At 40.5% G+C, this 144,179-nt stretch overlaps 2 protein-coding genes, 1 long non-coding RNA gene and 1 pseudogene across 4 annotated transcripts; 1 reads left to right on the top strand and 3 right to left on the bottom strand.

The window, feature by feature from the left end:
• Positions 1 to 24,254: 24,254 nt before the first annotated feature.
• LOC145710779 (uncharacterized) lies at positions 24,255 to 85,548 on the bottom strand. The gene is made up of 4 exons (XR_014135078.1): positions 85,456 to 85,548; positions 66,196 to 66,357; positions 40,271 to 40,368; positions 24,255 to 24,419 (listed from the first exon to the last, which is right to left on the bottom strand). It is a non-coding gene; the product is annotated as an uncharacterized LOC145710779 (long non-coding RNA).
• On the bottom strand, positions 75,567 to 75,968 carry LOC145710753 (uncharacterized; annotated as a pseudogene). Its single transcript, XR_014135069.1, has 2 exons — positions 75,723 to 75,968; positions 75,567 to 75,679 (listed from the first exon to the last, which is right to left on the bottom strand). The product of XR_014135069.1 is annotated as an uncharacterized LOC145710753 (transcript).
• Positions 76,110 to 76,876, bottom strand: LOC145710752 (enoyl-CoA hydratase domain-containing protein 3, mitochondrial-like). Its single transcript, XM_081788475.1, has 3 exons — positions 76,669 to 76,876; positions 76,403 to 76,627; positions 76,110 to 76,330 (listed from the first exon to the last, which is right to left on the bottom strand). The coding sequence occupies exons 1-3, from the start codon at positions 76,757 to 76,759 to the stop codon at positions 76,110 to 76,112; spliced, it is 537 nt and encodes a 178-aa protein (XP_081644601.1). The 5' UTR covers positions 76,760 to 76,876.
• LOC145710788 (uncharacterized) lies at positions 77,577 to 78,957 on the top strand. The gene is made up of 5 exons (XM_081788496.1): positions 77,577 to 77,644; positions 78,044 to 78,254; positions 78,293 to 78,401; positions 78,444 to 78,669; positions 78,711 to 78,957. Exons 1-5 carry the CDS (start codon positions 77,578 to 77,580, stop codon positions 78,848 to 78,850), a joined length of 753 nt encoding a protein of 250 aa, XP_081644622.1. The 5' UTR covers position 77,577; the 3' UTR covers positions 78,851 to 78,957.
• Positions 85,549 to 144,179: the final 58,631 nt, after the last annotated feature.

The following is a 144,179-nucleotide window of genomic DNA, read 5'->3' as shown; positions in this document are numbered from 1 at the left end:
GGTTTCCTTACCTCGACCAAAATCCTTACCTCGACCAAAATCCCTACCTTCAATGCATATCAAACGATTTCAAAACCCGCCGATGACTGATGGCTGACACGACTGTAGAAAAACTTCACATTTTGTAAATATTTTATATATGAGTTTAACGCCTATTGCAGCACACCTTTCCTATTCTTTTATCTACGCGCTGACCTGATTCCAATCGAGGGAGTGACGACCCGCTGATTCGAATCATTGACCAACTGACCCACTTTACCCAGCTGATTTTACGCTTGACACAGTTCTGACCCTTTATAAGCGACTCTGCCAAGACAAAATTATTCAATTTCACAATAAAACCAATCAGAAGGTTCAATTTTCTCTTTTCATTTCTACAGACGCATCAAGGTGACCAACGTTGCGATTCGACACCCCTTCGAACTTCTTGAGGACTTTACAAATAACACGACGCCAGAGACTAAAATTTCGACGAAAACGACTAAGACACAACTAAAGAGAATCGTGACAGAACTGAAAGAGAAATTGGAACGAATGGGCTTGATCTTTAGAGCATCAATGACAGAACATAAGATCAGCGACGAGACAAAGACTGCACTAGAAGCACAGTTCAAGAGCACACGCCGACGAATCTGCCTTTCGCATCTTGATCGGCAATTTCGAGAACGATACGAGGACGAGTTCGACGATGTTAAAGGATCAACAGATTTCTACGCCTTGCTTCACCAGATCATTGGAGAAGAAAAACCTGAGGAGCTTGCAAAAGAAGCACGAGAGAAGCTCTCTACAATCTCCAGACGAACCGACGAGGAAGAGACCTTCACAAGATTCTACACAAGAATTGAAAAACTTGCCAGCTTAGCAAGTAAAGGTAAAGATGCGCTGAAAGAACATTTTCTAGAGGAATCTTTCAACGCAAATCTGACACCTGACCTAAAGCGATACATCCTGGACGAAGGACAATCGGCAAAAACACCAAAAGAAATTGCAGAATACTTGGACAAGATGAAAAAATTCAAACGTCGCGTCGAAATCAGTGCTGTCAGCATGGAAAACACTCTTTTAAAAGAAGAAGTCGCTGCATTACGACTGGAATCCGCTTCTTTCTCTCAGCTTCTCTCGAAAATGGACGCCAAAATGGACTCACTCAAAATGGAACTTGCAGAGGTAAACAAACTTAAGGCAGTTCCCCGACAACCACAACGAGAGACCTTCGCTCCCTCCCGCCAGACGACTGAACAGCAAAATGCGATCAACACGACGGCACAATTAACCGCTCCCCGAACGAATCAATACTACCAGGAACGACCGCGAGCAGAACTTGAACGACGACGAGACGGCACGATAGTAACCTGCTATTCCTGCGGAATGAAGGGCCACTCGGAAAAGAACTGCAGAGGAACAGTGATCTGCCACATCTGTAACCATCGAGGTCACATCAAGGACATCTGCCCGACCCGACAGCCAAAAAACTAACTTCTGGACTTTATCATTCGTCAGATAGAGTCCACGCATCCGTCTCGACAATCATGGATCGAGTCGGACCAAAATTACTTACGAAAGCAACAATCTACGGTCAGCAAACTAATTTTCAGTTAGATACCGGCGCTCAGGTGTCCTGTATCCCTCGTTCTCTAATCCCGCCATCAATGTACAAATCCATCATCCCCTCGTCAATACAGCTTCAGTCGTATAATGGAAACGAAATTCAAGTATATGGCTGCCTCTCCGCCACAATAGAAATCGGCCAACTTCTGCTTAAAAATTGTATATTTCAAGTCGTAGGAGATCACTGCTCGCCGATTCTTGGAACTCCAGAGCTCTCCGAAAACAATCTTCTTATAGACCTGCGATCCAGTTGTCTTCGCCAAGGCAGCACGACGGAGCCAATCATTATCTGCAAGAGTCCAGCAGCTGGCATCAAAGCGATATCCAAATCCAAGTTCTTTTCATGTACCGCGACATCAACCTCTCAAATCACAATTACACCACGATCATCAACTTTCATCGATGTCGACCTTTCCGAATCATCTACAAGCTTTATCTGTGCCATTCCCGAACCAGTCAACAAAAATAAAACCTTCGAAGTATACGACCAGTGTATTCAATTAAGCAGCCTCCAAAATCGAGCACGAATTCACCTTGCGAACAATACAGCTCTTCCGATCCATATAAACAAAAATGCAGTCGTCTGCAGAATACATGAGGTGGAAGTTAGATTACCCGAGGCAGCGAAGGAAGGAAAATACGAACAAATTATGAGGGAGCTCTCCATTGGCGAAGCCCCCCCAAAAATAAGAAGGAAACTTGATGAAATTATCTTTAATTTCACAGATAGGTTTGCTGTAGAAGATGAAAAACTCGGCACTACAGATGCGATGTCCTACAGTATCGACACAGGTAGCGCCGCTCCTGTTGCTTCACAACGCTACCGAACTCCGTACTTTCTTCGAAAGGAAATGAAGCGCATTATCGAAGCGAATCTATCGTCTGGACTTTTGGAGCCATGTTCTAGCCCCTTGGCCGCTCCTGTGCTGCTCGTCAAAAAACCAAACGGAAAATGGCGCTTAGTTTGTGACTACAGAAAACTAAACCAGGTGACCATAGCAAACCAGTACCCATTACCCGAAATCGATGGACTTATCGACCAAATGTCCGAATCAACGGTATTTTCTACGGCAGACCTCTTCACTGGCTTTCACCAGATTCCTTGTACAGCCGATACGAAGCAAAAAGTGGCAATAACAACGGACTTTGGTCAGTTAGCGTGGACGGCTATGCCAATGGGTGGGAAAAATGCGCCCGCGGTATTTCAAAGAATGATGGACAAGATATTTTCCGACATCCCAAGCAGCGAACTTGCAATTTATTTGGATGATTTATGTCTTCATTCACAATCATTCGAAAAGAACTTAGAAATCATCGAAAAAGTCTTGTCCGTCCTCCGTCATAACAACCTTAAGATAAGAGCCGCGAAGACTGAATTCCAGAAACGAAAAATCAAGTTCTGTGGTGCAATTATCGAAAGCGGATTCAGATTCCCGAACCCAGCAAAAACAAAAGCAGTTCGTGATCTACGTCAGCAAACTTCGAAAACAGAAGCCGCGAGCATTTTTGGACTGCTTAACTACCATCGAAATTTCATTCCTCACTTCGCGTCAAAGGCTGCTCCAATCAACAAGGCAATGAGCAAGGGATTCAAATGGACCGAAGAAGCGGCAAAAGCACTGGAAGGGCTCAAGAGCGAAATTTGTAACATTGTCGACGCTCTTAAAATCCCTAATCCAAATGTTGGCGAATTTGCGATCGAGACAGACGCCAGTGAAACGGGTATTGGAGCAGTTCTTCTCTATAGAAAAACGAAAAATGAGAAATTCTGTCCAGTCGCCTACCTATCACAAAAATTTGACGATGCACAGCGAAACTATACGATCAGCGAGAAGGAGCTCTTGGCCGGCAAGCGAGCAATGGAAAAGTGGAGTCATTATCTTCTCGGTCGAAAGTTTTTCTGGTTCACTCATAATTCATGCGTGAATTGGGCGCACAAAATAATGAGTCGAAAGCTAAAAATTGCCAAATGGCTTGCCGAGATAAGCGAATTTGACTTTGAAACGATCATGAAACCGTCAAAGAAAATGAAAATCTCCGACTGTCTTTCTCGCCAAATCAACGAGCTTCAGAAACCAACGATCAATATGGTGAGACCCCGCGACTTTCTTTTCCTTCAAGAATCAGACGAAATTCTTCGAGATGTGATCAAGTTTCAGAAGACTGATCGCTGGCCAAGGGACACGGACTCAGACACCAAATAACTTAAACGATACAGGAGCCTTCTTTGCTTCGGAGATAGTGGAGAGCTTGGCATAGACAAAAATGGATTCAAAGCAATTCCACCCGGCTCAATTCACCGAGAAATAATGGAGGAGTATCACGACAGATCGGGCCACCCTCGAATCACTCAAACGCTCAAAAGTATCGAGGAGAAGTACCGCGATTGGCATTTCTGACTGACTGATTCTGATTTTCGAGTGAAATAGCTAATCAACCAATTAAAATTTGACTCTAGTGTCTCTTCTTTGAGAGTTCCGTCAAACCAGTGACGCCTACGCAATCTACGTTACAAATCTCCTATGTTTTTAGCATGGAGAATTGTAACGTCAATGTGCATCTTTCAAAAATCAGTCAGTCAGGACTGCCAATCGCGGTACTTCTATCCAAATCTTAAAGCAACTGTGATCAACTACATTCGATCGTGTCGAAAATGCCAGCTGATCAAGCCGACAACAAATCCACTCAATGCTCCACTTGGACATGTTACCGCACCATTCCAGCCATTCGAGAGATATTCGATAGACCTAATTGGACCCCTACAAATAACCGACAACTACAATAGATTCATATGTGTCTCCACCGACCTCTTTAGCAAAAGAACAAATGCCTCTGCATTACGGTCAAAGAAACCAGAAGAAGTCCTCGATGCGCTCCGATCGGAATGGCTCCGTAATCCTCACTTACCGAGAGAGATCCTCATGGATAATGAAGGAGAATTCAAAGCAGTCAGAGAATTTGCAGAAGAAAAAGGACTCCGAGTTCGACTTTCGCCGGCATACCACCCGCAAACAAACGGTGAAGTTGAAAATAGGAACCGTACAATCAAATCTCGACTGAAACTTGCCTGTGGCATGGAGAACTGGGACGCCTGGTTACCAACAGTCATTCATCAGATGAATTTAGCACAGCACTCAGTAACGATGGCCTCTCCGTTCGAAATCGAAACTGGCTTCAAGGGAGAAAACTCGAACGACAAATACCGCCAGAAGCAGACCAGAAACACCGTCAATTTTGAGTTAATTCGAGAGAAGATTCAAGCTAATCATGATAAACGACGATCTTCAGACGAGAAAATTCATGAGTTTCAGATTAACGACCTAGTCCTGTGCAAGAACATCGACCCACTTGAAAAAATCTTCAAATGGTTCGGACCTTTGAAAATAACTGCCATCAAGAACCAGGGACTCAGTTTCGACCTTCTTAATCCGAAAACAGGACGTGCCATGACAAGGCACATCAGCCATCTAAAGCCTTTCATCAGCAGACCTGAAGATTACCAACCTGAGGATGATAAACAAGAAGAACAACAGCAACAGGCGAACGACGCGAAACCTAAGCCAAGGAAGTTCAACATGAGAATTTCCTACTTCATCCAGACAAGAAGCCAGCTTGCCTTTGATCGAATGGAAAGCAATGACGCGACACCTGAAAACGCTCTGGAGAGAGCAAAAGAGCAAACGCCGGTAGAACAACAAGTAGAGCCGACAATTTCAGACGTAACGGAGCCTGCAGACGAGACTGTGTTCTACGAACTTGACACATCAAGCACTCAACAGGAAGATAGCAGTTCAATCGACAGCCAGTCAACAGAAGTTGCCGAATTAACAAACAATCAAGAAACGAACGTAGAACCGCGAAAGCTAGTTTCCCCTGTCGTACAGCGAATGGCCGACCTTCACGAAAAAGCCCTCGACAAATTTATGAGGGAGTACAATTGTGGAATAAAAATTGGAACATGGGCCACATTGAAAAATCCGAAAGCGAAGAAGATTGAAAAGATAAACGAATGGATACAAATTCACCATCCTGACTGGGAAAAAGATGCCGAGGGATTCTACTTGGTCAAACACAATGCACTTATGCTCGAGAAAAAGTGCTACCTGAGCAATTTTACAATCCTTGAGATGAAAGTCCTCGCAAAACATATGGGTTTGGAAATCGACATCACAGGGAAGACAAAAACAGCAATCACCGAGGAGATAACGAAAAAAGCAAAAAAGAAATATCCGTTTATGAAAACCACAGCAAGCGGAAACTTGGTCATCGATCCAGCTCATTTTACATAGCGGTGCCCGATAGTGTATATCAATATACACTTTTTTGCAAACTGCATAAAATCGCCCCTAGAGATCGCCTTGACAATCCGAAACGCTCAAACGAATCCCCGGTAAATGGTTCTTCACTCAAACAGTCTGCCGAAATACCGCGATGACTCACTCATGTTCTAGAAACTTTTGAACATTTTGAAATTTCACTACCATAATTCGGCCGAAATCTCAAACTTCTACCGACGATAAAAAGTAAACCAACAATGGAAACTAATTTCTGCAAAGTGGACCTGCTGGGCATCGACAAGAGGAACATTTTGAGCTATCACCTAGCTTGTTGCAATGATTCATCGTTGTTCTAGAAGATTTTGCAATTCCGCAAAAATTGTCCGGACAAAATTTTCGAAAAATAGTGTATATCAATATACACTTTTTTGCGAACCGAATCAAATCGCCCCGAGAGGTCGCCTGGACAATCCGAAACGCTCAAACGAATCCATGGAAAATGGTTCTTCACTCAAACAGTCTGCCAAAATACCGCCATGACTCACTCATGTTCTAGAAACTTCAGAACATTTTGAAATTTCACTACCATAATTCGGCCGAAATCTCAAACTTCTACCGACGATAAAAAGTAAACCAACAATGGAAACTAATTTCTGCAAAGTGGATCCGTTGGACATTAACAAGAGGACTATTTTGAGCCATCGCCAAGCTTGTTGCGATTATTCATTGTTGTTCTAGAGGATTTTGCGATTCTGGAAAAATTGTCCGGACAAAATTTTCGAAAATTCATCCGCTTCTCACTCGAAAACGAAGAAAGCAAATGACAATCTGCAAATTGATCTTAAAACAGCTAACGATGAGCGTCAATTTGGACCTCTCGGCTTTGTAGCTCATATGGACAAAAACTTCTGCCGGAAATACTTTTCGATACCTGGAATAATTACGATTTTTCAAGTACTCGACCTTTGTATAGCCAGAAAAGAAAGACTACTCGACCGATTGACTTCGCCAAGCCCGCATACGACAGAACTAGCAGGGCCTGACAAGATTCGCCCTTAAGAGCCTCATGACTTACTACATCGGCATTCTTGAAATTTTATTTCTTCAATGCATATCAAACGATTTCAAAACCCGCCGATGACTGATGGCTGACACGACTGTAGAAAAACTTCACATTTTGTAAATATTTTATATATGAGTTTAACGCCTATTGCAGCACACCTTTCCTATTCTTTTATCTACGCGCTGACCTGATTCCAATCGAGGGAGTGACGACCCGCTGATTCGAATCATTGACCAACTGACCCACTTTATGAAATTTTAGTAATATTTTACATATTTGTTACTCACTCGCCACGGACATACGTAACTTCGACTTTTGTAAAATTTAAGTAATATTTTACATATTTATCCTTCACTCGCCACTGACATAAGTTATTTCGACTTCTGTAAAATTTTAGTAATTTTTTACATATTTCTTACTTATTTTGATCTGACTTGTACAGAACCCTTTATTCTGCCCTATTTTAATGTGCGCTGACCCGATTACAGTTATCGACGTGACGAATCGACGATTGCAATCATAAACAACTGATTTATTTCCCAACTCTGAAACACCTGACTGACTCTGACTCCCTTTATAAGCGATTTCCGCCCTGCCAAAAACATTCAAATTCAATAAAACCTCGATCGACTTTAAATTTTTGTTCCAGTCTTGTCTAGTCATATCATGGCGACCAGCGTTAGACACCCAATCGAACTTCTCGAAGCTTTCGAGGACAACACACTTCCTAAGACGAAGATCACGATGAAAACGACAAAGAGACAATTAAAAAGCCTAGAGACAGACCTTCGAGCAAAAATGGAACGAATGAAACTGATTTTCGACACGTCACTTAAACTTCACGACATTAAGGATAATACAAGCGAAAAAATAGCCCTAGAAGCAGAATTCAAGCGTACTCGACGAAATATCTGCCTAGCTCACCTCGAGTCAAATTTCCAGGAGCGCTACGAGGACGAATTCGACGACATCAAGGGCTCATCTGACTTCTTCGAGCTCCTACAACAAATCATTGGCAAAGAAAACACAGAGGAGGAAGCAAAAGAAGCCCGAAACAAATTGAACAAAGCCAGCCGTCGTGTTGATGAAGAAGAGACATTCTCACGGTTTCACACTCGACTTGAAAAACTTGCAACCACCGCAAGCAAAGGTAATGCGACTCTTCAGAAACATTTTTGGAGGAAGCATTCAATGCGAATTTGACGCCAGAACTGCAACGATACCTTCTGGACCAAGGAAAATCGACATGCAGCACCAATGACACAGCAAAATATCTCGACCAAATGAAGAAACACAAACGCCGAGTCGAGATCAAAGCCGTCTCCGCAGACGACACAATGCTACGGGAACAAGTAACCGCTCTCACTCATCAATTTTCGACGCTCCCGACACGTGAATTTCTGATGGAATCCCTTCACTCTACCCTTTCGTCAATGATGGAGGAAAGAATGAGCTCATTCAGACGAGAGCTCACGGAAGTCAACAAAGTTCAGGCAAGTCTTCAGAAAAAACAGCCTGCGCCAGAGTCAAGAAACTCCTACGAACAACAACGAGCAATCAATACAGCTGCCCAATTCACTTCTAGAAGATATGACGACCCATTTCAGCCAAGACAACCGAGACAATTTGAACGACGCCAGAATGGAGCGCCCCTGATCTGTTTCGCATGCGGAGTGAAAGGTCATACGAAGAAGAATTGCCGTGGCACCGTCATCTGTCATATCTGCAATGAAAGAGGCCATATCAAGGATATCTGCCCGCAAAGATCGTCAAAAAACTAAGAAATAGATCTTATGACTCGTCACATAAGGTCCATGCCGCTGTCTCGTCTATCGTCAGCCGAGTCGGCCCAAAATTTCTATCACCAGCAACAATTTACGGTCAGCACACTCGTTTTCAGATAGATACCGGCGCTCAGGTATCCTGTCTACCCCGCTTTCTTATTCCGTCTCATCTTCAATCATCAATCGTCCCATCTCCGGTACAACTCCAGTCTTACAATGGAACCGAGATTCAAGGGGTGTAGGGCGCCCAGGTTCACAATTGTGAACCAGGTTCACAATTTTGTGAACCCGGTTCACAATCTGTGTGAACCCGGTTCACAATCTGTGTGAACCCGGTTCACAAAATGTTTAAAAGAGTGAAATCAGGGGTTTGTATGCGCTCCGCGCCTGATTTCGTAGAGAAACTCATTTTTGACGTTATGAGCTTTGACAAAAACCGCGCCTTCAGTCAATTTGAGTCACTTTTTTGACCGAAATTGTGAACCAGGTTCACAAAATTGTGAACCGGGTTCACAAAATTGTGAACCAACCGATTGTGAACCTGGGCGCCCGCCACCCGATTCAAGTCTACGGGTGCATCTCAACCAGTTTCAAAATCGGAAATATATCAATGGAAAAATGCATCTTTTACGTCGTAGGGGATCACTGCAGCCCGATTCTTGGAACTCCAGAACTCACAGAAAATGGAATTCTCATTGATCTACACAAAAGCGTTCTTCGACAAGACCAGACTGAAGAAAAACTTCAAATTTGCAAAAGTCCCGCTACAGGAATCAAAACAATATCAAAAACAACGTTCTTCTCAACAACAGCGGTGTCTTCAGCCCCAATAACAATCATGCCAAAATCATCAACCTTCATCGACGTTGACCTCAAATCCTGTCCAACCAGCTATATTTGTTCTGTCCCAGAAAACGCCATCAATAAAAATATTGAAATCTACGATCAATGCGTCCAAATCGGAAGCCTTCAAAGCAAGACGAGAATACACATTGCAAACAAATCGGCAGTCCCAGTCTTCATAAACAAAAATGCTGCAATTTGTCAGATCAAAGAAGTGGAAATTAAAATACCAGACCCAACAATCCAAGGAAAATTCAACGATATCATACGCGAACTAAGCATAGGAGACCTCTCATCAGAAATCCGACGGAAACTCGAAGAACTCATCATGAAGTACACGGACGTTTTCGCAGTCGAGGACGAGAAACTCGGAACCACCGATGCCATGTCGTACAAGATCGATACGGGGGACGCCGCTCCCGTGGCTTCTCAAAGATACAAAACTCCCTACTACCTAAGAAGAGAGCTCAGACGAATTATCGATGCATATCTTTCCTCCGGACTCCTTGAGCCCTGTTCAAGCCCGTGGGCAGCTCCTGTTCTTCTTGTCAAAAAACCAAACGGGAAATGGCGCCTTGTTTGTGATTATCGTAAGCTTAACGCTGTCACGATTGCGAATCAGTACCCGCTGCCAGACATTGACGGACTTATCGATCAAATGGCTGACTCAACTGTCTTCTCAACTGCGGATCTCTTCACTGGTTTTCACCAGATTCCATGCGACGAAGAGACCAAGCAGAAGGTTGCAATAACGACCGATTTCGGGCAGTTTACATGGTCGGCGATGCCGATGGGCGGGAAAAACGCCCCAGCAGTGTTTCAAATGATGATGGATAAAATCTTCCAACACATACCAAGCAGCCAACTCGCCATCTACCTTGACGATCTTTGTCTGCATTCTCGGACGATGGAAGAAAATCTCGACGTTATTGAAAAGGTTCTCATGACTCTGAGAAAGAACAACTTGAAAATACGCGCGGCAAAGACGGAATTCCTCAAGAAGAGAATTAAATTTTGCGGGGCTATCATTGAAAATGGATTCCGGTCGCCTAACCCAGAAAAGACGCGAGCGGTGCGCGAGCTAACACGACCTACGAACAAGAAAGAAGCGTCAAGCGTCTTTGGACTTCTCAACTACCATCGAGCTTTCATTCCGCATTTTGCATCGAAAGCAGCACCAATCAACAAAGCCATGAGCAAAGGATTCAAATGGACAAAGGAAGCTGACGAAGCACTTACCTTGCTCAAAAACGAAATTGGGAACGACGTTGACTCCTTGAAAATACCAAACCCAAACTCGGGTCGTTTTGCGATTGAAACTGATGCCAGCGAGTCCGGGATTGGAGCAGTCTTGCTTTACCAAGAATCCGACAACGATCGATTCTTTCCTGTAGCGTACCTCTCCCAAAAATTCGACGCTGCCCAGAAGAACTACAATATCTGCGAGAAAGAGCTACTTGCAGGGAAGAGAGCAATGGAGAAATGGTCGCATTACCTTCTTGGTAGATCATTTATTTGGTTTACCGATAATTCTATTGTGAATTGGGCACATAGAATAATGAGCAGAAAACTCAAAATTGCGAAATGGCTCGCGGAAATAAGCGACTTCGATTTCCAAACTGTGATGAAGCCGTCAAATGAAATGAAAGTATCCGACTGCCTGTCAAGGAATAACGAAACCGCCCAGAGTATCTCCATTAATGTGGTCAACCCAAGAGAACTGTTATTTCTCCAACAAGCTGATCCTATCCTCAGGGATATCTTTCATTTCCATCAGATTGACCGCTGGCCGAATCTCCCTACCGAAGAAGTTGCGAAGTTCCGACGATTCCGAGACAAGATTGTCATCAGAGAAGATGGCCTCCTCGGCGTCAACGACAATGGACACAAAGTGATTCCCCCAGCCAGCCTCATTTCAGATATCCTTCGCGAATATCACGAAAATGCTGGTCATCCAGGCATTGGCCAGACTCTCGACAGCATAGAAGCGAAGTATTTTCGACCGGAGATGAAGAAGGCAGTAACGGAACATATAAGATCATGTCTGGGCTGCCAATTAATCAAACCTGTGAATAATCCTCTTAATGCACCACTTGGTCATGTGAAGCCCCCAACAAGACCCTTTCAACGATATTCGATTGACCTGGTTGGACCACTTCCACTGACAGACAATTACAAGCGGTATATCTGCGTCAGCACTGACCTATTCAGCAAACGAACTAATGCGACGGCGCTCCGAACAAAGAACCCCGAAGAAGTATTGGAAGCTCTTCAACAAGAATGGCTAAGGAACCCAACTCTACGAGCAGAAATTCTCATGGATAACGGGGGCGAATTCAAAGCTGTTAAAGAATGGAGTGAAGAAAAAGGTCTCAAAGTCTCCCTTTCTCCTGCCTATCACCCTCAGACCAACAGGGAGTGTGAAAACCGAAATAGAACAATCAAGTCAAGGCTCAAACTCGCCTGCAAAATGGACAACTGGGACTTACATCTTCCTTATGTTATCCACCAGATGAATTCTGCAAAACATTCTGTCACAAAAGCAACGCCGTTTGAAATAGAAACTGGATTCAGAGGAGAGAACGTAAACGACAATTTTCGACCGGAACCGGAGCGAAGAGAAGTCTGTTTCGAGAATATTCAGAAGAAGATATTAGAAAACCATGAAAAACGCCGGTCATCGGATGAGACGATTCACAATTTCAAAGAAGGTGATCTTGTTCTTTGCAAAAACACAGACCCGCTCGAGAAAATCTTTAAATGGACGGGGCCAATGAAGATAACAAAGGTTAAGAAGCAAGGCCTCAGCTTCATCCTGGAAAATCAGACCTCGGGCAGGGAACTAAGCCGACATATATCACATCTTAAACCTTTTGTGGAAAGACCGCGATCTCGAGACAGTCAAGACCGACCTACCGAACCCCGACAGTAACGAAAACGAAACGAGACACTCGTAAAAGGACGTCATACTGCATCCAAACTCGTAGCCAGACGAAACCGAGCCCACGTCAACAAGAACTCAGCACAGCAAGCTCAGCCAGCCCAAATTCCTCAAACCGAGATCCCATCGAAGTAGTAAATGAAGATTTATCGACTCAAGAAGGCTCTTCTGAAACCAATCAACAAGCCCCGACGACGCCAGATCCAGTCAATGAGACAATATTCTACGACGCCGAATCACCAGAGAAGATGGATGGAAAAGAATCTATTCATAGCGGCTCGACAGAAGTAGCAGAATTAACCGACAATGTCTCAACCTCTGAGCCGCCCCGTAAACTCGTCTCACCGGTCGTTCAAAGATTAGCGAACCTCCACGAAAGAGCATTGGAGAAATTTATCCGGGATTACAAATGCGGAATCAAAATTGGAACATGGGCATCACTTAAAAACTCAAAGGCGAAGAAATTGGAGAAGATTAATGAATGGATAAAGTCAAATCACCCCGACTGGGAGAAGGACAGCGAAGGGTTTTATCTTATAAAACACAACGCCTTGATGCTTGAAAAAAAAACGTACCTGAGTGCCTTCACGATTGTCGAGATGGGCGTCCTTGCGAAGCATATGGGCCTCAATATAGAGACCGAGGGCAAATCGAAAGCCGAACTTACAGAAGAAATCACAGCGAAAGCAAGAGAAAAGTACCCGTTCCTCAAAACAACGTCAAGTGGAAACCTCATAATCGACCCCGCTCACTTCGTTTGAATAAGTCAAGCCGCTCCGAATCTTCCATCTAAAGAACCCGCCGCCAAGTCACCGGTGACACGACTGGACAAGCCGACAAAATAAAATCTTTTCAAGCCAGCCACCATGTGAAAACTTTGTAAAATTTTAGTAATATTTTACATATTTGTAACTCATTCGCCACGGATATTAGTTATCTCGACTTTTGTAAAATTTTAGTAATTTTTTACAAATATCTTACTTCTGCGCCACTTAGACACTCATAGAGATATTTGTAAAATTTTAGTAATATTTTACATATTTGTTACTCACTCGCCACGGACATACGTAACTTTGACTTTTGTAAAATTTAAGTAATATTTTACATATTTATCCTTCACTCGCCACTGACATAAGTTATTTCGACTTCTGTAAAATTTTAGTAATTTTTACATATTTCTTACTTATTTTGATCTGACTTGTACAGAACCCTTTATTCTGCCCTATTTTAATGTGCGCTGACCCGATTACAGTTATCGACGTGACGAATCGACGATTGCAATCATAAACAACTGATTTATTTCCCAACTCTGAAACACCTGACTGACTCTGACTCCCTTTATAAGCGATTTCCGCCCTGCCAAAAACATTCAAATTCAATAAAACCTCGATCGACTTTAAATTTTTGTTCCAGTCTTGTCTAGTCATATCACTTTACCCAGCTGATTTTACGCTTGACACAGTTCTGACCCTTTATAAGCGACTCTGCCAAGACAAAATTATTCAATTTCACAATAAAACCAATCAGAAGGTTCAATTTTCTCTTTTCATTTCTACAGACGCATCAAGCTGAGTGATAATTGTCTGAGCTGAGCTAAGCTAAGAAGATCAGATCATTTTCAAAAATCACTGCGATTCGGGAACAAAATTCAAACAATTATTTTGTATAATCTTATGATTATAAAAAAATGAAAATACATTTTTTTTCAAACTTAAAAGATATTGCGGAAAAGGCGTTGACTATGTCCTCATCGGGGATAGTATGGTCCGCGCCTTTTCTGAGCGGGACGTCATACTAGATGACACCGTTGTAGTGTCATATTCTGGGTCGACAATCGATGAGAACTGTGCCCTCATCAGCACAGGAAAAATTTACGGAGATCAGACGAACTCGAAATGCGGCTTTTGCCAAAAAAGCCATAGACCAAAATACGAAGGGCAGATTGTCATATGCTTGGGATATAAATTATATCATATAATCGTAAATTAGTTATTTATATAATAATTAATATGCTTGATCTTTTTAAATGGAGCATAACAACTCCACATGCGGAGCAACCGGATTTCAAAGAGAAAATTCGAAAGATCGTTTCGGCATATCGCTAAGGAATTATAAAAAATGAATTTTAAAAAAAATGCTTACGCGTCCAGCCGAGTAATTTCGAGTAATGAGTTTTTAGAGCTGTTTTTTATATGAAAGAATCCCTTCAAAGAAATTTCTATGGGAATGGATGCCGAATTTACTGGATTCCCCCACCAATGAATCCAAATTTAGGCCCGAAATTCGAAGAAGGCCGATATCACCTTCTCCAAGCGGTATTTTTTTTCTTTTTAATAACAGTTATTCATTTTAGAGCTTTACAACGAGTCCCGAATCTCGGTTCTTGATTACCAGAATCAGCCCGAGACGGTCGACAACGTCCATTTTAGCTTCGATGACTCCATTAGATTCTTCAGCGATTCCATGTACCAGCTTTCTGCTTAATTTGATTCAGTTTCAAATCCTTCATTTTTCAATCTTTAAATAAAAACAAATTATTGATAATTTTCAAATTATTTTCTGTTTATTACGATGTTTCATATAATAAAAACTTCAAAATCAATATCTTTTAAAAATTTTCTCATCTTAAGGGTGTCAACATGGCTTTTGACAATTTTTTGGAACAGGTAAAGATACTTAGACTAAGCATTTTTTCATAATTTCTTTTTCCATATTGTAGTCTCAACCCTTTTGTTAGGCTTTCGAAGGCCCAATTACAGACGTTCTACATAAGATATGAACCTCAAATTTCAGACAAGAATCATTAAACAAAGCTACAAGTTTTTTCTCGGATTCATAACGTGGATTATCGTTAGAGATATCGTCGATTGTCCGGCCGCGGAAAGAATGAAGAGGAGAAACGATCAACAATGGTTATATGAACCCGTTGACCCATTCCCACTTCGTGCTGCAGCCCGGTACGGCGGAGGCTGTCTGGAACATAAAAATTGAATGCTCCAGAAATAATTGTTTTAAGGCAGAATAGCCGTACCTGCGCTAAAACTATTTCACAAATTTTATAACAATTAAAAAGAAAATTCGAGGTTGCGAATAAAGAGCAAGAAAAAAAGAAGAGTATCAGGATGGGACAAAAATAATAAAAAAAACTGCTCTAAAAAACCACAAGGGGAGAAAAAGTCGCGGCAGAACGCGCAACCTTTTTTATTTAAAAAGAAATAGACCAATGGTGTTTTTTCTAATCCTAAGCTGCTCTCAAAAACCACGAGGGAAAAAGAAGTCCGCGGCAAAACGCGAAACTTTTTTTATTTAAAAAATGGACCAAAAAATCCAGATTCTCTTTATTCCCCCTGACAGGCCCCCCTATTAAACCGAACATATCCTTCTGTCCTGCCTCCTTTTGCCTGATACATGCGTTCAACTCTGCCCGGCATTCCATCAATCATGGAATTAATTTCATGCGCATGCATTTTTGTATCCCATGTCAATTGCAAAATTTTTTTGCAATGGTGACCATCCCTGAAATACTGCATATTGTCACTTTGGAACAATAAATCCAATGGTCTTCTTTTGAAGAGAGCCCAAATCGAAAAGTCCAGGACTGTTATGTCCGGACTGTTCGGTGTCCATGCATGTGCTACTTTTTCTGCATGCTTTTTGCTCTTTGACCCCGAGATGAGATTTTCAAGACCAATCTGCTGGTCGAGAAAATCCATCATTTTTCCTGCTGTGTGCAAAGGCGCTCCATCCTGCTGAAATTTGTAGCCTGCTTTCAATTTATTATTTATTATATACCCCTTATCCCTTAGATCTGCAAACCAAAATGGTAGAACCCTTCCCATATATCCATCTGCGGTAAGCTTCCATGTCTGCAATGCTTTCTGCGCACCAGTGGGTTCCTCTTTTAAGAAAAATAAAGGCCCCTGATAGTTGTATGCGACAATCTCTGCGACCATAATTGACCCCCCCATTATATTTCTGCCCATGGTCCGGAGGATCCAACACTGAACCCTTTGGGCACCATGTGTATCTATTACCGACTTTGTTTGGACGAAATTGCTTTATGCGGATAGTTCTTGCCATGAAAAATGAATTTTTGCACGGTCTTTTTAACTAGAAGGATTAAAATATTTTAACTGAAAACTTCTTGATTCGCAACCAGGAATTGAAACAAGCTTTTGCAATATAGCTTGGACTCGTTTCAACTTTTTACTAAATTTTTTAACATTTTGACTCTTATCAAAATTCATCACCACTTGTATTTATTATATTCAAAATATAATAATGGGCACTTTAAAAGGATAAAAAACTATTTTGGTCACCTTATAAGACTATAAGTGAAATTAAAAAACTTCACTTGAAGCAAATTTTTATAAATATTTCGTGCTCAGAAGAAAGAGCAGAAAATTCTGAGTCGAATTGGCTAGATTTGACCCAAAAATTTTGTTTTTATGACCCGAAAAATAGCGTGGTAAAGTCGAAATAAGGGCATTTTTGGTTAACTTTTGGGGAACTTTTAAGGGGTTTCTGTTAGACTTATTCGCCATTCTATAGCTCAAAAGAATCGTCTTCGAAAATTGAGGGGGTTTAAGGGTTTTGAAAAACTCAAGAAAAAATTTTGAACATTTTTCGACCGGTCGGTTTGAAGGTTTTTCTCTTGGAATTTTTCAAAATCCGCACGAAGCTCCCTCAGTTTTTGATGACGATTCTTGAGCCCAAGAACGCTGAGAAAATCAATCAAAAACCCCTTCAAAATCGGCGTCAAAGTTTCTTGAGGAAAATGACTCATAATTACGTCATTCCAAAAAATTATAGAGCCGGAAGTAGACCAGTCGACTCAGAATAAAATAAATCTGAAAAATTTTGATTCAAATCAAGTTTTTTAATTTCTAAAATTTCAAATTTCTACTCGAAAATTTATACTAACTTGGTAACCCAGAAGTTTTCTTTTATCCATTTCCTGTTCTCGCGAAAGTGTTAACAGGAAAGGAATTTTTCATTTAGTTGTGCTTAAAAATCTAGAAATTTAAAAGAAAAAAAGTCTCGAAAGAAAAGAGATTTCGCAAATCTGGAAATGCTTGGTCGCGGACGTTATTTTTTCCAAAAATAGGCCGTGAGCGCAGGAAGAGGGTGAGTGAGTGAGCGCGAGCAGTTGCCTTGAAATTTTACGTGAGTGAGTGAGAATGAGTGCTATGTTTTACTTTAAAGTTTTCAAAAGATATGAAGAGATTCTTGTGAAGACCTCAAAGAATAAAGACGTGAAGAAGACAATTACTGAGCTTTTTCGATAGAAAAATGGTCTGTTAATTCGTCTGCGTGTATATACACGCCTATTTAATGATAGATTGGAGTTCTTGGACTCAAAGCTAAGTGAAAATTTGAAGAGAAAAAATCATCAAAGAGTACCGAAAAAGAGAAATAAAAGTATCATTTTTTACCAATTCTTGATTAAACACAAAACATCCCGCAGTCGAATAATATAAGTTTTTTCAAGTGACACTGCATCTTTCAGATATTGAATAGAAATTGAAAGAAAATGGATTTTTTGAGGATGACAGATTTTGAGGATTTTCCGAAAAAGTGGCCTTAAAAGGGCCGGCCTTAAAATGGGTTATCACTGTAGCTGAAAGCTCAAGAACCGAAAAAGAGCCGCCAGTCGATATTTCGAATAATATTTATATCCTTAGCGAGTCTGAGGAAAACTCTGATTCCGATACATCAGAAATATAAGGTAAAACACATGGTTCTGGATTTCGTAGAAATAAATATGTTCACGAAAAAGTGGTTTTAGTTAATAATTTGGAAAAAGAAGAATGGGCCAAATCAGAAAATTTACGGAAAAAGATGACACTGATGGGCTGCTTATATGGGCTGAAAATCAAATTTTTAGTTTAAAATTGCAGTTCTCGAAAAGAACCTTACCTTATGAAATGCTTATCGGGTATTTAATAAGGAGAATCGAAGCAAAATTCGTTGCAGATGAAATTTCCGCCAAGCTGCAAGAAATAAATAGAAATGGGATAGTGTTGACAATAAAACGGTTTATGGACGTTCTTGAAAAAATAACGAGCAAAAACGATTAGCAAATTATGAGGGAAATGGAGCTTATCGAAATTAATCCGGATAAAGAAACGGTCGACGACTTTTGCGGAAAATACGCGCGTCAAAAATTTTTAGAGGGGACGGGGAACCAAATTTTGTGAGCTTCATTTCCGGAAGAAGGTGGTGAAAGATAACGGTTGGTTTCAAATATTATCAATGAATTATGTGGGAACGGAGCTAATTGAGTTCACAGAAGGCTTTGTGGGCCAAAGAAGGTTAACAGACTTGAACAACATAGAAACCGGGGAATTTGATGGCGAGAGCCATGAATTTTATGACAACGACCAAGATCAATGGCATTCTTGAGGCTATAATATTAACAGCTTTAATAGCTTTGAAGGTCAAGTCGATCATCTTACTCTGAAAGGTCACCGGAATCAACATCAGACGGCCCCAGATAATAACTTTAATTACGGGCAAGATCAAAGAGCGGACTTTAATATTCAGCCGCTCCTAGAGTCAGAAAACAATCCGGATACTCTACATAATATTAACAACACTCTCGAGCAAGAACCCTCTGGTTATGGGTGGTATGCGGTCACCTGGGTTTACAAACCCAGGTTCTCAAAATGTCTAACCTGGGTTTACCAGTCCCAGGTCATCGAATTCTGTAACCTGGGTTTAGAAAATCCCAGGTAGGCCACTTCTGAGAACCTGGGTTTGGCAAACCCAGGTCACCGCATTTTATCAGAAGATTGAACCTGGGTTTTTTTTTGCTCGATCCAAAACAATTTCTACCTTGTCTAGAAATTTTAACATAAACAATATGCACAATAATGATGACTGTTAGGCTGGGCAAATTCATGATTGGCTGAATTTCATGGTTAGGGTTAGGGGGCACCTCGCAAAATGACATCTGTTCTAACAGTTTCAGCTCAGAGAATTTCTCACTCAGCTCAGCTCAGCGAAAATAAAGCAAAATTTGCAACTCTGCCTGAGATCGGATAGGCTAAGGTTAGTAAGGTTTATTGAAGGTAAAAATGTTTTTTTCCTGACTGTCTGCGCGGTTGGGTAGAAGGATAACATCCTCAAAAATGAGTTTCTCTATCAAATCAGGCGCGGAGCGCATATAGATTCTGATTTTATAGGACTTTGATTCGGTATATGAAGAATTATTCGTTCCAACGAATTATTTTCACCAGATACGGCATTGAATCTTATTCAAAACAAGCATGATTACCTCGAAAAGCACTAGAAACTTTCCTGGCCGAGCAAGAAAAAACCCAGGTTCAATTTCCTGATAAAATGCGGTGACCTGGGTTTGCCAAACCCAGGTTCTTAGGAGTGGCTGACCTGGGATTTTCAAAACCCAGGTTCTCGAATTTTGCAACCTGGGACTAGAAAACCCAGGTTAGGTACTTTTGAGAACCTGGGATTGTAAACCCAGGTGACCGCCTACAACCTGGTTATGCTATAAAACGATGCCTCTATTCTGGTAGCCGATTCCATCATATTAGGTTTTGTCCAGACCTGCCGAATCGAGAAGAAGAAAATGAAAATGACCAAAATGACTTTTATACAAACGAATAGTTTAAAAGGGAGGCACTGGTGGATTCAATTTTGTATTTTAATTTTGAAAAGAATAAAGTGAATAAAAAATAGAGTTAAAGAAAGCAATCAGAAAATTATTGATTCTTAGTAAAAATAAAGGTATTACAATAATAATTTAATAAAAAAAGAAAAATATGAGTTGGAACTATCAATGACAAATAAGGGAATTTGGAAAAAAATTATATATATTATATTATATAATTATATATTATTATATTCTTCATAATAATAGAACATACCGGGCCCAAAGTAATGACTATTTAAAAAAAAATAAAAAAATTTTTTTTATGGACAAGATGACGAGCTGAATAATTGATTTAAACCTCGACCCATGTTTAATTTTTTCAATGCCGGCTTAGGATTTTGTAGAAAAAAAGAAGAAAAAAGGGAAATAATTTATGTCGACGAGGTTGAAGATGAGAAAAATACAAAGTTTTATTCACGCAACAAAGTTAGAGTTCGCGTTTATTATAAGAAGCCAAGGAAGGGCTGGAAAAAAGTGAAAAGATGTTATCAACATGGAATTTTTTGGAGCAGTTTGAGCCAAAATGGGCCATCAAAAAGAAAAATTTTGTCAACAAGAGAATTGACCTTATTCGTTTGAGCCAAGGAGGGCTGCATATTTTTAGTTTCTGAGAAAAACATAACAATTGATCTTATTGGTTCAGCCAAAAAAAGTAAAAAAAAAGAAAATAAAAATTAATCAATTTTTAAAAAATTCGATGATATAAATTTTAGAATGTACCGGTCCTTGCAAATGAGACTGTTTTTTTTCAAGCTTTAATTATGAATCAATATTTTGTAATGATTTTTGGACAAAAATTTCTAACTTGAGAATTTTAATTACAAATTGAAATTCCCAATCAATTTCATTAAGGGTCTCGAAAAATTGGCGGCTAGGCGGCGGCCAGGGTTGATTCATACTCCGCGCTTAGCCACCACGCATTTCTGGAATCCACGCGCTGGTGGCAAAGGTGGCCGCCGCCCTTCGGATTCCACTTGCGGCAAAATTTCAATCTCGGGTCAAGAATCATTTTTTTTCTTTGAAAAAATGAGATGAGGAAGGATAATAAAAAAAAACGCTTTTTCAGCGAATAACGGCGTTTGAAAGGATTTTCCCCAGTATACCGAAAGTAATTTTTGTCAAAGTCGCTCAAATGCTAGAGAATGGAGTCAAGTGATCCTGATCAGGAGGAAAATGTGCTCAGAGATATTACAAACTTTGTTAATGATGGGCCACTTCTTTCTCCGAGAGTCGGGCCGCTTATTTCTCCGGCAGCCGAGATTCAAGAGAATGTCCAGCTAGTTTAAGACTAAGAAGGGCTAGTTTTAGACTCAGAAAGGTTAATTTTCGACTCAGAACGGCTAGTTTAAGACTCAGATTGGCTAGTTTAAGACTTCTATTGTTCAATTCCCAAGTTCATGAATATTCTCTAGAACAAAAATCAGACATGACAATGAGCGAGAGAACGACCTAAACCGCATATCCTATATCGAAAATGGCGTCGAAATCACCACGAATTTTAGCCTCTGCGATCATCCAAAGTGTCGTCTGAACCCTGAAAAAGCTCTCTACATTGATATACGAAGTGATCGAAAGTCATAAAAGCTCGACGGATGCAGATATGAAAAACATATACAGTAAATGTTTTTGAAACCATATTCGTTTATTATTTTATGCATAAATTATTTTATAACTCTGCTTATTTTTCATCAATTATTCTTCATTTCTTGAAAAGAAAAAAACAAGAGAGAAAAAAAACTTAATTCAACTTTTTATTTAAATTTTTGCAATTCAACGGACCAACTTTTTCTTGTTTTATCAAATCCATACTTTTCTGTTTATCTCGATAGGCAATTATTATCTGTTAAAAAATTTTTTCGAAAATTAGCTTACTGTTCTTTTCATAACTTTTATTATTTCTGCTTTCACTGTCTTTAATCATCAAAAAAAAATCTTCTTGAGGATGGGAATCAAAACATCAAAAGAAATCAATATGACCAACCATTACAAGATGTAATTAACATCAAAAGCCAACAAGCGAAAATCTTATCAAGTCATCGAAAGAAAAAAAAACGATAACCGCGGCATTTAATCATCAAAAATCAATAAGGGGGAACTTCCGGGGCAGGATAGAGATTGTCGGAAATGCTGAATATGGACTAACGCCGGCGCATCGGCGCACACGAGCAAATATCGTAAACAATCCTCTCCGCGAATCTTCGACACAACTCGACACTCTGATTCTTGACACTCTGACTTTTGACACTCTGAAACTGAGACACTCGAAAAGAGACTCCTTTTGATACACTCCACCCTTTGATGCACTCAACAAAAATACAATCAACTGTAAACTAAACTGTGTTCGACTATGATTAGGCTTGAACAACCAAAGTAGCATAAGGCAACGCCGCCCGGCCATATATCCAGCACATCAGAATATTTCTATTTCTAGACAAAAAAATTTTAGGTAAAATGATATTTCATTACGAGAAACCCAAAAAAGCACATGATCGCCCCTAAAATCATGTGACAAGAGTTGATTCAACATACTTTTGTCTCTAGAAAAAAAGTGCAGAAAGGTTACCTCGAGATTTTCCAGCATATAAAGGAGTAGATCAAGCGCTTTCAAGTGGTAGTCATATGATCATGTGGTCTCGTGAGGGAAAAAGTCTAGAGCCAATTTTCTGTCAAAATCCTTCATTTTTTGCCAAGAGGGGTGTTCCAATCCCGACGATGGCATTTTTTTAAACCGTTTTACCCAATAAAATGATCAGCACTGATCATGTGATCCAGCGTAAGTCATTTTTTGTCCTCCGGAGGATTTTTCTGGTGGAAGAGTGCCTCTGGAAGACAAAAATTTTCGACAAATTTTCAGCCCCGTTCTTTCATTTTTAATTTTAAGGGGCTTGACGGCCCTTCGGGCCGTTTCAGCCCCGTTCCTTCATTTTTAATTTTAAGGGACCTGGCCGAGCAGTGCGCGCCTGAACTTCAAATAATAAAAATACGATATTTCAAAAATTTTTTTTGGTAAAGATATCTACAGTCTCTCAGCTTTCTTCTCGTGTTCTTTGTTTTTCACTAGCATAGATTAAAGACTCATTAATTTAGAATAAGAGAAATAAAACTTTAAATTGCATCAGTTTCTTTACTAACAACAATCAGATCACGGAAATTATATCATTGAAAAGCCCGCTCAATTCTCTACAAATCTAATAGACTAAGCATTTGCGAATTGTTGTATTTTGGTTCGTGCGCGCTGATAAGTTAGAGAACTGAGCGCACGGAGGCGCATGTGGTGCGATTTCGAGCCTCGATCGAGCCAAAATACAACAATTCGCAAATGCTAAGTCTATAAGATTTGTAGAGAATTGAACGGGCTTTTCAATGATATAATTTTCGTGATCTGATTGTTGTTAGTAAAGAAACTGATGCAATTTATAGTTTTATTTCTCTTATTCTAAATTAATGAGAAAAACAAAGAACACGAGAAGAAAGCTGAGATACTGTAGATATCTTTACCAAAAAATTTTTTTGAAATATCGTATTTTTATCAGATAATGCGTGCGCCTGAAGTTCAGGAGCGCGCTGCTCGGCCAGGTCCCTTAAGGGGCTTGACGGCCCTTCGAAAACTTTTTGTTGGGCCAGAAATCGCAAAAAAACTGCAAGTGCAGTTTTCTCCAGCTCGTTAAGATGAGTCGAATGATGGGTCTAACTCTTGATTATTCTATGGATTAATCTGTTTACCGGCTGGTTACCAGAAAGTAAGTTGTCACCGGGCGTTTTTGTTCTAGAAGTGATAAACAAATGATCAACCCAGCAAATTGTTTCTTGTAGTCAGTTCTCATGCAGGGTAAAAGATGAAGGTTGTATCAATACTCTGAACAGAGTTATCAGTAATAATAACTCAAAATTTAGATGAACTTTAACGTCACGGTTTCGCTTTAAGTACCGCAATTGGCATTCCTGACTGACTGATTTTCCAGAAAGAAATTATTGAAAACGATTCCCGTAAGATAAAAAAGGCTCATTATCACTGCGAACGGTTCGCAGAATTCATTCGGGCCAAAATTTTTAATGAATCATATATTTTACAGCTTTTTTAGCTTATCAGATCTCAGATGACTTCGGTATGAGAAAAGGCGTCTTTTTATGATAAATAATGTTATTGTGAAAGTTACAAGAATATATTATTCTGCTTAACCATGAATGAAGATACTTGCTATCATTATCACAATAATATCGTTTGTACCTGAAAAAAATTAGCACATTCTATTGAACCTTTCTGGATTATCCGAATCTCACGGGAGTATTATTACTAATAGTCGTTAAAAACTTGGGATCAATGGTATATTAGCGCACTTTACACATCCGACTGATGATAAAAAATGCAATTATACTGTTTTTCTCTTTTCCTATTTACTCAGTTACCAGTTTCGATCAACAGATCATCATAAGACTTAAGGGTACCTGGGTCGAGATGGCCGACTTTAAAGGTTTATTCTGGGGAACCTGGAGGGGCTAAAAATGCGTACAATAGCTTTTTTGAAATATCTAAGCTAGATTTTACTTTTGTCAGTAGTTTTTTATGATTCGTCAAGATTTTCTTGGAAATCTAGCCCGTCAAAGTTGGCAACTCGCCGAAAATGGACCATATAAATGGCGAAATTCCGAGAAATCTGCCTAAGCAATCCCCCTTTTTTAAGCCTGAAATATAAACTTCAGACCCTTATCTAAATTTTGTCGGTAGTTTTTGATGAAAATCAAAAATTTTCTCAAGAAAATTTTCAAAATGAAAATGTTAAATTTTCGATGGATCAATAAAGCTCCTCTTTCATTATAAATTTCTTTGGAACTGATTATTGTAAGATTAAAATGAACAACAATGGTTTCTGTATATGGATAAACATGCTCGAGGTCATACGAGGTCACGTGACCTCAAGTGACCTCGAAAATTAACTTTATGATATATACATAATATACATGATAAAAATGCATTTCGAACCTTTATTATGTTTTTTTATGTTTTTTTTTTACAATTTTGGAGAAAATTCATAAAATAATTTGTCGCATATTTCTAAAAAAGGAAAATTTTTTAAAAAATTGGTGCGAAGATTCAATCAAAAACTATTAAAGGCAGAAACGTCGTTCAACGGTTTCATTCTTTATAAAGAATCACTCTTTTTCGCAAAGAATGAAAGCCGTTTATTTCCCTGCGAAGAAACGGGTTTCATTCTTTTTTCCGATATTCTAGAAAGATTCGTTTCTCATTGTTTTATACGAAAATATTGCCAAAGTGATACTTATTTTAAATCATCCACTCCAAAACTTCTCGAGTTTCCTATAAAACAGGCGCGAAGCGCTCAATCGCTTTTGGTTTTTGTGTACTCCGATATACATGAAGTTTTCAATGAGTGATTTCTAGAGTAACATTTATAAAAACAAAAAAGAATCATTCTTTTTGAAGCCATCCGAAAAAGAATGATTCTTTGTTTTCAAAGAATGATTCTTTTTCTAAAGAATGATTCTTTATAAAGAATGAAACCCGTCGTCTACCGTTAGATTCAGCTAAGATAAAAGACACAAATTCACCAAATATAATCATCAATATCAAAGAATTTTTGAAGGTATCTCTTTATACCTTAAGTAAGTGTTCATCTAAAATTTTAGTTCTTACAAGTCTGGAAACCTTGCCAATGTAAAGGCCAACAAGTACGGCTGTCGCCTTAAAGTATCAGCGGGCTTTCAATAAGGTACTTTTTGAATGTCGAAATATTAAATAATATGGGAATTTAGATCAATCATTTTTCGTAATGGTTGTAAAGTGAAAAAACGACTGGTGTCAACGGATGAAGGCATCAATCAGTCTTTTGCCTGTGCTCTGGAGATCGCAGGAACGAAGGCAACAACAATGGACCGTGTTTTCAGTATCAGTAAGGAAATATTCAGTCGATAGATTTTTATATATCTGCTAGTGAGCATGTCAAGCCTTCAGTGTGGGAAAAAGGCACTTTTCTCAAAATGGACTTTAATTCTAAAAAGTGGCGCAATTTACGACACAGTTGTCAAATGAAACTTATCAACATGTCAGCAAGGAAAACTGATCAGCTCTTGAAAGAAATTTGCGCGATTCGAGGTCACACGAGCTGGGCCGTGGACGGGACATATAATACAGCTCCATGCTTGAGGTTTGACTCAACAAAGATGATTAATAAGTAATTCACGAGTTCTCACTTCCTATCAGCTGTTTTCCCTCGCCCTTTCTGTGAACGATCAGCAAGGATCACTCACTCATGCAATAGTTTCTCTACAAAACACACACTCAAGCGAAGCCCAGTGTTTTACCCACTGTTGAATAAATATGCTACAGTCACATAGACTCCAGTACATTGAGCAAGGCGAAACTCATGTCAGACATCTAATATCGGAAAATCTCCATGTCAATTTGACAAATTGTGCTGCTCAAGAGCATTCTCAGGTTTTTCTTTAAAAATTTGATCTCAAAAATATTCTTTTTTAAGCGTTATCTTCAAAAATATATTCTGATTCTTCCAATTTATTTCTCTACTGGGATTTTATTCGCAGTATATTGTCACTACGAAAAATAAGCTTAACCTCGATCGCTATTTTGCAGTTTTTACAGTACACATCCTGCTCATATCGTATTCAATTATAAAAGGATTATAAATAGATTTTTTAAATATTGAATAACAAAATTATTCCTATATATTTCAATTTATAATCTATGATAGCTCGACTTTTGAGATTTGCTACAATTTTTTCAATTTCGAAATTCGATTTTCATCTTTCCTTTTGATAATATGAAGTGAAGTTATTTTGCAGATCGATTTCGGTCAAGGACCATCTTCAGTGCAGAGAACTAAACTATCTGAAAAAGAAACCCAAACATAACTACCTACCGTCTCGGAGTTGAGGTCGAATTAGTATTCCTTGAGCAAAAATAACTGATGCTCTCCAGTGTTCTAGAGATAAATAATAATTGAGAATTTTGAGTGATTTTCAGAGGCACCAAAATGGCTCCAGTCATTGCCTCTGAATTGGTAAACATTAGATAATTTCAAGGGATATATGTTTAATTTGTTTGTTAAGTTTTGGTCCTCCTAAGCGAATCTCTAAAGCCTCAAATTGAATTCGCGTTTTATATTCTAAATTTGAATGTAAGACTTGGAATTTTTCGCGGAGAAAAGCGAACCGATTTTCAAAATTATCAATACGACTAAAGTCATCAAATTTCGTCTTAAATTGTTCACAAATAGAAGTATGACTACCGTTGCGATTTCACTCGCGAGGCGGTGCGCTAAAAATTCAGGCGCACTTGCGCTTGGGCCTGCGGTGTGGTTATTACCCGGAATGACGTAACATTCTCGAAGCAGGGGAAAAATTGACCAGAGGCTCGGCCTTGTGGGGGCGCTAAGGAGCAGCGCGCTCTAAGAAGAGGAAAAATCTTCCTTTGCTATTAAATTAGAAACTCTTCTTTAATATGATTATATAAGTAATTAAGACATTTTCTTGTGCAGTTTTTTCTGCATATTCTTGCTGGCTCAACTGAAATGTCTTTTAACATCATATTATAAACAAAATAATCGAGTGGTCTCCGTTTGCCAAAGTCGCTGTTTCCCCAAGTTGGGTTAAAGGCGATGTGAATTGATTAAGATTCTCCACAGTCAGTCCCGGCTTCATCAACTTCAATCCCAGCTTCAACAACTTCGATCCTAGCTTTTCAGACGTCAATTCTGGTGACTCGAACGTCCATTGTGGCATCTCCAGCGTCGATTTCGGCTTCTTTACGCCGATCCTAGCGTCACAAACTAAAATCTTAATTCTAATAATTAAACATTTTGGGAAACGGTCGGACTCATTACCAATTGGTAACCCATTACCAATTTCTCAGACCTAGGTCTCGGCTTCTCAGTTGCAAATCATGCTTCTTGAATGTCAATCATGGTTGGAAAAGCCCAGATAGAAATCGATGAACCCAGGATTAAGATCAGGGTTCCAAATTTTCAAAAATCTCAGCTCCAAGCTCCCACCAGAGTTGCAAATTTGGCTTTATTTTTGCTGAGCTGAGCTGAGCCGCCATGAGTGAGAAATTCTCTGAGCTGAGCTGGCCTATTTCGGAGCTCACTGAGCTGAGCTTGCCATTTTAGAGGTCATTGAGCTGAGCAAAACTGAGCAGACCTTTTCAAGGCAGCTGAGCTGAGCTGAGTGAACTGGGTTCAGCTGTTTTAAAGTGTTTTCAAGTAGTGAAATTGTGTTAAAATCCTTAAGCTGAGCTGAGCTGAATGATACTTGTCTGAGCCAAGGTAAGCTGAGCAGAATAGATCATGTTCGTGAATGATTCAGCTGACCTAAGCTGAGCTGAGTGATAATTGTCTGAGCTGAGCTGAACAGATAAATTAAATTTCAAAAATAAATTAATTAAGGCCGTCTCAGCCCCGATTCTTGATTTTTTAATTTAAGGGGCTTGACGGGATGTAGGGCGGCCCGGTTCTGCAGCAGAACCTGGTTCTGCAAATTGCAGAACCTGATTCTGTAAATGCAGAACCTGGTTCTGCAGTCAGAGTTTTTGTGCGCTCCGCGCCTGTCTTGAAGAAACTCCAAGATTATTACAAGTCAGAACATTAATGCAAGCCTCATTTAACGTGCTGACACCGAGGAAGTTAAAATAATATCAATTAAAAAATCTGACTGCAGAACCAGGTTCTGCATTTACAGAACCCGGTTCTGCATTTGCAGAACCTGGTTCTGACAGAACCGGGCCACCCGCCACCCGCTTGACGGCCCTTCGGGCCGTCTCAGCCCCGATTCTTGATTTTTTAATTTAAGGGGCTTGACGGCCCTTCGGGCCGTCTCAGCCCCGATTCTTGATTTTTAATTTAAGGGGCTTGACGGCCCTTCGGGCCGTCTCAGCCCCGATTCTTGATTTTAATTAAGGGGCTTGACGGCCCTTCGGGCCGTCTCAGCCCCGATTCTTGATTTTTAATTTAAGGGCTTGACGGCCCTTCGGGCCGTCTCAGCCCCGATTCTTGATTTTTAATTTAAGGGGCTTGACGGCCCTTCGGGCCGTCTCAGCCCCGATTCTTGATTTTTATTTTAAGGGGCTTGACGGCCCTTCGGGCCGTCTCAGCCCCGATTCTTGATTTTTAATTTAAGGGGCTTGACGGCCCTTCGGGCCGTCTCAGCCCCGATTCTTGATTTTTAATTTAAGGGCTTGACGGCCCTTCGGGCCGTCTCAGCCCCGATTCTTGATTTTAATTTAAGGGCTTGACGGCCCTTCGGGCCGTCTCAGCCCCGATTCTTGATTTTTAATTTAAGGTACTTGACGGCCCTTCGGGCCGTCTCAGCCCCGATTCTTGATTTTTAATTTAAGGGGCTTGACGGCCCTTCGGGCCGTCTCAGCCCCGATTCTTGATTTTTAATTTAAGGGGCTTGACGGCCCTTCGGGCCGTCTCAGCCCCGATTCTTGATTTTTAATTTAAGGGGCTTGACGGCCCTTCGGGCCGTCTCAGCCCCGATTCTTGATTTTTTAATTTAGGGCTTGACGGCCCTTCGGGCCGTCTTAGCCGCGATTCTTGATTTTTAATTTAAGGGGCTTGACGGCCCTTCGGGCCGTCTCAGCCCCGATTCTTGATTTTTAATTTAAGGGGCTTGACGGCCCTTCGGGCCGTCTCAGCCCCGATTCTTGATTTTAATTTAAGGGGCTTGACGGCCCTTCGGGCCGTCTCAGCCCCGATTCTTGATTTTTAATTTAAGGGGCTTGACGGCCCTTCGGGCCGTCTCAGCCCCGATTCTTGATTTTTTAATTTAAGGGGCTTGACGGCCCTTCGGGCCGTCTCAGCCCCGATTCTTGATTTTTTAATTTAAGGGGCTTGACAATGGCTGGGAACTCTGAGGTGATCAATCTCAGTTAAGTCCCCAACCCCGCCCACACCCATTGTTTATAAAATTCGAATTGTCCAAGTTTCAAAAAGACTTATGGTCTTTTTTTTATTTTTTCTATTTAGAGCTTCCCACGGTTTTGGCCAAAATGGGTCTCGCACGTACACTGTTGAACCCAAGATTTTTTGATTAAAATGCGATTTTGGGCTGGAATAATCAGAATTGTAAAAAAATGCCCGTTTTTGGTGCGTTTCCACGAAAATGGTCCTTTATAAACGCGATTTTGACTGCTTTTTTCTCGCCAAATTTTTTTTTTTGCTTCTCGTCGCTGGAATTTTCAACCCTTTTCTTTTTTCTGCTCCCGCATTTCCCAAAATCCCGCATTTATCGAATCCTAGATCTCTTGAAATCCTAAGTTTCTCAAATAGCCAATTCAGGATTCTGCCGATTCTGGATTTTCCAATGTCGATCCCGGGTTCTTTGACGTAAACCCCGACTTTTTCAGCGTCAAGCCCACCTTCATCAGTTTCAATCTCGGCTTTTCCAACCTCAATTTAATTGATTATTATTCAAGAAGCAATAAAAGAAAATTTTAAAGCCGGGACTGGCATCTGAGAAGCTAGGATTGAAGAAAGTGACGCCCGGATCGGATCTTAAGAAGCCGGGATTGACGCTGGAGCGACCAGGATTGACGTCTGCAAAGCTAGGATCGAAGTTGTTGAAGCAAAGATTAAAGTGGGTGAAGCCGGGATTGAGTGTGGGAAAGCCAATAAAATTTGGTTTTATAATCGATTAATTTATTTAAACTACATTATATGTACCTATATTATTATTATGATATTATATTATTAAAAGATTATTATAAAATAACCGCCTTTTAAAGAAAGTTCTCAATTCATTAATCCTGTCAAAAAACCGTTTATTTTAATTAACCTTCATTCTTGATTTTATTTCCGAGTGAGGGCGCTTATTTCACGCCGCGCTCTGATTGGTGCGCGCTCGGGAAAGCTGTGATCTGCGGGGAGTGTGGTAGGTGTTGTACGTCTCAGAAAATACACGCCTCGCGCTAAATCTCGATCTGATGGAGCTTCAGATCGAGATTTTTCACCGCCGCAAAAGTGAGAGCGCAACGGTATGAATTGCTGTAGATTTACTAGGTTGTTGATGATCAATGCATCTGTTACGTAAATTTTCGCATTCGCCTATATATCTTATTCCACAATAACAAGTAAATAAATATACACAGTTAAGGGCGTTCTTTTGTTCTGTTTTGGGCATGAGGTGAGAAATGAGTAAGTTTCTTATGGATAGGCAGCGGTGGGCGAAATGGATATTGAAATTAGGTAAAAATTTATTAATGAGTTTGCGTAATTCTCGAGTAATTTTTTGAACCCGATGTGAAGTGTAGGGAATCCTTAATGTAAAAATATTCGATGGGTTTTCGCTTTTCTCTTTTTCCCAATCCGTTTTTCTATCACTACCATTTTGAACCCGATTAATCGCCGCATTTACTACTTTTTCGGGATACCCTTGGCTGCTGTTTTTCTCGGATATTGCATTAATATCAGATTCGAGATGAGCCTTTGATGAGTTTTTATACGCACTGCGCCTTAACTCGCCAAGGATAAAACCACGCTTCATATTTGCTCTGCAATTTGCAGAACCAGGTTCTGCTGCAGAACCGGGCCGCCCTACACCCCGGAAATTTGGTATTCGAATACCAATGACTGGCCTGTCAGATCAAGGAGTTTTCTGCCATAAATTGGGCGGAGCGCTTTCTTCTCCCTCAATTCCATCATTTTAAATGTTTTTAGCGCATTTATCAGCCGAAAACGGTCATTTTAGGAAATCAGGGTAATCACGTTAATTTTCTAGATGGGTTGATGTTTTTATTTTTTTTTTTGAGAAAAATGGCGGGGACATTCGAGAAACTCGGGACATTCGGGACGTTCGAGGACATATTATGCGTCTACCCAAAATTCTGTACATTTTGCCGAAAATTGAAAACAAATTTTTTTCAAGAGATTGGTATCAAATATCAGTAATTACTAATTACTAATTAGAGTTTTGCTGCTCAGAGTAAATCAATCTTTTGATCACTAGCTTCTGTTATTAGAAATAATTGTCGACACTGGTTATGTCGCCGAATGTCGCCGAATGTCGCCGAATGTCGCCGAATGTCGCCACCTATTTTCGAAAACCAGGTTTTTTGAGGAGAAAACTTGTTTTTAATCCAGAAATTTCAAAACAAACTTGTTCTAGAATTGTTTTAGCATAGATTCGAGACAAGGAAGCGCTCCGCGCGATTTGTGGTAGAAAACTCACTGGTCGGGTGGACTCACTTCTATTGCCGCGCCTCCTACTATTTCCGCCTTATTCGTTTCTAGGGGGGTCGGGGACTCGCAGTACCAAAAAGCCAGTACCAATTTTTCTTTCATAATCCCTATTTTTTGAAAATAAGTGGCGACATTCGGCGACATTCGGCGTTATTCAGCGATATTCGGCGACATTCGGCGACATATCCAGTGCGCCCCGAAATAATAAATCAAACTTACACTTTTGCGGCTCCTTATCTAGACTTAAGGGTGTCAATATCGATTCAAAAAAATATGTAACATACTGTATGTTTAAAGCCAGTTTTATTTCAGTTCGCCGGAATTTCCCCTCATCCTCGGGTCGCTAGTTTTGACCCGAATCCTGGCGAAACGAGGATGAGCATTTCAATGTCTCTAATAGAAATAAAATCGTTTGCGAATGTTGTGATCGTGAATTTCAAGCCCTTCACAAAGTAAAAGTTAGAAATAAAATAAAAAAAGAAAAATTTGATAATATCAAATCGAAGTGTCCCTTACCTGGGGCTTCGCCCCCTCGTCCAAGATCGCCTTTTGCCCAAATTGGGCGGGAGGCGATCTGGGCATAAGGCAACCAATCATTTTTTTGCTCTTGAGACGCATATGGAAGAAAAATCATTAAAAACTTTCTTTTTATTGAAAATTGGTAAAATTTTGCAAAAGCCCAAAATTCTGTAAATTTTCGCCGATTTATGCTACAAAATTATGTACAGAATTTTGGGTCGTGCCTGTAACGCAATATTACGTCATCGTGCGTTGGCTCTAGAATTTTTAAACCCCTGCGCCAAAGTTTAGACCCTAAGCTACAATATGAGCCTCTTTTGGACCCTCCACGATGTCTATAGTCGGAGAACATAAGCTCCCCAGCTTTTCGGAAGCATAAAAAAACGCTGTCACTGCAAATTAAACGAACTCATTTATCGACAGGGTGTCCTAGGGTCGGCATCGACTATTCTTTTTCAATGTAGGGTCGGTTCGGGCCACTTTGAAATGGCGAAAATCATGGTCGGGTTAGGGTTAGGGTTAGAGCACAAAAATCTATATGATAGTTGAAAATGAGCTTCCTACGACTTTCAGAAAAAAAGTCGATTTTTTGTGCGTTATGCCTAGGGGGTGCACTGAGATATTCTGGCTTAGATGCAGCCTGTCAATCAAAGCCTATAAATAGCTCGATCTATGCAATATTACCTGTGCACCCAGCTGAATGTCCCGTTCAGTCAGCTGTTCCTAAACTCTCCTCTTCTCTCCGATTTTATAATAAAACAGTCTAACCAAAGCACGAGTACTAGCAGCAACACTCGTACAGACTCCGATTCAGGCCAGAATAACTCACTGGTGACTGAATAAAACAAAAAACTTTTTGAACGCAACCAAAGAAAGTCCAGTCAACCCAGAGAATTTAAGAAGAAGACGAGAGAATCGACACAAATCAGCAAAACGACCGATCCAGTCAATCCCATCTTCATATCTTCACTCAAGTTCCAGTACCGCCGGTGCCACCCTTTGCAGCAGCAAATGCAACGCCTCTATCACAAGCAATGTTGCTCACTTCTCCTCAAACAACCCTTGCTTCGCCGTCAATGACGACTTCTCCAGCACAACCAGTTCCGTCTCCCGATCAAATTGCTGTCAACTAAACTTCACAATGGCCTCGCAAATTTCATCGACCACGAGTCTCATCTGGTCAGTAGAAGTTTCCGTTTCAGCATCATCAATGACGTCTACTGCTCTTCAAACTTTTGCTTTATCTCAAGCACAATTATCAATGAAGGTTAGAGAGAGAAATTACGATCTAAACATTAGGATTTTATACTTTTTAAATACTTTTAAAGCCTTTATCTAATATTTTAATGATTAATTTTCGAGTGATCCTGTTTTTCTACAGATAATTATGATCTGAAATTTGAAAACAAAATTTTCCATGAAAGTCTTGTGTTAATGTTAAAAGTCATAAAAAGGGAGAAATGCTTAGCCTTTGATATGAATGTGAGGCTTCCGACCTTGTAGCTAGCCCAATCCTAATGTTCAACCCAAACTTGCCGCTCACAACACAGTACTCCGTAATCGACTCTCCGTAGGGTATCATTTTCAAGCTCATTTCTACTAGCCATTTTGTATTGCGGGGAGGGGAAAGGCTTACGGGTTGATTACTTGCCCGACTAAGGTGATACGTCGGAACCCATGGAACTAGCCACTGGGAATGGCGGGGTAAAACAGTTCCTACATTATGGCTGAGAGCTTTGAAAATATACTAGCTTCGCACAGTTCAATTACATGGTCGATTTCGGTTATCATATTTATATACAGTTAAGGCATTTTCTGAATTTTTATGTCGCTTTTTAACAATGTTTTCAAAATACCAGACCATTTTTCCTAAAAAAAAACAGACTAGACTTAATTTTCTAAGTAAGGCCCTTCTCTCTCTTCCATCTTTCTTTACATTCGCCTTTGATAGACATGCAAGTTATCAAATGTTATATACTGTATTCTCTTTACTTTTAGCCATTTTCTATAACACATCCTTGATTGTCAAGGCCCTCTTTCTACTAACTACCTTTTTACCAATTAACCTCTGCAAACCATCCTTGTCGCTGATACAATAGCCGCCTCTGATGCGATGCCCACGTGTGCTGAATGAACCAGATACTTAACTACTGTACATAACTTCCTACTGAAGGGGTGTTTGAGTTCGGAAAGTATCCATCAGAGCCTCATTTCTAATCGTAGTTCTGGTTCGTCGAAGATTGATGGGCGCGTCTTTCGAAAAAAATGCTCCGAAGGAATTCAAATTCAAAATTGTCAATATGGGGTTTAAATTGGTTGAGGGGTCTTACGTCAACCTCCAAAGAAGGTTCGAGAAAGATGAAGCCCACGCATCCAGATCGCCGATGAGCAACGATGCTTCGATGGACTTTCCGAACTCAAACACCCTTTCAGTAGGTTATTTTATATCTACAGCTTAAGCAGAAAAGTCCTTTTTGTGTGTTATGCCTATCCCCCTGTGGAGCTTGTCGAACAAACTCATCTTCTCCCTTAGCGGGAGTAGGGTGAGATATTCTTGCTTAGATGCAGCCTGTCAATCAAAGACTATAAATAGCTCGGTCTATGCAATATTTCCTGTGCACCCAGCTGACTGTCCCGTTCAGTCAGCTGTTCCTAAACTCTCCTCTTCTCTCCGATTTTATAATAAAACAGTCTAACCAAAGCACGAGTACTAGCGGCAACACTCGTACAGACTCCGATTCAGGCCAGAATAACTCAGAACAGTGGGAAAATCGATTTTTTTGTGAACCTTTTATAGGGATAAATCAAACAACGATGGAAAGCCTATGATCCACTGATCGTTTAAACATGTGATTTGGGGTCATCAAAGGTCACTTGAGGTCACATGAGGTCAAAATATGATTTTTCTCAAACCCGATTTATATTAGGGTTTTTATGCATGAAATTGATCGCTGATGATCACTGATCATTAAAATCGTCATAAAAACTCCATCCGGATCCATCCGTATCCATCAGAGCGAAAAAATAAAAAATAGAGAAATCGAAAATTTCACTGTCAAAAATCTTTTACAACTGCTTCTTATTAAAGTGTTACATAAGAATAATCGTCAATATATTTGTCGCCATCAAGATACATCATGACTCATCAAAAATCATCAGAAAATATCAGAAATTGAAAAAAAAGCAAAAAAAATTATTCTCAAACAAGCTTTGACGATCATAAACTGTTTGCTTTTTGTATTGCCCTAAGGCACTTGTGTGTGCCCAAGTCTGATGACGTCATTAAGATTGTGGATGATCAATAAAAAGAAAAAAAAATATGTTTCTTCCAATTTTTGGTTGGTTTTTATCTTTTTAATCTTTTATATGATCCCTTGATGGCAATGCCCTGAGGCAATTTTGTGCCCAAAAAAGTTTATAGCAAGTGAAGAATACGCAAAGAAGTAACGACCAAATAATCATAATTTTGTGGATTTCAAAAATTAGCATTTTTTTTCTAGAACATCTTAACCGCGTGGGACGAATCCGCGCGTATTAGCGCGGGACGAATTGTACATTTCATTGTAGTTTAAGCGAAAACTTGAATAACTCGCGACTCGCCCATCCGATTCTCGGCAAATTTACAGACAATACTAATTCGAATATGAGCTTTAATAATTTCAACTTAAATTTCCGAAACAAAATCATTTTCATATTACTTGTAGCTCTCATTTTGACCGAGTGCAGTGATTGTGCAATGATTTTTTGCAAATATTATTCAAAATTTGAAATCTCCGGTATTGAAAACCTATATTTTCACTTTGAAAATAATAAAAATACCCAACTGAAACGAGAGTTATGAGTGAGAGAAAGAGCGCGGCGCGAAGTAGGTCAGACTTAATCCGGCGCAGAGCGCTGGTGGTGCGCGATAATTCGCTGAAATTTGAAAGAACGAGAGAATAAGGTTGTGCTAAGGCGCATTTCAATTTTCAGATTCATACGATCAGTAGTTTTTGAGCTAGGGCACTGCAAAGTCTTAAACTACATTGAAATGTACAATTCGTCCCACGCGGTTAATAAGAAGCCATAACAGCGAAAATCAGAAAATTCGGTTCAATTTTCGTGAAATGAAAATTATCGTGCTCACATAGCTCCCGTTAGGGTGTCTGTGGAAAAGGCTCCTTAGATGGCATAGTTCCGAGAGCTTTTAGATAAGCAGCAGCTATCTGCGCACCACCGACGGCGGCTCGCAAAGCAACAGCTTGAGTCGACCCCCCCCTTATGCCTCCGAAGGATGATCCCTGATCTATGGGTAGGCTCCACGCTTAAAAATTCGTGTCGAAAAAACTCGTGATATCACATGTTTCGACCTAATATAAATACAGTTTTTTTCCTCTTTTGTGGACCCCAAGTTTGTGGACATTTTTTCCATTTTAAGGCCTTTAAGTGGGACACTTTATAAAAGATGCTGTTCCAAGTTTGTGGACATTTTTTCGCGGAAAGAAATAAAAAAGATAGTTTTTTTGTGGTGAGATTAATTCTAGCTAATCAAGATCGAGTTGTTCATTGTTTACGAAAAAAAAAACAAAATTAAAGGTTGAACTAGAGACAAAGGGGCCTTTGTCAGTCTTTCAGGAGCATAAATGCAAAGTCTAGAAAACCATTCGGCGTACTCAAATCTCGAAAAAAAATTTTAATCGATTTCGATGGGACATTTTTTCGGAAGACGTTGCCCAAGTTTTTGGACATTTTTCGAAAATTTTGGGACAAAAAATGTCCACAAAAGAGGAAAAGAACTGTATTAATTAGTGTATGAGGAACATTTTGTTCCATTACATGAACCTCTCATCTCAATCGGAAAGGGGTTAAAATCGGCCTTGAAGTGCCAAAAAACGGCCAATTTTAGTTTTTAGACTACGGGTACAGGGTATCAAAATCGAGAAGTTATAAGGGGGGCTGAATACTCCGTACACCCGAAAACTCCCATCGTAGTCATCGAATTTGAAAAAAGTTGAACGTGTCCGCATAGTTCAGGTGTAGAAAGTGATCACCTTTCAATTATTTGACACTTAGAAAAAAATTTGACGAAAAAAAAAATCGGCACGGCAGGAAATTTCTCATACTTAGAAAAAATTTTGAAAAAAAATCGAAAAAAAATTTAACCCTCGAACCGTTTTCACGACATACATAGGGCACCCCCCCCCCACTCTGAAGCTGGATGGCATACAATGTTTATAGCTTACTTCGCTTGATCCAAACGGATTAGGGAGAAACGGCGAAAATTGGCTCCGGCGCGTTTACTTTGTGGTTGCAGGTGAATCCGAGTGGGTCACCTCTGAGGAGTATTGGACGTAAAGCATAGCGATCCGTGCATCTTGGTGTTTTGAATCTGTAAGGCTAGGCGGAAATGAGGCGAGGTTATGCATCGCTCGACATTGAAGGTTGTACCTATTGGAGTTGTTCAGCCCGGTTATTCTAGCTCCAATAGCGTACGTTGAATGAAAGTTGTCGTGTGCGTCGCTCGACGTTGAAGGTTGTACCCATTGGAGTTGTTCAGCCCGGTTATTCCAGCTCCAATAGCATACGTTAAATGAAAATGGTCGTGTGCGTCGCTCGACGTTGAAGGTTGTACATATTGGAGTTGTTAAGCCCGGTCATTCCAGCTCCAATAGCGTTTGCTGAATGACTGTTTCAATGATCGAAGTTGTTATCAGTTCTTAAACTAAGTAAGTTCTGTTTAGATCATGGTGACCGTTTTTTTGATTGAAAATCTTTTCGGGTCGGTTCGGTCCCTTCCCTTACTGAATTGAACAAACGGGGCTTGTCTACCCTTCGAGTCGGCTTGGCAACTTCCCTTACTGAATTGAATAAATGGGGATTGCCTCCCCTTCGGGTTGGTTCGGTCCCTTCCCTTACTGAATTGAACAAACGAGGCTCTCCTCCCCTTCGGGTCGGCTTCGCCCTGTCCCTGACTGAATTGAATAAACGAGCGTTGCCTCCCCTTCGGGTCGGCTTCGTCCTGTCCTTGCCTGAATTGAAAAAACGGGGCTTGCCTCTCCTTCTGGTCGGCTTGGCCCCTCCCCTAACTGTTCCCGACTTTTCATTATTTTTTAAAATAATAATAATTTTTTTTTTCTTCCAGGAGCATTCTTCCACCAGCAAAGTCCTCCGGAGGACAATATATGACTCACGCTGGATCACATGATCAGTTCTTATCATTTAGAGTGGAAAACGGTCATGAAAAAAAAATGTCATCGTCGGGATTCGAACACCCCACTCGACCGAAAAGTGAAGGGTTTCGACAGAAAATCGGATCTAGAATTTCTTGCACAAAAGTGCACAATGAGATTTGGGTATGATTTGAAAGCTCTTTAGCTGCTTAATCCAAATCTGGTTTTATCTAGTCCCCCGTTGGCCCCCGTTTTGAAAAAATCCGAAAAAACCAAAAATTTTGGGATAATTCGCCATTTTTTCGCTAAAGATGATGTTTTTTTGAGTTCTTGTAATTATGAAAAATGATCCACGGAAGGTGTTCTACTTACTTAAAAAAATTCAAGCCTATTGAAAATACTTTCGATTTTGGTCATTTTCCCACTGTGCACCCCCTTATGCCTAAACATAAGCTCCCCAGCTTTTCGGAAACATAAAAAAACGCTGTCAATGCATTATCAAGCCTCGCGCGGAGCGCCAAATTCATATCGTGAAAAAAAAATGCTCTTGACTTTTGGCTCTAATTGATGGTTCCTTCGTGAGAAAAAGCTCGTAAATATACGTGTATTGTTTCTGATTTTCCTACATCATTAACTACAAGACTGACGTCCTTCGCTCGATTTTTCGAGCCTCGACGAGAGCCACACTTACACGGAAAATCTTCCCGAATTCTCGGAATAAACAATTTCATCGGTTTTCAATTTTGAATAATATTTAATTGCGAAAAATTTTGAGAAGTAAAACTGATGAGTAGGGGAAATCACTAATAATCGAGCTTTTTTTCTAGCTTAGTAGGGTGGGAGTATAATACAGTTTTAGAATTTTGGGACTTTCGAGGTGCCTAAATGCCCTCAGGGTTCGAGATGACCCCCCACTATCAATAGTCAAAATGATCCCCAGCTTCTGGGGATTCTAAAACTGTATTATACTCCCACCCTACTAAGCTAGAAAAAAAGCTCGATTATTAGTGATTTCCCCTACTGATGAGGGAAACAGAAAACAGGAAAACAGCATTTTTAAAAATGAGAGGGAAACAGGGGGACACTGATTTTTCTCAAAATTTGGAACACTGAGAATTAGAGCTGTTTATTAATTTAATAATTAAATTTTAATTAATGAAAAAGCTTAGTCTTTTTGTCTTTGAAACACATCAAATTACTCAGTTATTATAAATTGCGCTGCCCTGTTATTATATTTTTTCGCAATGTCAAACGCAATCTCAATATCTTTTTTTGGACAATCTTTTTTGTCGTAATACTATAAGTTTTTGTATAGTCGATTGCGCAGGAAGCTGCCTTTTAAAGAGCTGGCGAAGGGTCAACCAATCCTGCAATCACTTTGAGCGAGTCAAGAAAGGAACAATAAAAAAAGCGCTGCCAAAGGGGCAATCAAAGCTGCAATCGTGAAGGGGCAACCACCTGCGCAACCCACTGTTAAGGAGGTTTCAAATTTTGCGGACAGAAAAAAAATATTTTCTCTCTGATTTTTCTTTCTCCTGAAAGAGCGTTAAAAAAACCAAAGAAATTTTGGGAGAAAAGTCATTTTGAATTCTCAAAACTGGGTAAACTGTTCACCGTCACTGTGACTCATCGATAAACGGTACTGACAAAACGGAAAATTCTGGAACGGGCAAAAAAAAAGAGTACTCTCAGCTAAGAGTGGACAATTTCGAGTGAGAACGAAAGTTAACTTCTCAATACACGGGCGGGCGACTAAGCGCTCAAAACACGGGGTCGGGAAAACCGACCACCAAGTATTATTCAGCCCCGCGCGGCGCGCCAAATTCGGAGTGTAAAAAACAGCGCCGACTATCTTGATCTCTCATTCATTTTTCCGTCGATTTAATAAGTTCAAAACTCTACTGTTAGAAAGCCTGAACACTCAGCTATTTACTCATGTTATTATCAAGGAAAAAAAACCTTCCAATTTTTCGATAAAGAGCTCGAAAGAGATCCGGTGCAAAGCGCCATCCCTCTTGAAAAATTTCACGAAACTTCGCAGAGTGGTTCGGTTTGTTCATATAAGTGCACATTGCAAAAATCAGGTCAAACGGATTACCACCTTCGAAGTTATTGAGGGCCAAAGTCGCCGTGGTCGGTTTTACCGACCACGTGTATTGAGAAGTTAAAAACAGAAAATGAGATTCGCTTTCGCGGCAGGTGAATGGCGCGCCAGAGAAAACGAATTTCAAATGGTCTATTGCAAAAATTTAACTTCAGCAAACCTGACTTGCTTGTTCAAGCTAGGGTCGTTTAACTTAATTGAAAAAGCTTCCAACAAGATGCGATCTTTATAATAAGGTAGGTCGGAGATCACAGTCACGAATTTTTTTGCTGAAGTTAAATTTCTGTAATGGAGCATTTGAAATTCGCTTTCTCTGGCGCTTCATTCGCCTGCCGCGAAAGTTAATTTTCATTTCTGTTTTAAACTATCGTTCTCATTCGAAATTGTCCACTCTTAGGTGAGAGTTCTCTTCCTTTTTCTGAGCTGTAAAATTAATTTCTGTACTAGGGCTGATGAAGACAATATTGTGCCAAAACGCGTCCCCGGAATAAAACAACGAATCTTTTAGTATCAGAGGTCAACTTTAAGACAATCTAGTCTAGAATGTTCGACTTGCAGGTGACTTACACAAAAAAGGCACCGAGGTTCGACCCAAAGGGTGTTTCCTACCGGGGTGTATTTGAATAGAAACATTTGTCAGAAGTTATCAGTGAGTTGAGATTTATCTGCTCTCATCTCTCTACAATTAAAAGGTAAAAACTTAGTTTTGGTTTGCACTTCTAACTGTATCTAGAAGGAGTGATTTATTCCCTGAAATGTAGCAGCTTAAATAGTCAGTTCAGTCCTTCTGAAATGTTCGAGATTCTTCTTTCGAAGCTTCTAGAATGTTCACGAAGGTAAAATAATAGTAAATATGGCGAAATAGAATATTCTCGAATGTTCTGGAATATTCAAGAATAAGAGAGAATGAAGAGAATGTTTAAGAACTTTGATGAATGTTCTTGAACAAGAAGGAGGTTTTTTCAGTACCTATTAATAGTAATATACAATAAAAAAAAACCTATACAGTTATTTTCCTCTTTTATGGACATTTTTTGGCAAGAGTCTTGAAAAAAATTTCCCGCCGTAGGGCCTTCAAATTCTGTCTTCTTTGAAAAATGGAAAATTTCGTTATCGAAACGCCTTTTTTTGCCTGTTTTTCCATTTTTGGTCAATTTTACTTTATAAGCCTTTGATTTTTTATCGACAACATCCTCGTTTTCGAAAACCACCCTATTTCTTCCTCTTGAAATTTAACTCGATTTTTATCGGCTGGATGAATTTCCACAAAATTGGTACATTATCCTTCTAGAAGGTTCCCACAAATACCCCTTAAAATGAAGAAAATGTCCACAAAGAAGGAAAAAACTGTAGTTTTATTTACAGTGAAAACCCATTTAAAGGCCGATTTTCGGATGACATCGAATTTCAAAAGTGGCCTTGAATTGGATATTTTTGTCTCGAGTCGGATGACAACATTTGAAATGTGTCCTTTGAAGGTGATTCTTTTTCATTTATTCAAAAATAATATTCGAAAAACACGTCTCAAAAAAGATAAACATGACAAAAGCTAAGAAAAAGATATGAAATGATTCTAGTGAAAACGTCAAAGAATAGTGACGTGAAGAAGACAATTACTGAGCTTTTTCGATAGAAAAATGGTCTGTTAATTCGTTTGCGTGTTTATACACGCCTATATAATGATACAAAAATTGCAAAAAGAGCAAAAAAATATTCTAGATGGGCCGGGTGCACAGAATGCACCCGCGTCACGCATAGGCGTAGTTCTGATCGTCACGCAGAGGGTTAACTAAATTATTTTTAACTTAATCTTTAATTAATGACTAGCTTCAATTTTTTTTTCCTCAGATTTTTTTACGATGCAAGGAGGTCAGTCGTTTTGCTGTGTCATACCAGGGTGCACGTGCCCCTGTACCATAAAACGGCTTCGAGCCACTATCAGATTTACACAACACAGCTGTGTAAGTTAATAATTGGTCGAATCATAAGACAGAGCCTTATTCGATCTTTGTTGACACCCTTAAGCGTTGAACGGGGACTATACTCTAAGCAGCTGCGGAAAGATGTTCCCCAGCAGCAGCGACGGGTTTAAGTTACACCGTATAACCAAATTATCCAAAATAACCTTCAAAGAAGGACTTTTGAAATTGTGCTCCAGGCGGGGAAAACCTAAAATTGTCAACAAGGCCATCAAGGCCATCACGGCCATCAGGGCCATCGAGGCCATCGAGACCATTTTAGAAATCAACAAAAGTCCCCATAACCTGAATTCGTCAACAACGCCATCAAGGCCAGAGTTCCAAAACACGCGTGCGTACGTGCGCACGCGTGCGCGTGTTTGCGTGCGTGCGCACGCGCACGCACTCGCACGCGGATTTTGAAAATTGTTGCGCACGCACACGCACGCGCACGCGAAGATTTGGATCGCGCACGCGTGCGTGATCGTGCGCGTGCTCAAAATCCTAGAAAATTTATCGTTTTTAGGTAATTCTTGCCGAAAAATTTCTAGAGTGGATTCAAATACATAAAATTTTTGGTTTTTGTATGTTTTAAAACAATTTTGATTTGTTTGTAGCAATAATTGTTTTATAATTAACGATTTAAAAAATTAGAGAGGCTAATATAAGCTAAAATTCGACAATTCTACCTTTTTTGCGCACGCCCACGATCACGCACGCGTGTGCACGCGTGTTCGAAAGTCGTTTCCGCACGCACACGCACGCGCACGCGAAATTTTAAATTTCTCCGCACGCGCACGCACGCGCACGCGAGAATTTTGCGTTTTTGGAACTCTGATCAAGGCCATCAATTCTAGAAACTTGCTTCTGGGGTTTCCTTTAAGACAGGCGCGGAGCGCACACTCGCCTTTTCTGCTTTCTGATCGTCGATTTTGCTCCAAAAGTATAAAAATTGAAAAGCTGTGTCTTTTACAACAGCGGAAGCAATTTTTCATTCAACTTTTGAGTTAATAAATCAGCAACGCAGTATAATCTGAGAACAAGAACGTTTCTAGAACCGCCCTTATAAAAACAACAACAACCAAATCTACAAAACTTCTAAAAACATGAAATTGGGAATTGATGGCCTTGATGGCCATGCTCGCCGTGATGGCCTTGTTGACAATTTCAGGTTCGTCCTCCAGGCGCCTCCTTCCTGTCTTGAGAAACAGCGTGCCTTAGCTGAAATCGAGGAGCGGTTTCCGACGCAGAGTCGCTAGTTTTCAGAATTGGTCTTCTCACGACATTAAGTATGACATCTCGAAAGGATACTGAAAATATCCTCGCATTTTATTGTCTTGTTCGTCATTCTTCAGGAACATTGCCCGAAAAACAGGTTTGATAATCGGCACAACTTTATCGGCGAAATCGTTAGCGATATTTTCTAGTTCCGGGTTGTCCAGCACAGTTACATTTGGCTTGATTCTAAGAAGGGAATAGCTTGCAGGTGCTCTGTGATATTTGATTCGAACTTCAACATTCGACGGAAAAGGCTCGTTTGTTCTTGCAAGACCATGGTTAAAGGGAAGGATGCAATCATATCTTAACCATCTTTGCGTATTACCGTCGACTTCTTTTTTGATTTCTTGCGGGGCCCACCTCTCGCTCTTACTAAGAGCAACCGACTGTTTGGCTAGTTGCAATCTCTAGAACGCTTTGTTTTCAAAAATAGTTTTTCTTTTATTTATTGAAGTTTAGAAAAAACGACGACATTCGACGACATTCGACGACATTGTCAGTGCGCCCCCTTGTTGATAAAGAAGCTACTAATTGACTTGTCATATTCGGAACCTCGTTTTGAGATGGTGTCTTGGTCAATGTCGATCTCAATATTCTCGAAGAGTTTATTGCAAAAATCGTTGTCAGGGATTTAATTATCCGGCAAATCAACAGAAAAAGCAAGAGCAGAATCAAATAGCTTCAAATAACGTTTTTGTTGAGCAAGCAAAAACTCAAGACCATTCCTAGTGTTGGATAAGGGTTGGATGTTAAGTAGTTTGCTCTCCCGATAACCCAAAGAATCAATAGAGCCGACTAAAGAAAAAGAAAACATAGTGATATTATTTCTCAATTTTCTCTCTTGGCATAAAGAATGGATATATTTTTATTTTTGAAGAATCATAGCGCCACTTATATTCCAATCACTTTAGGTCGCATGTGTTTGTTTGTTATTTTTTAAGCCATTATGTGAAAAACTCGAAACTCCCCGATAAATATTTGCTTTACTTATTTTAAACTCTGCTATCTCTTATGGGCAATAAAACAATTTTTTATGTACTTCATATATATATTTTTGTCCGTTTTATTGTCGCTTAAATCAAAATTTGACTTTGGAGAGTTGTACACAAGAATTGCCACGAATTTGAAAACAAGGGGTATAAACGATAAACTGTCCTTTAAACCGATTTATCGATTTGAAAAACTTCATTCTTGTTAAATTTAGACAATCGTGTTCAGTCTTGAAAAGTATTACAATGTTTTTTTAATTTAACGTTTTGATTTTTACCGCGAATACGAGGTCATACTGTATGACTCATACATTTTTTAAAAGAATGCATGCCGGAGGTCTTCTCGGTTTTTTCCCGGAGAGAGATTTCAAAAATTCCAAGATAAGAGATTTCACCCTGGCCTCACTATCCACCCAATTCGAATTCAATCGTAGAAGATAGAGGTTCTACCAAACAAAAAGACATTTTCTCAACGTTGATGATCTCTCTAAGGTTATTATTTCTGAGACATTCTTGATTGAATAAAATTAAGAATAAGATGATTTTTAAAAGTCAAATTTTTCTTTTTTCCGAGTAAGATGATAATATTTTCTAAAACCACAATTGATGATGACCTCCGCTTATAATAATACAGTGAAAACCCATTTTAAGGCCAATTTTTGGATGACAGCGAATTTCAAAAGTGGCGTTAAAATGGATATTTTTGTCTCGAGTCGGATGACAACAAATTTTCCCCTTTGTTTGGATAAAAAGTGATGAATTAAGGTCCAAAGCATATTTTTTCGCCCGAACATTGTATGAATCGTGGCGTTTTCCCAAATGTATCCTTTGAATTGAACTCAAGGTGATTCTTTCTTTCATTATTTTAAAAATTATATTCGAAAAACATGTCTGAAAAGAGGAAAAACATGAGTCATGTTACATGACAAATCATAAGAAAAAAGATATGAAGAGATTCTAGTGAAGACGTCAAAGAAAAATTACGTGAAGAAGATAATTAATGAGCTTTTTCGAAAGAACAATGGTTAAGGGTAGAACATGAAATCGGCGCGCGGCGCCTCCTCGCCCAGCGCTCCGCCGTGCCCTACTTTTAAGAATGCCCTTAAATCGGAACGGATAAAGCTTTTTCAAAAATTTTTCGGATTTCAGATCATTAAAGCCTTTACTTTCCACAGATCAAAAATGAGCAAGATCGTCAAAGAATAAGTCGGAGAAAATGACATGAGTTGGTTAAACTCTATCTCTTCTCGCAATTCTTATCCGATTTTTTCAAATTTAGAAAGGTCGAAAGTGCTCCGTTAGACCTAAAATTTCGTAGTCTCAGAATTAATTTTGAAGCTTCCTAAAGTTGCACACGGCTTCTCAAAACAAGTGCTTTCACGCCGCGCCGCTTCTTCTCTCACGCTGCGCGCCTCACGACGGTGCAGCTCTCATTTCAAAAGCTCATATAAAATTCCATAAAGCTTTAAAATTAATTCTGAGACTACGGAATTTTAGGTCTAACGGAACACTTTTGACCTATCGAAATTTGAAAAAATCGGATAAGAATTGCGAGAAGAGATAGAGTTTAACCAACTCATGTCATTTTCTCCGACTTATTCTTTGATGATTCTGCCCATTTTCAATCTGTGAAAAGAAAAGGCTTTGATAATCTATAATCCGAAAAATTTTTGAAAAAGCTTTATCCGTTCCGATTTTAGGGCATTCTGAAAAGTAGGGCACGGCGGGGCGCTGGGCGAGCGAGGCGCCGCGCGCCGATTTCATGTTCTACCCTTAAGACATTCCTCTGCGTATTTTTGACGCCAATATAATGATAAATTTAATTACTTGGAGTCAAATCTAAGTGAAAATTCAGAAAGGACCGTAAGAAATCATCGCTAATTGTATAATTCGAGAAAAAATCATCGAAGAGTACCAAAAAATAAGAATAAAGATAAAGACAGGAGGCATCGGGCAGTCAAAGATGAAAAGTTTTTTCAAGTGACAGTTCAAGTTTCGGGTTTCGAATAGAAATTGAAAAAATGGTCCCCAACGATTTTTTAAATGGGCCATAGTTTGAGCTAATATTTATAGCTAGGTGACGAAACGTTATTTTTATAAACGAGGTAAACTAGAATTCTTCCCATTTTATTGTTCCTAGGATAAAGCTGATTCACAGATACAAAAATAAAATATTTTTAGGTCACGTTGTCAGCAAAAATACAACAAAAACAGATTAAAGGGCAGTTTTTTGAGAAATTGAATTACTTGTAAGCAGAGGGAGACACTGAATTGTGCCGCCCTGCGCCGCCCTGTGCCGCCCAGCCTCACCGGGTTTGAAGATTTTTGGTCTTTCAAAGGCCGTAATTTAAGCTTTTATGTCAACTTAGTTATTCTCACTTATTTATATTGTCAAACAGTTAAAATAAGTAAAACCTATAATTTAGGGTGCCAGTAGCGTTGTTCTCAATCAAATTCAGATCTTGCATAAAATAACTAATACAGTGGCACATCCCAAACTGGGCAGGTGCCGCCACATCCCAAACTGGGCAGGGGCGGCCGCTTCCAGAAACGCTTTCTCTTATTAGAGCAAAAGAAATGGCATGAGTCACCACATCCCAAAGTGGGCCGCGGATGGACAAAGCGACCTGCCCAGTTTAGGATGTGCCACTGTATATTGAGCACGCGACGGGCCAAAGGCCCTTACGCGTGCATTTTCTGGTAGAGAACTCATTGGGTTGGCGGGGCCCAACTCTCGCTCTTGTTCAGAACTCTTTCCTAGGTCATGGTTTGGTCGAATGAGAGTCGATTGGTTACGGACCGGGCGACGCTGGGCGGTGCAGGGCGGCGCAGGGCGGCGCAGGGCGGCGCAGGGCGGCACAATTCAGTACCCCCCTAAGCAGATCAGCCTGAACCAGTAGCTTTATTGGAAAGACCGTGCCTTGTTACCCTAGAATCCACCTTCAAAACTATTGCCATCGGTCAGGATGACTCGTGAATCTCGATAGTCGTGATCGACCAAAACTATTAATATCTGGAATTCATATGGCGGAGGACCTTTTGCTGGAAGACCAGAACTCGAGGAAGAAATCTTCGAATATCGAGCAAGATGAATAACTTATTCAGAATAAGCCTTATTTCTTCGATATTATCATTCAAAATTTTCCCGGACCGCCTCAGCCCCGTCCCTTGATTTTTGAATTTAAGGGGCTTGACGGCCCTTCGGGCCGTCTCAGCCCCGTCCCTTGATTTTTGAATTTGGTCAAAAGAATTACACCCATTATTATTCAGACCTTTTTCTCTGCATTTAATTTGGCAGAATAACGAAATTGTAATTTTTTAATCCCTTACCGCTTCTTCAAATAAGTCTGACTTTTCTATTCTGACCAATCTTTGAGATCGTTTTTCTTGAGTTCTACAAATTCAATTTTCAAATTTCGGGCAGATCCTGATTCCTTGAACACTCCTCTCTGCATTAAATTTGGCGGATTTTGAAAATTTAACTGCATGCATCTGAGACGATGAATTATCTAAAGCAACGATTTTGCTTAAGTTTGTGCTCGATTCTAGCGTAGTTTCTTAAATTGAATTTTCCTAATTTTTACAGAGATTATAGTTTTATCTATTGACAATCTCTCGGTACGCTCAGATTGCGCGCTGATAAGTCCCTTAATCCCCTTTTCCGGCGCCAAAGTGCACGTGTTGGCGACTTTTGGCGCACTGTTCGAAAATGAAAAATTGGTGTTATCGCGTCGATATGGGCATCATTGAATAGAGAATTTTTCAAGCTTTCAGACAATACCCAGGTTGATATATAAAATCGAAAGTTTGAAAATGACACTTTTACAGTGCATTTCTATCGAGCCGTAATGCATAAGCGCGGTCATAGAAACAGTCATATCTCGAGAACTAGATGTGATATTTCAGATCTGAAAGAAGCTTTAGAATCAGCTTCCCATAATTAACTCTAAATAGTTTGTTCACCCGACTAAGAAAACTCCGACTCGATCGTTGGGGACACCCTTAAAGTGGATTTTTTTAGGATGACAGATTTTTGAGATTTTTCGAAAAAGTGGCCTTAAAAGGGCCGGCCTTAAAATGGGTCATCACTGTAGCTTATCTCGCGGCGCCGAAGGCTATTTCAAAAAATGTTGGCGGCGCCCAAGAGCAGTGGTAAGGCGAGCGGGCATCAGACGCGCAATTGCCTTTGGCGGAATTATGTGTTCTTTTCATGAAACGAGCAGAATAGTAAGACCAATACTGTATAGGCTATACAGACTACATATTTTCAATTTCTTTATGTTCTATGCAGTGCAAAAAATAGTTCGCAAGATAAGGGCTCGTAACATCACCCATTGAAAGTCCCTTAAATTGCCTAAAAAAGTTTTCATAACCTTCAACTGCTGTAAAATGAGTAAGTGTCTTGGGAAGCATTATTTGAAGAAGATGTTTAGGGATAGGGGGTTAGAATTTGTCATTTGAGTCCCTATATCTTGGGAGCATTTTTACTGCACGATTGCGCACAAAAATTTCTTCAAGACAAAAATCGATCAAGCTTTTCGTGCAAACCGAAGGAAAAAGTTTTTTAACATCAAGAGAGAAGAATTCAATCTGGTCATTTGCAAAAGACTTTGATTTCAACCAATTAGCGAATTCAAGACTTGATTGTATGCCATATCCTTTTGGAAATTTTTCAAATTTGTGCATATTGAATTCTTTTGGTTCAAAATTGGGCCTGAAATTTATTAACGTCAATGTCAATGGCTACAACTACGTCGCGCTCCTCGACACCGGTGCTTCAAAGACCTGTATCAATTCAAGTCTTCCATTCGTCAACAACACAAAACCATCAAAAGTGGAAATAATTTGTGCAAACAATCAATTTATCCGACCGTCAACAATCGCCGAACCAATCAAAATGACAGTCAAACAATCGGCAACGGAAAATTCGCTCTGATCACAAATCCACTTGTTGTCGACTCAATTTGTGTTCCTGTCCTTATTGGCTGCGACCTCCTCAAAGATGTTGCTTTTCCTGATAAGAAATTTATTGTTTGGAAAAACATACAAGTCCGAACAATAAGACCCGATAAGAACTCAAAATGCAATTGTCGAGATGAAAGATTATAAAACTGAGAGAGAATCCCTAGAATCATTCCAAAGATTACGAAGTCAAAAGGCTGAAATAATGAATTTCAAACGGAAAATAGGCTCATTTGGCGACACGACTTCGGAGCAAGAGGGAAAACTTACTGATCTCGTTGGCAAATATAAACTTGCCTTCTCAATGGGTGAAGATGTCCTTGGTAAACTTCATAATTTCCGGTTCACCCTACCTATGCTTGATGAATCTCAGACAACACAACAACCTTCTCGCCCAATACCGATTCACATGAAAGATCAGGTTAGCAAAGAGATTGAGCGATGGAAAAGTCTGGACAGCATCAGAGAGACATCGTCTGGTTTCAATATTCCTCTGATTATTCTACAGAAAAACGATGGCTCTATTCGGATTTCTCTTGACGCAAGATCCTTAAACAAACTCCTTTAACAAGATCGGTTCCCGTTGCCTCACTTGTCAGTGGTATTGACAGAAATCGGAACTCGACTTTCAAATGGGAACACATGCTTCATAAGTCAAATTGATTGCCACCGTGGGAACTGGCAAATACAAACCGCCGCTGAAGATTCCCACAAGCTCGCTTTCTCCTTCAACAACAAACATTACGCCGCTCAACGGATGCTTTATGGTGTATCAACAGCTCCGAGTGCCTTCTCAAGAATCATTCAGAAGTTACTAGACCACCCAAGCATTCTTTCATACTTGGACGATATAATCTGAATTGGCAATTCCTTTTTGAAACACCTTGAAACACTGGAATTCATCTTCAAGACTTGCGTTAATAATGGCCTGCTCCTCTCACCAAAGAAATGTTTTCTATGCCGAACATCTCGAGACCATCAAGAACTTGAAAGCTCCAAAGTCAAAGAGCGAAATTAAAGGCCTCTTGGGAGTATTCAATTAGAACATCAAGTTCATTAGAGACGAAAATGCCATTTTGCAACCTCTTTACGATCTTACATCAAAGAATGTTGAATTTCAATGGGCTGACAAACATGAGCACACTTTCCAAAGAATTAAGGGTGTCCCCAACGATTTTTTTAAAACAGGCTATACTTTGAGCTATTTTTTATAGAACTTCCTGAAGGCTTTTCGGCTAAAAGAAATATATTCATTATTATTTAGACCCTTTTCTATTCCATAAATTTGGCAGAATTTTGAAATTGTAATCTTTTAATCCCCTACCGCTTCTTCAAAGAGTTCTGATTTTTCTATTCTGACCAATCTTTGAGATCGTTTTTCTCGAGTTCTACAAATTCAATTTTTAAATTACGACCAGATCCTAATTCCTTGAACGCTCCTCTATGCCATAAATTTGACGGATTTTTAAAATTTATCTGTATGCATCAGATACGATGCATTCTTTGAAGTAACGATTTTGCTGAAGTTTGAGCTCGATTCTAGCGCTGTTCCTGAAATTCAATTTTTCTCATTTTTACAGGAATAATAGTTTGATCTATTTTCAATCTCCCGGCAAGCTCAGATTTTGCGTTGATAAGACCCTTAATCCCTTTTTCCGGCGCCAATGTGCAGGTGTTTGCGACTTTTGGCGCACTGTTTGAAGGTGAAAAATTTGTACTATCGTATTGATATAAGTATCATTGAATAGAGAATTTTTCAAGCTCTCAGAAAATATACAGGTCGATATATAAAATCGAAATTTTGAAAATGACACTTTTTACAGTGCATTTCTATCGAGCCGTAATGCATTAGCGCTGTCATAGAAACAGTAATATCTCGAGAATCAAATGAGATATTTCAGATCTGAAAAAAGCTCTAGAATCAGCTTCCTTTAATTAACTGAAAAAAATTTGGTCATCAGACTAAGATTAGTCGAATCCGATCGTTGGGGACACCCTTAAGAATGAATTGTTGATGAATCCATCACTGTCCCACTTTCAACTTGGAAAATCCTTGATTTCGGTACCCGACAGTAATGGAAAGAAAGAAGGCGGAATCCTCTATCAGAGAATCAGAGAAAATCTCAACATCCTTGGCTACTTCTCCAAAGCTCTGAAAGGACCTGACTTACAACGATCAATGAGGATCAAAGAGCTATTTGCACTGGCATTCAGCATTTTTCATTTCGAGTATTTTCTTCTCAATACACATTTCAGCTGCGTTGTGGATCATAAATCACTTTGTTATTTGTTTTAAGAGCAGCGAGACTACAAAAACAACGATATCAAATTAACAAACATCCACAACTACAGTTATTTTCCTCTTTTGTGGACATTTTTTGTCCAAAATTTTCGGAAAAATGTCCACAAAAGTGGGCAAGGGTTCCCAAAAAAATGTCCCGCCGTAGTATATTTAAATCTTTTCAAATATACGTTTTTATTGAAAAATGGCGAATTTCATCCTCGAAACGCCTTTCTCTTGCTTATTTATATCTTTTTTCGACAAATTTAAATGCTTAAGTCCTTCATTTCTTGAAAATAACCCTATATTTTTGAAAAAAATATGCCATTTTTGCCTCTTAAATTTTCTTATCAGGGAAAATGTCCACACAATCGGAACATTATCTTTGCAATAGTGTCCCACGGAAACCCCTTAAAATGAAGAAAATGTCCACAAACTTGGGGTCCACAAAAGAGGAAAAAAACTGTACTTGCTAAAATGTAATTTCACGATCCTTCACGAGCCTGGCACAAGCCCGATCATGTGTACTGCTGATTATCTCTCACGTCTAGAGGCTTCTTCAAGCGATGACCTTGAAAGTGACTCGATAATACAGCTAAAACTCAAAATTTGCCTACTCAAAATTTTGCCGGTATTGGTTAAAATTGAGTGATTTTTGAATCTGAAAAAGACTCAAAAATTGGCCGCGTTTTCAGAAATAAAAAATTTTGCATCAAAATTGCGCCCAAATAATGCTATTCCTGAGCATATTTGGCATTTTAAAAGTGTTTTAATTATCAAAAATGAAATAATTCTAATAATTATAACCTCAAACAAGCAAAAATTTTATACAAATTCATCAAAAACGTGAAAATCATGCCAATTTTCCAAAATTTCGAAAATTTGTTTCTTTGAAGGGGACTCTTGGCTATCCCGTAAAAAACTCAAAATTTGGCTGTTTTTTCCTGGAATTCGGATCTGAAAACCGGCCAATTTTTGAGTTTTCACTGTATTCAAGGATATTCCCGAGACTGTGTTCGCCTTCCACACAAGAATTACAGCTAGCAAAGAGAGCGTCTTCTCATTTGGTGAACAAAACTTTACCACGGAAGAGTTATCCAAACTTCAAAGGAATTGTGTGAAGTCAAGAAACTTTATTGAAAAATGTGGACGCAATCCAAAATTACCTTTTCAAACAAAGGACGGGTTACTTTACAAAGATAATTGTCTTGTCCTTCCTGAAGATCTTAGCAATGAATTTATTTTCTTTCTTCATTGCTACACGTGCCATGCTGGTAGCAATCAATTAAACATGATGTAAAAACGGTTATTCATCCACGACGTGCAATGTTGACGGCGCATCAAAGGAAAAGTGGTTGACTGGACTCAACAAGTACTTTGACGAATTGCACCCGCCTATTCTTGCTCATCAAGTTTCTCGATATCGGAAACTGCTTGCACGAGACAAGAATAATGCTCCTACCCTTGAGATTGGATCCAAATGTCTCATCTGGAAACCAGCTTTTAGAAAGCTAAATAGAGTCTGGTTCGGCCCATTTAGTGTTATTAAACGAATCAGCAAGGACTCTTCCATTGTAAAAGATGTTGAAACTCGAAGGGAGTACCGTCGACATATCAACGTGATCCGACCATTGAAGTTCAAAAATGACGCTGAGGACTTTCCTGCTACCGTTCCACCAGTTTCTCCAGATCCTGATACCGTTGCTAAACTTGATGCAGAAGAAGTTCATGATATGAAAGAACTGAAAGAAGTTTGCCCTGGAGAACCTCACATTAATACTTGGGCAAAGAGATTGCGGCAAAGACACAAATAAAATGTGAAGGGGGAGGGAAGGCCCTCACGAGCCCCATGTGCCAATCCATATTTGTGGAAAAATATGGCTGTAAGCAAAGTCCACTTGGATATCCGACTAAAGAGCAGCTTGGCGACCGCTCATGGAGATCGGACCTCCTAACGAACCAAATCTCGCCTCGTATTCAAAACGTAGCTTCCATTCCCTGCTAACAGTTAGGTGGCCATATCCCTCACGCATTTTTGATTTTTGTGACGCTGAAAGTCTACCGCGCGCAACTCATACTGAGGCCTCTCCAAGATTCGAAAATGTAGAAATATGAAGGCGACAAGATGCAACCGTTCTTGTTTACAGAAATCTTCGACGATAGAAGAATGAATGTTACCTGTGACGTTCATGTGCTAAGATGAACAATTGATGTCATACTGAGATGACAAATGATACAAGAGCTACGCAGTGATACCCATGGAAGTGCCGCTCCAATATTTATACAGCACTTATCTATCCCATATTTTACGAAAATTTTGGCCAAAATTTGAGATTTTGGTTGTCAAGATTTTCACTTCATTTTATTCAAATCGCCTGTCGACGAGAGACACAAGCGCAAAGAGATGTCGAACACTTCCCTGAACCAAATCCTTGTTTGGATGCATACATACGACTCTAAGAAGCGCTTCCTACAATTCTGCCTAACATATATGCTAGGACATACTTTTAGTCTGTCTAGAATTAAAGAAGACAAAACAATAATTTTGATTCGCCAGTATCTTAAGGACTGCGAAATCCTTTTGTTTACTTCCTCGAATTCGTCAACATCACAACCAATTCCAATGATGACCTTAACAACCCCAACACAAGAGCTGAACATCTGTTCTCTTTTGGAATTTACCGGAAAAAGTCTCCTCTACAGACATTTAAGTCGAGAAACTTATGATGACAATCATATCTTGACTCCTTTCGATAGGTTAACAGATGCAGAAACCTTTGGAAGAAATTTCGAGATATCACGATTCCCGAGTTTTAACTTATCGCAAATAAGATAAGAGACTCAACGCGGATTATTTGAGAGAACTTGGAATAAACGCTCGAATACCTTGCAACCTGCCGCCTGCGATCAATAGTGAGCAAACAACTCTCACACATGAAAATCGCAGTCATGAACAAAATCAAGAGACTTCGGTGATTTACGAGTGAGTTCCAATCAGTGATGATGAACAACAAAGAGGTCTTCCAAAAGTTACTGATGATGTCACTGGACAAACTTTTGAGGATATGTTTCATCCCCCGCCACTAGACAACCCAATACCAACTGCTTCAAATGACATTCAATCAACTGTTAATGATATTCTTCAACTAATATCTGCGAATGAAATGTCGATCACCGACGTTAGTTGCCTTAATTTTCTTGAACCCTTTATTGAAACGTCAAATGACCGCTCTGCTGACAAACATTATACTGTCGCCCCACAGACAACCATCAACCCGTCCCCAAGCCAAATATTGAATGATGCTTATTAACTCATCAATGGAAGTCTGTCGAACAGTTTACTTGAATACTCGCCAGAATCACCGCCTGGATTCACATCATCCGACTCAGACTAAAATATGGATTTCAGTCTGAAAAATAGAGAGGGAGGAATTTATAGGTCTTACTATTCTGCTCGTTTCATAAAAAGAACACATAATTCCGCCAAAGGCAATTGCGCGTCTGACGCCCGCTCGCTCTACCACTGCTCTTGGGCGCCGCCTACATTTTTGAAATGGCCTTCGGCGCCGCGAGATAAGCTAGTTCAACTTCAACTGTCCTTTCTGAATTTCAACTGCGACTTCTGAACATCAATCACTACAACTCGTTGTGAACTGCTACAACTCGTTGTGAACCTCTTCTTCTCGATCCGAACTGTTCTTACTGACCATCATCTGTTCCAGCTGAATACGAAGCTAAAGTTAACCCTATATGAACCCTCTCGTTTCCCCTTTTTCACCATAACCATACCACACCACTCAGAGATACTTTTGTGGACAATAAACCAAAACTAACTTTTAACCTTTTTAACCTTCATTCAACTCTAGAGTTGCCTGAAGTTGCGTTGTGTTATTTCTTTGTTGAATTGCATAAGCTTTACATCTTAAGGACTTATTTTTCATTATTTTTAGGGGGTGCACAGTGGGAAAATGGGTAAAATAAAAATTATTGTTATAATACATAAAGCCCTGCCATCGACATCTTTAGTATCCGAGCTTGATTTTTGTTCATTATAAGAATACTAAAAACGTCATCTTCATCCCTAAAATCACATGAGGAGATTGCTCAAGGCACTTTTTTGCTGTAGAAAAAAGTTCCAAAAGGTTTCCTCGTGATTTTTAGTTATTTAATAAAGCAAAAATTTCCTTTTGGCTATCTCTACTCGATCTCCCGGAAATTGCGACTAAAGCTGCAGAAAATTAGTGTATTTTGAAAGTGAACCAAATATTTTGAAATTTCAACCCTTTACAATAGTGGCATATGATACATTTTTGGAAAGTTAACTCTAAGGACATTCATTTAGGGTAGGGCTTGTGACGTCTAGGCTATGCCCGTGGGGCATTTTAAAGCAATGAATAGTCAAAAATAGGTACCTTGGTTTATTGAAAAATTTTCTAAAGAAAAAATTATCAAATAAAAAAATCTTCTGTAAATTTTAAGAATAGGGTCTAAGAAATCGAAAAATAGTAAGAGTTGATAGGACCATAATGCAAACTTTGGAGTTTTGGAGCCGTGAAGATGGGCTATTTTCGCGAATTTGGCCGAGATGCCAACTTTGAAGCCACCGGAAGTGGCTTTTTTGGGATGATGGAAAAAGCTTCTGTAATTCAGAAGATCTAGGATAGATCTCTAGTTAAAGCTATTATGGGGTACTCTGGCATTCACAAGTCCAGAGTTTATGAGCCCTGCTTTGGGCCAAATCGACCACCCTAGCCTTAAATGGGCTTGACGGCCCTTCGGGCCGTCTCAGCCCCGTCCTTGGCTTTTAATTTTAAATGGGCTTGACGGCCCTTCGGGTCGTCTCAGCCCCGTCCCTGGCTTTTAATTTTAAATGGGCTTGACGGCCCTTCGGGCCGTCTCAGCCCCGTCCCTGGCTTTTAATTTTAAATGGGCTTGACAAAGGCCTTTGATCCCAAATTCTTGACTTAGCTGATTATTATTATTTTTGATATTGCGATGACTGTCTCATTTATGCACCAAAAGGATCTCGAGAAAGAATAATTAATCGATTTCAAAATTTTTATCCTTACATATCCTACGAAACAGATTAACCCTTAAATGGGGGTGTCGGGCGCTGAGGTTATGCCATAACCAGGTTATGCATTTTTGCTCATTCTGCATAACCTGGTTATGCATTATCGATTTAAATTGTAGTCATTTCAGGCTTAACTGATTCCAAAAGGCATCAAAATGATGTTTTCTCTTGGAGCAGGCGCGAAGCGCACTGAAACTATCTGATAAATGTTAAATAACAATTATTTATCTAAGAGTGCATAACCAGGTTGAAAGTCAAAAGAGCAATAAATAAGAAATTAAAGCGCTCCAAAAGAATCTGTGACAATGGATTCAAAAACAGCTGTTGCGCCAAAGAGTATGAAGGTGGGAATTTTAAAATCAGAATTTATTAGAGCAAAAGTACGAATTTTGAGCCTAACCAACTTGACAAAGCATTAAATGAACTTTTAGAAAAATTTTAGTCACTTGGGTATTCACCCAAAACAATTTCTAGCGCTAAAAGCATGCGAACGGGCCCAAAAACTCAGAAAAAAATAAATTGGGCACAAGAGATTAGTGATTTTCCTGATCGAAACCATTGCTTACAAATTCCATATACATGCGAAAAATATCAATAGTTGCAAGCGATTTGAAAAATCTTGTAAAATCAGTGACTCCAGATTTTTATTTAAGAAGACTATCATTTCAAAGAGAAAGATCCACTTTGAGCAGTTAATGCGATTTATAAGTTTAGTTGTTCATGTTCCTCATCATATATTGGAGAGACGATTAATGTCCGAGCTAGAATAAACCAACATTTCACCCCTTCACACAGGGGAAAACCTTATTTGCGTATAATCGGATACGAAAAATACCAGGAGGAATTAATTGAATCTCAATCAAAATCTCATCAAAAGTTTTTTCAATCTAAGTTCAAAATCCTTGAACGAAATTTGGATCTAAGAGAACGAAAAAACTGGAAGCAGTCCATATCGTTCTCCAAAATCCAGATTTAAATATTTAAGATTGTCTTATAGTTGACCTCTCATAATGATAGATTCGTTTTTATTCAGGGGACGCATTTCGGCACTAAAGTGCCTTCATCAGCCCTAGTACAGAAATTAACTTAACAGCTCAGAAAAAGGAAGAGTACTCTCACCTAAGAGTGGACAATTTCGAATGAAAACGAAAATTGAAAACAGAAAATGAAAATTCGCTTTCGCGGCAGGTGAATGGAGCGCCAGAGAAAGCGAATTTCAGACACGCATTCCAGAACGTCGTTGACACAGTCCTTTTAAGCTTACGAGCTTTACCACCCCAGAAGGTTTTTTCCGCCAACGTGATGGCTCAGTGATGGGATCTAAATTGAGTCCTATTTTGGCCGATATTTTCATGCATCAAATAGAGGCCCCATTCTTTGACCAACTAATTGGGGAAGGGAAAGCCCTGTATATTGCGAGGTACGTGGATGATTGTATATTTTTGATTAAAAAATCTGAGTCACAATTCATTTTGGATGAAGCCAACAAGCTTCATAAAAATATACAATTCACACAGGAAGCGATGACAGATGGTAAACTCGTCTTTTTGGACACTCAATTCCAAATCCACAAAGGCAAAATTGAGATGTTTCATTATGAGAAAGAGTCGAATAAGGATCATTTACCAAATTTTCGAACTAATGTCGCCCCAAAATCCCAGAAAATAAGCTTGTTGGTTGGTCATCTTCATAGAGTGAAAAATGCGTCATCCTGCGAAGATGCCATTCAATTAGGTTTTCGGAACACAAGGAGGAAATTCATTCTCAATGGATATCCACCGTCGCTTATTGAAGACAAAATCAAACTTTTGAATACGCCTAAACCGGATAGAAAAGTGGAGGATGAAATCACTTACAATTTTCGAGCCACATTCACTGGGGAGCGGTGCGATCGTATTGGGCGCAAAATGCGGGCAATTCTCAAGAAAGTTACTCCAAAGTTCTTTCTCAGACTTTGCTGGAAAACAGTGAGAGTTGAACAATGTTTGCATCCAACATGGAAACGCCCGATCCCGATTGAACAAAAATCGGGTGTAGTCTACCACTTTCAATGTCCTTGTGGCAAAACAGATTACCAGGGAGAAACAAAGCGACAACTGGGAACACGCATTCAAGAGCATTTCGAACCACGCTATCGTAGTCCAATGTTTTTCCATACTTTGAGATGTCCAAAATTCAGAGAGCTTTACGATAAATATCTAAGTGAGCCAGACACTCCTAAGTACAAACCCACAACTTCAAGGGCTAGGATCAAAACCAATTTCTGCTTTAAAAACAAATTTGTGACTGTTATCTCCAACCAACCTTACTATAAAGATCGCATCTTGTTGGAAGCCTTCTCAATTAAGTTAAACGACCCTAGCTTGAACAAGCAAGTCAAGTTTGCTGAAGTTAAATTTCTGTAATGGAGCATTTGAAATTCGCTTTCTCTGGCGCTCCATTCACCTGCCGCGAAAGCGAATTTTCATTTTCTGTTTTCAATTTTCGTTTTCATTCGAAATTGTCCACTCTAAGGTGAGAGTACTCTTCCTTTTTCTGAGCTGTTAAGTTAATTTCTGTACTAGGGCTGATGAAGGCACTTTAGTGCCGAAACGCGTCCCCTGAATAAAAACGAATCTATTAAATATTTAAGTAATGCACGAGAATATTAGTTTCGTTTGATGATTTTTATAGAGACAGGGTCTTTAATGCGCGCGAAAAGTTGCCCCTGTCTCATTTTCAAAATTTTTGTGCTCACTGTTATTGTTGTGGGAAGTGCCGCAGCGTCGGATAGACCCCGGCGCTGCTGAGTACGGCCCTGCACCTCATCCCTCTCTCGGAGGGGAGATCACTCTTGCCCGGAGCCGCCCATGACTCTTTACGGTGAACTGAAGTGAAAGATCTCACGTCCCAAGAAAGATGATTGGGTTTTAAAAAATATTTCTTTTGCCTTGCTGCTGTAAGAGAGAATCGACCGCTCGCCGCTTTTTACTGTAAGAATTTTGGATGTTTTCGATGAATTATTGGATCTAAATTTCAACAAAATTATCAATGGAAACGATTTTTTACCGCTGTTGGACTCAGAAATACTGAAGAAAAATGGAACTTATTTTATCTTAATTCTTGAATCTTGAAGCCTCGCCAATTATGGGGACCTTGAAATGGATAAATTTCTTTCTTCTATTCTTTATTTATGAGACTAATTGCGGACAAATTGGAATTATTTTATTTGGTTGGATTTCAAATTATTAAATTCGCTTGTTATTTCCGATGGGTGGAGAAAATTTGTTTTCGAATCGCTTTGAGCTTCGTCTAAAGATATTGGCCTGTTAAGATGAAAATGTATTTTTGAAAGAAGATTGAAAATATTAAAGAAGACAAGAAGAGATTCGGTAGCTGCTAAGAGACGATCAGTGGAGAAGAGGATCACTTGAAATCGTTGCAGTTTTATGTCAGAAGAAATTTATTTTGTTGGGAAGACGAGATGTCAGCCAGCCAGACAATCTTTATCATTATCATTATCAGAAGACAAACCTGTCTGTTCACACGACAGCGATATGATGGGCCGCGTCATATGTGAATTTCCCATCGCATCATTATCAATCACGATAGAGACGACAAATTTGCTTGAGAAGAACTTGATTAAATTTTCTGTTCCTGAATTCTTACTCTGTATTTTGTTTGACTATTCTAAATACTTATTACACAAATTATTAACTGAAGAAAATTTTCAATAAAGCTCTTCTCACTTCGTGAGGGTGAGTGTGGGGAAGTGCCGCAGCGTCGGATAGACCCCGGCGCTGCTGAGTACGGCCCTGCACCTCATCTCTCTCTCGGAGGGGAGATCACTCTTGCCCGGAGCCGCCCATGACTCTTTATTGTTATTTATCTCTAGAATGTCTGGGTTGTTGTCGATGATTATGTGGTTGCAGTCAGTTCCATTTTTGAATCATTCAGGTTATTGCATTTTTGTTTCTTACTGTTCCAACTATTTTTACTGAGTAAAATTTACTCATAGCATTTATGAAGGCGAAATCGCCGAAAAGCTTCTGCTGTAATAAAATTATACTATAATTTTATGTCTGAACTTGGTGGAAGAAACCCTTCCAATGTAGTATTACTACATAACTACACTTTTCTGAGAATGCATAAAAACAACATACTTCTAAGAAAGTACATAACTACCTTCAAATGCAGGGATATAAGTAGGGTCTCCGGAAAAATTGGTTGAGCGAGAGGTATATGATAGACCTATACATAACAGTGTGCGCTCACCTATAAACGGAAGAGCGATGAGTGACAGTTCTAGCAAAAGCGCTAGAATAGCTCTTATGGAAGTGTTAGCGATTATGAAAAACCCAATAAACTCAGTTATCTCAGACTGTGCATCAAATGGGTAAGCCTTAAAATTTATTTAATTTGGTCAAAAACAAAATTTAACGTCAGAAATTGCTTCTTTCACGAATTTTTGAAAGATGGCAGAATTCGGCTGGGTGGATTGTTGGATGAACAGTCGTAAACCTTACGTTGATTTCAAGGAATCTGCTTCTGATCGAGCATTCATCAATCCAAAGCCAACGGAAATAATAGCTTTCTCAATCTGATAAGAATACACAGCGCATTGTTTGTCAAAGTTCGCTAATTATTCGAAGCGCACAAGTGCTACCAGCGAGAAAATTCTTTCGTTTTGACTGTTCTTTTGGCTTGCAGTCTGTAGTTTGGAGATTTCATCAGAGTAGTTTACACTCTTGAAGCCATTCGCAATCGAAAATTTAAGATAACTCGGGAGCGTCGTTCATTCCTTGTTTTACAAGAGTAGAATTCTAAAATAAGTTTTAAGCTCCTAGACTGTTTTGCGACAAAAATGTTGACAGCAGTATCTTGTCATTGAAATCATCAAATAGTGAGGTAAATTACCATTGTCTCAAGTGCATTGTTCATAAGAAAGCGTGAACCACCTCTTGCTACGATAGATATTGCTGTGCACAATGAACTAGGGCTGAAGGATGCATCTACATTTAAAAGGTAGTGCACAGGTATTTTTAGCTCAAGCTCAAGCTCATCTTTGATAAGTGGAGTCGCCAGTTGATCAATTGTTTCACATAGAACTCGCAAAAATATGTCGTAAAACGATGGCTCTGTTAATAGGTATATAGATACAGCCAAATTTTTCATCCAAGAAAATTCCAAAATAAGAGGAGTATTTTGAAAATTTTAAATGTCAGACAAACAGTTAACCAAATACTTTTATTACAGTCGACTGTTGCAATTACGAGCCTATTTTTTCTGGGAATTTCGTGAAATACTCGTGATTCTCCCACTCGTAATTGCCACAGTCGACTGTACAATTTTTCTTCTTGATCGGAAAATTTTATAAAAAATTTTTAAAGCTTTTTCTAACTTCAAAACAACATGTCTCGACTTTCATGTGATTATCAGTCAATTCGTGCCATTTTCATTATTGACCGATTTTTAGGCTTATTTTACGATAATGACGTTCGAAACTTCCCAAAAATCTTTACCAAAATAATTCGAAATATAGTTCGTTTACTTATAAGGCGCGCACCGCGTATGAGCTCATTTTTATAAGCAATTTCAGAAATTTTTCGAATGGCTTTCAGAAAGCTTCGAACGACTCTTGAAATATCGAATGTAACCGCCCTATACCGTTAATTCTAACAATCTTGGACAAAAAGTCTCCAGAAATTTGATTTACTCAAAAACTGTCAGTACCACAGAGAGTGTTCCACGTTTTTACTTTTAATTCAATAAACCTCCGGAAATAACAAAAACTATTACATATGCATATGCATTCTATAGAAAATTGCCATTATCAATCCATAAGAATTGATAACATTCTTTTAGCAAATTAAATTTTGAAGATAACAAAAAAGGGGCGTATAGTTAGGCATAAGTTATGCCGCATAACGCACAAAAATCGACTTTTATCTGAAAGTCGCAGGAAGCTGATTTTCAGATATGATATAGATTTTTGTGCTCGGATAACATTACAAATAAAAAATTCAAAATTTTCAAATTTAGTACTTTTAAGTACCCCAAAGTTGTCAAAAAATTGATTTTTCGAGCAATCCAAGCTACGGGGTTGTAAGTATGTTCATTTGAAATAGCGCAAAAACTGAGTAAGAAACATCAATAAAAAGGGGTGCATTGGGGGTTCTCTGGATTCTAGGGATGAAAAACTCGGAATCTGATGAGTCATCACTTATTTCAAAAATCGGCCTTTTTCAAAAATAACTTGATCCTTTTGAAACTTATAGGTTTGGCATAAAAGATGTCCAGGATTCCGATCACGTGATCAAAAATTTTGAAAAAGTTCATCTTGGGGTCACTCGAGGTCATCAAAGTTCAAAAATTTGATTTTTGAAAAAATACTGTATTTAGCTGAAACTTATTGGTTTAACATAAAAATGTCGAGGATTCCGATCACATGATCGAAAATTTTTAAAAAGTTCATCTTGGGGTCATTCAAGGTCATAAAAGTTCAATTTATATTTTTTGAACTTTTCGGAAAAATCATGACTAACGTAAAATTTATGCGTTCCACGTTAAAAAGTGGACATTTATTATCTAGTCACATGAAAGTTCAAATTGAGGTCATTCAAGGTCACTGTAGTTCAAAAATTCACAAATTTGAAGAACAGAAAATTAAAAATCCTTTTCTCTAAATTAAGTCTTTGAGACGGCGCCTTTTATTCTGCAAGCACGCATTTTTACGCTTCTTCAACGCCGGTTACTTCACTTGCCGATCGCATTGGCTTTTTTTCGAAATGAGATCTTTGTTTTTACTATTTTTTCGAATGAGCACACTAACAACCCCGTAGCTTAGATTGCTCAAAAAGTAGCGAGAAAAGGGATGAAAAAAGTACTAAAATGTACCAAAATTATTTTTCCAAAAAATTTTGAAAAGTCATTTTGGGTACTTTTGTTGCTCCCAAAGTTTCAAATTAATATCTCTTACAGGGAAAAAGTTGATTTTTTTGTACGTTATGCCTACGTATAGATAGGGCCGACGAGCAAAAATTCAACCCCAAGAACCCTTTGTGGTAAAGCCTTGAAACTTTAGGACAATATGTATTTGGGCCCAACTAAAAACTGTTATTGAAAATTTTTGGTCTGACCACGTGATCACGGGTTACAGACCCTCGAAAAGCTAGAAAAGCTTGCCGAGCTTGATCCCCTTATGGCATCATCTTCTCGTTAGGCCAAAAGAAAGGTCTTGGTTTGTTCTAGTGGTTTCCTCAAAAAATTCTTGGTGCCGTCTTTACAGGACACGCTAGAAGCTATATAAGGACTCGAAACTCGCTAAAATAGAGGTAAAAATCCAGATTTCACGGGTTACTCAGGCCAATATACTTTGCAAAAGGGCCATTTTGGACGCTTCACTTCCCTCTAGCGAGTCATGTGATCTCGCCACCAAAAATGTTTTGGACTCTTTAGGAAGGACTTTTGTGCTCTTTCATGTGAGCTACATTATGATCACCTCCGGTCAGGGGATCGAGGTTGGCAAGCTTTTCTAGCTTTTCGAGGGTCCATATCACGTGATCACGTGATCATACCAAAAATTTCAATTACAAATTTTTAAGATGGGCCAAAATACATATTGTCCTAAAGTTTCAAGGCTTTACCACAAAGGGTTCTTGGGGTTGAATTTTTGCTCGTCGGCCCTACGTATAGACTATATACGGTATAGTTGGATTCTTTGAGGATGATAAATTTCGATAATGTTTCGAAAATGGGGCCTCAATTTGCTGGGCCATAAGTTATGCGAATTACCAATACAGTTTTTCCTCTTTTGTGGACCCCTATTTTTGGACGTTTTCTTTATTTTTAGGAGTTTTTGGGTCATATTTGCAAGGATAATGTTCCACTTTTATGGACATTTGTCCAGTCGAGAAAATTTATGAGGAAAATCTCTTCGGCAGGACATTTTTTGAAGACTCTTGCCCACTTTCGTGGACATTTTTATGAAAATTTGGGACAAAAAATGTCCACGAAAGAGGAAAAAAGGGACTCCCGGACTATGTCGTGAATGTCGCGAATGTCGCAAATGTCGCGAATGTCTCGAATGTCGCAGCAAAAAATAACAAAATTGAAAACAAAAACACTCTAGAAAATGAGAATTTTCCGAATCCCTCGGAACAGTAGGGGCGTGATAACAGATGTGTAACCTGCCAAATCAAGGAGTTTCCTACCAGTAAACCCGCGGAGCGGGCACTGACTATGACCGTTTCAATATTTCTCGTTTTTACGAAGTTCCAGCATATTTTCTCGACAAAAATGACTTTTTCGATAATTTGGCAATTTTGTTATTTTTCTAGAACAATTGTTTTTTCAAAATTGCGACATTCGCGACATTCGCGACATAGTCCGGGTAGCCCGGAAAATAACTGTATCGTGCAATATACTGAGTTCTGCAGGAGTTTACCGCAATAACGTCACCGTCGCCGTTCGGGAATAGTTAGAATAAGTCTTTTAAACCTTGAAAAGTCCATTAAAAAGAACATAATAACATTCAAAAATAGGATAGCATTTCTTTATCTTATCTAGATTTTTGAGTGATAACATAAATTGTTTCTTTTCATGAAAGCTATCAGAATCATAATCATCCAGAAATGATCGACAAAATTTTGAATTGCGAAACTTAAAAGGAAATTTAAGCATACAGTGGTTTTAACAAAGGGGCTTTTAGATAAAGGGCTTTAAACGACAATTTTGTTTAAAATCAGGAGACATTCAGACTTAAAAGAATCAATAACAAAAAACTGTTATCTTTATCTGTTTTTCTCGTTTTAGTTTTTTTCTTTTTAACCCTATGCGTGACGCGGGTGCATGCAGTGCACCCGGCCCATCAAGAACAATTTTCTTCTCTTTTTGCCAGTTTTCGATGAAAAATAGCCTAAATTCGCTGTTGTCATTGTCTCAGAGACCGGAATACCCGGATGTAGGTGGATGTAGTCCTCCAATTCGAAGAGGGAGACTATTCGACCAATTTTTCGGAAAAATACTGCTCACCGTCCAAAAGCGCCATCAGTGGTGTCGGCGTAATCGTAGCAATGCAACATACATGGTGCATGCAGCAATTCTCAAAATAAGCATATTTCCGAACCCTTACCCTAACCAAGGGTAGTCGAAAGGTAACCTAAGGGTAGCTAATCGATAATTAGCCCTACAGTTTCTTCCGTTTTTCGAAACTCAAAATCACTTCGGTAAGAGACCTAGTTCTTTGACCCCTGTTCCATAGATGGTGCACCCTGGCCGGCTTTAGGTTACCTTAAGGTTAGAGGAATCCTGGATTTTGCACCCGGGCGTCACTTCTGAGGAGGTATCCCGGGTATGAGACCCGGGCCAATAGACTATTGGCAATAGTATACTTCCGCAGATAATGTTTCGACGTTCATTTTAAAGTGATAAATTATCACTGATAATGAAAGACTTTTAAAGCTATAAATTGACATTTTTGCTTCTCGATTTTCAATTTACATTTCAATTAGAAAGGGGCGACTTTCTGGAAGTAAGACTTTCTGGAATATTAGATTTTCTGGAATTGCAGAAAATCGCCTTTTCCAGAAAATCTAATTTCCAGAAAATCTAACTTCCAGAAAATCGCCTCTCTCCGAGTAGGGTCTTCATGCAGACCCCGGGTCTGCAAAATGCAGACCGCTGGTCTGCACATGAAAAAATGTATCAGAATTTTACATTAAACAGGCGCTTTGGTGCGCTCCGCGCCTGATCTATGAGAAAACTTCATCTTTTAACAATTCTAAATCAAAACGGGCCAAAGGAGCCAAAATTTTGATCGTCAATGCAGACCCCGGGTCTGGCAGACCCTACGCGCCCGACATCCGAATACCCCCTTCTACGGCAGTAAAAGGGGCTGGAATTTACGTAACTTGCATCGTAATAGCTGTTCTCGAGACGAAAAATAGCAAAATATCGACATTTTTAACGTTTCAAGCTTACTATAAAATATTTTTCTTAAAGTAACGAAGTAGGCGTTTTTACTGACGTAGATTTTTATTCTTTTCAAATTTTCGATTTCGGGCGTAAATTGAGAGAGAAATGCACAGAAAACCTTGAGCGGGTGCACTGAGTGTACCCGCGTCACGCATAGGGTTAATGGACCCGGATAGGGATCGAACGCAAATCACCAGCGGGTCACCCAAAAATTTTTTTCCTGACTTATGAATGAAAAGATAGGTTTCAAGATTCAGGCTTCTCGAATATGAAATTCAAATTTTTCTAGGTTTCGTAGTTTTTGCGATTTACATGCTCATGAAATCGAATAATTATGAAGATACCTCGTGACAACTGCTCGCTCACAATAGAGAATACGGTATCTCAACACAGGAAAAATGAAAATAGAAGTGATAACTGCTCGCTCACTTGGAAGTTGTTTGTGGCACTGCTCACGAGATGATTGACAAGAAGCAAAAGTGCAACAGATACAGGAACCAAATACTAAAAGTAAGAAGATGACAAGCAGCAACGATCAGACAAATGAGAAATCGTTTAACTTTGGAAGAAACTTGGATAAACAAGGCTCTTTTTAAAAGGGGGAAGAATATATAGTGGATCTCAATGTGCAATACGCGCTGCGCATGGAGTTCATAGTAACTCCTGCGCAAACAAACTCCTCCGCCCGGACAGACTTCCCTGCGCACGGACAGACTTCTCTGCGCGCGGACGTCACTATCTACGCCCGTAACAAACAACGCTTGCTCCCTACGTTAAGCCCTTTCTCCCTGTGCACATACTTCTTTACGCACGTAAATATGCATTCTTCCTACAAAACTCTCTTTATCCTCACGCAACTGTCAAACTTCCGTACGGACAAAGCTCTGTCCGTACGCACAGAAATCGTATATAAGTCGCTCTGCTTCACAGCTCGATACTCACTTGAAAATCTGCTCACAATGTAAAATTGCTCCTTTTACAAAACAACGTTCACTATTTTTATCCTGCCCGCGATAACAATAAACTTCATTTTCAAACCCAACTTATGTACATTGAGAAACACGTACATAATAAAAAGGAAGCTGCATGGTGATTTGAACCGTCTCACTCAGAAGGCTCTTTCCTATTAGAAACCCACTGCGGTGGAGCAGCAAAAGTGACGGACAAGAAAGTGAGGGGCTTATGCTTTGCGCGCTTGGGCCCACTGGCTGGGCGGGAAGCCCAAAAGCATTAGCGCGTACCAATTTCTCGGCGGGTAAATCTCTGACCTACTGTCCGAGATTCCATGCAAATAAAACCTGGTGATTTGCACAAACATCTTCCCGGAAGTGTAAAGATTTTTATTTTAGAATAAAAAGAAAGATAAAGAGTTGAATATCTTACAAAGGAGCAGTCCGTTTTTGAAGGTCATCATTAGTTAAACATCACTTAATTCGCATAAAAATTTTTTTGAGATCAGAAATTGATTATATAAAGCGGAAAGTAAGTTGGGATAAAGAGACGTTTTCCAGGCCAAGCCTAGAGCGAGTTCGAAAACAGGCGCGCGAGAGGCGCAAGGTCGATCAGCTGAGGCACTCGCAAGTAACGCGGAAGGAGACAAGACACTTGCAAATGAAGCATCGTAGCCCCATGTGAAATTGAAAAGTGGCGAATATTTTCTAGACCTAAAAATAAACTTTTGTTTTCTTTTATCATAAAACCTATCCTAGGGTAAAAATATGCAAGGAACTCAAATTTGACACTCGATTTTTGTTTGTATTTTATTTTCATATTTTTTAGTTGGATGGCAGTTCGAAAGAGGAGAAGGTACAGTGGTATTTTTGTTTTTAGCAGTCAATGGAGTCATAATATCTCCAAGTTTGAGAGCAATCTCAAGAGAATGGAGTTTAACAAAGTCAGGTTCAAGAAGAGTGAGTTGGTAATGAAAACCTTGGAGATTCACATGCTTGGCAATAGCGACTTTATCACGGGAATTGTATTCACCGTTGATTTCTGCCAGTCGAATGTGACCCTTTGTTTTCTTTACCGTCACACAAAGTCGCTGAATTGTATTCCTACCAGACCCTGAGTTGGTTTTCAAGGTTTTATAGTAAGATTCAATACAGTTATTTGTGAAAGTCGTCTCGTAAGTTGAAAATTATCCAAAGAGATTCCAGCCAGAAAAGTCCGAACGCTTCAAATAAAGCGCTTCAAAATATTCAGTTAAATATTTGCGGACTTATGGCTGCAATTCCTTCGGAAACTTTGGAATCAACTTGCGAAACTGAGAAAGCGCAGTTTTAACATACATATTTTCATCGGTAGTCAGGGTTAATAAAAATCAATCCCTTCAGAAAACGAAAAAGCTTATTCAAAAATGTGCACTTGAAAAACTCCTTTCCGAAATATTTATGAATATTCCTTTTCATGTTCTGAAGGAAATGAAACATACAGTTGATCACTGTCGAACCAAAAACCCGCTCAAACGTTTATTATGAAATTAATTTAACGTTTTTGACGGAATTGAGCAGACGGCTCTATCGGCGAGCAGAACCGTCTTTGAACAACTTGATGTTAATCAATTGAGCAGATGAATCCATGATCGGGCTTACATGATGAGATCGTCTTTGACGACCCCTTTTGGATCAACACACCAACTCTCTAGTTTATTATAATTTGGTATTTATTTCCGAATCTTAGTCAAGAGTTGGAGGTAGCGCAACTTATCAAGAAGATCATAAAATAGATCAAGGGTGGTGGCCCAGGACGAGAGTACATTGCGTCCGTCTCATAGACTGATCCCAACATTCTTCCGCCCCAGGGTCACCCAGAGGGTGCAATAGGGAGAAATCGATAATTATCAGGTGCAATAGAGGGAAAATGATACCCATCTCTTCCGGGGGTGGGGTAAAAGAGAAAGAAAAGAACAGATAGACAGCTGAGAGAATCGCATTGAGATGTGAACAGAGGCAACATTTATATATACCGCGGTTGGCATATCTGACTGACTGATTTTCCAGTCAGTGTATGAGCCGTTACAATTCTCCATGCTAAAACAAAGCAGATTTGTAATGGCTCCTGATTGGTCGACTGGTTTGACTGGATTTTCATATAAAGGAGACCAGAGTCAAATTTTGATTGGTTGATAAGCTATTTTCAGAATCAGTCAGTCAGAAATGCCAATCGCGGTATGATTTATGTTTCGCGAATTTCTTTCGTTCTACTCGAGCATGACAGGTTTCTAGAGTTGTCAGTTCTCCACCGGCAAGGTTGGCCTAGGGTCCGGCATGATCGGAGGACCTAATTTTTCAAAAGCGAAAATCTTAAAGTATTAAGAAAAATTCTTATGGGATTTAAGGGACTCGAATACGGCAAAAAAATGATAGTGCCAATATTCTTATTCAGTGTCGGAATCGCCGATTTCTCTCGGTTTTTTATACTAATAATGGCTGCACAAACTTCTCTTTTCCAAATTTTGATAAATTCAGCCCGAAAATTCACATATCTGCAAGAAAAAATCTTAAAAAATTCAAGGTTTTTATGTGCTGTCCATTTGAATATTATCCATTATTTATCATTATATGAAAATTGAGGAAGCGCGCTCTGATTGGCTGAAGAGGAAGACATTCTCAGGAGTCAATTTTGAAGGAAGATTATTCTAAGCTTCTGCGATTTTGTCATTGTTGATGAAAAAGCTCTTCCTCGATTAAAAAAAATTAATCCCTTGTCATATCATATGACTCATATCAGAGACTGACTAAAGAGACCGGAAGCGCACTGATCGAAGCGATCTCAGCAGATGAGCTCAAAAGCTGGGATCTTTTCAAAAACAAACTCACTCTCATCCTTGGAAAGGATGCCGAACATTACAAATTTCAGTACAACAACTTCCAACGTGGGAGTGAATCACAATTCATGGCGCTCACAAAGCTCATCGCTAGGGTCCGTACACAAAAATTAAGTACCCGAAATACTTATCCAATCCTTTTTATTTTTAAATGTGTTTTAGAGATAGCTCAAATAAGGATTTTTGCTTTTTTGACTTTCTCTAAAATAAAAGGGATGAGAAAATATAAAGGGTTAAAAATGGTGATTTTTGTGTTCACCAGGTTGCATTCCGAGTTCAGAAAAATTGATCTTACTGGGATAACCGGCGGGACAAGCTCATTTCAAATCCTTTTTAAAAAGTTTGAACAGAGCATGCATCTGTCCGAAATTTACAAAAAACTGTAAATTTTGCCGATATTTTGAATGCAGCGCGCGGCGCGCGGTCACGCAGGGGAGCGCATGATACGGGGTGAGCACGCAAAACCCAGGGTGAAAGGTAGAATAGATTTTTTCAAATTTTTTAAATAAGCCTGAGTGTACCGAAAGAACCGTCAGATATGCTCTAGGAAGATTTTTTCGAGCCAGGAATTGAACTAATTGAAAATTAAAAAAAAACTATTTTCATAATCTATGATAAAAACCATAATTTAAATAAAAACAGGGATAATTTGAATTTTAAAAACAATGGGTGTGGGTGGGGTTGGGGACAAAACTGAGATTGATCAACTCAGAGTTCCAGGCCTTTGTCAAGCCCCTTAAATTTAAAAATCAAGGAATGGGGCTGAGACGGCCCATTATTTTTAATTTTAAATTTTGAAAGAAAAATTTTTTTTTTATCTTTTTTTCTTAATATTTTATTTATCTTTTGTTTCTTATTTCTCAAAAAAACTTTATTTTTATTAGAATTTATATTTCTATGAAAATTGAAATTTTTCTGATTGTGTCGTTGCGCTGCGGCCACCCTACGACTTCCAAATATGGAAAGTGACTCACCGCGCGCCAAGCGCAGCGCAAGAAGGCAGAATTTTGATCTTCTTCTCTTAAAATGAGCATGTTGCAGACGGTGTTCAAACTTTTTTCTTGAAGATTAAAATAAAAATAGCTATCTAAAAATGTACTTATGTAGTTAATTCTTTTGAAAGTCTTATGCAATAGTTTTTTCAGCCTATTTATGCGATTATCTCATCAACCCTTTTTTCTTTTTTTTGGAAATTTATGTTTTTACAATCCTCAAGGGCATATAAATTACCCCTGAAACTCTCAAAGGATTTGCTTTTGAAACAAAAAAGTTAGAATTTTTGTGTACGGACCCTACTCATCGCCTTCTTCAAGAAAGGATACGGCAAAGAAACCCTTGATCCAGCCGACGAAAGCATAATTTGCGAAAGGTTCATCAACGCTCAAGAACCGCGATTATGTGAGTTGCTCAGAAGGGAAAAATCGCTGCTGACTCTCAAAAACATCGCTCAGCGCAGCACTGAACTTGAAAGATCGTTCTTCAAGAAAGAAAATATATTCACTGCAGAGGAATCCTCACCGACACAAAGCTCAGAAGTTTCAATGCTCTGCTCAAAATTGAAAGAAATTGTGTCTTCAGCAGTCAAAAAGGATCAGCCAAAGCCAAAAGAGCCAAAGCGGAAGAGAAACAGAATCGACACTTCGAAGATCGACGGATTCTGCATCAGCTTTGTCAAAAGGGGATCGTGTAAATTTGGATCAAAGTGCAAATACATCCACTCCGATGATGTTCCCGCTCACGTAAAAATTGATCAAAAACGAGGAATGACTATCAAAGGTCACCGAAACGTGTAAATATGCTCATTTTGCACCGACCTCGCTCAAATATGTCAAGATCACGCTCCACGGACTAACCTTTCCCGCTCTTATTGACACCGGATGTAGTCGAACATGTTTCCGCTCCGATGTAATCGACCTACTTCCAGCTCACGTCAACAAACAAACACCCTCGAATATAAGGCTCAAGTGTGCGAATTCAGAAATCGTTCAAGTCAGTACGCTCAGCTCCACGATCGAAGCAAATCTGATAAGAAATGGATCGCCACTCAAGATCAAACTCAACCCGCTCATTGTTCAAAACCTTTCGTGCCCGATCATTCTTGGCATGGATACGCTCAAGCAAGTAACGATTGGAGAAAGCTCGATAACTCTCCTAGGAAAATTTATCCCCACTATCAATCCAAATTCCTCAGATCTGCTTCTCACAGGAATTATAGAGGTGGATAGAAAATCTGGCTCTCAAAAGGAGGAATACGATCAGTTCCTCCATAGACGTTCACAAGCCGCCGAAAGGATCAATTTCAAACGGGTCAGCAACGGATCATACGGGTCAGCAAACAATGTTCAAAAGGCTCAATTGGATGAACTTGTTTACAAATATCGGCTTAGCTTCTCAATGGACTCGGACGATCTTGGACGACTGTTTGGATTTCGTTACACTCTTCCGCTCTACGATGAATCCAAAACTTCCCACCAGCCTCCAAGACCAATACCAATTCACTCTCAAGATCAAGTCGATGAAGCGATGACGAAATGGAAACAGCTCAAAGTTATTCAGAAAACCCAATCCGCTCACAACATTCCTTTGATCCTCCTTCGAAAACCTGATCAAACAATTCGAATCAGTCTCGACGCTCGAGGAATCAATTCACTTCTCATCAAAGATCGCTTCCCACTTCCGCACATGCAAACAGTCTTCACAAGGATCGGCAAACGCCTAAGTGAAGGAAAAGAATGCTTCATCAGCTCAGTAGACTTTTTCCGAGGCTATTGGCAAGTCCTGATCAATGAAAGTGATGCTCACAAAATGGCCTTCTCATACAACAACGAACACTTCCAAGCAAACAGAATGCTCTATGGCTCTTGCAATGCACCTGCTGCATTTAGTCGCATCATGATGACGCTTATGAACCACCCATCAATCACGCTCTACATTGATGATCTCGTCATCATTGACTCCAGCTGGGAAGAACATCTCAAGTCGCTCGAGTTTGTCTTCAAAACGTGTTTGGATTATGGGCTCATAATTAGTGCGAAAAAGTGCCAGCTCGCAAGTAATGAGATCGACTTTCTTGGACATCGTGTGACTGCCTCTGGAATTAAGCCACTCAAGAAACATATCGAAGCGATCGAGAAGATGAATCCACCTGAGACAAAAGCCGAACTCAAGAGATACCTTGGAATGATCAACTTCAATATAAAATATATTGAAAAAGAAAGTGAGATCCTTGCTCCGCTCTACAGACTCACCTCCGCTTAGGTAGATTACCAATGGACTGAGACGCATCAAAAGGCATTCGAAACGATCAAACACAAACTTCTGAAGGAACCGACCCTAGCTCACTTCAAACTTGGATCAAAGCTCGTCCTTGTGACAGATTCCTCAGGATTCGCGGTCGGTGGAACCCTTTATCAAATTCAAAATGGCTCGCTCGCTGCACTTGGGTACTTCAGTAAACAACTTCAAGGGCCCGATCTGAAACGGCCGATGCGTATCAAAGAATTATTTGCGCTCTGTTGGGGTATTCAGTTCTTCGAATATTATTTGCTCAACACCGAATTTGATGCGTACGTCGATCATAAATCACTGCTCTACTTGTTCCGAGAAGCTCGACAGTCAAAGCTCGACATAAAATTAAGCAATGTTTACAATTATCTCCTCGGGTTCAACTTCAACATCATTCATAAAAGTGAAACTAGTCCGGAAATGGCTTCAGCTGACTACTTCTCACGCCTTCCAAGATCAAAAAGCTCCGACTTGGAGGATGAAGCAAAAGATTTCTTTGATATCGCTGAGACGATATTTGCAGTCCACTCTCTCGCTCAAGATGATGTACTATTTTCTTTTGAAAATCGTTCGTTCACTTCAAAAGAAATGGCTCTCGCTCAACGATCCTGCTCAAAGACGAAAAATCTCATTGTCAAGTTCGAAATCAACAATTCTTTGAAACAATTCAAGCTCAAAGACAATGTGCTCTACTCAAATGATCGGCTCGTTCTGCCAAGTTCTCTTGCTGATGAATTTATTCAATATCTGCATACGATCACGGCTCATGCTGGGAGTCAACAGCTCATGCAGATGCTCCAGTCATTGCATTCATGAAAGAATTAAGCGAGCGGTTGATCATTTTGAAAAATGGATCCCGGACGGGAAAGTTCTTTGATCCACACAGAACAAGGTGCTCTAAGTGAATTAATCATAACATGCTCTAATTGTTCAAAATTACCTAGAATGTGAGCGACACCGTTGTCGGTAAAAGGAACGGTGCGGAAGCAAATGTTAAAGACTTTTTCCGTCTCGCCCTGTTTATCAATGTGCGTCCATTTGGCTTCGCTTTCTTGGTGCACTCGCTCGGTAACTTTCAATTTCAAATCGTCTACTTCGAATTGGTTCACGACATGGAATCCTTGAAGATTCGACGTCAGACGACGAGATAATGCCCGACCCGCCCTTAGCATTCTAACAGACAGCCAAAGTCACACATTGCATTTTGAAAAATGAAGAAATCGTCGATTTCTGATCAATTCAGAGCTCGATTATGAAAGTTATCGCACTCTTGTATGTCTCCAAATCAAAGAAAATCTGAACAGTGGAAAAAGTTAGGGCCCCTAACTTAGGGGTCTTGTTTTGCATTAGAATGGGTCCACTGCGGCTTTTTCTTCTCCATGAAAGAGTTGATTCCTATTTGTGTGTCCGCTAGTTGAAGATTCTCGTACATTGCGTTTTCCATCAAATTTGCGGCGTCTTGAATCGGTAGATCAACTTGGTCATAGAACTTTTGTTTTCCAAGTGCTTGGACGCTTCGAGAGGTGTTTTCAATTTTGTTGATCACATCTGAAAAGCGTCATGTATTTTATTATAGTAGTTATGTTCCAGATAAGCTCGATACACGACAATAAAACGAACCTTCCACAGCAGCAACACACGCATCATAATCGCCGACTAATCGGGAAATCATTCCAGCTCGATACGCATCGCTTGCCTCCAGAAAATCTCCAGTAACAAGTAAATCCATCGCAATCTTGCGAGGTACCGCGCGGGCAAGTTCAACCGCGGGTGAGTGGCAGTATAACCCGATGGTTTTTGCGCCGGGGACGCTGAACTTGGCGTTTTCAGATGCAATCGTAATATCTTAAGAATCATTAAAAGTCGAAGACATGAGTGTCTACCACCTGCTGCGATTGCAAGTTGAGCTCCAGCAGCAACAGCAAGCCCTGTAACTTGAGCAATCACAGGCACATCCACTTCCCTTATCTTCTTCATAACTTCTTTACATGTTCCGAAAAACTGCTGATGAAGTTCGAAATTCTTTAGTTCCGCTACATTATGTCCCGGCGAGAAAATTTTAGGATGAGCTGATCTTATCACAATCGATCGGTAATCGCTAAAATCGTCACTAAAAAGTATTGACATAACAGTCAATAATATTTAGACAAAAATACCTTAACGCTTCGTTGAGCTCTCTATAAGGATTTGGCTTGTTTATAGAGCTGAATGCTCATTCTATTTTGCGATTATAATCCTTTCCTGAGCATATCAATTCCAAGGGCATTTCGGCCTTTTAGGTCCGCTAGCTCGATTATTTTTGTGTTTCCAGTGCGAGTTATGTTCAGTAGATTACGACAAACAGATGTAACGCGCATTCAATCAAAAATCTTAAGCCGAATTTAGTTTTCATAAAAGTACTGAAGATAGCAAAAGTTACTAATTTAGTAACTTTAAAAGTAAGTTGAGTTCGCTCGATCTAAAATGCTGAGTGAGGAAGTAAGGACCTAAAGTTAGTAGGATGTATAAAACATTGAGACGTCCATTGAGAAATCCAGCATCCCTGAATCAGACCGGAAGTGAAAATTAACAAGAAATACTACTATTAATCTACCCTATCGATCGAAGATCTCCGTGTGAAGGCCTTTTCTAAACTTGGAGGCCCAAAATGTTGGCGCAGACTTTCTAGCTCGAACCACTTCGTGCAGATTAGGATCACCAGCCGCCTGCTCGAGCGCATTCGGCGGAGCATAAAATTAAGCTTCAAAATCTACTATAAATTATACTCAATCGTCTTTTTGGAAAACAGAAAAAACATGACCCTAGATTTCAGCGACGTTAAATTGCCGAATAAAGAGAATATATCGCCAGAGATGAATATTGGTAAGACTTTCGAAATAATTAGTTGTTCCCTCGAATCATAATCGAACTCGCGAGTAATAAAGCTGATGTTTTGTTGAAACTTTAAAATATTTCTCAAGTATATCCTTGTCTATTAGACAATATAAGCTTCTTTTGATTACGTCAGGAGCCGGAAAACTCGAACGTTAGATATTCACGTGTGAAAGTTCTCCAATAGAAAAAAGAGTAAAAGAAATATTACCAGAACGCAAAAGAATAATAAACAAGATATAACGATATCATTTTTAAAGTCGGAATCCTGAGAATTATCGCTCTGTTCTCACAACACGGCCGAGTTAGTATTTTCAAATATTGATCAATCTACAGACTATTAGGACCTTCGTCTTCGGAAGAAAATTGTAGAGTAAAACTCTGTTTCAGATTTATTCAAAATCGAGCCCATGGATTTGGACGTGGGGCCGCTGATCAAGCTCCCGAAGGGAATCGCTGAAGACATAAACGACCCAATTGATGTGCTCAAGATAGACCCGCTATTCATGCCCAAACCGGACAAAGAAACAGAGCCAGTCGCGGAGAAGAAACCGCTGAATTTGTCCACGAAAGAAAATGAAAAATCAAGCTCAAAAGAAGAGCCAAAAAAAAGGCTGGAGAGAAGAAACTCAGTATTAGTTCTTCTCTTAGCTTGAAGTTCTACAAGTGCAAGTTCTGCTACAAAACCTTCACTTCAAAGGAAGATCAAATGGAACACTCTGCGAGAGCTCACTTGATATGTTCGGAGGTAATTAGCGATCTGTAAAGGCGAGTCTAATTGTATCTATAGTGCCCAAGAATGTTCGATTCTCGTGTCGGTTTGCGAATACACAAGGCCATCGGCCACGGACCCTTCAAATGCGAGCTCTGTCCAAATACATTCAAGAGTTTCAAGCAACGCGACGCACACCGCCGTGCCCATATGGACAAAGGACCCCTTATCTACTCCTGTCGAGACTGCGGAGAGAAATTTTCCACAGAAGAGGGAGTCATTTGCCACAAATCAATTTACCAAGGTATTTTCGAAACTCATGTTTCCTTATTAATCATATTTTAGGCTGCTGCGACCACAGCAAAAAACTGCCTAAGCAAAACAACTACCGAGATCGCCGAGCTCAACGAGTTGCGATCAGTACGCTCAGATCTGTGAAAATCATCTACCGCCTTCCCAATGACGCTAATTTACTCGTTGTGTAGCTATTACTATATTTTACTGTACTGTAAGCCTGTGATCTCAAGCTAGAGGTCAATACTTCAAGCTATTCCCGCCATTTTGTAAAATGAAAATAAATTTTTTCAACTTATTTCAAGCTTCTATTTGTACAGACAGGGATATGTAACATATCATATGTTCAGGTCGAAATAATTGAAATTCAGGAGAATAAACAGGTTCAATCTCAGGAAAAGAGGCAGAAAGCAATTCAAGTGCTTCGTTTTTTCTTTTATCTTCTTTCCAACCGGAGGCAGTGGATGATAGGGGCAGGGCGAGCTCCTTTATTTGGTGGTCAGAGCAGAGCTTCAATAGGGCATTAAATACAGTCAGATCTTCGGTCCACTTCAAAACATTAACAATGGGCATAAGCAACTGATGGATATTACGTTGCAGATTTTCTTCGAGCTTTGAATTCATCCAGGAAGAGACTAAAAACGGTTGTAGGCAGGGTTCAAAATGTAGCAATATATTGCTGCTACATGCTACATGTGCTACATCGCCTCAGAAAAATCGCTGCTACATGCTACACTTCCTACATAAAAAATATTTTTTCGCAAAATTTTTAAGGTCAAACTAGATTACTTCTTAGCTAATAAACACTGTCAGGTATCAAAAGAGACGTTCAAAATACAATGAAGCTGATAAATCGTCTCTTACGACAGATATTCCTGTAAAATGTATTCTTGTCACGTTTTTTTTTTTGAAATATTGCATTCTAGAACAAAATTGTTGCTTTTTCACGAAAATTTTCTGCTGAATTTCGGAGTCGATAATAACAAATCTGCTCTAGAATTTTCTTTAAGCGAACAAAAATTTTCACCCCCAGAAAAATGTAGCAATGTAGCAAGCTACCCTTTGCTACACGTTTTTTGAACGCTGCTGCATGCTACACCTGCTACATACCATGCAGGATAGTTACAATGTCAAGTGCCCGCTTACAAAGAAAGAGTATCGACGACACATCAGCCTGATCCGACCGCTCCGACTCAAAACGGCTGAAAATCAAACAAAGTTTGTCGTCAAAGTAAAGACTGATCAAAAAGCGGAAGAAGATCAGCTCGATCAAGATCTTGCTCAAGTTCCTGCTCATAATGATACGAAAGAAGATCAAAGTATCAGAAGCCCTCATAAAGATCAACATGAGCCTGTTGATAGAGATGATGGACTTCAAGTTCAAACTCCTAAATGGAAACATCGCCTTCGCTCACGACGATGATGATCAAGCCATTAAACTTATGCTCCTGTTCCTGCTCACGTTCACACTTGTTTACGAAGTTCGCTCAAAATCTGTGATAAAAAGTCCTGTTCTCAAAAGGTTAACCTGAAGCTCAAATATTGGATCATAAACTTCGGCAATGTTTATGCACACTGGATCGGCTCACTTCAAAGCTCGAAGTCATCCCCGCTCGCTCGATCAAAGGGAATCCAGTTCCGCTCATTTGCTGTGCAGAAGTTTCATACAGGCCTCTTTGGACTTGTGTTCTCATAACCCAGCTAATGTGTCTATCAATTGCGCACACGATGGACACCGCTTTTCTGAACCTTGGTCCACTCCTCCAAAGATGCGAAGCAATGCGTGCAGTTGCTTTTTCACATTCAGATAATTCATAATCAAGTTTCTTAAAGATGATTTTGCTCGCTCATGGATTCATCTGCTCAAACGATCAAGATCAAGTTTCTTAAAGATGATTCTGCTCGCTCATGGATTCATCTGCTAAAACGATCAAGATCAAGTTGCTCAAAGAGACGATTCAGCTCAAATTTGTTCGCTCTAAGAATCGTTTGCTCAAATAATTCGCTCAAACACTGTTCACTCAGAAGACTCAAAAGCTCAAAAAAAAGAGGGAAGAGTATGCAAGCCTCCCGACTCTTGAATCTTACGTAAAAGCGCTCAATTTCCTGATTCGTTGATCGAAAAAATGCTCTTTCGCCTCCGCTTCCGAGAAAAACGCCACTCGCAAGAGATCGAAAATGGCTCAGAGACAAGTAGAAAACCGGAAGTATTCAAAATATAACGAAATCTGTCATAACTTCAAACCAACAGGTGATCTGAAAACCAATTTCCTGAGATACGTCATACCTCAAATGCTCCCGCTCGAAATTGACACTCGATATCTGTTCTGCGAAAAGACAATCCAGCTCATAAGAATCGTCGAGGAATCTGCTCGCAAAGGTTACGAGTTCTACAACAACTTTGCTGCTCAAATTGACCTCGAAAAGCTCACCAATGTCTGGATCTCTTACGAAAGAGAACCTCGTCCAAATGATATAATTTTATGGACAAAGAAAACTGCCTTCACGATGAAAATCCTTCTCAACTTCGAGACCTCACGAGAAGGAAAACTTCAGCTAGCTGACAAAGTTCGCGAATCTTTTGTCAAACATTTCATGTACAGAAGAATCGCCTGGGACAACCTTAACTTCTCCGATCTGAAAGAAGTTGAACTCCTCTCCAATGTCCATTTCGCTTTCTTTATTGAAAAATGCCAGAAATATTGCCTTGTAGCTCAAGAGACTGCCCTGGTAGTCTACCAACCCCCTGAAGCTCCGCTCAACAATTCAGGGCAAGTAAATTTGGACATACGTTGGAATTCCCCCGCTCGTGAATACGATCTTGTCAATGATGCAACTTCTGATGCATTCGACTCCTTCTTTCATGGAAATCTTCTTTGAAGATGCTCAAATCTTCAAAGAACCTACTTGCTGAAAACCGCTCCTTCTTCAAACTTTACCAGAACGCTCCGCTCAAAAAGAAGAGGGAAGAATATGTAGTGGTTTTACAGAATTGCTCTAATTACGATCACGCCGCGGGGCAAAGCAAAGCTTGCCACGCGAGCACGGCGCGTAAGTGAAAATGATGGCGCACTAGCGCTGGCGAAATAATCGACTCTAAAACGCGCGCCCTTCCTGAAAAACCAAATAATCCGTTTTAAAACGCCGCTCTTCAAATTATTCTCACGTCCTGATGCTCGAAATCCGATTAATCCGCTAAAATGGAATTATTCCTTTTCCAAGTGACAAAATCCGTTGGTGACGAATTATTACGTTAATGTTCAATTAATCCGATGAAAACGATACGATCGAATAACAGCCGATTAATCTACTGGGAACCCGAAAATTTGAAAAACTATAAAAACCGCTCACCATCTCTCTCACAGTCATTCTCACTTTTGCTCGCTCAGAGATAAGATCAAATAAAAGCTCAAAACTTTACTCTTTTTATACACAGCCAACTTTGCTCAGTTGTCTGTATATTTCTCTTGTGTTTACTTATTTGTATAGGTTGCAAAACCATTACAGAAATATCGTCAAGCTTGTCGAAATAATAAGCCTTCGGGCCGTCTCAGCCCCGTTCCTTGATTTTTAACTTTAAGGGGCTTGACGGCCCTTCGGGCCGTCTCAGCCCCGTTCCTTGATTATTAACTTTAAGGGGCTTGACAAAGGCATTTAACTCTGAGGTGATCAGTCTTAGTTTTGTCCCCAACCCCACCCACACCCGTTTGCGTAAAAATGAAAATACAGTTTTTTATGGAATTTTTGGACATCAAATTTTTGGACATTTTTGCTATTTTATGGGGTTTTCTTGGGACACTTTTCAAAAGTGCCCGTATCAAATTTTTGGACATTTTCTGCGCCGTATTTTTAAATTTTCTGTTATTTTTGCCAGATATGAAGTTTTTTCATATTAAAATCTTACTTTTTCTTTGAGAAAGATAAGATTGAAGGTTGATCTCGTACCCCTTAAACATTTTTTGTCTTTAGAAGAAGGATTAAACAAAGAATGATGGAGATTTTTCTCAAAAAAAATTTTTTAAGCGATTTGGATGGGATATTTTTTTTGGCCGCGTGTATCAAATTTATGGACATTTTCGCGAAAATCTTGGGACAAAAAATGTCCAAAAATTCCATAATTAACTGTAATTCCAATTTCTTTGTTTGTTATGGTAATCATCTGAGAAATCTTTTTTTTTCTTATAACGAAAATTAAAATTTTTCAATAATTATGAAAAAAATAATGAAAAATAATGAAAAAAAATTTTTGATTTTCGGTGAATCGATCTCACCACCTCTTGCTTTTCAAGCGAGAGCGCTAACATTTGAGCCACCAAGGGGGGATCGTTGCAGTAATAAAAATCGCTAGGCGGAGCTGACCAATCAGAGCGCACTTGGCTCTCCATTCAAATTTTCATTAAAGCCCTGAAAAGGGTTGAATCGGAGGTTTTTTGAAGAATCAGTGACCGGAATTGAAATTCTTGGGGTCGAATTTGTGGAATCGTGAAGTTTTATTGAAATTTAATTTTTGGTCCTAATCATGCCGGACCCTAGGTTGGCCCTTCCTTGCATTCTCGGCGCCGCGGACTCCCTCCGCGGGTCACGTCTGGACGTTGGCATCCCTACTCTCTTCGGCCGTACGGTTGAATCTTTACAACCAGCTGAGTCCTTCAAGCTAGGCCTTGCACACGTGCGTCTTCCGTGTAGGTTAAGGCATCCACCTGATCCCTGGCCAATCAACTCTTCCTTCTTCTCTTTTGAACTAGTCATAATCCCTTCTTTTTGTGAGCTCTTTGTCGAATTATTGTTTCCTCATTTGTCCATTTTCATTGCACCACTTAGCGGGAATTTAATCGGAGTCGAAACTGATCTCTCCATCTTCTGATCCAGATGAAAGTGTTGAAGGTGAAGTCGTCCACGAGCTGTAGTCGGAGCTTTCCGTGTCAGAAGTCACGCTCCCTGATACTGAGGAGGAGGACTCGGAGTCGTGCGCAGCTGAAACAAGCTCGTAAAGTGAATCCTCAAATCTATCTAGATCTTGAGTGTTCTCTTCGCATTCGTCCTGTATTCTTCGCAAGAGATTTTCCGCCTCAAAGCTAGTTCGGCGCATCGCAATGTAAATTGCAACTTCTTCATCTAAATCGCAGTCCCTTCTGAAATCATCGATCGCCTCTATGAAATTCTTGATGTCTTCGACTTCCTCTTCTTTTGTTCCTTTTTGGTTGTTCCATATTGGCGCATACTGCATCACCGAATATAAGTATTCAGTGAGCTTCATATTCTCTTGACTTGACTTGTGTACTTCACTTTGAGTCGGCGCGGCTCGGTTCCATTTTATCAGCCGATGTTGTTGACCTTGGTGTTTTCTCGAACTTTTATGACCAGCGGTTTGCTTGATGTGTGTAGCTTTATGGTCTCGTCAGCTGCGCTGGGATATAAAATTCGATAAAGAACCTAGAATTTTATGACGCCGGTCAAGATCAGCAGAAAATTTCGAATCTTCGCGAAAGGTGCGGCGCCTGTGTCGATCGTCGTGAAATTCTCGAATTTTGAAAAGGCGGCTAGGGAAGTGGCAGAATAGCCGCTTTTGCAATTTCCAAGTTATCTGATGTTGTTGTCGACTTTGTCGTAGTGGCTGATGGTGTTGATACTGTCGTAGTTAAGGCTGATGTTCTTATTTCGACACGCGAACGAGTCCTTGTGCATTGAGTTATGCCAGGAAGGTGATCGGTCCCCCTCAAGATGGTGACTCATTTCGTTGTCGCAGCCGCTGACTGTAGTTTCCACTGACATGTTTCTGGACGCCGCCGCTCTCTTCACTGGGACGTCGGCCGTAAAGGGTTCAGTCACCAATGATGGGATCGTCTTTGACGACCCCTTTTGGATCAACACACCAACTCTCTAGTTTATTATACTTAGTCAAGAGTTGGAGGTAGCGAAGCTTATCAAGAAGATCATAAAATAGATCAAGGGTGGTGGCCCAGGACGAGAGTACATTGGGTCCGTCTCATAGACTGATCCCAACATACACTGACTATGTCGCCGAATGTCGCCGAATGTCGCCGAATGTCGCAAAATGTCGCCAAAAATAACAAAAACACCATGTTCTAGAAAACTTCGATTCTTAGTCATAATATCATTTTCTTCTAAAAAATACTATTCTCATAGTTAAAAATGTAATTTTGATAGAAATTGAATATTTATCATGCCTTTTTATGAAAATGCATAAATTTTCGGGATTTCCGCCAAAAACCGTGTAATTGCAAGGCCAGAAGTTGCAAGCCCTGACTGTATATCCGAAAAACCTCCCGCTCTCGTTATCGGGTTAATTATTTTTTCTTACAAAATTTTTTCGAAAATCGATAGTACCCATTTTTGACCGAAACAACCTCCTTAATTGCCCTGAGGGCATGCCCAAACTCCGACGTTTATATACCAGTTTGAAGCCCTGAACATAAGCTTTCTAAAAATTTGTCATATGAAGCCCCTCGGAAACTTCTAAAAATGGTCAAAATTTGGCTTTTGGGCAAAATGCATTAAATTTCGCCAATTTTAGTCGCAATTTCCGGGAAACCGGTTGAAAGAGAGAAAAAGGTCATAAGGACTTTTTTGTTCAGAATTTCATGAGGATTCTAAAAATCAACTCAGATTAAAAATTTGATACTTTGTAAAGAGCGATGACAATACCCTTTATTAAAATGATTCTAAATATTTTAATTTTTTTTATATTTTTCTTTAGCTCAGAGGGCGTGCTCGCGCTCGAGACACTGTTAACATAAACCGTATTTAAAGAAGATTATATTTTGGACATAAGAACCATTATAAGATCTATTTCAACTCGATGAACAATCGATCTTGCATAGCTAAAAGACATGGGAGAAATATTAAGATGATCATCAACAATACTGAAGTGGATTTTCATCGGTCAGTTGTGCTCACAGTTCTGAAGGCATTGACGGCTATCTTGTTGTAGAAGTTGAATCATATACTGTCAATAATCGTTTTTTTCAGAATCGCAAAGCAATGATAAGAATTATCAATATCAATATTAAACATGCGGTTTTGCGAGGTTCATATTTTTTGATGAATCTACGTCAGATCGCAGTATGATGAGAGCATATGAGCATTCCAATGATAAAAAGTTTAGATCGTAGAGAGATGACATGATGATAAGACAATTTTGGGTCAATCTGGCTCGTAAAAACTGACCATCTTTTCATGTTGAGAAGAATATCGTGAAATGATTTTTGCAAATATGTCTGATCGATTCGGTGATACCAAGCTGACGAACAAATTTAAACCAACGTAGAACCGAATTGACGTACAGTTAACTCGCACAATTATCCCCGTAAATTCGACGTGTTTATAAGAAAAAGAGTAAGAAATAGCATTTTTCTCGTAAAGTTATCTTACAAAATACGTTTGAGCAAGCAAATTTGACTGATATTCACATAGATGGCTAATTGAGCGATTTTCATTAATTTTCGCCAAATTCGAAAGAAGGGCCGAATTGTGCGGGTCCAAATTTTGCGAGTCAACTGTAAGTCTAAAATATAGTCTATATTCGTCAAACTGATGACACTTTGAGATGCTTATGATTCTTAGCCAAGCGGAGCCAAATAAAGACGGTCTTCGACAGGGGCGTTACACAGGGGCGAAAAACAAGATTAAACTTGATAGTCTTCGGGACTCAGTCAATCGACCTGTCAAGGGTATTTTTTCTGGAGAAAACTCTGAATACGTTGTAATTGAAAATATCAATTTAACAGAAATCAGGAATTTTGCGGAAGAGGTAGCTGCTGCAGAAGCTGAAGCTGAGGAAGCCTATTAAGCCTTTGATCCTAACGCTTCACAAGTCACTTTAGGTTAAATGGAAAAAACTATTGAACGGGACATCGCTTTAGATGTAGGTACCCGCTGAAATCAGAGAGGGGATTTTCAGACCTCTTTACTATACTTTTTTTCTCCCTCATAAGTTGCAAAAGAAAGTCAATACATATTTTTGAGCCAAAAAAACAATTTTTTAAAAAAATTTTCCACCTGATCAAATTTTCGTCTACAACGGAGGTTTTTTGGCTGTAATTTTTGATCATAAAAATTCATAAAGATGAGTCGACTACGAGACAAAAGAGCATGTACACATGCTATGTAGAGAAATAATACACTATTATTAATAGTTCTGTCAAAAACTTTGAAATTCCACAAGTCCTTATCGACACTGGGGCAAGTGAAAAATCATATATCAATATGACTTTGAAAAAATTGAAAAATCAGGAGTCAATCTCTAATGCCTTTATGGAAGTAGTAATCACAATGAGCGAGACTCTCACAGCTAATATTTTCATAAAAAACTCGAATATTGAAATTTATAAAATAACCCTTTTTGTAATTGAAGCTCCAATGAAATTCAATGCAATTCTTGAAATGAAACATCTGAACTATAATATTCGAGAAATCAAAGAAGAAAGTACGTGGAGAAGTTCTCTATCAGAAAGACACGGAGCTTTCCCCACATAGTAACCGTTCTGTTTATTTCAAGCTTCAAAAAGAATCAAGTACAGATAACCAGCAAATACTTTCCCCCGAAGAAGTATTTCTGGAAAATAACGTATTTGTCACAATGAAGCCAAATTCCTGGAAAAATAGACTGGTTACTGTTCATAATCGAACAAATTCGGTTATAATTATTGAGAAGGGTGCAAGATTCGGGTTTTTAAGAAAACCGCGTCAATGCTTGGATCTCAATTTTCTCCTTACAGAAAGCCAATTGGAACCTTACGAGCGGGTAATTCATAAAAAAAGAAATTCATAAATGTCGAGAAAGACGAAAAAGGCTTATCGCTGAATTCCCACTCGATAAAAAAATTGAAGATATTTGCTCGAAGGCTCCAATAAAATTCAAATCTGAGCTTTTAATGATTCTGAAAAAAACATCACGCTATTTTTTCAAGAACGTCAAGCGATGCAGGACTATCGAAAATTACCTAACCTAATTAAGACTCAAAGATTACTCCGATCCAGTGTACACTCGCCCCTATAAAATTGACGTAAGACTGCAGGAGAGTGTAGAGAAAAAATTGGCGGAGCTTAAAAAAGCAGGAAGGCCCGAACTATGTCGTGAATGTCGTGAATGTCGTCACAAAAAATGAAAAAAAAAAACAAATTTTTCAAAACATATCTATTGACAACAGACTATTGTAGAGACTCAAATTTGCTCAATTAGGGCAGAACAATAGTAGGCGCGAAAATAGAAGTGTAACCTGCCTGATCAATAATTTTCCCTACCACTGAACCCGCGAAGCGGGCACCATCCATTCCTTATAAAAGATTTTTCAAAATAGAGTCAGAAGACCGATTTTGAAGAACAATTACACCATTTTGAAGTATGAATAAACAATAAGATGGAATTTGATCCTTTTTCTAGAATGAGATATTTTTGTTTTTTCTCTACCGATGAAAGTAGGGGGTTGCCCTGGACTCGAGCCCGAATAAGCGACACCAAGTGTGCGTGTTTCGCTTTTTTATTAAGCGGAGTACCACGCGGAGCCTCCGCGGCGGAGGAACCCGCCAGCTGGAAGAATTCCCTTTTACGAAAAGAAAATTCTCTCACTGAACTCTCGCATTTCTGGATTTCTTTTTAACGTGAGCGGAGGGGAATTAAAAAAATTCATTATGTAATTTTTTTTTGAAAAAATCGAAAATTTTCATATTCTTTGAAAAGCTTTCTAAAGTGATAAATATAATTTTAAAAACAGAAAGTCCTGATTTTAATTGGTCTTGACCATAGAAAAAGCCTAAGTCAGGCCCCTGAGATAATTCGACGACTGTAAACTAAGCAAAAAAAAAAATAAGGTAAAAACCGTAAAAAAATTAAAAATAGGGAGAACATAAATTTTTACATCAGATGGAGGTGGCCGGGGTTGGGGACGAAACTGAGAATGATCAACTCAGTGATTCTCCAGCCTTTGTCAAGCCCCTTAAATTTAAAAATCAAGGGATGGGGCTGATTCCCAACGGATAAAATTTACTTTATATCGCTTGACGTCATAAATGCGTTCTACTTAATAGGCATCCGAGAGAAATCTCGTGATATCACAAGTTTTTTGTTTTGCGGAGAACAATTCCGCTATCAACGAATGGGCAATGGGCTCTTAAGCAGTCCAGCGACATTCCAGTATTTCATAAATAAAGTTATGACAGGGACTCAAGGAATGAATAAAGATTATTACCCCGTTAATTATCTTGATGATTTCTTTGTTATAAGCAGTGAGCGATTTCACAACAAATGTGTCGACAAATTTTTGACAAGAATGTCAGTAGAGAATTTGGTTGTCGCTCTTCAAAAATGCGAGTTTTTCAAAACTGAAGCCAAATTTTTCTTTATTAATGAATCGGGTATCCGGGCTGATGACATGAAAGTCAAAGCACTTCTGGACCTAGATTATCCGAAAACTCAGAAAGAGGCCCAGCGCTTCTTTGGTTGTCTCATTTATTACTCAAGGCTTATCTCTTAAATGTCAGCATCGCTCGATCCGCTGACTAAAGAAATCGGTAAAGGGAAAAATTTTCAGCTTAACGATATCATAATGAAAGGCATCGATGCTGTCAAAAATTGAATCAAAAAAGGCGTCTCAGTCGAGCACCTTCGCTACCCAGCGGGTGACGAAAATGAATTTCTTTTTATCGCCGCAGATACCGCTTTAGAGCGAACCGGTTCTATCATTGGTAATCTCAAGAAAAATGGTGATATTATCACCAACATAACCATACGCCAGCAAAGCACTTGACAGCCAAGAAAAATTACTTTCTTGCCGTTCAAGAGAGCTTATCACGTTTAAGAGAGCTATGCACTTTCGAAAGAAAAGATTCGAAGAAAAGATCGACGATTTCTTCTCTTATGCGACCATAAATCGCTTGAAAGTGCAAAACACAGTTGCGAATTAAAAGGTGCCGGCGGAAGCAGAGATCGCCTGGCTTTCTCGAGATTACTCGAATATCCCCTCTGTACAGTTCATTATATACCAGGGCATCATCCCCTTATTGAAGTTTCAGATGCTCTTTCAAGATTGCCTGTTGTCGGAATCGGCAAAATAAAGAAAGAATTTTAATGAAGGAATAATTTGTTTTGTTATCAAAACTCATATTCTCGTATGTAATGATTGAAATAATCTTTCCATCAGAAAATAAAAATCTAATACTAAAGGATTTCAAAAGCGGGTGGGGTTCGCATTGAAAATTTTTTGGAGACCCAATTCTCGATCTTAACTTCTTACACAGTATCATATCAAATGATTCATATCATATGATTCATATGATATGAATCATATGCCTACCCTATGAGGGGGTAGTGTCCCACTCACAAAATAGCGGTCAGAAATATTGCTCCTCAAATCATGACGCCGACCTAACTAAACCAAGTAAAAACTCGCTTCCAAATGATTACTAGTTATGCTTATCATAAACTAAATAAAAACTGATCATGAAAATGAACGACGAAAAACCGATCCTTAACCATTTAAAAGCGGCATCAAACGCTCCTAGACGTGTTTTGACCAAAGCTATCATTACTGATAATGAGAGCCATTGAGTTGATGAAAATGTCTTTTTCAGTTTATAAATGAGGGCAATCTGACATTTTTTATCAGGCGAAGTATCGGTAAGACAAGTTGAAGCATAAATTATAGTTTTTGGCTAACTTGGCGGTCGACTTAAGGGTACGGGTGTCGGCGAGGCTCTAACTAGGGCTCGATTTCTCTGAATATAGAAATGTTGGAAATAATTTGCTCACATAGGAGCAAAGATCCATCTTAGATCTTCATTTTTAAGAGAAAATTCGGATTGAAAAAGATTTATTGGGAAAAGGTCGGACTCATTACCAATTGTGGTAACCCATTACCAATTTTGGTAATGCATTACCAAATTCGTCAAAAAAGTGTCGATTTTTTCATTCGAAGAGCGAGTGTGCGCTCCGCGCCTGTATAATAGAAAATTTGTGGGGTGTTTTATTCATTAACTTGGCGAAAAAATATAATAAATTGATAATCGACTACCGAAAATTGGTAATGGGTAACCAAAAATTTTGGTAATGAGTCCGACCATTCCCAGTGATTTCGACCTAAAATTGTAAAAATGGGTAGGATTCGCGCACAAAAAAAAATATCTTTTGATAGACAAATCGAATTGGTTTCAAATTTCTACAGGTTAAATAAATCTGTATAAAGATTAAAAAAATATATTAAGGAGAAAAAACAAAATTAAGGGTTGAAGAGATATAGGGAAATTTATGTTCAAAAACCATGTTAGTCTAAAGCTTCCCAGAATTTTTTCGATTTAAAATAATTTCGATTGAGGAGAACAAAATTCAATTAAAAAATTATGGGAAACAGATGACTAACATACTGCGTTAGATTACGGTGGTTTTGAGGCGGAGTGACAAATTTCATCTGCCCCCAGGAAGTCTCCACCCACGTCGTAACACGTGAGTTCGCGCAGCTTCAATTCGCGTATTCAAAACGCTGCAAGTGTTTCATCTCGAGGTAGTTTTAGTTTATTCAGAGATCAACAAAGAAGCACAGAAGACGCTGGACTACCTGTACGTTTAGGTTTGTCTAGCGCCACGGAAACGCAGCCTCCAATTCAACACGTGATCCGTCGTACAACCGTCGCTATCTTCGGAACTGGACTGACTGTTGTAGCCTCACTGTAGTTGAATAAAACGCTGTGCTAGAATAAACATTTAAAACACGCTATGAAAGGTAAATTGTACGAGGGTGTTGAGATTGTTGCAGGGAGAGTTAAGTGTGGTGACTGAAGTGCCTGAAAGGAATTCTCTGATTCCGAGACAGGTGCTTAAGGGCACGAACCTAGATGCTCGTCTCAAACCTCGAGGCCTTGTCGTTAATTTGATAAAGTGCTAACATGGATAACGCGTTTAACAATGATATGTTTGCCACCCCGCCGGGGCTGACATATCATCGTGGTAAAGAATTGACTCCGTTATGCTTCACTGCAGCGGATAGCTGTGTTATAGGTTAACAGATACTGGCCAAGAAAGAGCATACTGTCAATGTTCATGCGAGCGATCTGCGCAAGAATTTAGGGGACAACCGGTTCACGGACCAGGTTGCCGCTATGCTCCTCATGTGGGAGCGTTCGCTTCGAGTGACTCCAGATATCACGGCTATCACAGGCTATCAATCCCGGATTCCTTGGAAATGTAAGAGGAATGGCGAGCTTCTGGTAGATATCAAGGCTTGCCAGGAGTCGAGTTCTGTACGGTGAACTATGCACGAGATGGGTTTGTCGATAATCACAATCAGACAGCCGTAGAATCGGAAAGAGTATTCAAGGAGTACTTTTTCCCGGGATGCGAGTTACCGCTGAATTATTATTTCGAAGCGGATGCAGGCAGAACATCTCCTGCCGATGAAGCTCTGGCGGTGGTCAGACAAATTATGCCCGTGTTGTGCATCATTGTAGAGGATTCCTCTCGCCAAGACATGAAGAGCGGCGTCGTCCGCTATTTAAATCATTACATTAAAGTAATGGTAAGCGATTACGCTGATAACTCGAGAACTAATGACTTCGTTAGGATTAAGGCGGGAGAATAGTTGTCTGGCCAGGCTTGCCTGCCCCGAGGAAGAAAACCTACGCGCGAGAACGGTCGGCTGAGTCCACACCAACCGTTGCTCATAAGCTTAGCGTTCAAACTCGAGGTGAAACACGTTTATTTAGAGATTCTAATGAAGACACAGCAGATAAACCCTTTGGGGACTGGATTTATGACTGTTTTATTTGGACGCGAAGAACCTTTCGGGAAACAAAGAGCTTGCAAATGCGTAGTTTATTGAGGAAAACAGCCCAGACATGGGCAATGTGGCAGCAGAGAGAAGTGTAATTAAGAACCGGTTGTACATGTGAAAAATAGTTGGGTGGATGGTTTCCTGTAAAATATGTACATTTGGGCGCATTCACCCATGAATGTGCGCGAGGTTTTGGTTGATAATTGAGGACTTGAAAGTGATTTATTTGGTAAAATATAAGTCAAAAGTCCAAAACCCAATACCCCTCCCTGGCTTTTCAGCACGTGATAGGCGGGTTGAACGATTGAAAAAAAAGTGATGTAAACATGGAAAAGAAAAACAACAGAAATTTCTTAACGGAATACGGTTCATGCACGGATGAGCACATCTGAGATGTTCTAGCGGTCTGAAAATCATTCGAAATCTCATATATCTTGAAAAAATATTCTTAAAAGAGACTAGAGAGTTGCATTTTTTTTTCTTTAAAAGATGGCTGACTACACCGAAACTCAGAAGAAAACTTTGTTTCGTCTGAGGCTAAGCCCTGAAAAGTGGCTTACGGCTGCGGAATTTAATGCAGGGCTGATCGATTATGAGCAAAATTCGAACGGAACTTGGAAAACTAAACGGCGCAATCTTCAGACGGCGCGTAAAATGTTCGCGAACTTTCAATTTCAACCCGAATCGGGTGAAGTTCAAATCTCAGTAGAACAGCCAGCAGCAAAGCGGCGTCCGCGCTCGACCGTTACGGTTGTCAAACCAATGAGGTAAAAGCTAATTCTCTAGATTCATACATTTTTGGTTTAAATTCTAAAATCGTATTTTCAGTCCGCAAGAACGAGTGGCTGCTCTGGAAAATTGTCGGGCACTTATCACCGAAATCGAAGAGGAAATATTCGGAAAGCGTCAGTAAAAAAAGACACAAAAAACAAGAAAAATACGACAGTATCACCAATTTGGACTAGAAATGAAAATATAAAGAATGAAAATTGTAATAAGTAGAATGTTTTCTTCTATTGTAGTCAGCTTTTGACCTTGAAAGACGCGGATTGCGGCGCAAGAGCGATGCGCAGGAGTAGTAGACGTTAGAGTTGAGCGTGTTCACGACCGTGACGCGCTTTTTGGCGAATTGACCGGTTATCGAGAGAAGCGCAGCGCTTAAGTGAGCGCGCGTCTAGCTGGGGTGTGTGAAATGATTCGTGAAGCGCCAATTGTTCGAGTTAACGGAAAAGGCGACTGCTAGCTGCGCTTAAATGAGCGCGCTAGGAAGAAGGCGTGAATGCTTTAGGTGTGCAGCAAGGAATTCTGGAGAAAAGTAGAAGAACGGTGTCTTGGTGCAGCGCTTGACGAGCGCGCTCAACGTGGAGATGTAGTCGCATGAGGCGTGTAACAACGAGTTGAGGAGTAGACGGAGAAAAATTTGAACCAAGTGCAACGCTTGATGAGCGCGCGGGGTTGAGGCGTAGTTGATGAGGCATGACGCGCCCTGATGGGAAGTGTAGACGCGTAGAAGTGGGTTGATTTATTCACGGCGAAGCGAGTTTTCGAGACAAGAAATTCAAATTTTCAAACAGTAGGATTTATGGGAGTACTTCTCTTCCTCTATTTTTTTTTTGTGTTTTTGCAGCGAGAAAAGCAATAATGAACAGAGGAAATTATTACTCAAAATAACAAGGAGTAAAAATCGCAAAAAAAACTAAAACTTAAAAAGAGCTAACTTAGGGACCCTCTAGGCTTAATTTAAAAAATACCCTATCTGACTGTCTACCAGATCCTAGAGTTAGGGCAACCCTCTAAACGGGTGAACCTAATAACGGGAAGTCCAATATTCTAATTGGGCCCGCAAACCGACCTTGATTGAACTTTACTGAAAACTCGATCCCTTAAAAAACCATTACTGTACTAGATCCTTAATTGCGCTCCTTGAAATATCAGTAACTTAAGGTCGATTTTATATAAAAAGAAAGCGAACAATTAAGTTCTTGCTCCTAAAACAGTTTCCCGGTGACATTTGAACTTTAGATGCGGCTAGCGCTTTTGCCCGAGCCTACTGTATGAAAAACGATAGGTTTCAAGTTATTTAAATCTCTAAAGATCTGTTTATTTCTCGAAAAAAGAGTAGCGAATCGTCGACGTGAATAAAGGATCACGATGAAAATAAGCGTAATGGTAGAGACTCCGATAATAAGCGCAAAAAGCCTAGATTCTGACTCTACTTCGGTAATCTCTTCTTTGATTGAAGAATGTTATTCCCACGTGGAATTAAAGTCAAAACGCGGTTCATCAATTTCCTTAAAATTAAAGATAACGGATATAATCTGCACCTTGCTCTTGTCTCTGGGACAGAGAATTTCTCCCCGAGTCTCTGAACTTTTCAAGAATCTGAACCCCTCAAACTGTTTCGTAGGACCCTGACTGCCTGTACGACCGACATTTCTTTCGAAAAGTGGCAGTTGAACTAGCATAAACAGCGACACCGTTTGGTTAAGCATGGTTTCCATGGAATGTAATGGCCAGCGTTCCGTAAGCGTCTCCTTATTTGTCAAACGGGCTACCAGAATTGGGCGGCAGCGACCATTCTTTTTTCTTATAAAGAAAAGTGGACTATTATTTGGGGACACGCCTTTCTGTATCACATCCATTCGACACCACTTCCGAAGCATCTGAGACCCTTCCTCCCTCAACGCGAATTTCGGTTTGATGGGCTTAGAGTACACAACTTTCGTCTCATCTTTCCATCGGATGGAATAAGCGTACTGATTGATAGTGCCAATTTCTTCATCAGAAGTGGAGAATACAACACGATGGACACCCATAAGATCGCGAAATCCTTCAGACTCCGTTTTCTCAAGCCACGCCCCTATCTCGACCTCTTTATAGATTTCAGCCGCACGTGCTTCTAACTCTAGATCTGGGTGCTCTTGGATAGCAACTTACTCATTTGACTCAAATCCATTCTTAGTAGGCTCGAGCCAGTGTCCGTCAGCAATTTTTGCCGCCTCTGGAACCTCGACTTCGAAAGGGTTATTGATAACGAGCATCACGTTGACTTCTTTGGAAGCATCGACGACGCTCTCGACCAGTTCGATATTATTTTCTGGTAAAAACCCATTAGAAGACCTCTCTATTGCTACGATTCCCTGAGCTCTAGAATCAAGTGAGCACTTTCCTGCTACGACCAAAGACTCAAAAGGCGCTAGAACCACTCTTTCGATCAGATTGACCTCAACGTGACCACCTCTCTGTACTAGCGGAACTACCTCACCATCTAAAATAGCAACCTTTCGCTCGTTGTCGATCTCGAAATGACCGAAAGCAGTCGCCGGGAGTACAATGTCATAATTTAGATCGGCAACTACAACCTCAAGTCTGAAAACCCGATCAGAAGAGATACAGTAGTTTCGCCGGAAATTTTAAGAAAATCGCCCGAAGCCGCTCGAACAGCCACTTTGGACGGATAAAGATAAAGAGAAAGTTTGTTGGCTTAAGACCGCGATAGCATCACCAAATTACACCCGCTGTCAAGAAGGCCGGTAAGTTCCACATTCTTTAAAGAACACTTGATCTGCGGTAAGAGTTCAGGCGTGCTTAAAAGATTGATTTCTGGAGACGGGGGCTTTCCTAGTCATAGCTGGAGAGGGCATTGCTGTGGCCAATGACGCGGAGGCGCACCAGTTGACTCGATTGGGCACTTTGTACAGTGAGGAACAGTGACTTTCGCGTTCTTACTACGCTTTGTCCCTGCTGACTACCCTGGGATTTGTTGGAACCCTGATTCTGAGATCCGTAAGACATATTCGCTTGTCCGATCTTCAACTGGTCTAAAATCTGAGAAAAACCACTCTTCATCTCACTCTGAATATCTGAAACACTTGTCTCGAGTTTCGAAACTCGTCCCTCGAGCCCCGCTAAGCTCTGAAACTTGGGGCAAGAAGCCAGATAATGAGGTCCCTTACAGAAATGACAAGTTATTTTGCCATTCATAGCGCAAAAATCAAAATCAGACTCTTGGCTCTCGGCCTCTAAAACGTTGCAGTTCTGATTGCGCGATTTCGCAACTTGGCGCATGATCTGGAGATTAGCACTCAAATCAGTAGTACTGTCTCGAGATAGCCACAGTGTCTCCCACATGGCGTAAGCGCTGGCGGTCAGAATTTTGGAGACGCAATCCTCGAGCAATGATCTCCTGTTCTCAACCGGAATCTCGTCATAGTTCAAGCCCGATAAGATCTTTAGTAACCGACGAAATGCAACTACAAGGTCCTCATTTGGTCGGAGTCGGAATGATCTGAAGTCAGCCCGGCTGTCGTTATACAACTCACACTGGTCCCTTAGTTTTCGACAGATTTCCCTTAAACTGTCGTTGGTTTTTTCTCCAGGCGCAGTTCCGCGGATAGCTTCGTTAAAACTACATCCGCGCAAGAACTATCTGACCACCCAAATCTCTGAGCGTGCTCTTGGATGTCCAAGATGAGAAGCTCAATACGCCGAGACTCAAGGCTGGTTAGCCGCTGAATGTTAGCCGCTTGTTTTATGAGCCTAGTTGGATCGAGCCGCACCGCGGCTCTTTCCGAAAAATTTTCGGAGTGCCATCCTTGATCCCGAGCCTGAAAACGAGGTGTACTCGGAAGATTATCAGAAGGAGATCGGCGATCAGAAAAACGATCTTGTGCATTCACTTCACGTGTTCGCTGGTTAGAACTCGAAAACTGAGATTGATTTGGCCGCGCAGAGGCAAAACCAGCGAATTCATTTGCATTTGATTGGGGAATTTCTTGCTGATTGCCAATTCTAGCGCTCATTGCTGGCGGCGCTGGAACTGTAACTGTTGGTCTGGGATGTGATTGGTCGAATCTATCACGGTCAGATCCGGATTCCAAAACTCGGTTAGTAACGGGCGTCTCGGTTATACTCCTAGGCTCAGCATAGATGCTTTCTATCTCCGGAAAATTTCTCACACCCCGGGGGTTAATGAGGAATTCACCACTTTCTTCATCTCGCCTCCAAACATGCGCCTCTGCGTAATCTTTCAGAGCTTGTTGATTATCCTCATCAGAAATTCCTTCCGGAATATCTTTTGCTACCAAACAAGCTATAACTTGCCGAGGAGTTAGCTCTGATAGCTATAAAAATAAAGACTCCCTTATTGGCATTGCTATGAAAAATAATAAGACCGAAATAGATTTTCGAAAACCTAAAATGATTCAAATAAACTAGAAAGAAAATAAAGTTTCAGATTTCAAAAATTAAAATCCGAAATAGTTATCTAACCGTCAAATCCCAATTAAGAAATAAAAATTATGTGTCTTTATAAAACTTATTCTTTTCTTTTCAGAATCTCGAAATCATGAAAGAAATAAATAGAAAATTTCGCAAAAGTACCTTGATTTGAAATTGAAGGGAAGCAAAGTGTTGGAAGATGTAGAGTTGAGGGAAGAAAGACGAGTTGCAAAAATTGTTGCTGGTCCGCTGAAGTCAAACAGGAAAACCGCTGCGAAACCGGAAGCTGGAAATGAACTAGACGTCTAGGCGAAAGCCGCGCTCGGGGTGACTGTAGTAGGGCTTAGCAGTGCTGTAGTAGACTGGAAAGAAAATCTTCTCTATTTGTTGTAGAAATTTGTTTTGTTTCGGGGGCAATTCAAATCTCTTTTATAAAAAGTTTTACTTCAGTCACCAGTTTGGTGACTGGATTTATGACTGTTTTATTTGGACGCGAAGAACCTTTCGGGAAACAAAGAGCTTGCAAATGCGTAGTTTATTGAGGAAAACAGCCCAGACATGGGCAATGTGGCAGCAGAGAGAAGTGTAATTAAGAACCGGTTGTACATGTGAAAAATAGTTGGGTGGATGGTTTCCTGTAAAATATGTACATTTGGGCGCATTCACCCATGAATGTGCGCGAGGTTTTGGTTGATAATTGAGGACTTGAAAGTGATTTATATGGTAAAATATAAGTCAAAAGTCCAAAACCCAATAACCCATATTCAGGTTTGTTCAGTAACGTGGCGCCGCAGCTGCCTTCATCAACTTCCTTCACGTGTTTATCTTCTATGGCCTCCATCGTTGCCGCTTGAGACACTTGAGAACTCGTGTTGTTTTGTTGAGCTAAACTGCTGTACTAGAATAAACGTTAGAACGCTTACACGTATAAGAAATCCGAGGATGTTGAGTTACTGCAGGAGCAATAAGTGGTGACTGGAAGCTTTGGGAAGGAATTACCTGATTCCGAGAACAAACTTCTAGAAGCGAAGGAAAGAGATTACCTGATTCCTAGACCAGAGTTTCGGGCACGAACTTTAACTCAGTTTTTCAAACCTCGAGACCTTGTCGTTGACTTGGCCTTATAATGAACGCGTATGATCATAACGGTATGTTTCAGTGTCCTCCGGGGCTGAAATATTATACCGGGAAAGAAGTCGTACCACTTTGCTTCACGGCGGCGGACGACAGTGTCGACTTGGTCTCGAATTGGTACCCCGGCCCAATAATTCGTTGCAACGAATTTTACGTTGAAAAAACGAATAATTCGTCGTGTTCCTTTTCTTTTTGAGCTAAAATCAGATCAGTAAATCACACAAAATAATTAATTAAATTTCCATGGTAAGCTTATGAAGCAATAATGATATTCCTTAGGTTTTAATATGATTTGTAAGGTATAGGATTAGGGTAAGAGGTTAGGGTTAGGCAAAAAAGCTCTGACGAGGGGTCCCGTAGGGCAAAGCCACCCTTTTGTTAGACCTTTGGGGAGGTCCCAGGGGCGTAGCCACCTGAGTAAGGTTTAGGCTGTTTCTTTGAATCAGTTTTTGTATCAAAAAATTAGCCTGAACATAACAAGTTGGCTTACTTCTTGCTCAAAATTTTTCACTTTGACGAATAATTCCTTGCAACGAATTATATGGCCTGGTTACCCTCGAATGTGTCCCTGCTATGGGGAGAGAATTTCGGCGCATTGCCTGACTTGACGGGCCGGTTATCGGTTCCTAATGGTCTGGCAATGTTCAAGAGTGGCGTGTAGCTGGAAGATATCGTGGGGTGTTAAGCCACTGCTCTGTTAACGCACTTCATGATGGCTTCGTGGATAATGCCGTCCAGAACCGTGAAGTTAGCGAAAGAGCTTTCAAAGATACGTTTTTCCCGGGTTTGGAACTGCCACTACTGCGGTATTTTGAGCAGGTTGATGGGAGACCATCCGCTGCAGATGAAGCACTGGTGGTGATGCGTAAGATTTGTCCCATCGTATGTGACAACGTTGAGGACACCTCACGTGAGGATGTGAAAAATGGTTATGTAACTAACCTGAAGCAGTATGGTGAAATTATGACACGTGATTACGCTGATAACTCGAGAACTAACGACTACCTGAAATTCTTAAAGTTTTTACAAGTTGTCGGGAAGCAGGCATATAAATTCGCTTGGCGATTTTCGCCGAAAGCGAAAGCACACTCCAGGAAGAAGTCGGAGTTCACGAGTTATTGGCGCTACGATCTCACTGCGAGTACTCAGGCTCTGAGTCGGGTGAGGACATTGGTGCGCTGCTCAACGAGCTTAAATTGGAGGATAATGACGGTTATGAAGACTTCGGATTAGACGGTGAGATATTTGCTAAAATTAGGGAGATTAATGACTGTAATTTAAGGGCGACAGTAGAAGAAACGACACGTGACGATAAGAAGGAGCCGGATAGAAGATTATTGCAAATTTATTTTTGCTTGCCTGATTGCGAGAAGGTTTTGAATAAAAATGAACACGTGTGGTTTAAGCTGCTGTTGGACACAGGGGCTTCAGTTCCCTGTTAAGCGAGTTTTTGTTTGATTTGATTACGCTGAGTAAAGGAACTAGAATAAACAAGGCACGTGCAGGGGCAGGAAAAGTGGCTGGTGGAAATTTATTGAAATTTTTACCGGTCACGGTCTCTTTCACGTTGAGGTTGCGGAGAAACGTAAAAATCTCCTTGTGAATGAACCGGTGACGGTGATCACGGATTCGATTTCGGTGAAAAAGTTGTACAAGAGATGCTTGAACGGCCAGGAGTTGGCAGAGGATTGCAAAATTAACGAGAGACTCGTGAAGTTAATGTCTTACAATGTGAAGATCGTGTACAAGAGCTGCAGATCTGCGGGAGTGGACTTGGCGGACATACTGTCCAGGTCGGAGGCCCATCTCAAGCCCTGTAATGGGGATTGTAGAATGTGCGTGGAAGTTGATTATCACGGGTACTTATCGAAGGTGAGCGCGAATCACGCTGGTAAAGTAGAGTGTTAGTCCAAGGAACCCGTGGTTAGCGTTGGGATGTTCGACAGTATCTTTATGATTGAGAACGTGAACGATTTCCGTCAAACGTTGAGGCAGGCCACGGTAATGACGGAGTTAAAGCCAATAGAAGTTAGTGAGGAGATTTGTATGATGGCTAATAGAGCACGTGCGAAGAGATTACAAGAGTCGAGCGGAGCGCAAGATGAAACCTCCTTTATAAAGGAAGCCCGCGAGGTTCACGAGGAGGCAGACACGTTTCTGAAAAAGTAATCAATGAAAGAATTCCCAGAGAATTTTCCACTAATCAGAAAAATGCAATTAACAGATAGACACGTGCATAGAGCGATAGAATCGAAGCGCAAGATTGGTAAAATGCCTTACGTTGACAGGATCGCGGAGAGCCTGAGAAAGTCTTGAGAACGATGTTGGTACAGTTTTTTTCCTCTTTTGTGGACCCCAAGTTTGTGGACATTTTTACCATTTTAAGGCCTTTAAGCGGGACACTTTATAAAAGATGCTGTTCCAAGTTTGTAGACATTTTTTCGCGGAAAGAAATAAAAGACAATTTTCTTTGTGTTGAGATTTATTCTTGCTAATCAAGATCGAGTTGTTCATTTTTTACGAAAAAAAAGACAAAATTGAAGGTTGAACTAGAGACACAGGGGCCTTTGTCAGTCTTTCAGCAGCATACATGTAAAGTCTAGAAAACCATTCGGCGTACTCAAATCTCGAAGAAAAATTTTTAGCGATTTCGAAGAGACATTTTTTCGGAAGACGTTGCCTAAGTTTCTTGACATTTTTCGAAAATTTTGGGACAAAAAATGTCCACAAAAGGGGGAAAGAACTGTTTATTGTGCAAGCAGGCATTCTTCGTAGAGGACAAGAAAGTTGAACCGATTGTGGTCCCGCTAGAATATTTAGAACTGCTCGTGAGGCACATGATGAAGGTCACGGATTGCACCTCGCTTACCGCGTTCAAAAAGCACGTGAGATGCATGTTTTGGTCAGCCGGGTTGAACAAGGTAGTGGAAAAAATGCACAGAAGCTGCACTGGTTGAATTTATTTCAGGAAACAAGCGAGGATTGAAATGATTTCTAAAGAATATAATGGTGAATCTCCCAAGGAATAAGGGCAAGTTCTATTTGCGGATGTTATCACGAGGAATTCTTTCCCTAGCGGCGATGAAACAACGCTGAAGTTCTGGGTGATTTCGGAGGCCATTTCAGGCTTAACCAAGTTGTATCCAATCAAGAATTCGGAGACGACCGCGGACAAAGGCACGGAAGTGTTGTGTAGAGCGGTGGGAGAATTCTTGAGGGGGCCGATTCGGGAGAAAAAGATAGGAATTTTTCTTGACGGGTGTAGTGTGAACAAAAGTATCGCCACAAGGGACGTGTGGAAGGACTTGAAGATTGAGATTCATCTCCCGGAGAAAACTAGCAAGTCTAAAAACCATCTTTCGCCGATGGATTCACCTGTGCAGTAATTGACCATGTTCCTGAAGGCGGAGATCCCAAAAAGGATTCACACATGCGGATTGCTGTTGGAGCAGCGGCTCGGTTGAACGAAAACCCGAGCAGGCATGGATATACCCCAAACGAGATATATTTTTCACGTGATAAATTTGACCGTCCCCTAAAAATTGACATGAAAAAGATCTTGGACTACGACGCGCTGAGTCGTAAAAGAGGCAGAAAGGCGTTCCTAAAGAACCAGGAGAAGGGACGCACGAGAAAGCCGATCAAGTTTTATCCTTACGAAAAAGGTGACAGTTACGACGATGAGTTTGAAAAGTTAATCAAGGTTGGTGATTACATTTTGTTAGAAGGGGAATGGCAAAAGAATGACCTCAATCCCTACTTCGTCGTAACACATGAGAAGTCCGCGGAGATCACGTGCAAAAGCTGGCGTGAATCCTTTGGCAGCAACATCCACAGTTGGTGGAAAGGATAGATCGAAACTGCAAGGAGGGCTAATTCGCGAGTAATGCAAAGTCCGACTTAAAAATTAAGATAAAAAGGATCGAGCGCATTTCGAACCGATATGGAGCAAGAATTGCTTGACTCGGGAGAATGGATGCTGCAGAATTCGGCGCTGGAGGCCAGCTTGTTTGCGAAGGTCGACAAACACGTGGTGAACCAGAAGGGGACCTCTCGAGTAGTATTTAAGTACCTCAAGCTCGAACTCGGGAAACAAGTTCGGCGGTAAATCCGGCAAAGAGTAGCTAAAATATGGTCAGGAAACGCCACGTGCGATCGCTCAGGATTATTACCAACGAGTATAGAGATGGTCACGAGGCACGAAAGTGGGCAGAATTGGCAAACAATTAGGAGTTGAATCGTCAGGTTCACTTATGACCGAGAGTCGGCTAGCATTTTTATCAATCAATGGGTCAATAGTTTTCATTAGTACAGTGGTGTTCTCTTGCGAACACATAGACTCGACTCCCGTGGAAACTTTCGGCTCGTGTTGTTCGACCGCCTATTTAGGAGGAAAAGCGGTGTGATCCAGAGATATGGCCGAGGTCATGCTCTCAGCAAGAGGAATTCGGCTCTCATCGAAATCCACTCCGGAAGCAGCAGAAAGTGGCTTCATCGGAGTGGAGGAAGCAGCCGCGGAAGGAACAGGAGAAGGTGCGCGAGTAGCCGGCAATTTCGGCACGAGAAATTCAGGCGTCGCCGAAGGATGTGCATGCTCAGAGTCACGTGGTATTTTACATTCACGATGAGGGGCGGATTTGGGCAGAGTTTCCGAAGCGTCCCAATCATTTCCGAAGTTAACAAATCAAAAGGTGAAAAGTTGTTTAAAGGCTGGCTGGAGAAATTTGCCTTTTCCCAATCATAGAAACGGAGAAAGATAAACACGGGTAGATCAATTCACGCGGAAATGGGGCCCTTGGCCTAATCTTCGTTGTCTTCAGGAAAGGATTAAGCGGAATAGCGAAGGCTTCCATAGCCACCAAGGGGAGTAAGCAGACCTCGGGCGTTCTGCTGCTCTCGAATTTTTTCGTCGTTGGGCCAGATCGATTCGTCGTCGACCGTCTCAAATCTGGGCTTGAGAGGAATTGGAAGCACGGGGAGCTCCATAGTATCCACATCCATGATCTTATGAATAAGATCGACTCCGAGGTAGAGCTCCAAAGACCCCTTCGGGATCACGCGATGCTCGCCTAGATATATTTTTAATGTAGGAGTAGTTGAATGTGTAAGAGAGTGGTGAAAAGCCGCCATAGGAGAAATACTTACGGGCGTGAGAGAAAATATCACGTGGAAAATAGAGATCAGTGCCACGATTCGTGCGTCGCTTGATGAAGTCAGGAAATCTGATCCCGCCCTTGTGACAGAAGTCGTAGAACAAGCGGAGCCTTCCAGATTTCACGAGTACTCGTGGCGTGGCGTAAACACTGCCCAAGTAGCACATTCCTCCCGCAAAAATAACACTCGCTTCATCCTAAAAAGACGCGTCAAACACGTGGAACGACTCCTTCATTGCTGGAAGGGAATACGAAAGGTCTCCCGATAAACAGGTAAAGAAGATACCTGTGCCACGTAAGAATGTTTCTCGGTTCACTGGAATAAGTACAAGGCCAGGCACATGATCATCGACAAATTGTGGTCCGTGAAGAAGCGCGGGAGATCGTTGAAATTGAGTCGGACGAGTACTGATTCATTTTAGCGCGGAAGAAGACCAAATCACGTGTTACCTTTGCTGTTGTCGTTCCCGAGGCTACCGCGGTATCCGTGCTCGCTGTTATTGAAGAAATCTCGGCCGAAGACCGAGGTTAGACATCGCAAGATGTTTGACTGATCACTGGCGGGGTCACGTAGAGTGGAGCGGTTAAAGATGAGGGAGTGCGGACGCCAATTTTGCGGTGTGAATCCTCAGCGGCGGGCGTAAAGGACTCGCTAAATAAGGCGTTAATATGTTTAATTATTGACTTTTTAAAATATAATAATAAAGATTTACCCCGTGCAAGGCAATAGTCCATAGGAGAAATACAAAGTATGGCGGCGCGTGGTCAAAACTGTAGTGAAAATATCCGACTGAAGGATCGCCAACCTCGTGTGAAAGGCGCTGGTTAACAACTGGTACAACTCATGCCCGTCATGGATGCGGAACGTGGTGTAGCGAAGTAGGTGCACCAAAAATCGGCGGCACGCGATGGTCACGTGAAATGCGGTCCTGGTCGTCAAGAATGCGGTTGACAGCGGATTTGTACTCGCAATAAAGGGTGTAGACGTTGATGTGCGTATTTCCATGCTGAGGGAGCCGGATTTCGGCGCGGAATGCTTCGCGGCGGCCGTTGATTTCGAAGTTCGGAATTCGCCCATTTTGAATTTGTACTGGGGTGACGTTGACGCCAAGTACGTCGGAGAGAACACGTAGTAAGGTGGAATTGGCCACATTTTCGTCGCGGTAAGCGCGGCGAGTGCCACGCTGAGGATTCACGGATCTAGCATCAAACTCGTAGCGATAAAGAAGGTCACGTGGGCGATCTGGATGAACGTGGCGGCGTCGGGCGAGGTTGTTTAAGTACGCCTCGATGCCGCTCAACTCTCGGTGAAAGAGTTTTGGAAAGGCACTAAATCAAAATGTATTAGAATTTAAAGTAAAACTTCAGGATTTCCGGACGGCGACAACGAGGAGATCAACGAGAAGTAATTCACACGGCCAGCCGGGGCATTCAACACACGTGTTAACTTGTATCCCCGTGTTTAGTTCTACATAAATCTCAGATTTTGAGTAAAATGAGAGTAATAAAGTACGTGAAATTTAGACAAAATGCCCCCGAAGGAGTCTACTCCAAGAAGTGGAAACGACGGGCCCGACAGTTAGATTTGGCTCGGGACGTGAAACTATCAGAAGAATCTACACGTGCCAGAAACGAGCTTAAAGGTGGTGTACCCGTGTCGCAGTTTGTCAGCACTTTTGCAAAAATCGAAGATGTGAAGGCTTACGAAAGTGATCCGGAAGTGAAAAAATTCATCGCAGCTCTCCGCGTTTTGTGTGACAAAATGGCTAAGGCTAAAAAGATGATTTTCACGGTGGAGGAACAGGTCTGTTTAACACGTGTAATTATGAGGGCTTACCGATGAAGTTCAGAAGAACATGCGAACACGGACACTTCTATTTGTCCTACTCCAGCTGAAGGCGTCTCAGGACTTAATTGACCAGTTAATAAACGCCCGAAGGCTGGTTGGGGGCTATTATTCTTACCTCGTCGGGATTCAGGATGAAGCTCTACGAATGTGCCAATTGTGAGGACTTAAAGTCCACAATTTGGAATATGGCAAGTGAAGTCGTGGCCGACGATTTGATCAATGATAACGTGGTCAATCTGCAGGGCCTCTTTAGCGCTCTCAGCCCAAACTGGGTTAGTAAAGAAACGGCTATCGATTCACGTGGAGATATTGATAAAAAGCCGGCGGGGTTCCCATCGATCTAACGAATTTATCAGCTCTCACAAAAGCCAGGAGAAAAGGCGTCAAAGGACGAGCTGCGGAGCTGGGTCGACACCACGTCGGAAATGGCGATCAAAAGCCAAGCTGCAGGCCTGGACTTTATCCAGTCGGTGGAAGAAATGAAAAACTGGACGCTGGATACGCTGATCCAGTATGGTACAAAGTGGGGCGAGAAGGCTAGGCTTTGTCGCGTGTTAGGAATGGACCACCTTCGCCCTTCTCAACTCGTGACCGTTGGACCCAACGGCAGCCTGCGATGCCTAGAAACTTCGTTCAGCATCGAAGAAAATCGTGACGTGGTTGAACGAATCCCGCTACCAGCTTGGGCTCAGCACTAGAAAGTCTTCACCGGTGGCCGCTCGTGGGGCTCAGCATCTAGTGGGTTCAGCGGCGAGGGAGCTTACAAACGGCCCGCTCCGGCTCGCGGAAGCTACCACGGTTTTGTGCCAAAAGAGGTTCTTTCAACGAACGCGGCGCTCGACGTGGGAGATTTTAGAGCATAGTTCCGGTAGGTTTACTTCGGTCAAATAGGCGAGACGTAAGGATTAAGGCGGGAGAATAGTTGTCTGGCCAGGCTTGCCTGCCCCGAGGAAGAAAACCTACGCGCGAGAACGGTCGGCTGAGTCCACACCAACCGTTGCTCATACGCTTAGCGTTCGAACTCGAGGTGAAACACGTTAATTTAGAGATTCAGGTTTGTTCAGTAACGTGGCGCCGCAGCTGCCTTCATCAACTTCTTTCACGTGTACATCTTTTTGGGCCTCTATCGTTGCCGCTGGAGACACTGTAGAACTCGTGTTGTTTTGTTGAGATAAACTGCTGTACTAGAATAAACGTTAGAACGCTTACACGTGTCAGAAATCCGAAGGTGTTGAGTTACTGCAGGAGCAATTTATCGCTTTCTGAAATTTCTCCGGTTCTTACGAGTCGTGGGAAGGGGCGAGTAAAGCCACGTGAAAACAGATGCACTTTATGATATCATTAAAAAGCTAATGATGAAGATAATGACTTAAAATGCTATTGTTTAAGAAAGGTTTCCCCGAGGAACTCCAATGGGGGGAAGTAGGTTTCTGCAGTACTATTGCACTGATCCCGACTTTTTTGGGCCATTTGCGGAATCAATTTCGTGGGCACTGTGTGCGATAGGTCTGCAGCCTGAACGCTGGGAGAGTATTTTTGAAAAAAAAGCCACCAAGCACAAGCTTGAGTTTTAGGACTTGATAAACCGTGATATAATCGTTGAAAGCAAGATCTTTTTGGCAGAGATTGATAAAGCCACTAAAGCCGTGGGACACGTAGAAATCACTCAGGTGGAGTTGGTTTTGGATCTCTACACGAACGACTTTAGATCTACGCTGGCGTTTATCAGTTCAGAGCAGCAGAAAGCAGTGAGATCTAAGAAGATACACGTGAAAAGTTTTAACCCCGAAGAGATTGATGAAGACAAGGTAGATACACGCGATGCAGTGGATAAATTCGATGAGCTTAATGTGTTGATGCGAAAGAATTTTTCTCCGCGAGAAAAGGTGGACAAGTTGTATTCGAGAAATCGAGCGGCCTTACCGCGGCAGAACTCGGGCGCAGTAGAATTGAAGGAAATTCTTAGCAACCGAGACATGAAAGTCGAGATGAGCTCCGGCAGGGTGTCCACGTACACGGGTCGGACTTTGAACAAACGTGATCTGGATAAGCTGAAAAGAGAGGCGCCAAGTAAGATGTATAAACCACGTGGTCAGCTCAAGCGGGAGGATATTAAGAAAAAGTTCAATAATTTCTTCCGTCGCAAGGGTGTCAAGCAAGTCAGGGGCAACAAAGCCTTTGTACTGGAGACTGACGTGGACGTGGAGGAGCTGCTCTAGTTGAGACACGAGTTTGAGTATTCTTCAGATTCGAGTGATGACTTCAATTTCGTGTCAACGAGCGGTGAGCGAGATGGATACGACGAGTTTGCAATGCAAAATGAGATTTTTGCCCAGGTTTGCTTCGTTAACGGTACGTTAAGAACGGGATTAGAGGGCCCAGAAGATCAAGACGAATGAGTGCGCGAACGAATACTGTTAGAAATTTATTTCTGTTTGCCCGATTGTGAGAAAGCTTTAGGAAATGACAATAAATTAAAATTCACGCGACTGGATACAGGTGCCTCGTCCTCCCTACTTAGCACGGAATTCTTTAATAAAATTAAAGGTAGCAGTTCAGTCAAGGTAACGCATGCACTTGGCGGCAAGGGCAGAACTGCTGGAGGGGGGTTATTAAAATTCCTTCCATTTAAAGTGTCTTTCACGTTGAAATTCAGCAACCGGGTTAGAATTAGTTTGAAAAATTCGAGGGTCTCCGAAGGCAGCGACAAAAACGTGTTGTTAAGTCTGGGAGATTTAGCTCGAAATCAAGCGAAGATAGAATGTGTCCCGAATAAGGAAAAATTTCAAATCAACGTGTCAATCAGAGGAGTGGATATAAGCACGTTCTAGTTTCGACAATAATGGCAGCCCCAAAATGCCTTGCCGAGCTAGTTTGTATAATATCTAACCTCACTGTCTCTAAGCTACATCCTGCAAATATGAAGAGTCTCTGGGAGGGAAAGTCTCTGGCTGCAAGTTTATTCTCTTGACTTGATTTTGGCGGCAAAAACGGAGTATAAAATCGGTGACTCGGGCCGCACTCTACTGAGATGCGCCCGGTCGGTCGTTGCGTATTTATGGAGCGGCGGTGGCGATTGCCGCCCCCCCCTCGAAATCCATGCACAAAAGGCACAATGGGCAACGCGCATTTGCCGAAGCTAGCACACGTTGGGTTTAAGAGGCAGCAAGGAATTGAAGAACCTAGAAGGGATAATTGATAGCTTCAATTTGTACGAGGTGGTAAAGAATGAGAGGTTGCTACCGGCAAAGCGATGCCCGACGCAAATCCCGAGTATTGCGAGCACAATTGTGGATATGCCACCCACGGGTAGGCCGAATCCCGACGCGAGGTACGAGTACGCAAGGTAGCTCGAGAAAATGCACCAGAAAGCGCGCGAAGTTAACACGTGGACAGAATACACCATAGACAAGGATGGCTTAGTTGTCAAGACCATCCCCGGCGGAGAACAGTTGGTGGAAGCGCTCTGGAGAATTATTGAGAAGGATATTGCGGTGTTGTTCCAGGGTACGCAAGGGTGCGTCCCGGGGGAGGAGTTTCAGATCTACGCGGAGATCCGCGGTAACACTGATGTGTGTTGACATAAAGTCTCCAATTAATTGCCTGGGCAACCTAGATTAATTAGCACACTTCCGCTCTTTATCAACTGTGCGCACCTTAATCAGCTGCTTTCCCCGCGCTTCTCCCGGTGCAAGATCCAAACAGGATCATTTAATAAAGTGAGCTTGAAAGAGTTGGACGACTTTTTATCACTAAGAATCAATACAATACAAAAGGCATTACCAAATTGTATCACTGGTAACTGCACAGATAAAAAACCCAGAGACCTCCCCCAAACAAAGACTGAAACTATCGCGATTTCATTTTGAGTGACTGCACTCTCTTTTTGGTGACAGAAATCAAGCCTTTTCTGTCACCAAAAAAGTGAACTCTTTTTTCTTGCACCTCCTTTAACTTTCCGCGCCACCTAAGAAAATCGACGGAGTCGGCGCCGCGCGAGTTCTCACGCGACCATCGCGGATCTCGACCCTTTTCAACCAGCGACAACGTTAATCCCCCTGACCGATTATATATTTTTTAAAAATATATCTATTATACTTAAATGATCTTTTAGAAATAAAGATATGATCATTTTCCTCAGCGTGATTTCAGCTTTCAAATGATACTAATAACAAGATATCGATCTTCGGGAGTAAAACTGGGCCATGATCTCCCGTCGAGAAAATAAGGAAATGTCAAATTTTATCAAAATGAACAAAAATGGATCGAACTTGCGTGGAGGGTTCCAATTAGCCTGGCCACCGTGGCCAGACTTCGCCAAAGATTTCTAGTCTGGTCACCCTGGCCAGAGTCTTGCCGGCACCCGAAACCCCTAGTCTGGCCAGGTTGGGGTTGGGGGCACTGGACAAATGACAGAATAAACTCACACGAGAGGAGGCTAGGGTTAGTTAGGATTAATTAATGTACCCTAAGTAACCCTAGACTAGACCCCAGCATATTAGGACCTAGGGGGCGGAGCCCCGAGATAAGGGACAATTGGCGATTGGAATAACTCAAGTCTAGTCCACTTGGCCAGACTAGGAATTTCGGTCGAAGTCTGGCCACGGTGACCAGGCAAATTGCATACTTCCACTTGGGTAGCTAGTACGCACATAAATACTCGCCGGAAACCTCAATCATGTCCGTAAGTGAATAAAAATTCTGAATTTTGCCCAAGAAAATCCGGCGCTTGTCAAAAATCACCGAAAATCAACGATGACTGGTATCAAAATATTCGTTTTACAATGAAAAGACGGATTCCGCAAATTATTTTCTGAACTTATTTATTTCTCATGAAACAAATTTTTGGGTTATTATTTAGACGTAAAATGGAAGCGCAAGATCACTTTGAAGGGATTAGCGCCCGACGACGGAGCAACTTTCCGCCCAGAGCGAGAGTTCGAAAAGTCCGAAAGCGAAATTTCCCCTGGGCCTTGCGCCCGAGCGCCTTTACCCGCTTGCAGTCAGTCCGAATGAAATCGCGGTACATCAAAGAGAACTCTCCAATTGTGCCGAATCCAGATCCTGTTGCTGAGACTTGTAAGTTAAAGTGTGAATCTTGGGAGTGGGAAGAAGGGCAATTTGGAAAAAGTGTGTTATCTTTTTGTGGACGCCTTCTTTGGATCTTTTGATTGCCTGGCTACTTTATCGTCGCGATCTCCACGCGCTAGTGGTCTCCAACCGAGCCGCGCCGATTTCGAGCGCCGCATCGCCGCACGAGTGACTTCCTACCGCGACGCCGGAAAATCTTGCGCTAGTGGTCTCCAACCGAGCTGCGCCGATTTCGAGCGCCGCATCGCTGTACGACTGATTTCCTTCCTCGCCACCGGAACTCGCGTTGCTCTCCCGCTGCGCAGATACACATCTACTCAGTTGCAAAAGTAGTTAAGTACCCGTTGCGTATTGGTTTTCGTTTCGAGCACCCGCTTGGTTCCGTAAACACAAATAGCGACTATCAACCTTCATCATCAGCAACCCGCTGAGTGATCACAACGACGGTCGCACGTGCCGATTACCCGCAAGGTTTCGCTGCTCATTATTAATCTCCTGCTGCTCTGGTTGTAATCACACAAAGTTTCCTGCAGAACTACTCATAAGCAGTTTCCTGGATTTCTGAAACCCGCTGAGCTGAACTCACACAAAATTCCCGCTGCGACTGACACCATTTCCCCCAGTCGAAACTTAAGGGTATCTCCTGCTTATCCGAAAAAACGCTCGCTTGCCTGTCAATTCGTCGGAAAACACTCATCTGTGCAAAAGCGTGTCTCTTCCAAAGGCAAGATGGGCCTCAAACCTGTTGCTAAACTTACTGTGGCCGAGCTTCGAGCGGTTTGCAAACGCCTCAAATTGGGCACTCAGGGCCTGAAGGCTGATCTCCAAAAAACTCTTCGCGCTCATGCAAAGAAAATTGAATATCGCCGAACGGACGATCTTAAAGACTTTGTCATCAATACTGACAACATCGATAACGAGATCGAGGATGCACCAGTCACGACTGCCAGTGGCGCTTATCCTGCTCTCACATCTTCATCATCGATCATTTCAGTACCCACGACGGAGTTGCCATCTGTAACTAGTCCAGCGCCTGTTCCATCATCGACTTTTGCATTCCCCAAGCCTTGCTCAACGGCGCCGATCTCGATCACAAGTCTTGATTCCATGACTGCGTCTTCGATGTTCACTCCTCAGGAGAGCAATTCAAGAGCCGATTCTGTCCCTCGCATTCTGGGTGGATCTACTACTACTACATCGCCAGCCTTTGGTGGTCAATATGGTCTTTTCGGAAATCGCCTAAATTCTGGATTGAACTCGAATAGGAACGTGATTGGCCAATCGACGCAATTTGCAAAGACTTCGCCTCCTGTGACTCCGCCGATGAATCCATTCGCAAGCAACTCGGCTCGCGCAAGCACTGGAAAAGCCAGAGACAACTTGAGAAAAAAAAAGTTCTGACATCAAACTCGTTGTATCGCGAGAGCCGCAGGAGATCGAGAATCTGCTTGACCAAATTCTGAATTTGGGAATTATCTACGAGCAGAGCGACGCGCAGCGCATGATCGTGCTCCGAACTAAGCTCAGCCCGCAAATTCAGCAAAGAATTGTAATTTCGGGTCTTGGAAACTTCAATGATGCCGCGGAACGATTCCGTAAAAGACTGGGATTCAGTCATCAGAAACTGACGCTGTTGATCGAAAAGCTCTCTCGTGGACGTCAAGAGACCGTGACAGCTGCCTTTTCGCGACTTATCAATCTTCTCTCTTCTTCGGGATCCGTATTTCCAAATCTGCCCGAAGAAGCCAAGGCACTTCTAAGAATCCTCCGCCCAAGCGAATTTCAGTCCATCTATCTCGCTTGGATTGCCCAGCAGATGCCAACCAATCTTTCTACGATCGCAGAAATCCTCAGCCTTCTTGAAGGAATTTTCGCTAACCCCGCCGAAGCCGTGGATCTCGACAATGATGAGTACGATTTGAATACAGCAAATCGCGAAATCGTCTGCCACATGTGCGGCGAGAATGGGCACGTGATGAGAAACTGTTCTTTGATGACTGGAATTAGGCAGATTTCAACGATAACGTCGCGATTGGACCAGTTGAAAGCGATCGCAATAAAGCAAGACTCCTCTTTTGAGCGGCTTCCGAACAAAATAGAAATGATTGCTGAGAACCAGTCCGCTTACAACTCGACGCAGCAGCAGCAGCAATCACAAGGCCAGAAGCAAGGACATGGTGGGAGCAAGAATCATCGCAACACAAAGCCTTACTGTGAGGTGTGCCCACTTTTGCCAACTGGTTACCCGCCTCGTCATTTCAAGCAAATGTGCCCAACGAAATCCCAGCATTGACAAGGCGGGGATTCAACAGCCTCAGAAAGCCAAAAGCTCGCCTGCCATGAAATCTCTCTACCTTCCCTGCTACCAAAAATCCGATTCCAAATCATCGGCACTGAACTCCTCAACCTCGTGGATTCGGGAGCCAACTGCTCGATTTTGGCCCAGGAACTCGCTGAAAAATTCCCTAACGCGCGCCGTGAGCCTGTGGAAGCGAGCATTGTCGTTGCGAATTCTTACAAGATGCGGTGCAAGGAAAAGATCATCCTACCACTTTCCTGAACGGAAGAATTCGTTACCAAAGTTTACTCATCGTCCACGGCCTAAATCACGAATGTATCCTCTGTGACTCATCTCTAACTCGCCGTTTTTCAGACAGTGCACCTTTACGAAATGCTTTTCTTCACCCTTGCCGTCGCCGTGGTCCGATGTTCTGCCGAATCCACTGTGCTGAGCGGGGAATTCTCCTCGAAGAGACTGGCAAACTCTTCCTGTCGCGACAACGCAGCCATCATCATATCATCATCAGTCGGCCCCTTCCGCTGGATGTCCTGAGAATGGAACCTGGAGTCGACGAGGGACAATGCGACGTCGACCGCTGCATAAAACACTACAAAGCCAACCGTTGGGACAGGAGGGAATGCACGATAAACCTCGCCAATAATCGAATTTTTGCCCTACTGGATGTGATTGAACGAAAATTCCGATTGGAACTGCAGTCGCTGAAAACACAAGCAGCATATGCCAGATCTCACGAATCGCATCTGGGAAAAGATTCGCCGGCGCTCCTGCTCTTGTTCTGGCAGCAGCAAACCTTGGTCTTAAATTGAAAAATACGAACGACATTGCCAAGCTTCGATCTGTATCTCTTCATCAAGGAAAGAACTTGGACAAACTCACACGAAATTTTGCGAAGCTCCAGAGCGCCGTCCAGGTCGATCTCAATGCAACTCAGGACCAGCTAGCGCGAATCGACAACGATATTTGCCGACTAAATAACCGGATGTTGAAAGCTCGATTCGAGGACTGGGCCCGGATCACCGTTGACAGATTCATGGAGGAGATGGATTATCAAGTCGCCAGTTTGGAGCAAGTATTGATTCCGAGCCGTGTGGAATGGAACAGACTCTTTACGTCTGCGTGTTGGGGATCATGCATTGCTCTGGAACCGGAAATGTGCAAGCGATACTGTGAGAACATGCTGAGAGAATTCCCACAAGAATTAAACCCTGAACTCTACGGGCTGAACATCACTGAAAACTCTCTCGACATCCACATCCAGCTCTCTTTTCGAGTCATCGAGTCCGCGCCAACACGACTGTATCATGCGAAATTCTTCGGAATCATCTCAATGGACCCTTCAACTGACGAGAACATCCTGATCGCCCCGGACATTGCCCCGTTTGCAACATTGATCCAGAACGAGTTTTACGAAGTTGACCGCTTTAGCTTTTTGAGCGCTCGCAAAAACATGATCTGCCGGCACTCAGCAATCTCAAGCGCTTCATGTCTCCGCGATGTCCAGAATTGCAACATTCAGGGAACATATATCTTTTCGGGTTGACTTCGTTAATAGATCATATGATTTTGTATCGAACGTTTTCGTTTATTGGATAAACTTCATCAGGATACTAAACTTAAGATGAACGAAAAAGAAACAGAGGAAAAAGAATACTTTTATGTTGAGAGAGCAGTGTGAAATTGCTAACTGAGGAAAACAGAAAAACAAGATCAAAAAATGGCTGTTTTTAGTCGAGAGCCAAGGAGCCAAGCACAAAAAATCTCACCAGTCAATACAAGACTAAAATCGCCCAATCGAAACTTGCTCTAGAGTCCTTTCACTCTAAAAATCCTCCGAAAATTCGATACAAATTTTCAAAAAATGACTATGCTTTAAAATACTTTGATGTTCTGCAAACTAATCTAACTAATGAGAGTCAAAGGAGAAGCGCTGAACAATTTCTTATTTTACTGCATCGACCCTCCCTAAATGAACAATCTGATTTCAAACAGTTCAAAACTTTTTAATTTAGTCGAGCACTGTTTTGGGCCACCTTGGCGCTCGACTAAAAACAGCCATTTTTGATCTTGTTTTTCTGTTTTCCTCAGTTAGCAATTTCACACTGCTCTCTCAACATAAAAGTATTCTTTTTCCTCTGTTTCTTTTTCGTTCATCTTAAGTTTAGTATCCTGATGAAGTTTATCCAATAAACGAAAACGTTCGATACAAAATCATATGATCTATTCAGGGAACAGTTACAAAAGCAACCTGCTCATTCGCCTTCGATAAAAATGGGCTCATCGTTTACGCTGCAGGAACGGCAATCCTGAGAAATAGAACGGTCTTGTCCGACATTGGATCCGCCCACGATACCTTCACCGGTTTCAAATATTTTCCCGTAACAAGCTTGGACCAGGAAGTCTTTTGTTCCGGATCGCAGCAGCTCATCAAGATCCCAAAAACAAGCATTGTGACGTCTGACAACACCAAGATCGACTTCAGAGGAGCAAGAAACAACTTTACCTTCAGCGCCGTTGACCTTGACCACAACGACTTCGCCGATGACGTCGAGGACCGTCTCGGTGACTTAGAGGATGTGGTCGACGACAACTTCACTCGATCAAAATCCATATCTCTAATCTCTAACGGTATTCTTATTCTTTTTATCCTCTCAACACTGATCCTCTTCACTTGCATGTTCTGCAGGCGAGTACGCGGACTTGATAAAGCGATTAATATGCATCTTCAGCCACTTGCGTAAGCTAGCGCCGTTAAGTTCACACCCACGTCAAACTTCTTTTGCTGGAGTCAAGCCACTTCGAGTCCTACTTCTGTAGAGCCTGCTTAACTAGTTATAAATAGATATTTTTGGTCCGATTTTTTATTTAACAATTCGGGATTTTCCCGAACTATTCGGGATATGCCCGAACCACTCGGGATTCTCCGAATTATTCGGGAGTGGAAGGAACTTTCATCTAACGGAAGGGTCGAATTTTCGCATGATTAAATCAGATCAAAGGCCCACTGTAGATAATGAAATTATTTGAATTGACAGAAATTGTCAGAAGTTCAAATTCCTATGAATCATAGGTTATGATTTATAGAGTAACGAGGGTGAATGCGCTCCGCGCCTGCCTTGCAGAAAATTTTACGGGTGATTCACTCATTACTTATAAAAATATATTCTTGGCTCTTGAGCATCGATTGACTTCTGGACAGATCACTACTAAGTTGTTCTATACTTTTTATTTTACTTTACGGACAACGAACATCGAAAAATTCCGAATCGTTCGAAGACAAAAACCCCCATTTTCTCTTCCAATGATTCGGGAAATCCCGAATCATTCGGGATCCCGAACTGTTCGAAGTTTCAACCGAAGCTAACTCCACGCTGACCGACCCATATGAGCGGCCTTTGGGTAAAGGCTGGGGTTAATTGCTCTGATCGGACACTAGGATTAGAAATTAGCCAGGTCTAGCGTTTTACAGTTCATCTTATATATGTTGGATGAAGTAGCTAACTTAAGTCGCTTGGTCAACCCTGTACTCCGCTTTGATTATTGCAACCCTCAATATCATAATCACTTTTATCAATAGCTCTAGACACCTTATACTCAACCAACTTTGCCTTAAAATCTCTTTGTTCTCTTATTGTGTGTGTGTGTTTGTGTGCCTTTTCAATGATGCAAAATTCTTCTAACAATTTGTCAACAGGAAAACAACTCTCCAGACAAGAAAACGACGAAATATTACTGTTTCAAAGAAATCTGTTCTTAAACATTCACCTTTATACTAGCGTGTAAAACTTTACCGCTCGTGCCAGTCAAAATTTATCCAGTCAATGTGTGTGTGTATTTCTTAACTTTCTACAGCTCTAGAAATCTGGGGGTGGGTGATGTGTGTTGACATAAAGTCTCCAATTAATCGCCTGGGCAACCTAGATTAATTAGCACACTCCCGCTCTTTATCAACTGTGCGCACCTTAATCAGCTGCTTTCCCCGCGCTTCTCCCTGTGCAAGATCCAAACAGGATCATTCAATAAAGTGAGCTTGAAAGAGTTGGACGACTTTCTATCACTCTGTCTGTATCTCTTCATCAAGGAAAGAACTTGGACAAACTCACACGAAATTTTGCGAAGCTCCAGAGCGCCGTCCAGGTCGATCTCAATGCAACTCAGGACCAGCTAGCGCGAATCGACAACGATATTTGCCGACTAAATAACCGGATGTTGAAAGCTCGATTCGAGGACTGGGCCCGGATCACCGTTGACAGATTCATGGAGGAGATGGATTATCAAGTCGCCAGTTTGGAGCAAGTATTGATTCCGAGCCGTGTGGAATGGAACAGACTCTTTACGTCTGCGTGTTGGGGATCATGCATTGCTCTGGAACCGGAAATGTGCAAGCGATACTGTGAGAACATGCTGAGAGAATTCCCACAAGAATTAAACCCTGAACTCTACGGGCTGAACATCACTGAAAACTCTCTCGACATCCACATCCAGCTCTCTTTTCGAGTCATCGAGTCCGCGCCAACACGACTGTATCATGCGAAATTCTTCGGAATCATCTCAATGGACCCTTCAACTGACGAGAACATCCTGATCGCCCCGGACATTGCCCCGTTTGCAACATTGATCCAGAACGAGTTTTACGAAGTTGACCGCTTTAGCTTTTTGAGCGCTCGCAAAAACATGATCTGCCGGCACTCAGCAATCTCAAGCGCTTCATGTCTCCGCGATGTCCAGAATTGCAACATTCAGGGAACATATATCTTTTCGGGTTGACTTCGTTAATAGATCATATGATTTTGTATCGAACGTTTTCGTTTATTGGATAAACTTCATCAGGATACTAAACTTAAGATGAACGAAAAAGAAACAGAGGAAAAAGAATACTTTTATGTTGAGAGAGCAGTGTGAAATTGCTAACTGAGGAAAACAGAAAAACAAGATCAAAAAATGGCTGTTTTTAGTCGAGCGCCAAGGTGGCCCAAAACAGTGCTCGACTAAATTAAAAAGTTTTGAACTGTTTGAAATCAGATTGTTCATTTAGGGAGGGTCGATGCAGTAAAATAAGAAATTGTTCAGCGCTTCTCCTTTGACTCTCATTAGTTAGATTAGTTTGCAGAACATCAAAGTATTTTAAAGCATAGTCATTTTTTGAAAATTTGTATCGAATTTTCGGAGGATTTTTAGAGTGAAAGGACTCTAGAGCAAGTTTCGATTGGGCGATTTTAGTCTTGTATTGACTGGTGAGATTTTTTGTGCTTGGCTCCTTGGCGCTCGACTAAAAACAGCCATTTTTTGATCTTGTTTTTCTGTTTTCCTCAGTTAGCAATTTCACACTGCTCTCTCAACATAAAAGTATTCTTTTTCCTCTGTTTCTTTTTCGTTCATCTTAAGTTTAGTATCCTGATGAAGTTTATCCAATAAACGAAAACGTTCGATACAAAATCATATGATCTATTCAGGGAACAGTTACAAAAGCAACCTGCTCATTCGCCTTCGATAAAAATGGGCTCATCGTTTACGCTGCAGGAACGGCAATCCTGAGAAATAGAACGGTCTTGTCCGACATTGGATCCGCCCACGATACCTTCACCGGTTTCAAATATTTTCCCGTAACAAGCTTGGACCAGGAAGTCTTTTGTTCCGGATCGCAGCAGCTCATCAAGATCCCAAAAACAAGCATTGTGACGTCTGACAACACCAAGATCGACTTCAGAGGAGCAAGAAACAACTTTACCTTCAGCGCCGTTGACCTTGACCACAACGACTTCGCCGATGACGTCGAGGACCGTCTCGGTGACTTAGAGGATGTGGTCGACGAAAACTTCACTCGATCAAAATCCATATCTCTAATCTCTAACGGTATTCTTATTCTTTTTATCCTCTCAACACTGATCCTCTTCACTTGCATGTTCTGCAGGCGAGTACGCGGACTTGATAAAGCGATTAATATGCATCTTCAGCCACTTGCGTAAGCTAGCGCCGTTAAGTTCACACCCACGTCAAACTTCTTTTTTTGCTGGAGTCAAGCCACTTCGAGTCCTACTTCTGTAGAGCCTGCTTAACTAGTTATAAATAGATATTTTTTTTGGTCCGATTTTTTTATTTAACAATTCGGGATTTTCCCGAACTATTCGGGATATGCCCGAACCACTCGGGATTCTCCGAATTATTCGGGAGTGGAAGGAACTTTCATCTAACGGAAGGGTCGAATTTTCGCATGATTAAATCAGATCAAAGGCCCACTGTAGATAATGAAATTATTTGAATTGACAGAAATTGTCAGAAGTTCAAATTCCTATGAATCATAGGTTATGATTTATAGAGTAACGAGGGTGAATGCGCTCCGCGCCTGCCTTGCAGAAAATTTTACGGGTGATTCACTCATTACTTATAAAAATATATTCTTGGCTCTTGAGCATCGATTGACTTCTGGACAGATCACTACTAAGTTGTTCTATACTTTTTATTTTACTTTACGGACAACGAACATCGAAAAATTCCGAATCGTTCGAAGACAAAAACCCCCATTTTCTCTTCCAATGATTCGGGAAATCCCGAATCATTCGGGATCCCGAACTGTTCGAAGTTTCAACCGAAGCTAACTCCACGCTGACCGACCCATATGAGCGGCCTTTGGGTAAAGGCTGGGGTTAATTGCTCTGATCGGACACTAGGATTAGAAATTAGCCAGGTCTAGCGTTTTACAGTTCATCTTATATATGTTGGATGAAGTAGCTAACTTAAGTCGCTTGGTCAACCCTGTACTCCGCTTTGATTATTGCAACCCTCAATATCATAATCACTTTTATCAATAGCTCTAGACACCTTATACTCAACCAACTTTGCCTTAAAATCTCTTTGTTCTCTTATTGTGTGTGTGTGTTTGTGTGCCTTTTCAATGATGCAAAATTCTTCTAACAATTTGTCAACAGGAAAACAACTCTCCAGACAAGAAAACGACGAAATATTACTGTTTCAAAGAAATCTGTTCTTAAACATTCACCTTTATACTAGCGTGTAAAACTTTACCGCTCGTGCCAGTCAAAATTTATCCAGTCAATGTGTGTGTGTATTTCTTAACTTTCTACAGCTCTAGAAATCTGGGGGTGGGTGATGTGTGTTGACATAAAGTCTCCAATTAATCGCCTGGGCAACCTAGATTAATTAGCACACTCCCGCTCTTTATCAACTGTGCGCACCTTAATCAGCTGCTTTCCCCGCGCTTCTCCCTGTGCAAGATCCAAACAGGATCATTCAATAAAGTGAGCTTGAAAGAGTTGGACGACTTTCTATCACTAAGAATCAATACAATACAAAAGGCATTACAAAATTGTATCAACACGATTGGAAAAGTGGTTAAGCAGAGTTACAGTAAGACAATGAACGAGTCGGTCGTGAAAGCTTTGGTCGAGAAGTTGGATTCTGAGGCTAGTGAAGGGGTCATCGGGTTTTTACCGAGACATATGACCCCGAGGCATTTCCTTATTTTCTTCCCGGAAGGTTAGAAGAACACGGAAACGTCTAAGGTTGAGTTGTGCGCCGGGTCGATTAGAATTGTCGCAGATTGCAAAAGAGCAAAAATCAACGAGGACACCGTTCATGCGGCGGATTATTGTTTTATATATGTCGACGACATTTGTATAACGGGAGACTCGCCACAGGAGTTTTTAGAAAACGTGGCGGCGGTGCTTGACACGTTGAGCACGTTCAATCTCAGATTGATGGGCAAGAAATGCACGTTTTTGAGCAGAGATCTGAACATCCTCGGAAGAAGGGTCACCAACGGAGTGATAAAAGCAAGTTCGCACGTGTTTTTTCCAGCTTAAGAGGACTTTTGCCTCAATTTGGCTGATTTTGTGAACCCGAAAAATTCGTAATTAAGAGGACTTTCTTGATAATTTTTATTAAATTGAAAAAATTCTCAACTAATAGCTTTAAACAAGCTTGAAATCTTTGACTGCTTTTCTGGGCATTTTGAAGTCGATGGCTTTGGAATGTCGGCTTCATCTGAAACTTGAATTTGAGGTTCTCCCTCGATATCCATATAGCTTGTGTTTCATGGATTTGAAGCGCAGGGAAATGCTCGATCAATTCTTGTTCATCTTATTTCTCCAAGATACTTTTGAAAACGTCCAAGCCCTCAACTTGGACGTATACTCATAATAGTATCGTTAAATTCTTTTTATCAGTCCCGTATGATCCAACTTCACTTAAAGATTCCTGTTTTCGGTAGAGATCATTGACAGCCTTTTGGTATTTCTCTTGTTTGTACCCTTCACCAAAATCTCTGCATACTTTTTTCTCTGCCACCCTCATGTAAATTCCGTTTTCGGACATTTTTACAGCAAAATATGTTTCGAGGAATGAATGAGTAAAAATTAAAAACATGGGCGCGTGCGTTGCTCTGGAAATAATCATGGCTTTATTGATATTCAATCTTTTAGTCGAAAAACAAAATTTAACCATATCTAAATTAGTGAGAAGAGAATTTTAAAATATGTATACCTGACTTTTTTCAGCCCTTTTCATCTTAAAAGGCCTCTAAAGATGGAAAAACTGTATATCCTTAATGCCATGAGTCACTGCTCTCGCAAGTTGAGAGTCTCAGCATATAAGTATTTGTTTTCTCAATTCTTTTCTCGGTCACCATCTTCTGAATTCTCAATATGCGAACGCGCGATTATGTACTCAAAACGCGGGGTCCATTTATTTGACCCTATCGCACTTTTCTAAAGCCGAGGAAAATAACTCATCGCAACGACTTATTCGTTTCCCTTACAAATTATTTTCTATGAAAACTACAGACTTTTAGATGTTGCCAATTACCCTTGATTGCAGTCAAGGCTTTGACGCTCATTTTGAGCATCAGAGCTCAAATAAAAACAATTTACAACCGATTCCTTCGAGCCATATGGGAGTGTCCAAATAACAAGTTCAGAAAATGTCTGAGGACTTTCTCCGGTATTGATTAAATTTGAAAATTTTATTATCGTCGTCCAGCAATCAATTTCGTCATTTCTTGTATCAAGAAGCATAAATTCATCTTCAATCAATTCGATTTGATTTGATGCATTTTCCCAATCATCATTTATCACGTAAACCTCACACAAAAGACACCTTGCTATCATTGTTAAATTCTTACATCCTGACATATCGCCTAGCTTTTGAATAATCTTTGCTATTGTGATCGACAAGTCAATCATGCCTAGAGATAGACGTATAAAGAAAAGTTGTGTTAAAAATTTACCTATCGCACATATTTCTGACCATGAAAATGTGTTAACTTGCTTATTTAATTTCTCTAAGATATCTACATGTATATTAATCAATGATGATACTCATATAAGTAAATTATGTCTCATGATATTAATCAGGGAACCTCGTCAAAATTTCCAAAAGGCAGCTTTGTTCAAAATCCGCGAACGCCGTTCGCAAAATCGCCTCCGAAAACGAAGCCGCAAACCAGCTCAAAAATTGGTAATAATTTATTACTCGTCGACTCGGGATGGGAAACTCGATGAAAAATGAGTTTTTCTGGGCTTAGTAGAGAGGGAGTATAATACAGTTTTAAAAAGTCCAGAAGCTGAGTATCATTTTGACTATTAACAGTATTGGGTTTGGGTCATGTCCTGGGGCGTTTTTGGACGTCTAAAGTCCGTAAAATGGGGGTTGTTCCAGAAAAGGGATTAAAAAGTACCGGTAGTCCAGCCTAAGAACGGGAGCGCACTGGTTATGTCGCCGAATGTCGCCGAATGTCGCCACTTATTTTCGAAAAAATAGGAATTATGAAAGAAAAATTGTTTTTGGCTCAAATTTTCAAAACAAACTTGTTCTAGAACCAAAAAAGGCGGAAATAGTAGGAGGCGCGGCAATAGAAGTGTGTCCAGCCCGACCAGTGAGTTTCCTACCACAAATCGCGCGGAGCGCTTCCTTGTCTCGTAATTATGCCAAAACAATTCTAGAACAAGTTTGTTTTGAAATTTCTTGGTTGAAAACAAGATTTCTCTTCAAAAATCCTTGTTTTAGAAAATAGGTGGCGACATTCGGCGACATTCGGCCACATTCAGCGACATTCGGCGACATTCGGCGACATTCCGCGACATTTGGCGACATTCGGCGACATAACCAGTGTCGACCTAAGAACGAGCGGCTTGGCTAAGTTGTAGAGGAGGCTCTGGCGATTCAGAATCTGTATAGAAACCTATTTGGACCGCCACATTCTAGAGGCGTTAGAGGCTCTAGAAGTTGAAGAAATTGCGCTAAGGGTTGTAGGATCAGGCAAAGGCGAGTGAAAAGTATTGAAGAAGCCTGGGGTCGAACCAGGGACCTCCGTGTTCATGAACCGGTGTGCTACCACTGCACTACTTCTCCGGGGACTTTTGTCCGCCATTAGAGCTAGTTACTATGCCTAAGAGGAGGGGACCTTCTCCCACAACTCCCCTAGTAACTGCTCTAATCACTCGTCTTACATATGCCGCCATAGGTTTTGGTTCTTTGTCTGGTGCCACGGTCCCCGTGCAACCGTTGCAAGCCTACCAACCCTCCCAACCTTCAGCTTCTCCTGAGCTACTGAGTGACCCTTGTCAATCTCAGCTTAGGGTTTGTTTTGGCTACCTAGACAACCCACTGTCTTCACCAGTTTGTAGGATCAGGCAAAGGCGAGTGAAAAGTATTGAAGAAGCCTGGGGTCGAACCAGGGACCTCCGTGTTCATGAACCGGTGTGCTACCACTGCACTACTTCTCCGGGGACTTTTGTCCGCCATTAGAGCTAGTTACTATGCCTAAGAGGAGGGGACCTTCTCCCACAGGTTATATTTTTATCCGAAAAAGTTATCAAAACGTTCCAATCAATTTTTGGGTGTCAAAAATATCGTTTGGGGTCATTTGAGGTCACTTGGGGTCATTTTTGAGAAAAATAGAATTTGGCCGAAACTCTACCCGAATAACCTCAAATGACCCAAAACGATATTTTTGACATCCAAAATTGATTGAAACATTTTGATGACTATTTCGGATAAAAATATAACCCTTAGCGGAATTTTTCGTAAAAAGTACCGATTTCGAGGTTACTTCTTCAACTTCTAGAGCCTCTAACGCCTCTAGAATGTGATGGTCCAAATACCGATGAAAGTAGGGGTTGCCCTGGAAAGAAGCCCGAATTAGCGACACCATGCGGGCGGATATCTTTTCCTTCAGCAGCGGAGGACCCGGTGGAGTCCTCCGCATGCTGGAAGAGTTCGAAAAACGAAGCCGCGAAGCGTCTTCAAAATATAACCTTTCAAATTAAAAGTTATAAGCAATTAAAAGAGTCAACCGAAGCCGCATCGAGAAAGGGAGATTCAAAGTCGATTACGGAAGTCGGCATTTCCAGGCCCGCTAAACTCTCCATCGGTCGTGCCATTTTTACGACTCTCTGAGGTCATCATCAATCTGATTTGAGTTCAGACCTTTTTTGGCTCATTAAGATTAAGATAAAGAAGCTCTTTATTTTTTGTTCAATTAGACCTGCCAAAATCCGGTAAAAGTAATGCGATAAGAAATTCCAGTAGATAGCAGTATGAATGTGTGAATGAATCTTTCTAGCGCTTTCTTCCTGTTAGCGGGAAAAAACGTAACAAGACAGAAACGTCATCGCTGGAGAAAAAGTTTTTATGGCACTTTAGGCGCTCCTCGTAACGCTCCAGTTCAAATCGTAGAAATCAAATAGTAAATTGACTCATTGTCACTTTCGAGGTTCTTTGAGTACTGGAAAAGGAGTGACCAAAGGTGCGGCTCAATGAGGAGCAATCGAGGAGAATTTACGAATGCGAATTCAAGCAGCGAGTTCGTCTCTATTTAGTCAGTCTCTATTTTATCAGTAGAAAATTATCAAATCTGATTGCCCCTTACCTCGGGGCTCCGCCTTCGGTAACCCTAACTAACCCTAGCCTATCCCCCTTGTGAGACGGTAAAATACGGTATAATAATGCATGACGATGGCACACGCACGAAAACGGACGAGGCATATCCGTAAAGCCGGATAGACCTTCTCCGGGCCCTCTCCGGGCACGTGGCGTTGCGTATCGTCATAGTGCTGAAAGGCGCTCTAGTGACACCACTAGCGCCCTCCACGGTGAGCGTAAATATCGCGAGCCGAAAGCACATACACACACATGTTTTATTGATAATAAAAGAGACCGCAATGTCTCCTTAAAACTAGCAACAACAAATAAAGAGAGATTTATGATAGTAAGTACCGTGGTTTTCCATCTTAAGAGCGCCAAACTTAAGAGCGTTTTTAAAATATATGCGCTTCGCGCGGTAGACGGCGGGTTCACGTCTTTATGAAGAATGATTCTTTTTCGCAAAGAATGGTTCTTTTTCGAAGAACCATTCTTTTTCAAGCTCCTCGAAAAAGAATGATTCTTTTGTTTTGATGGAATTCATTATCTAGAATCTTCAATCACAAAAAGCAAGACCTATAAATGGAATACGAAAGCTCAGAAAAAATTCTCAGAGGAAAGAAAATAATTCAGGAGTAACTGTGCGCTTCGCGCCTGCTTTCTAGGAAACTAAAGAGGATAAAAAGTCAAAAATTGGAGATAGCGTTTAATGAAAAAAAAGAACAATTATCATATTATTTCTTTTTCTAGAACATCGAAAAAAGACGTGAACCCGCCCATAAAGGCGATATAAGCGGGTTCACGTCTTTGCGAAAAAGAACCATTCTTTATAAAGACGTGAACCCGCCGTCAACGCTTCGCGCCTGTCTTTAAGGAAATCTCAGAATTTCAAAAGTCAGAAGTTACTCTTTAAGCTAAGCTGAATGCTTTTAAACTGAATAGAATCAAGTTACATCGTTAAAAATAATCCTTATGCAGAACGCCATTCTGCAATTGCAGAACGCCGTTCTGTATTTGCAGAACGCCGTTCTGGCAGAACGTGACCGCCCGTCACCCTAATCATAGCCTCTGATTCAAAGATCGTAATTTTTTTATCATAAATAGATAAAAATGACCTCAGATGCATTTTAAGAGTTTTGGAAAAAGTTCATTTTATGCATTTTCATTCATCATTTTTTCCCACTGTCATCCTAGTGTGGGAGAAGGTCCCCTCCTCTTAGGCATAGTAACTAGCTCTAATGGCGGACAAAAGTCCCTGGAGAAGTAGTGCAGTGGTAGCACACCGGTTCATGAACACGGAGGTCCCTGGTTCGACCCCAGGCTTCTTCAATACTTTTCACTCGCCTTTGCCTGATCCTACAAACTGGTGAAGACAGTGGGTTGTCTAGGTAGCCAAAACAAACCCTAAGCTGAGATTGACAAGGGTCACTCAGTAGCTCAGGAGAAGCTGAAGGTTGGGAGGGTTGGTAGGCTTGCAACGGTTGCACGGGGACCGTGGCACCAGACAAAGAACCAAAACCTATGGCGGCATATGTAAGACGAGTGATTAGAGCAGTTACTAGGGGGAGTTGTGGGAGAAGGTCCCCTCCTCTTAGGCATAGTAACTAGCTCTAATGGCGGACAAAAGTCCCCGGAGAAGTAGTGCAGTGGTAGCACACCGGTTCATGAACACGGAGGTCCCTGGTTCGACCCCAGGCTTCTTCAATACTTTTCACTCGCCTTTGCCTGATCCTACACTAGTTTGATCGTAAATTTTCCAACTTAAGAGCGTTTTGGTCTCCCCTCGTCATCTGAAAAACGCTCTTTAGATGGAAAACGGCGGTAGTAGAGTAGCAGGTGATAGTTAGATAGAGGTAGAATTACTATTAATACCCCTCGGGTAATTTGTTCCGTCATTTTTGAAGGTGCCCCCTTACCCCAACCTTTATTTTAGCAAATACCAAGATTTTAATTTTTTTATCTGAAAAAAGTCTTTAGGGAGTATAAAAGAAATTTAAGTAGAGAGAAAAATTTTAACATCGAGAATTTTGGAAGATCAAAAACTTACCGACTAAAAGCGACGAATATTGTGGAGGAAGTTTCTTGATCAGTTTCGGGTTGTAAAAATAGATCATTCCAGTTTCCTCATCTGGCCACATCACTTAATGATAATTCTCCTCAAGATCTTTTGCGAGGCTCATAAATATTATTATTTTTTATAATCTTTCGATCAAACGCATAATTAAAATAAATGTTATAAAGATAGAGAGCCTATTCCTTCTTGATTGAACTCATAATCAGCTGCATCCTCGATCTCTTCGTGTTCAATTTGATATTTCTGGCGAAAGTAGCGAGTTATTTGGAAAAATTCATGGTCAGGTGGGAAGTTTGCAATGAACTCATCTTCAGTATAGACTCTATACTATAGAGCGTCAGAAGTTTGCGGTGCACATAAATTTTCAGCTCTGTATCAGTACAGTGTCGCAAACTTATAAAATTGATTATATAAATTAACTTGACTATAATACCTTTCGAAATTCTGATTGAGAACTTTTTTCACATCGTTTCTCACTCGAGTTTCTAGTGTGAGATGATTGAGGCAAGTATGAGCGTCAAAGTTTTTCGGCGTTATCCGATATTTTGATGTGTCAAATGTGTGCAAATTCTTGGCGATCAGTGTTTTGTACTCGTGAAATTTGTATGGGACGCACTTTTTCGAAGAAAACAGCCCAAATTCGCTGTTGTTATTGTCTCCGGCAAGATGCGCCAGTAAATGTGACGAATTTTAACGCAAGTTTGAGCCGGTTCAAGGTGAAAGAAATAACGTATGTTCCCAATAACTAGCCGGTTATCGTCGCCAAGGACACATCGATCGGGGAATTCTTAACAAGATCGAGCTGCGACCAAAGGGACCAGAAAGATTTCATTCATGATTTTTAGTGAACAGATACAGCAAATTTTTTTTTTTTGAAAAACGAAAATATACGCTACAGGGAGGGGTCGAGATGGATTGTGGTTCGAGTCAATATGTCGATTTTAGTTTTTGAAAATTTTCTATTTCGAATTTCCTAACCTGGTACAGAAATCCCTACCTGGTACAGATCCCAACCTGGTAAAATTTTTTTCTGTACCAGGTAGGGATCTGTACCAGTTAGGGATCTGTATCAGGTAGGAATCTGTACCAGGTAGCCTGTGAGTACTGAGGTAGGGACATCCCGGTTACAGGGGTTTATATTCGTTGGATATTTCTTGCTGAAAATTCTGCGATAAAAGTTGTTCTTGAACAAAAACATTTGTTTTGAGGGACAAGGTCGAGTGAGGGCCGCGCGCCATTTTCGGGAGACACTGAATTGTGCCGCCTAGCGTCGCCCGGTATCGCCGGATCCGAAAAAATTTTGCCTTTTTAAAGCGGATGTTAATGATTCTCATGTAAACTTAGTTATTCTGACTTATTTATATCTAAAGACTAATCGCAAAGCATTCATCAGCACAACAATTTTCTTGGTTTTTTATATCAATAAAGTAAAAAAGGAAGAAAATTTCCGTCATATTCTGCCAAATGAAGAAATTAAAGAGACTTCGAAAGAGACTTATAATAAATCAGAAAGTTAGCGGCATTTTCGAGAGTGCATCCGAGTTCAAGTCTCGTCTAAGGTCACGTAGGCCTTGTGATCCAAGGTCACATAACGAGTTCAAATTCTTATCTCATATGCATTAGAAAAGCTTATTATAAGATCATTTTTTGAGTAATTTTATGTTTATTTGAGAGTTATTCAATCTAACAACCATCTTTCGAGTTTAAACCGGTTGGTTCTGAAATGTCAAATATATCTTATAATGATTAAATCGATATACATATAACTATGATTATAAATATACAGTTATTTTCCTCTTTTGTGGACATTTTTTGTCCCAACTTTTCATAAAAATGTCCACAAAAGTGGGCAAAAGTCTTCAAGAAAATGTCCCGCCGTTGAGCCTTAAAATTTTTCTTCGATAAATTTTTCTTCCAAAAATGGAAAATTTTATCATCAAAACGATTTTTTTCTGCCTTTTTTATATTTTCAGTCAATAACACGGTTTAGGCAATTAATTTTTTATAAAAAACATCGTTATTTTTGATAAAAACACCCTGTTTATTCCTCACAAATTTTCTTAGCTGGACAAATGTCAACAAAAGTGGAACATTATCCTTGCAAATATGTGACATATGATATGTCCCACAAAAACCCAATAAAATGAAGAAAATATCCACAAAATTGGGGTCTACAAAAGAGGAAAAAAACTGTCATATAAATAAAAGGAAAAGCACAAATAACCGCAATTGAACCAGGTGGATTACCGCGGTTGATTCTTATTCAAAGGTTAAAAAAAACTCGTTATCTATCGTGGATTCGATTGAAATATATTTGACTATATAACACGCAAAATAATAAATATAACCGTGATTAACCGCAATCGAACCGGTTTGTTTACCATCTTACTACATATTTAAATTATTTTTAAAGAAAACCGCGAGAAACCGCATTCAAACCAGCTGGAAAATGGCGGTTAACCGCGGTTTAATCAGTTTAAGTGTGGATACGCACCTGTGAGGAACACAATTGCTAAATTTTCTGGCAATTTATTAATTTATTTATAAAATGTGAGAAACACTGTTTTCCAGCATGTTTATCCCTCAAAAAAGAGTTGAGATAAAATTTATTTTTAGCAACTTTCGTTAAATAACGCTTCTATAATATTATCCTTATCTGAATCTTTAATCAGTGATTAATATTTCCTTTTTCCGCAATAGCTGATGAGCATGTTGAGGCACCGTTATGAGCTAGAGCAATTTTAAGTGTATATCCATCTATTTGTGATGTTAAATCACTTCTTCATGTTTCAAGATCCTTGAAATTCAACCTTTTCAAAACAGGCTTAAATAACCATTAGAATTAAAAAAAATTTTTGTTGTCCGAAAATCGAAAAAAAAACTGAAACAAAGAGCTGCAAAATGCGTAGTTAATTGAGGAAAACAGCCCAGACATGGGCAATGTGGCAGCAGAGAAAAGTGCAATTAAGAACCGGATGTGAAAAATAGTGGGGCGGATGGTTTCCTGTAAAAAATGCACATTAGCGCGCATTCACCAACGAATGTGCGCGAGGTTTTGGTTAATAATTGAGGACTTGAAAGTGATTTATATGGTAAAATATAAGTAGGGTCCACGCATAAAGAATGTACTTTTTTATAGGACATGCTAGAAGTCTGAAATTTGGTGTGTAGGTCCATTTACAAAGTAGAAACAACATCAGAAACATATCACTAGAATACGGAAGTGATTACGTAATATATAAACCCTCAAAAGTGTCGAAATCAGGGTTCATCATGTTGTAGTATTTGTATCAACTTCATTTTTTATATGTTGTAGAGTGGATCCAGATACCAAAAATACCAAAAATTTAGGGCCGACTCATGAAATTTTTTTAACAAAATTTTCATGTTACTATGATTACGTAACACTTTTTACAAGTTTTAAAAATCAACAAGGAGATATTCTAATTTAAAATGACTTTTAAAGATACAGTTCTTTTCCTCTTTTGTGGACATTTTTTGTCCCAAAATTTTCGAAAAATGTCCACAAACTTGGGCAACGTCTTCCGAAAAAATGTCCCATCGAAATCGCTTAAAATTTTTTTTCGAGATTTGAGTACGCCGAATGGTTTTCTAGACTTTGCATTTATGCTCCTGAAAGCTCCTATGCTCCTTTTTTATCGAATTCGAAAGTATCATCATCTAATTATATTTGACAGTTGAAGGAATGATTAAAGGGCCATCATCGAAATTCATATCATCAGATTCATAGTCATGGTACTCTAATTCCGATCCATCAGGTTCATCTTCGTTTGCTAAAATTTCATCACGAATGTCTTCATCAAATGCAATAAGATAAATTTCCTCATTATGCTCATCGAAAACGTTCATCAAAATTCTGTCATGCTGATCAGGATTAGTTTTTTGTATTTCCTTTAAAAATCAGCCAATTTAAGTCATTCTGGAACAAACCTCATGCGCATTGATTTCCATATAAGGATTTTATTCTTTTCTTCATTCTCCTTTGCAAGATCTCGCAAATACGAAACAGTGCCAGAAATTTTCGACTGAGTTATCGCCCATATACGTCTGTTGGTTGCGCCAAATATTGTTCGCTCATATGATTTAACGAGCCTGAGATTTCTTTATTCTCTTTGAGAGGAAATGACTTACGAAAATATTGTTTCAACGATTCGATTGTCCGCTGCAATTAAGGTTGATTGATCCAGTCTTAACTCTCTAAGGGCGGCAGTCTCTTTGTCCAATTTAAGCTTGATCAGAGTTGCAAATCTGCTGAGCTGGCCCAGTGAGCTAAGTAGTTTGTTCTACGTTTGTTGACACGAGTAGTTGTGCATATGGATTTCTTGAGAGCTTAATTCGATGAAGTGTGTTGTCCAATTTCTCGTGAATATCAAGCAGGCGACCGAAAGTTGGTAATCCGTTTTCCTTACTTGTCGAACTTTCTGAGATGAATCCTTTTTCGTATTCTCGACAAGTGTTTTTGTTAATAACGAAAAGAAAAATAAAAAATCGTTTTGATGATGAAATTTTCCATTTTTCGAAGAAAAATTTATTGAAGAAAAAATGGGCTCTACGGCGGGACATTTTTTTGAAGACTCTTGCCCACTTTTGTGGACATTTTTATGAAAAGTTGGGACAAAAAATGTCCACCAAAGAGGAAAATAACTGTACATAGAAAAACATCGCCAAAACAATATCGATCTCTACCGTGACCAAATATTAAAGAAAAAATCTTGGGAAACGGACCATGCCGGTACCAAAACTGGTACCCGGTATCAAAGTAAAACATTTTTTCTGACTCATCAAAAAACTTATGTCCGCTCCGCGGCTGAATTGTAAGGAAACTTCATTTATTGAGCGAATACACCTTTTAAAATTAATTTTCGCTCGGTTTCCTGACAATTTTTTGGCGCCGGGTACCAGAAATTTGGTACCGGGTACCAATTTTGGATTGGAATAGGATCGAAGAAAGTTAAGATTTTAAGGAATCGAATTTCAGAAAAGTTCAATTAAGGTCGATTTGCGGGCCCAATTAGGAATATTGGACTTCCCTTTAAAGAAGAAGAATTTCGGGGGTCTCTCTAGTCCATTAGTTCTCTATGAGTCCTTGTGGTTGGTGCTGCATTTGTTGTCGCTTCTTCGGTAACTGCTAGTTTCTGCCGGATAAAAGAGAGTCAACTTGTTTTCGTCGGTTATATTCTTATAATTCAATAGAATTATCTAACAGCAAAGTGCACGCTTTATATAGTACAGAAAAGGGAAAATAAGAACAGTCGAGAAGCGCCTTGATTGGGATAGATAAATCTTCAAGCTTCTTAGAACAGGGATGGAACATTCGATTAGATTCTCCAAATGATGTCATCCTTCGTTATCGTGAGTCATAGTGACTAAGGGCATCCAGAACGTTCTTGGGCCTTCATCAAGTGAAGAAATAGAAAAGATGGAGGAAGATTGACAGTCCTCCCAAAAATCCTACTGTACTAAAATTTTCGGTTTTGTCATTTCGAAAACTCGCTTCGCCGCTCCCAGATCATACCCACAATGGCGCGTCACAGTCGACTTAACACATTCCGATTCTAGCGCGCTCACTAAGCGTTTCCATTGCAACCAACGCGACAGTTTTTGTGTGTTAACTCCTAAGAAGGGCGCGTCATGTTCGATTAACCCTCTGCGTGACGATCAGAACTACCCCTATGCGTGACGCGGGTGCATTCAGTGCACCCGGCTCATCTAGAACAATTTTTCGCTCTTTTTTGCCATTTTTCGAAGAAAACAGCCCAAATTCGCTGTTGTTATTGTCTCCGAGACCGGAATACCCCCTTCTTCGGCGGCGAAAGGGGCTCGAAGTTACGTAACTTGCATCAAAATTGCTGTTCTCGAGACGAAAAATAGCAAAATTACGACATTTTTTACGTTTTTAGCTTACTAAAGAAGATTAAGAAAAAGCGGCCAAATTTTTGGTGGGCAAATTTTGGGTTTTCACTGTACAGTTATTTTCCTCTTTTGTGGACATTTTTTGTCCCAACTTTTCATAAAAATGTCCACAAAGGTTGTAGGCGGTAACGTGAGATTTTAATCCTGTGCACACTCAAATGCCTGATGTGGGATTTTTAATCCCACGTTGTTTATTTCACTGACGTGGGATTTTATCTTAACCGACCAAAAGTGGCCAACATACAAAAAAACAATCGTTTGTTTTATGAAAAAAGCCCCAATATTGTCTTTTATTAAAAATGTCACCAAAAACGCTGTTTTTAAGCTTTCAAACCTTCAAAAAAGGGCTGAGATATCAATTGGCAGGGTCGTGACCTATATCAATGGAAAGAGAATTTTGAGTTCTTTCAGAAAATATAATAACCAAGAAAAAAGTGGGGTGTGGAGGGGGTCATGTGACCAAAAAACTAAAATTGGCAGTTTTTTGGCACTTCAAGGCCGATTTTAACCCCTTTCCGATTGAGATGAGAGGTTCATGTAATGGAACGAAATGTTCCTCATATACTAATTAATATTTATATTAGGTCGAAACATGTGATATCACGTGTTTTTTCGACACGAATTTTTAAGCGTGGAGCCTTATTATAGACCTCCTCTCGATAGTGTAAACGGGGGAAGGATAAGGAACTAGCTATCCCATCATAAAACTTTTGGAATGCTTTCTATAAAGGTCTGTTAGACTATCGACTTTAAAGGGGCATGAAAGGTCACACGATAGTCCGACCAGATTAACAGTCTGGTTCAGATGAAAATCTGAGGCTTAGAAGCGAGTCAACCGTAGGAATTCCATAAGATCAGTTAGGCCTTAGAATCCTTCAAGGTTGTCAGTACGTAAACCACCCGTTGCACCCTTAATACCTTTAGACCCAAAAAGCCAATGAGCAGTGATGATACCGCCAACAACTCTTACTTCAACGACACTTCCGACGACAATCATGATTCATGATCTTCTCGCCTGCAAGTCTTTTCTTCTCGCCCGAACTCAGCCCATCTCTCCATCTAAGCCAAAATCAACACCTTCTTCGTCATTGTGAACGATTTCATCGTCAATTATCAACCTACATTCTGCTTTGTCTTCGACCCCACTCTCACGTGTGCCAACTCTCTCGTAACCAAAGGAATCATCATCGTTGCCGACAAACTCGCCGCCTCTGATGTTCTCCAAACAGTCCCCAAAGAAAACCAATTCTTAACTACTGTATTAACTTCTATCTACTACTGCTTAGCTCAACTTCACGAATTTTTGTGTGTGTGTGTTCTTATTCTTCTCTGTTAGTGTATTTATAACACTGATCATCATTTCCTAAATGGGGGAAGGGTGAAGTGTTCTAGTTTAGCTACAGTCCCTGAACTGTCAATCAAAGAACCTATATTAAGCCCTCTCAAAGCCCCTTTACCCGGAGTCAGTTGTTATTCCCGCTGACTCCCACTAACACCGTCAGCTGTACACAATTGCTCCTCTCCGTTTTCTATTCTCAATAAACCAGTCAATATCTCTACGAGCTAGCGGCCGTTCGTGTTTGACTCCACAAGATTTAGTCCCAGTTCTCAGAACAATTCAGAGTCACTGCGTTGGGCTCTCATTTCAAAATGCGACTATTTGCTCGCAGCTCATTTTCTGAGTTTCGAGAGATTGCAAAATCACTACAGACCTAAGAGGACATGTTGAGGATCCTTTGGCTGAAAGACCTTTCAAATTGAAGACATATTTTTCAAATGAATGATGAAAATATTGATTTTACGTCGAATGTGTTAATAAAGGATAGATAAGAAGGTAAAATACTGGTGTCTATACACAAATTGACAGTTTTGTCTTTGAATTAATTTTTGACCAGGGCTTGTAAATTAGAGCACTGAAGACTCTCAAAAGAAAAAAAATAAGCGCATGTTATTTTTCTTCATTGTTCCGCGATTTCAGCGTCTTTCGACAGCTAGATTGACACTTATTTTCCCTCTCAGGATCATTTCACCATCCTTTTTTTTCATCTACCATCTTTTTTATTATCAGATAGCCACTACGAGTGATTTTTATTGATTGAAACAATCCTTATCTCGGATAACAGACTCAATTTTTTTCCTGCCAAATTTTTGGAATGATTATTTGTGAGATAATTAAAAAACTTTGCTCTCGTCAAATTAAAGATATGCCGGTTCTGACTTGTTGTTTTTTCTTATATGGAATACAGTTGTGTATAGAACTTCTGGACATCAAAATTCTGGACATTTTTCTAATTTTAAAAGATTCTCTTGCGACACTTTTTAAAAGCTCTCGTATCAAATTTCTGACATTTTCCTGCGGAGATAAATTTTTTTATCAATAATGTGTTAAATCTGATTCAATAATTCGATTATTTCTCAAATAAAACTAAAATTGAATCTTGAACTAAAAGCACGGGAATTATTTTTGTTCTTGAGAATGAATATTGAGAAATGACAGCTCTCATTTCAAAAGCTCATAAAAAATTTCACTGATCATTAAAATTGTCATGAAAACCTAAACCGGATCCATCTTCATCCATCAAAGCGAAAAAATGAAAAATTCAAAAATCGTAAATTTCACTGCCAAAACTCTTAAATTACTGTTTTTTATTCAATAAAAACATATTATTATTTGTCAAAATATCTGTCGCCTTGTCGGAGCAAGTATTCAAAGAAATCGATATCTCCCAAAGTGATGAGGCGTAAGTAACCATATAGCCTATATGATATAGGCTATAGTCTGTAGAATTATTTAAATATTTTGCCGGATTTTTCCATATGGATTCCCTATAGACGCTCACGGAGACGCCTCGGAGAACTTTTCGACTTAAAGACCGAGTCGAACTAGTTTGAAGTCAAACTAGACCAGTGTTGGAAAAAACCCGCCCGCGAACCCCGCGGGGGCGGCGGGCGGGGGTTGCGGGCGCCCGCGCCCCCCGTACCCGCAAAAAATTTCGGATCTGGCCCCCGCGCCCGCCCGCGACCGCGAAAAATTTCTGATTTGGCCCCCGCGCCCGCCCGCGCCCGTACAAATTTTTTTCAGCCGCCCGGGGCCCCCTTCCCTCGCCTTGAATTTAAATTGAGCTTGACGGCCAAATGGCCGATTCCCCCCTTTTTCTCCCTCCTTGGTTTTTGAATTCAAGGGATTCCCCTGTTTTTTTCAACTCTTTATCACAGGTCTCATGGCATGTTAACCTTACAACGACAAACCGGAATTTCACCCGCCGACGACAATTGTGGCATGTATGGCACATGGATTTTAATGCCATCGTTTGATCAATAGAATGCCCGAAACCAAAGCCTAACCCAAACCAAAACAGAGCCCGAAACCTAAACTCGAACATGAACCTAGTGTCCATCCCAGTCTAGTGACCAAAATGGAAGAAATGGAAGAAAAGAGAAAAATGGGCGTTAAAAAGTTTTTGTGCCATATATTCCCAGCTTTCTGAGAATCATTTTGATGTATCACACTATCCCTTAACAAACATCTTAACCCGAAATTTTTGCCCACGTAAAAATGGGTATAAATAGTACTAAGCGTGAAAATGGCGATTTTTCCGCCTTCGGGCCGTCTCAGCCCTGTTCCATGATTTTTGAATTTAAGGGGCTTGACGGCCCTTCGGGCCGTCTCAGCCCTGTTCCATGATTTTTGAATTTAAGGGGCTTGACGGCCCTTCGGGCCGTCTCAGCCCTGTTCCATGATTTTTGAATTTAAGGGGCTTGACGGCCCTTCGGGCCGTCTCAGCCCTGTTCCATGATTTTTGAATTTAAGGGGCTTGACGGCCCTTCGGGCCGTCTCAGCCCTGTTCCATGATTTTTGAATTTAAGGGGCTTGACAATGGCTGGGAACTCTAAGTTGATCAATCTCAGTTTTGTCCCCAACCCCACCCACACCCATCGTTTGAAAAATTCAAATTATCTTAGTTTATAACTCTATTATGGTTTTTATCAAAAATTATTTTTTTTATTTGCTGATTTCTGAACCCGCGGGGCTTGCGGACGCGAGGGTTACGGGCGCCCTCCACCCCCCGGGCGCCCGCGGGCGCGAAAATCTGCGGGGCCCCTGCCCGCGCCCGCCCGGACCCGCACGAAATTTTTGAGTTGGCCCCCGCGCCCGCCCGGACCCGCAGGAAATTTTGGAATTGGCCCCCGCGCCCGCCCGCACCCGCGGAAAATTTTGAAATCGGCCCCCGCGCCCGCGGGAAATGTTGCGGGTTTTCCAACACTGAACTAGACTAGTTGTAAATTAATTACACTTTTAAATAAAGAAAAGAGACAAAGATAACGTGAGAAAAAATTAGACGTCTCTTTTGGATAGAATAAAGCGAAAAATGGCTAATTTCCCAAAAATAAATTTATCTCTATAACTGCATGTAGTAATGCAGTAATACTACATTACTACATACTTCTGAGAATGCTACTACATACTACCTTTACTACCACATGATGTAGTAAAATGTAGTAATTTACTACATTACTACGTTACTACCCTACTACATTTCCAACTCTGAGACCGACTACTGGAATCACAATTGAAATACGAAACAAAAAAATGATCATTTATTCTCCTAAGCATTTCCAGGGAACAATACCAGAGGGTGGTGGTATGCAGTCATGTGGGTACCATACCCACATTCGACTCTCTCTTCGAACGTGGGTACCGGTACCCACATTCGGCATTTTCGGCTAACGTTGGTACCAAACTTATCAAAAATAAATCAGCTATAGAAATGAGAAAACTGCATATTCGTGGCTTGATCAACTCATGAGTTTTCTTGGTTATTTGGTTAGTTGGTCTTTTGGTATGAAATTCTTACTCTACGACTGATTTTAAATGGAGAAAAGCCTTCTATAAGTATAAAGACAATCTTGTTTTTTCTTTCTAGAAAACATATTGACGAAAAACGGCACCGGTAACCACATGACCTCCTACAACCCAGAGGGCCCCCTTTAATTTTGATAAAACGTAAAATAAATCTGCCCTTTACTTTAGCCAAGGCGGACCACATTTTCTATAACTTTTGATTTCGCCGTGTGGTCATTTTTAATTTTGAATAACGTCAAAGGAAATGACGCGCAATTTTCCATTGTTGCAGCTGCTGTAGAAGTTTTTATTATCACATAATTACTCACCAATCAAAATCAGCCAATAAGCAGCTTTGAAGTGACCCTGAAATTCACGTATATTACGTTAATTTTTCGCTGCGACATTCGTGACATTCGCTACATTCGTCCGGGAGTCCCCACATTTAAGATAAAATTGGGTGACACTGGCCGAAAACGCAAATTTGAAAGGATAAAAACACAAACATCATGTTTTAGAGATTTTAGGCAAAAGTGCCGAAAACTTGAAGTCCCTCAAAAATTGAGCTTTTTGAAGAAGAAATAATTTTTGATCTGAATATTAGCCTCGAATCAGAGTTGCAAATTTTGTGAGCTAGCTGAGCTGAGCTATCTGAGCTAGCTAACCTACAGCTTAGCTCAGCTCAGCAATTTTGAGGTTAGGGTCAGCTCAGCTCAGCTCCGCTCAATTTTTCTGAAGAAAACTTGCTCAGCTCAATAATTTTTCGAAAAGAGCCAGCTCAGCTCAGCTAGCTCAATTTTTACCTCAGCTCAGCTCAGTCTATTGAGCTGACCAAGATCGAACCACTTTTGATTCGTCATATTTTCAAAAACTTACACGTATTTTCTATTTCTGCTTTTCTTCTGGTCAATTTAAGATAGAAATAATTCGAGTTTTCTTTGGAGCAAGAAAAATAAGATAAAAAATAGCTTCGTTAAAAAATAATAAGGTACAGATGGTAGAGGTAGACGGTGAGTTCCATTTTTTGTGAAGAATGATTCTTGCTCTATGGGTTGGCAACCGCGTGGCGTTTTCAAACGCTACGAGGTTTTTCCCTATTTTAAAGTATTTCTTTGTTAATTTCTCTGATTATGAAATAACTGATACTTAGAAAATCGTTTGGGCTAACAAAAGATGTCAATTTTATCTCTATTTATAAGTCCTAAATATGTGTAAATGATCAGCAAAGTTAGACCGGAAAACAGGGAAGTGCAGCGCGCTCTCCCTTTCCTTTCCCTTTCTGATGGGAAAAGCGCGTGAGTAAGCCTATTTTAGGCGAATCGGACTTTTCTTTTTTGATTTTTGAAGAAGTTTTTCTTGCGTTAATTTAATTTGAAAGCGACTATTATTTAGAAAATGTCCAAATTTTTCAGAAAAGTAAAAATTTTATAAATTCATTAAGAAATTCAGAGAGAAATGGTTCGCCAAAGATCCCCTGGCGTTTAAAAACGCCACGTTCGCCTAAATGGATAAGAATACCTGAAAATACGCTTAAAAGAAGTAAAAAATAAGAAACAAAATCCTGTCAATGCGAATAACTCAGAAGCGAGTGTTCAAGTTATCAGGGAAATTCCGAAGAGTTTGAAATCTAAGAACTTTTATCTATCCGAAAAACCTCTTTTTACCTCATTTTCTCTAGAATATTGAGAAAAAGAATGATTCTTTAAAAAGAATGGAACCCGCCGTCACCCGATGGTAAATATCATATTTAAAATGTGTGATTGCGAATGTGAGAGACTGGTCTAGGGGTGTGCGAGGGCAGGGGCTCCCTGTCCGTCTATTCTAGAAGTTTAAATTCGCTTCAACACATTTTTTGTAGTAAATAAAAATCAGCTTTCTCAGCTCAGCTCAGCTAGCTCAGCTTAAAGAAAATGGTCAACTCAGCTCAGCTAGCTCAGTTTGAGAAATCATCAGCTCAGCTCAGCTAAGCTCAGCTCAGCTCAAAAATTATCAAATATGCCCCAGCTCAGCTCAGCTAAGCTCAATTTTTTGAAAAATTCAGCTCACTTCAGCTCAGTTGTTCTTTAAGGGGTCAGCTCAGCTCAGCTCAGCTCGATTTCGACGTCAGCTCAGAAAAAATTTTCAAAAATTTGCAACTCTGCCTCAAATAAGTCAGAAAAAAGGCAATAAATACTACAAAATGTAGTAGCGTAGTAACGTAATAATGTAGTAAATTACTACATTTTACTAGATCGGACGGCAATGGTAGTATGTAGTAGCATTCTCAGAAGTGTGTAGTAATGTAGTAATACTACATTACTACATCCGGTTTTAGAGATAAAAATATTTTTGGAAATCTGCAATTTTTCGCAAATATTTCTCAAGAAGAGACGTCTAAATCAGGGATGGAAATCTGAGCGGCACGGCACGGCACGGCACAGCGGCATGGCACGGCACGGCACGTGCCGTACCGTGCCGTGCCGGAGAATAAAATCTGGTTGCGGCACCGGGGCACAGCCCCGTTCCTTGATTTTTGAATTTAAGGGGCTTGACGGCCCGAAGGGCCGTTTCAGCCCCGTTCCTTGATTTTTGAATTTAAGGGCTTGACGGCCCGAAGGGCCGTTTCAGCCCCGTTCCTTGATTTTTGAATTTAAGGGGCTTGACGGCCCGAAGGGCCGTTTCAGCCCCGTTCCTTGATTTTTGAATTTAAGGGGTTTGACGGCCCGAAGGGCCGTTTCAGCCCCGTTCCTTGATTTTTGAATTTAAGGGGCTTGACGGCCCGAAGGGCCGTTTCAGCCCCGTTCCTTGATTTTTGAATTTAAGGGCTTGACGGCCCGAAGGGCCGTTTCAGCCCCGTTCCTTGATTTTTGAATTTAAGGGGCTTGACGGCCCGAAGGGCCGTTTCAGCCCCGTTCCTTGATTTTTGAATTTAAGGGCTTGACGGCCCGAAGGGCCGTTTCAGCCCCGTTCCTTGATTTTTGAATTTAAGGGGCTTGACGGCCCGAAGGGCCGTTTCAGCCCCGTTCCTTGATTTTTGAATTTAAGGGGCTTGACGGCCCGAAGGGCCGTTTCAGCCCCGTTCCTTGATTTTTGAATTTAAGGGGCTTGACGGCCCGAAGGGCCGTTTCAGCCCCGTTCCTTGATTTTTGAATTTAAGGGGCTTGACGGCCCGAAGGGCCGTTTCAGCCCCGTTCCTTGATTTTTGAATTTAAGGGGCTTGACGGCCCGAAGGGCCGTTTCAGCCCCGTTCCTTGATTTTTGAATTTAAGGGGCTTGACATTGGCTTGGAACATTGCTATCTCAGTAACGTCCCCAACCCCACCCTCACCCATTGTTTGAAAAATTAAAACTATCCAAGATTTTGATTTTATTATGGTTTTCATTTAAACTTTCGAAAATTCTATAATTACACTAGCAGCTTTTATTTTTTTTCGTCTTCATAAATAAGTTATATGCTTCAAATTCGTGCTGTGCCGTGCCGTGGTGCCGCGGCACCCCATTATCAAATTTTGTGCCGTGCCGTGCCGTACCGTGCCGCGGCACGGGTATTTTGGTTGTGCCGTGCCGTGCCGGTGCCGCCGGAAAATTCTGTCATATTTCCATCCCTGGTCTAAATTTTATTTCGCACTATCTATGTCTCTTTTCTGTCTTTAAAAATGTTAATTTAAATACAACGGATCTAGTTTGACTTCAAAAATTTAAATTATGAATTATTTTCCTGGTAGTAATGTAGCACTATAGCAATTGCTACATTTTTGCTACATGTTAATGTAGCAGTTGTAGCATGTAGCAGCATTCAAAAAACGTGTAGCAAAGGGTAGCTTGCTACATTGCTACATTTTCCGCAATTCTGCAAAAAAATTTCGAGAAAAAGCAACAATTATATTCTTGAATGCAGTTAAATGAAAATTTCGCAAAAACTTACATGACGAGAATAGATTTTAAAGTAGTATCTGTCGGAAGAGACGATTTTCCAGCCTCTAAATATTTTGAACGTCTCTTTTGAGACGTAGTAATGCTCATAAGCTAAAAAGTGATCTAGTTTGATTTAAAAATTTGGCGATAAATTCGATTTCGATTTCGATTTTGCGATAAATTCGAGGCGATAAAGATTTTTATGTAGCAAGTGTAGCATGTTGCAGGGGTTTTCTTTGAGGGATGTAGCAAGTGTAGCATGTAGCAGCAATATCTTGCTACATTTCTTACCCTGTTTTCCACAGTCATTTTCCGCAGTTTTCGATTAATCTCGCAGTTCGCAGACTGCGGACTCTGCGGTCATTTTCCAGCAATTTTTTAAGTTTTTCTCTTGTGAATTACGAAAAATAGGGTGTCGTTTGAGTGGTCTCCCCTTAAACTTAAAAATCATGGAACGGGGCTAATCAAAACGGAGACCGATTTTTCATCATTTTTAGCACAAAGAGTACCGATTTGAAGAAAAGGAAATTATTATTATAGTTAGCCCTAAAAGAATTGCCCGTCATAATTATGACCACTCTTTTCACTTGAATCGCATTTCGCAGAAAATTCCGCACTATTTTACAGTGAAAACCCAAAATTGCCCACCCAAAATTTGGCCGCTTTTTGTCAAAATCCACCTTTTGGTACCTGAAATCAACCCAAAATTTGGCCGCTTTTTCAACAATAAAAATTTTCCATCAAAATTGGGCAAAAATTTTCCTATTTCTGATCATTTTTGGGTTTTTCAAGCTTTTTCGAGTGTTTTTATCATTAAAAATCACTTAAATGAAGAATCAGAATTGCTTCAAACAAGCAAAAATTTGAATAAAATTCATCAAAAATGTGAAAATTATGCCGATTTTCGAAAATTTCGAAGCTTCGCTTTTAAAGGGGAAACTTGGCTACCCGGCAAAAACCCAAAATTTGGCCGCTTTTTTCGGGAATTTGTATCTAAAAACCGGCCAATTTTTGGGTTTTTACTGTATAAAAATCGCAGAATTCTCCGCAGTTCCTACTTATTTTCGGCAGTTTCGCAGAAAATTGCAGAAATTACCGCACTTTTTTCGCAGAAAATCGCAGTCTGCGGCGCACTGCGAAGAGAAAATTTTTGATCTTGCAGTTCGCACCGCAGAAAATCTTCGAGAAAAATCGCAGTTCGCATCGCTGTCGTAGATTTTAGAGAATGTACATCCCTGTCGGCGACCTAACCAGGGCGCCCATAAAATTAACGGCAGTTTTTTTTGTTTTATGATAAAACTTTTATCGAAAATTAAAGGGGGCCTCTTGTATTAAATGAAGATATCTTATTGACCAATAAATTTTTAAATATCGTGTCGTCACATACAATGACTGCATAACAACGGATTTTCACTGTACATATTTGAAAATTTTGAAGCCCATTGAATGAGATTACACTTTACTTGAGATACCCAAGTCATAACAACGAATGAGATTTCACACTAAAATGAATAAAAGATTTGAGCTGATTCTAAAATATACAGTCGACTTTGTCGGATTTTTGTCAAAATACTCGTAATTCTGCTACTCGTAATTGCCAGAGTCGACTGTAATTAATGATATAATTTATTATTTATATAATGAATTTTAATTTTTTGCTCAATCGTGCGGAACCCTTTAAGCATTTATCGAAAAAACATCATCTTCCGGTCACTAGAGGTCATCAGAATTAAAAATCAGTTTTTCTAATACAGTAAAAACCCAAAAATTGGCCGGTTTTCAGATGTTAATTCCCGAAAAAAGCGGCCAAATTTTGGGTTTTCTGCCGGGTAGCCAAGTTGCCCCTTCAAAAAGCAAAGTTTCGAAATTTTCGAAAATCGGCATGATTTTCATATTTTTGATGAATTTTCCTCAAATTTTTCACATTCATAGGAGAGTTAAGCCATTTTAAATGACTAAAACACTTTAAAAAAGCTCAAAATAGTCAGAAATAGCATCATTTGGGCCCAATTCTGATGAAAAATTTTATATATTTGAAAAAGCGGCCAAATTTTGGGTTGATTTCAGGTTCCGAAAAAGACAGATTTATACAAAAAGCGGCCAAATTTCGGGTGGGCAAATTTTGGGTTTTCACTGTAACAATATTCGGGTGTATGGCGCCAAGGTTCACAATTGTGAACCCGGGTCACAATCTGTGTGAGCCCGGTTCAGAAAATTTTTAAAAGTATGAAATCAGGGGTCTGTATGCGCTCCGATATGAGAAACTCATATTTGACGTTATGAGCTTTCTTTACAACCGCGCCTTCAGTCAATTTGAGTCATTTTTTGATCGAAATTGTGAACCAACTGATTGTGACTCCGGGCGCCCGCC

The sequence above is a fragment of the Oikopleura dioica genome, chromosome YSR, assembly GCF_907165135.1.
Source record: "Oikopleura dioica chromosome YSR, OKI2018_I68_1.0, whole genome shotgun sequence".
In the NCBI taxonomy this organism is placed as follows: Eukaryota; Metazoa; Chordata; class Appendicularia; order Copelata; family Oikopleuridae; genus Oikopleura; species Oikopleura dioica.
The sequence above is the reverse complement of the archived record's forward strand: the minus strand, read 5'-3'. Positions and strand labels throughout refer to the sequence as shown.

What these genes read in the sequence shown, in the direction of transcription:
- LOC145710752 (XM_081788475.1), bottom strand. Translation starts at nt 76,759, where the DNA reads ATGAAGAAGATAAGGGAAGTGGATGTGCCTGTGATTGCTCAAGTTACA. An exon ending in TCAACTTGCAATCGCAGCAG is followed by an intron (nt 76,628 to 76,668) that starts GTGGTAGACACT and finishes ATGATTCTTAAG; the next exon opens with ATATTACGATTGCATCTGAA. An exon ending in GTGTGTTGCTGCTGTGGAAG is followed by an intron (nt 76,331 to 76,402) that starts GTTCGTTTTATT and finishes GACGCTTTTCAG; the next exon opens with ATGTGATCAACAAAATTGAA.
- LOC145710788 (XM_081788496.1), top strand. Translation starts at nt 77,578, where the DNA reads ATGACCCTAGATTTCAGCGACGTTAAATTGCCGAATAAAGAGAATATA. An exon ending in ATCGCCAGAGATGAATATTG is followed by an intron (nt 77,645 to 78,043) that starts GTAAGACTTTCG and finishes ACTCTGTTTCAG; the next exon opens with ATTTATTCAAAATCGAGCCC. An exon ending in AAATCAAGCTCAAAAGAAGA is followed by an intron (nt 78,255 to 78,292) that starts GCCAAAAAAAAG and finishes ACTCAGTATTAG; the next exon opens with TTCTTCTCTTAGCTTGAAGT.